General features: G+C 34.4%; 4 protein-coding genes across 5 annotated transcripts; 2 read left to right on the top strand and 2 right to left on the bottom strand.

The window, feature by feature from the left end:
- Positions 1–27,852: 27,852 nt before the first annotated feature.
- Positions 27,853–31,743, bottom strand: LOC133334863 (ubiquitin carboxyl-terminal hydrolase 35). The gene is made up of 4 exons (XM_061543177.1): positions 30,799–31,743; positions 30,393–30,739; positions 29,385–30,330; positions 27,853–28,419 (listed from the first exon to the last, which is right to left on the bottom strand). The coding sequence occupies exons 1-4, from the start codon at positions 31,741–31,743 to the stop codon at positions 27,853–27,855; spliced, it is 2,805 nt and encodes a 934-aa protein (XP_061399161.1).
- Positions 31,744–34,843: 3,100 nt separating this feature from the next.
- LOC133334866 (transmembrane protein 18) lies at positions 34,844–37,372 on the top strand. Its single transcript, XM_061543181.1, has 4 exons — positions 34,844–34,915; positions 34,987–35,104; positions 36,999–37,147; positions 37,244–37,372. Exons 1-4 carry the CDS (start codon positions 34,850–34,852, stop codon positions 37,370–37,372), a joined length of 462 nt encoding a protein of 153 aa, XP_061399165.1. The 5' UTR covers positions 34,844–34,849.
- A 5,748-nt stretch (positions 37,373–43,120) lies between these two features.
- LOC133334864 (pyruvate dehydrogenase (acetyl-transferring) kinase, mitochondrial) lies at positions 43,121–87,687 on the top strand. 2 transcript variants are annotated; one of them, XM_061543178.1, is made up of 7 exons: positions 43,121–43,255; positions 71,042–71,249; positions 71,310–71,500; positions 73,633–73,982; positions 74,052–74,276; positions 76,391–76,489; positions 87,573–87,687. In XM_061543178.1, the coding sequence occupies exons 1-7, from the start codon at positions 43,153–43,155 to the stop codon at positions 87,636–87,638; spliced, it is 1,242 nt and encodes a 413-aa protein (XP_061399162.1). In that variant the 5' UTR covers positions 43,121–43,152; the 3' UTR covers positions 87,639–87,687. The 2 variants fall into 2 exon arrangements, with proteins under 2 accessions (XP_061399162.1, XP_061399163.1); XM_061543179.1 differs by lacking the exon at positions 87,573–87,687 and adding an exon at positions 81,533–81,602 and having other exon boundaries at positions 43,139–43,255.
- Positions 87,688–91,525: 3,838 nt separating this feature from the next.
- On the bottom strand, positions 91,526–94,248 carry LOC133334865 (PTB domain-containing adapter protein ced-6). Its single transcript, XM_061543180.1, has 4 exons — positions 94,020–94,248; positions 93,507–93,952; positions 91,855–92,501; positions 91,526–91,789 (listed from the first exon to the last, which is right to left on the bottom strand). Exons 1-4 carry the CDS (start codon positions 94,218–94,220, stop codon positions 91,536–91,538), a joined length of 1,548 nt encoding a protein of 515 aa, XP_061399164.1. The 5' UTR covers positions 94,221–94,248; the 3' UTR covers positions 91,526–91,535.
- Between the last annotated feature and the right edge of the window lie 20,809 nt (positions 94,249–115,057).

The following is a 115,057-nucleotide window of genomic DNA, read 5'->3' as shown; positions in this document are numbered from 1 at the left end:
TCTGACACAGAAATTTTGAGAAAAAAAAATTTGAAAAAAATATATAATTTTAAGGGGCATTATATTCAGAGAACCACTGTGCGGGAACTATAAAGATACGCCTTATCCGAAGGTACCTTATGAAAGCTGGTCTCCTCTACTTTTAGAAAATATTTTTTTCAGAATTTTCTGACACAGAAATTTTGAGAAAAAAAATTTTGAAAAAAAATATAATTTTAAGGGGCATTATATTCAGAGAACCACTGTGCGGGATCTATAAAAGATACGCCTGATCTGAAGGTACCTTATGAAAGCTGGTCTCCTCTACTTTTAGAAAATATTTTTTTCAGAATTTTCTGACACAGAAATTTTGAGAAAAAAATTTTTGAAAAAAATATATAATTTTAAGGGACATTATATTCAGAGAACCACTGTGCGGGAACTATGAAAGATACGCCTTATCCGAAGGTACCTTATGAAAGCTGGTCTCCTCTACTTTTAGAAAATATTTTTTTCAGAATTTTCTGACACAGAAATTTTGAGAAAAAAAATTTTGAAAAAAATATATAATTTTAAGGGGCATTTAAGAGGACATTATATTTTTAGAAAGATACGCCTGATCTGAAGGTACCGTATGAAAGCTGGTCTCCTCTACTTTTAGAAAATATTTTTTTCAGAATTTTCTGACACAGAAATTTTGAGAAAAAAAATTTTGAAAAAAAATATATAATTTTAAGGGACATTATATTCAGAGAACCACTGTGCGGGATCTATAAAAGATACGCCTGATCTGAAGGTACCGTATGAAAGCTGGTCTCCTCTACTTTTAGAAAATATTTTTTTCAGAATTTTCTGACACAGAAATTTTGAGAAAAAAAATTTTGAAAAAAATATATAATTTTAAGGGGCATTATATTCAGAGAACCACTGTGCGGGAACTATGAAAGATACGCCTTATCCGAAGGTACCTTATGAAAGCTGGTCTCCTCTACTTTTAGAAAATATTTTTTTCAGAATTTTCTGACACAGAAATTTTGAGAAAAATTTTTTTGAAAAAAAAATATAATTTTAAGGGACATTATATTCAGAGAACCACTGTGCGGGAACTATAAAAGATACGCCTTATCCGAAGGTACCTTATGAAAGCTGGTCTCCTCTACTTTTAGAAAATATTTTTTTCAGAATTTTCTGACACAGAAATTTTGAGAAAAAAAATTTTGAAAAAAATATATAATTTTAAGGGACATTATATTCAGAGAACCACTGTGCGGGAACTATGAAAGATACGCCTTATCCGAAGGTACCTTATGAAAGCTGGTCTCCTCTACTTTTAGAAAATATTTTTTTCAGAATTTTCTGACACAGAAATTTTGAGAAAAAAAATTTTGAAAAAAATATATAATTTTAAGGGGCATTATATTCAGAGAACCACTGTGCGGGAACTATGAAAGATACGCCTTATCCGAAGGTACCTTATGAAAGCTGGTCTCCTCTACTTTTAGAAAATATTTTTTTCAGAATTTTCTGACACAGAAATTTTGAGAAAAAAAATTTTGAAAAAAATATATAATTTTAAGGGGCATTATATTCAGAGAACCACTGTGCGGGAACTATGAAAGATACGCCTTATCCGAAGGTACCTTATGAAAGCTGGTCTCCTCTACTTTTAGAAAATATTTTTTTCAGAATTTTCTGACACAGAAATTTTGAGAAAAAAATTTTGAAAAAAAAATATAATTTTAAGGGGCATTATATTCAGAGAACCACTGTGCGGGATCTATAAAAGATACGCCTTATCCGAAGGTACCTTATGAAAGCTGGTCTCCTCTACTTTTAGAAAATATTTTTTTCAGAATTTTCTGACACAGAAATTTTGAGAAAAAATTTTTTGAAAAAAATATATAATTTTAAGGGACATTATATTTAGAGAACCACTGTGCGGGATCTATAAAAGATACGCCTGATTTGAAGGTACCTTATGAAAGCTGGTCTCCTCTACTTTTAGAAAATATTTTTTTCAGAATTTTCTGACACAGAAATTTTGAATTTTTTTAAACGTATCGTTAAGGGCTACAAAACGAATTTAACTAGCAAAGACACACAGCAGTATGTGGCTTGTGCTAAGTATGTACAGTATGTACTGTATGCAGTATAACAAAGTCAGAGGAGAAAATGAATTCGGTATTTTTTTTTTTTTTTTTTTTGAAATAATATATTTATTTTATATTCATAATATATTTTCATTTTGCTATTAGAAAATATTTTATTTATAAATTTCTGAAACAGAAAATTTTAGAAAAAAAGTTAATATATATATATAATTTTGAAGGACATTATATTCACAGAACCACTGTTCGGGAAGTATAAAAGATACGCCTGATCTGAAGCTTGTCTCCTCTACTTTTAGAAAATATTTTTTTCAGAATTTTCTGACACAGAAATTTTGAGAAAAAATTTTTTTGAAAAAAAAATATAATTTTAAGGGGCATTATATTCAGAGAACCACTGTGCGGGATCTATAAAAGATACGCCTGATTTGAAGGTACCTTATGAAAGCTGGTCTCCTCTACTTTTAGAAAATATTTTTTTCAGAATTTTCTGACACAGAAATTTTGAGAAAAAAAATTTTGAAAAAAATATATAATTTTAAGGGGCATTATATTCAGAGAACCACTGTGCGGGAACTATGAAAGATACGCCTGATCCGAAGGTACCTTATGAAAGCTGGTCTTCTCTACTTTTAGAAAATATTTTACTTAGAATTTTCTGAAACAGAAATTTTGAGAAAAAAAATTTTGAAAAAATATATAATTTTAATGTACCACATCTTCAGAAAACCACTGTGGGGGAACTATAAAAGATACGCCTGATCTGAAGAAAATATTTTTTTCAGAATTTTCTGAAACAGAAATTTTGATTTTTTTACGTATCGTTAAGGGCTACAAAACGAATTTAACTAGCAAAGACACACAGCAGTATGTGCGCTTGTGCTCAGTATGTACAGTATGTACTGTATACAGTATAACAAAGTCAGAGGAGAATATGAATATTATATATTAAAATTATATTGATAATATATTTTTATTTTACGAATACGAGTTGAAATGGAAATTATGATATAATATAAAAGTATATATGTACAGAATTTTAATGAAAAATGTTTCAAATAATTATTAATTTTAAAATATGTTTTAAGAACTAAAAAACTCCGATAATATTTAATTTAAATTGAAAAAAATATTTTTATAATTTATATTATAAAAAATGAAACTCCAGACACTTCGGCCGGATTTGAACTCAGAGCCGAAGTCCTAAAACAATGCGTGTGTACCCCTGTGCTATACCCAACTCTGTAACCATTGTTATATTTGGTGGTTTTCGTTATTCTATCAGTGTCTCCATTTCTATGTTTTAGGCACTTTTGCTGGAAAAGTCCTTTGGAAAATTGTAAAGAACATTCCAAATTACAAAACACGTAAGACATATAAGCATATGAACCCGTTGTAAATTACACAGAAAGCATTTGAACTTGTTTTATTATGTCATTATTATTTATGACTATTGCAAGGTTTTTATGTACATCTAATACACAATTTTATTTAATATCTATTGAAGACATATACTATTGAAACATAAATGATCCGCTGTTTTTCCCTAGAAGTACAAGTTTCCCATATTGCATTATTAGATGTCGCATATTTTCCAATAATCTATTTATAGCTCTTTACACTAGTGCGTGTGCGTGTGTGGATTCAACACACAAAATATGCGCTGATTGAGAGTCCACTTTAAGGGTTGTTTATTACCAAGAACAAAAATGTAACGTTTGCTATTTTTTGTTGGTGTTGCATAACAACGAAAAGCTTAATGATCTCATCGGAACGAAAACAAAACAAATATGGTATTTCTGCAAACAAAGAACGTGGCGTAGCTCAGTGGGTAAGCAGGTAGGTGCAGTGCAAAGTGTGCATTTAGTTGTACGGACGTGGGTTCAATTCCCGTCGGAGGAAAATTTTATCTATAATTTTTTTAATTTTAAATGAATTAAATAACATTAATTTATATATATTTAATCCATAATTAAAAAAAAATATATACATATTTTCAAAAACTACTTTCTTTTATAAATACAGGTATTGTTGTCATTCGAATTTTTTAGAAATACACGTTTTTTGTGTATTCCAAAAAATATTTGTTCTGCGATTACATCGATTACAAACATCCATGTTTTGTGGTTATTCAGAAAATTTCTAAAATAATGAAATATTTGGTAGTTTAATTTTTTTTAAATACACGCGCTTATTTTTATTTGATAGCGCTTTTTTGTACAAATACACGTTTGTGGTTTATTCAATAAAAAAGTTTTAAAAACTGCAAAACCTTGTAATATAACATTGTCGTTATTCGAAAAATATTTTTCAAATACACGATAATGTTTTGCACAAAATTTAGCAAAAAAACTATAATGTTATGTAACAGTAACTTCAAGTTAGTTGAGCTAAATTTTGTGCCGATTGGACCTACCTTGGTGAAGCATTTATATCCAACATCTAGGTTATACTAACCTCAGTATGTTGTGCGAAATTTGTGTCATTTTTGTGTAAAATCGGACGAAAATATACATGTAGAAACTATATCGAAATCTGAACCGATTTCAATGAGACTTGCCAAAGATTAACCTATATTAACTACTGTTCATTGTACAAAATTGTGTGACAATGGGACAAATTTTGAGTATTTATTGCACAATTTACATTAAATCGGAGGAAAATATATATGGGAGCTATATCTAAATCTGAACTGATTTTCAGGAAACTTAGCAAACATCATTCAAGACCAAATTCAGTACATTGTACCAAATTTCTTTCAAATCGAAAGATATATAGGGACTTTGGTACACCATTTATATTAAATCGGACGAAAATATATATGGGAGCTATATTTTCCAAATATTAATGGGGTTCGTCCTTGGGCCAAATACGTGACCTATGCCAAATTTCATCCAATTCGGATCATAAATGCGAGCTGTACTTTGTTTACAATTTAACATGGACCGACGGACGGATATGCATAAATCGTCTTAAAAAGTGATTCTATGCATATTCTCAAAAGGAACCATATGTATATCTCATTTCCTTTTGCTTGTTACAAACATATGCACAAAGACATATTACCCTGTACCACGGTGTGGTGAAGGGTATTCATTAAAAAAGTTATTCAATAAAAAAGTTTTAAAGACTGCAAAACATTGTGATATAACATTGTCGTTAATCAAAACATAATCACAAGGCTTGGATTTGTTTAAAAAAAATATTTTTTCGAAAAGCCACAAGCCATAGGTTTTTAAAAATGTCCACATGGCGTGAATTTGTTAAAAAATATATCGTGTATTTGAAAAATATTTTTCGAATAACGACAATGTTATATTACAAGGTTTTGCAGTTTTTAAAACATTTTTATTGAATAAACCACAAACGTGTATTTGTACAAAAAAGCGCTTTCAAATAAAAACAACGCGTGTATTTAAAAAAATTAAACTACCAAATATTTCATTATTTTAGAAATTTTCTGAATAACCACAAAACATGGATGTTTGTAATCGATGTAAACGCAGAACAAATATTTTTTGGAATACACAAAAAGCGTGTATTTCTAAAAAATTCGAATGACAACAATACGTGTATTTTAAAAAAAAAAAAGTAGTTTTTGAAAATATGTATATTTTCTTTAATTATGGAAATTAAATATATATATAAATTAATGTTATTTAATTCATTTAAAATTAAAAAAAAACTATAGATGAAATTTTCCTCCGACGGGAATTGAACCCACGTCCGTACGACTAAATGCACACTTTGCACTGCATCTACCTGCTTACCCACTGAGCTACTCCACGTTCTTCGTTTGCAGAAATACCATATTTGTTTTGTTTTCGTTCCGATGAGATCATTAAGCTTTTCGTTGTTATGCAACAACAACAAAAAATAGCAAACGTTACATTTTTGTTCTTGGTAATAAACAACCCTTAAAGTGGACTCTCAATCAGCGCATATTTTGTGTGTTGAATCCACACACGCACACGCACTAGTATAAAGAGCTATAAATAGATTATTGGAAAATATGTGACATCTAAGAATGCAATATGGGAAACTTGTACTTCTAGGGAAAAACAGCGGATCATTTATGTTTCAATAGTATATGTCTTCAATAGATATTAAATAAAATTGTGTATTAGATGTACATAAAAACCTTGCAATAGTCATAAATAATAATGACATAATAAAACAAGTTCAAATGCTTTCTGTGTAATTTACAACGGGTTCATATGCTTATATGTCTTACGTGTTTTGTAATTTGGAATGTTCTTTACAATTTTCCAAAGGACTTTTCCAGCAAAAGTGCCTAAAATATAGAAATTGAGACACTGATAGAATAATGAAAACCACCAAATATAACAATGCTTACAGTATTGGGTATAGCACAGGGGTACACACGCATTGTTTTAGGACTTCGGCTCTGAGTTCAAATCCGGCCGAATATATAATATAAATTATAAAAATATTTTTATTCAATTTAAATTAAATATTATCGGAGTTTTTTAGTTCTTAAAACATATTTTAAAATTAATTATTATTTGAAACATTTTTCATTAAAATTCTGTACATATATACTTTTTATATTATATCATAATTTCCATTTCATCTCGTATTCGTAAAATAAAAATATATTATCAATATAATTTAAATATATAATTCAAAAAAAAAAAAAAAAAAAAAAAAAAACGAATTCATATTCTCCTCTGAATTTGTTATACTGTATACAGTACTTACTGTACATACTGAGCACAAGCACACATATTGTTGTGTGTCTTTGCTAGTTAAATTCGTTTTGTAGCCCTTAACGATACGTTAAAAAATCAAAATTTCTGTTTCAGAAAATTCTGAAAAAAAATTTTTCTTCAGATCAGGCGTATCTTTTATAGTTCCCGCACAGTGGTTTTCTGAACTCAATGTCCCTTAAAATTATATTTTTTTTCAAAATTTTTTTTCTCAAAATTTCTGTTTCAGAAAATTCTAAATAAAATATTTTCTAACAGTAGAGGAGACAAGCTTTCATACGGTACCTTCGGATCAGGCGTATCTTTTATAGTTCCCGCACAGTGGTTTTCGTAACATAATGTCCCTTAAAATTATATATTTTTTTTCAAAAATTTTTTTCTCAAAATTTCTGTGTCAGAAAATTCTGAAAAAAATATTTTCTAAAAGTAGAGGAGACAAGCTTTCATACGGTACCTTCAGATCAGGCGTATCTTTTATAGATCCCGCACAGTGGTTCTCTGAATATAATGCCCCTTAAAATTATATATTTTTTTTCAAAAATTTTTTTCTCAAAATTTCTGTGTCAGAAAATTCTGAAAAAAATATTTTCTAAAAGTAGAGGAGACCAGCTTTCATAAGGTACCTTCGGATAAGGCGTATCTTTCATAGTTCCCGCACAGTGGTTCTCTGAATATAATGTCCCTTAAAATTATATATTTTTTTCAAAAATTTTTTTCTCAAAATTTCTGTGTCAGAAAATTCTGAAAAATACATTTTCTAAAAGTAGAGGAGACCAGCTTTCATAAGGTACCTTCAAATCAGGCGTATCTTTTATAGATCCCGCACAGTGGTTCTCTGAATATAATGTCCCTTAAAATTATATATTTTTTTCAAAAAATTTTTTCTCAAAATTTCTGTGTCAGAAAATTCTGAAAAAAATATTTTCTAAAAGTAGAGGAGACCAGCTTTCATAAGGTACCTTCGGATAAGGCGTATCTTTTATAGATCCCGCACAGTGGTTCTCTGAATATAATGTCCCTTAAAATTATATATTTTTTTCAAAAATTTTTTTTCTCAAAATTTCTGTGTCAGAAAATTCTGAAAAAAATATTTTCTAAAAGTAGAGGAGACCAGCTTTCATAAGGTACCTTCGGATAAGGCGTATCTTTCATAGTTCCCGCACAGTGGTTCTCTGAATATAATGTCCCTTAAAATTATATATTTTTTTCAAAAAAATTTTTCTCAAAATTTCTGTGTCAGAAAATTCTGAAAAAAATATTTTCTAAAAGTAGAGGAGACCAGCTTTCATAAGGTACCGTCGGATAAGGCGTATTTTTCATAGTTCCCGCACAGTGGTTCTCTGAATATAATGTCCCTTAAAATTATATATTTTTTTCAAAATTTTTTTTCTCAAAATTTCTGTGTCAGAAAATTCTGAAAAAAATATTTTCTAAAAGTAGAGGAGACCAGCTTTCATAAGGTACCTTCGGATAAGGCGTATCTTTTATAGATCCCGCACAGTGGTTCTCTGAATATAATGCCCCTTAAAATTATATATTTTTTTCAAAAATTTTTTTCTCAAAATTTCTGTGTCAGAAAATTCTGAAAAAAATATTTTCTAAAAGTAGAGGAGACCAGCTTTCATAAGGTACCTTCGGATAAGGCGTATCTTTGGTTCTGTGAATATAATGTCCTTCAAAATTATATATATATATATATATATATATATTAACTTTTTTTCCTGTTTCAGAAATTTATAAATAAAATATTTTCAATAGCAAAATGAAAATATATTATGTATAAAATAAATATATTATTTCAAAAAAAAAAAAAAAAAAAAGGTACCGAATTCATTTTCTCCTCTGATATAATGTACCCTTAAAATTATATATTTTTTTTGCAAAAAATTTTTTCTCAAAATTTCTGTGTCAGAAAATTCTGAAAAAAATATTTTCTAAAAGTAGAGGAGACCAGCTTTCATAAGGTACCTTCAAATCAGGCGTATCTTTTATAGATCCCGCACAGTGGTTCTCTGAATATAATGTCCCTTAAAATTATATATTTTTTTCAAAAATTTTTTTCTCAAAATTTCTGTGTGAGAAAATTCTGAAAAAAATATTTTCTAAAAGTAGAGGAGACCAGCTTTCATAAGGTACCTTCGGATAAGGCGTATCTTTTATAGATCCCGCACAGTGGTTCTCTGAATATAATGCCCCTTAAAATTATATTTTTTTTTCAAAAAATTTTTTCTCAAAATTTCTGTGTCAGAAAATTCTGAAAAAAAATATTTTCTAAAAGTAGAGGAGACCAGCTTTCATAAGGTACCTTCGGATAAGGCGTATCTTTTATAGATCCCGCACAGTGGTTCTCTGAATATAATGCCCCTTAAAATTATATATTTTTTTTCAAAAAATTTTTTCTCAAAATTTCTGTGTGAGAAAATTCTGAAAAAAATATTTTCTAAAAGTAGAGGAGACCAGCTTTCATAAGGTACCTTCGGATAAGGCGTATCTTTCATAGTTCCCGCACAGTGGTTCTCTGAATATAATGTCCCTTAAAATTATATATTTTTTTCAAAATTTTTTTTCTCAAAATTTCTGTGTCAGAAATTTCTGAAAAAAATATTTTCTAAAAGTAGAGGAGACCAGCTTTCATAAGGTACCTTCGGATAAGGCGTATCTTTTATAGATCCCGCACAGTGGTTCTCTGAATATAATGCCCCTTAAAATTATATTTTTTTTTAAAAAATTTTTTTCTCAAAATTTCTGTGTCAGAAAATTCTGAAAAAAATATTTTCTAAAAGTAGAGGAGACCAGCTTTCATAAGGACCTTCAAATCAGGCGTATCTTTTATAGATCCCGCACAGTGGTTCTCTGAATATAATGTCCCTTAAAATTATATTTTTTTTTCAAAAATTTTTTTCTCAAAATTTCTGTGTGAGAAAATTCTGAAAAAAATATTTTCTAAAAGTAGAGGAGACCAGCTTTCATAAGGTACCTTCGGATAAGGCGTATCTTTCATAGTTCCCGCACAGTGGTTCTCTGAATATAATGTCCCTTAAAATTATATTTTTTTTTCAAATTTTTTTTTCTCAAAATTTCTGTGTCAGAAAATTCTGAAAAAAATATTTTCTAAAAGTAGAGGAGACCAGCTTTCATAAGGTACCTTCAAATCAGGCGTATCTTTCATAGTTCCCGCACAGTGGTTCTCTGAATATAATGTCCCTTAAAATTATATATTTTTTTCAAAATTTTTTTTCTCAAAATTTCTGTGTCAGAAATTTCTGAAAAAAACATTTTCTAAAAGTAGAGGAGACCAGCTTTCATACGGTACCTTCAGATCAGGCGTATCTTTTATAGATCCCGCACAGTGGTTCTCTGAATATAATACCCCTTAAAATTATATTTTTTTTTTTCAAAAAATTTTTTCTCAAAATTTCTGTGTCAGAAAATTTTGAAAAAAATATTTTCTAAAAGTAGAGGAGACCAGCTTTCATAAGGACCTTCAAATCAGGCGTATCTTTTATAGATCCCGCACAGTGGTTCTCTGAATATAATGTCCCTTAAAATTATATTTTTTTTTTCAAAAATTTTTTTCTCAAAATTTCTGTGTCAGAAAATTCTGAAAAAAATATTTTCTAAATAAAAATAGAGGAGACAAGCTTTCATACGGTACCTTCAGATCAGGCGTATCTTTTATAGATCCCGCACAGTGGGTTAAAACATATATTGTTTTTTTCTCTTTATTTTTGACAATATTATTTGTTTTTTACAATTTTTTTTTTATAATACATCATAACTCATATTCACAAAATGAAAATATATTCTGAATATAATTTAAATATATATAATTTCGTAATAAATCAGAATTTATTTTCCGTGAATTCTGTTATACCGTATTACAAAACTGTTATACTGAACACAACCACACATACTGGTTTGTGTCTTTGCTAGTTAAAAACGAATTTATCTTCACGCACATGTGCCCTAAGGCTGCAAGAACAAAATCTATGGCGGAATTGTACCTACGGGCATGGATGTATCCTGAACGAACTAGCTATGACATTGCACCAACGCGTAAAACTATACGACTATATATTAGCAGTCCTAAGATTTGACGATGTAGATGTCGTTATCCCTAGTAGAGGCGACTGGAAACGTAGAAACCCTCGACTGGACGGTCTGGTTTTTTATACAGACGGATCCAAGATGGAAGAAGGTACAGGGGCTGGCGTGTACTGTGAAAGGTTAGGCCTTGAGCTTGCCTACAAGCTGGAAGGCAGCGGAAACGATAAAAAGTCTGGATGCAGAGATCTATCTTTGTGGATAGTCAGGCGGCTCTTAAAGCCTCAAATCCCGTGGTCGTTCTCGAGTGTAGAGCTGTTTTGGAAACACTCACTTACAGCTATCGGCTGTGTTGAGTATCAGGACACTGTGACATCACGGCAGACTCTTTCATCTGGCAGACTCTTTCAACCAAGAGAACAAACTCACTGTTGAACCTGAGCAAATATGAAATCAGAGTAGTGACAGGAGTCATTACTGGTTGCAATATCAGAGCTTTTACCAGCACAGAGTCTGATTACTTCAAACTCTGTGCTGACTGTGAGGAGGAGACGGAGACAATTGAGCATCTTCTGTATCGCTGTCCAGTTATGGCCTACAGGCGTTACAAACTAGAGGGTGCTCACCTTCCATCGTCTCTAAGTTTCTTTTCAATTATGGAACCTGCTTTAATCTACAGCATCATTAGAAAACTTGTGGTTAGGAAAGTGCAACCTTAGCAAGTAATATGTTTTTCTGTCCAATTTCTATAGCCATCGAAACTATTCACACCTTTCTCCTAATATTTCTTTTTAACTACTTATTCTTATTAAATCGACTTCAAAATTTCATTATGTCTAAAAAGTCCATCTACGAAAGCTCTAATTCATTCTTTGGCTACGTCCAAGCAATATTTGCTAAAATACTTTAGTTTCAAAATCAACATTTGCGTAATAAAAACTTGAACTTGAATTTTATCTACATTTTTTATTTATTTGCAATTTTTGTTGTTGTAAAGTCCGTTTGTTTGTTCATGCATTTGTGATTAGCAGCAGCAGCAACGGCTAAAAATTGACTGCAACGCAAAGACGACGATAAGATAAATGTTTGCTATTTTCAAATCGAAAACCGAATGTATGAAAAAGGAATTTATGATGAAGATGATGACAGCAACCACCCCTTCAATTTATATTGTATTAAAAAAACAAACAATTCAAGTACTTTGCGGCAATGTTCCAAGTGCTTATTTGAGTTTATTTTGCAATTTTCAAAAGTGGAAACAAACAAAAAAGTAGAAAAAAGGTTTTAATTTTCAATAAATTGTATTGTGAAGGTTGTTTCATTTAAATGTTGATAACCTTTAATTGTATTTTTGTTCTTTTTTAGTTTATCTCATAATTTAGAAAAAAAAAAAAACAATTTTTTGCGGCGCACTTATTTAGCATTGACCTTTGAAAATATGCTTTGTTAATGAAAGATTGATGTGGCAATGCTTAGAACAAGTATACAATAATACTGATGGACGGACTGTAACAGTTTTAAACAATCCACTCCTGTGTGTAGACCCTAAAAATAATTTTTAAACAATTCATGCCTGTATGTAGACCCTAAAAATAATTTTTAAACAATCCACGCCTGTATATAGAGCCTAAAAATATTTTTTTCAAAATCCACGACTGTACATAAACCCGAAAATTAATATTTAAAAAATTCACGCCTGTACATAGACCCAATGATTGGAACCTCAGCATCCTGTGTCCCGTTTACAAAAAAGGTGACAAGACGAAAAGTGCCAACTATAGAGGAATTAGTCTGCTTCCCATCGCAGTGCTATCCAGTGTGCTGTGTAAACGATTGAAGCCAATGGTCAATGACATTATTGGACCATACAAACGTGGCTTCAAACCTGGCAAATCCACCATTGACCAGATTTTCACTCTGCGCCAAATCCTTGAAAAAAAAAAACACGAAAAACACATCGACACATTCCACCTATTCGTCGACTATAAAGCCGTATTCGACAGCCCTATCCGTTCAGTGGTATATAAAGTCATGTCTGCGTTTGGCATTCCTGCAAAATTAATTCGGCTATGCAGGATAACTTTAACAGGCACAAGATTAGCAGTTAATGTCGGAAAGGACCTCTCGGAGCCCTTTAATGCCGAACGAGGATTCAGACAAGGTGATAGTTTGTCGTGTGACCTTTTTAACATCCTGCTGGAAAAGGTCATACGAGGGGCAAAAGTGAACAGAAATGGCACTCTATACACCAAACAACACATGCTACTCGCCTACGCCGATGACATCGATATAATGGGTGGAACATTGAGAGCGTTTACAGCCACCTTTGAACAAATTGAGAAGGAGTCTGCCAAAGTGGGTCTGGCAATAAACGGGGAGAATACCAAGCTGATGGTATCAACGCGCAAGACGTCCAGTAGACTCGGACCAACTGTGGAACTTGAAAACTACAGCATCGAGGTAGTCAAAGATTTTATATACCTTGGTACCGCCATAAATAAAACGAATGACATCAGTTTTGAAATTCGAAGAAGGATAGTGATGGCCAACCGATGCTACTATGGTCTGAGCAAACAACTCAAAAGCAAGGCCACCTCCCGCCAGACCAAACTCACACTCTACAAGACGTTGATGTACGTTGGGTACTTACGAAAGCAGATGAGGCAGCACTTGGAGTGTTTGAGGGAAAAATTCTCCGAAAGATCTATGGGCCGATCTGCGTTGGCGGTGAATATCGTCGTCGAATGAACCATGAGTTGTATCAGCTATTCTCGGACATCGACATTGTTAGACATATTGAGCTGCAGCGACTACGTTGGCCAGGTCATGTTGTGAGAATGGATGAAGATGTCCCAGCCCAGAAGGCATATAAAAGCGAAACAGCTGTGGTTCACGCAAAAGGGTAAGGTCACGAATACTATGGAAAGACCAAGTCAAAGACAACATTGACGAAAATGGTCTTTCAAATTGGAAAAACTGCGCAAAAGATCGACGCGCCTGGAAATCTTTTCTAAGCTCGGCTTATGGAACGAAAGTTCTGTCACAAGCCAGCTAAGTAAGTAAATACATAGACCCTAAAAATATTTTTTTAAAAAATCCACGCCTGTTTATAGGCTCAAAAAAAATATTAACAAATATTTAACGGTTAGGTCCACTTATGGCCACATATAATCCCTTACACTCAAATCACTTACAAATTGATAACAACAGCATTTCCTGATCTAGTTTAAACTTGATTACCTGCTACTTATCGCAAAATAAAATCATTGACTGACAATTAAAGATAAGTACCTGTACATTCTTTTTTTACGATTTTTAAACATTTAACGATTTCATCGCTTAACTATAGCCCTATCTAGGGAATGTACTCAAAAAGGGGTTCAAACAAAATTGCCAGTAATAATTCTGGCGCCATGAATTATAATTTATATAGGCATTTGTGTGAATGTGTGCAGTCTTGACATGTGTGTATAAATACAAATAACAACCAACAAAAAAAGGCAAGCTATAATTAACACATCACTCTTTGCACCTTGAAAAATAAAGAAAATATTAAAAACAAAACGAAATGCAACGACTAGAAAGAACAGCAGCTAGCATTATTGAGCAATACAAATAAAATACATATAAAACATTGACTATATAATGTAAAAAAAACAAATAGAAACACTGTACAACAAAGGGGTGTTTAAGGCGCCACTGGGACATCCTACACGTTTCGATAAAATACAATAAGTTCCGGATTGACTCAAAATGCGTAGTTCGGACCAAGGGTTGGGTTAGGTTAGGTTTGGGGATGTGCTCTGAGACCGTCAGGTCCATTGTGATTATCCACGAAAAGAAAAAATATATAGGGAGAGATCTATATAGGCTTACAAGGAATTGTGAGAAGGTAAATATGCGATAGTATCGATGGCTATCGAGATCGGACAGAAGATATATTACGAATCAAAGTTCCACTTTCCTAATCACTTTAAGTTTCTAATTATGCTGTAGATTAGAGCAGGTTCCGTTGTTGAGAAGAATCTTAGAGACGGTGGAAAGTGAGTCTGTGCCGTCTGTAGGCCAGAAGTGGACAGCGGCACCGGAGATGCTCAATTGTCTCTGTCTCCTCCTCGTCAACACAATGTCTGCAGCAATCAGTAACATCATCCTCCATTTAATGGTCCCATTTACTGGTAAAGGCCCTGATATTGCAATGACCAGTAATGATTCCTGTCATTACTCTTATTCCAGCTTTGCCCATGTTCAACAGTGAGTGTGTCCTATTGGTAGACAGAGTCGGCCAAATAGATCTTGACACATTGCACCTAGGTTCGTTGTGCCAAAGTTCATTGGCTCGCTCGTCGAGGAACTCTTCAAAGTTCCGATAAAGATGACAGTGTAGACGCCAGCCCCTGTACCTTCTTCCATCTTGAATCCGTCTGTATACAAAGCCAGACCGTCCAGAGGAGGGCTATCAACGCATCAACTATATGTCTGTGTCTGGATTTTCTTGGAGAACAACATTAACCCTAAAGCTTGTTGGCAGATCCTTTTAGTTTGCATCGTATATGATACTAGGCAATGAATGCATTTTTGGTATTATTCCCGCTCCTGAGTCGTATTTCATACATTAAACCGATTTTTGTTAAATTCAAAAACATGTGTCCGAGGCCAATAAATCAGCAACCTCCCAACCTTAATTTAATGGTGTCTAGTGTAGCACAACAAAATTCTAAATAATAGAAAAATAATATTTATAGTAAACAATAACAACAGCAACAACTATTCTTAGAAACGTGCTGGCCGAGGAGTCTATGACAACAGCAATCTTTCAGCACAACAACAACAACACCTATTACCCCTTTCACCTTCTATTGACGAGTTTTCATCACTAAGAATGCGTTAGCTAGGCTTATTTGTTACATGTCAGCCAGTCGGCGTCGTCAGTTTGCCAACCCTCGACTCTCCCTCCCCCCTTTGAAATCATTATTATCATCAGTGGGTTTATTTTTACTGTCGGGTTGTGGTTGTTCTTTTGCTGTTGTTGTTGTTATATTAAACAATTAAATTTCTATTTGCTTATCTTGTTCAGTTAGGAAAAAAGTGTAAATAACAACAAGTACAATAACATAAAAATATAAAAAAAAACAAGAAAAACCAATTCTAAACTTTTGAAATCAATTTAAAACAAAGTTGATTCTACAATGTAACAAAAAAATTGTAGATATTTAGTAGGGAGTTTAGTTATAAAATTAGTAAAAAAAGTTCAATTTACAGCAAAAACTATAGAATGGATGACATATTTAGATAGCGTTTAACCGAACTACCTTCTCTACGAAAGAAATTTTTAAAAGTGATCACAAAAGAATACAACATGTAAAGAAGATTTTCAATAGGACCTCCTTATTTTGCACTGGCATTGCTATTACTCCTAGGATGGTTGGTATTGCAAATGGGATATATCGGAAGATTTGCTGCCAAATGATAATCTAAAGTGTTAAATTATAGGTTCTTAGATTGAAAAACGGGACAAATCTCCATAGGTTGGGGAAAAAGAAACCCAATTTTTTATATATGAACTATAGGACTTTATTTAACATGCTTCGGAATGTCCGAATGCACCGTTTGTTGTATGATTTGTTGCCATTCTCGGGGTCAAAAAATTTTTGGTTTAATTCGAATCTACACTAATTCAACAAATCCCTACAAAATCCTCAAGAAAATCCCAAGAACTCTTGAAGATATAGCCAATTTATTGTGTCAGCATCAACTGACGGCTAAAGGGCTTCTCAAACTTTAAACGCGTTTATCTCTTTTGTGAATGGCGGGCACGATAACTCACAAACTAATGACCTAATCGATTCCAAATTTGTACACGTTTCTCTGTGAGTGCATAGCTATCGTATGAACTAGGATAAATCCAATCGGTGAAGATCTTCCTGTTTTTTAACTTGGTTTTTGGTAAAAAATCGGCGATTTTCAAAAAATATTTTTTCAAAGGTCCGCCATTTTGTTAATTTTAGAGCGCAGTCAAAAATCCTAGTTCATACGAGAGACAGACATGTGCTCTTTCTAACTCCGTTGGAATTTTCGGATTCCGATGTTCCAGTGGTGAGTTATCATGCCCGCCATCAACAATAAGGGGTTCCCTTAAAGGTATCTTCATAATGCCTCTCTCATAGAAGTCCTGGTCTCTATTTGAAGCAAAAACTCTAGTAGTCGATTTTCAAAATCATCACTAGATACCAAATATTGATCAATAAAGAAATTTTGCAATGCAAGAAAAAGATGATAATCATATGGTGCCAAGTCCGGACTGTATGGCGGTTGCATTAAAACTTCCCAACCAAGCTCCCGAAGTAGCGTTGTCCTGGTGGAACACGACACCTTTCCTGTTGGCCAATTCTGGCCGTTTCTGGTCAATTGCTATCTTCAAACGGTCCAGTTGTTGACAGTAGAGATCAGAATTCAGCGTTTGGCCATATGGAAGCAACTCATAATAAATAATCCCCGTTCAGTCCCACCAAATGCATAGCAGAACCGTACTGACCGTTAGTCCTGGTTTGGCCACCGTTTGAGGTGCATCACCGCTCTTTGACCACGATCGTTTTCGAACAGTGTTATCGTACGTGATCCATTTCTCATCTCCAGTTACCAAATGGGTCTATCTCATTCCGTTTGGAATGAGATAGACACCGCAGATGGAAATTCGATCTATCCTATTTTTGTCTGTTAATTGGTGTGGTACCAAAACATCTAGCTTATTTTTGAATCCAGCTTTGTGTAAATAGTTTAAAACAGTTTTATGGTCGATTTTAGCTCTTGGGCGATGTTACGACTGCTAACATTCCGGTCAACTCATTTCTCCCATTTTATCGACATTTTCATAATGGATTTATTTGCTACACAATGAGCTCACAAAACCCCTAAATTATAGCCATTTGAATTGAAAAACATGTCCAAAATCCCCAAAATACCGAATATGCGGGTTACCGTTATTCAGGGGCTACGCTAAAATGTCGACGAATATTGAAAATGTTTGGCTGGAATATTTGCTATCCAAATCAGAACCTAAAATAACAAATTGCAGTCAATTCGGTGGAAAAATGAGTCAAAAACCTACAAAATACAGAATATTGGCATCTGATTTCAAAAGACCCTTATGGTGGGAGGGTATAAAGAAATTGCCATGGCCTTTGATAATCCGAAAGCATTCCCCATTTTAGACTGTCCTATAGCTTCACCTATAATTTCAATAGTTTCACTGATGTAATAGCTAACAATTGAATTACGAATTGATAAGAAAATATCTCCTGATCCAGTTTAAATTAGATTACCTGCTACTTATCAAGTAAAATGCTATTAAATGAAAAAATGTGATAACCCCAGTGGCCCACATAGATAGTAGGCTCTCAAAAAAAATTATCCATTGATAGAAATAAATCTGTAGATAGATTTTTAACTACTTTTCTGTAGGTCCTGTACTACATTTTTATTACTTCCTATTTGTAAAGAAGAAATGCGAATCACTGACGGAATCATTCCAGGTCATTGGAACATTATATAAAATCCGTCGAAAGATGACCAGGAAAAAATAATAAGATACATCAACTGTTCGACAGATATGAGAATAATATTTTATATGTCTTATATGTCAGATCAAATAACAAAACTCTCAATATATCGATTTACATAAAAAAATCAGGATTATCCATTTTGTGGTTTCAAAAGTGTGAGGCTTGATTTCGACATCTGTCAAACTGAGTTGTTAAACCAATTTTTCCCTTTTCAGTTGAAAATCAGATATTGACGACGCATTTAATTCGGGCAGATTTAGAGTCGTTAGCGTTGAATGTGACATATTTATGTAAATCGATTTAAAGCTAACTTATATACGCGATATTCGGTATGCCGCACTGTTCAAAATATAATCTCAATCAGATACCTGTTCGAAATACCTATGGAGCTATGTCTGCATTTGCATCAATTACAACAAAACGTCATTCTAGTCTCAATTTGATACGTTGTGCAAAATTTCGTATCAATCGGACAAACATTAGGAGTTTGGTATACCATTTACCTAAAATCGGAAAATATATATGGAACTTGCCAGAGATTAATTTATATTAACTTGTATGGTATACAAAATTGTGTGCCAATCTGTCAAACTTTGTGTGTTTAGTGCACAATTTACATAAAATCGGAAGAAAATATATATATAGAAGAAAATATATATATAGGGAGTATATCTAAATGTGAACCGATTTTCACGAAACATAGCACGCTTCATTCAAGACTCAATTATATGTGCTTTGCCAAATTTCGTGAAAATCGAAAGATATGCAGGGACTTTGTTGCACCATTTACATTAAATCGAACGAAAATATATATGGGGGCTATATCTAAATCCGAACCGATTATTACGGAACTTAGCACACGTCATTCTAGACACAATTCTATGAGCTATGCCAAATTTCGTGCAAATCGAAAGATATACCGGGACTTTAGTGCACCATTTACTTAAAATCGGACGAAACTATATATGGGGGCTATATCTAAATTCGAACCGATTTTTACGGAACTTCACACACATCATATTAGACTTAATTCAGAAGGCTATGCAAAATTTCGTGCAAATCGAAATAAATATAGGGGCATTGGTATACCATTTACATAGAATATGTCGAAAATATATATGGGGCTTTATCGAAATCATCATTCTACACTTAGTTCAGTATGCTATGCCAAATTTCGTGCAAATCGAAAAAAAATATAGGGACTTTGGGGCTCTATTTACATTAAATCGGACGAAAATATATATTTCAATAGGGTTCATCCTTGGGCCAAACAAATAAACTATGCCAAATTTCATCCAATGCGGATCACAAATGAGACCTGTGCTTTATTTACAATTTAACATGGACAGACAGACGGACATGCTTAAATCGAATCAGCAAGTAATTCTATGCATATTCTCAAAAGGAACATGTGTCTATCTCGTTTCCTTTTGCTCGTTACAAACATATGCACAAAGACATAATACCCTGTACCACAGTGTGGTGAAGGGTATAAAAAACACGAAACGGATAACCCTGTAGATCGTTGTAAACAGACCCCTATAACAATATAACTATCCGCTGCTGAGCCTTATTGTAAACTTAAGACAAACAAGTGAAAAATCGTTAAGTAAGAACTTTGGATACCCTCCATCATACGTATACTGACAGAAATGAAAATATAGGCAACATACCAAAAAGTGAACGAATTCGGTTGAAAACGCGCTAAAGAACCCCAAAATACCGAAAATTAAGGGTGTCATATATGGGGGCTACCCGAAAAAATGGTCCTATATTTATAATTTTTAGTGAAGAAAATTGGTACACAATAAGAACCCATTGTACCAAATTTCAATTTCAATTTTTTCAATTTATTTCATAAACGAGAATCTAGCCCAAAGGGCCAAAAGCGATTCAAAAAACAACAAAATATAAAAATCGCGCTTAAAAATACCCCCAAAATACCCGAAAAAGTGGACCGATATTTATAATTTGTAAAGGAGACATTTGGTACACAAAAAAAAAGAATGCCAAAATATCGAAAATTGGGGTTACCGTTATATTGGGGCTACCAAAAAAGTGGACGGAAATTAATAATTTTTAAATTTTTTTGCATTTGGTATCAAAAAAGAACCCAATGCAATAAATTATAGTGAATTCGGTTGAAAAACGAACTCAAACGAACCCGGGCCCCCCGGGCCGCCCCCCTGCGTACGTCCCTGATGGGAGATATGCCTAAACGTGGACCGTAATAGCCTATTTTCGAACTTGACCTGCCTGCGGACAAAAGACGACTCTATGCAAAATTTTGGCGAGTTATCTCAATTCCTTTAGAATATCGTGATTATAACAGACGGACATGACTAGGTCGTCTTAGAATTTTACCCTGATCAAGAATATATATACTTTATAGGATCGAAAATTAATATTTCGAATGACAAAATAAAAATATACCCTCCATACTATGTTGGAGGGCATAAAAAAGATCAGTGTCCTGGCCCCTAACTTTACTTATCTCAACCACAAGAGCCTTTGGAACCTCACGCTGACGAAGCCTCTGTAAAATCTTAAATTATTCACTTAAACAAAAGCCAAAATAACTGCATCTGAATTTTGCAACTTACCAATGTACCTTCCTCACATGGTCCAGCTTCGAAGGATTTTCTTTCGAAAATTTCTAACAAATCGTGTAAATCCTTTTGTGTCACTTCGTGAATATTGGACATTGTGGTGTTTTTTGTGTTTTTGGTGTTGGAGGTGGTGTTGTTGCTGTCTGTGCTGATGATGATGCATTTAATTTATGCAACAACGTACAAAAACAAAATTTTCGCTTTTCGGCTATGCTGACGTTTTATTTGTGTCACTTCGTTAGGCTGACGTCAGAGTGCGCGCGAGAAGCGATACTATGATATGCCGCTAGACGACGCTATAAACCTCTGCGTGAGTTTTCTTATGGCATAGCGCAAAAGCTGTCAGAGTGGATGCTACGCTACAAGCGAGACAAAGCGAGTGCAAGCGATAAAGCGTGTTGTGCAATGGTTTATAGCAAGAGCTCGCTTTGACTCTGTTTGAGTTTCTTTGTTTGTTATTTGTATTTACCGTTATTGATCGGTTTTTGGCATCGTTATTTTGCATCTTATCGAATTTTAATGGTATGGACCAATCTGTCGGGATTTAATTAAATAAAATTTAATTAAATAAAAATAAAATAATTTGGAAAAAATAAGGGAAATCGATACAGAAATATTTGTCCATTTCATGAATTTTCTTTTAAAAATTACTTTGAACATATTTTGCGATATGAAAAAGTCTTCGTCTGAATCCTTCTTCAGTCAATAAACACCAGTTTACAACAGAAATAGGCGATGTAAACCAACAACACGTTTTGCTCTCTATAGCACTCACTCTGACATACTACAGCATTGAAGTAGCATGAACTATTATAGCATGTAGTATCGCATCGCTTCTCGCTTGCACTCTGACGTCAGCATTAGCTCCGATGTTTGTTGTAGTTATTATTACGTTTTCTTTTTTATTATTATTTTGTGATAATTCTTGCTCCTCCGTTGGGTTATTGCTTATTTATGTTTTGTTGTCAGCAAGATATGTTTTGCTTTTTGATTCTTTAGAAAAGAAAATACATTTAAACCAAAACACACACACGCACACACATGCACCGGATGCACACGTACAACAACACACTCTGCTTGCTGTGCTACGAGAACAACAACAGCAAATACAACACACTTGTCGTGGTTTTCTTTTTGTTTGAATGTTGTTTGTTTTTTTTTGTTTTCTTGTTATCGTTGTTGCTATTTTTGTTTTGTTTAATATACACTAAAAATTTTGATGTTTAATTAAAAATTGCTGATGTTTTTCGTGTGTTCTCTTTTAGCAATGTCAATGGGAAAAATATTTTGGTTGTTGTTGTTATTCTTGTTTCTAGTTTGCCCCCAAAATAAAAATTAGCAGAGACGACGATTACGATAACCAACAACAACAGCAGCACACTATCTACTGGCATACAAATATAAATCAGCCACACAAAAATATTATTCGTATTGTTTATTGCGTATTTTAAATGCTGTTTGTTCACCGATGTTTTGTTTTTGTTGTTGCCGTTTTTTATTTCTTCTATTATTTTTATTATTATAGTTATTGTTGTAGGATTTTTATAGCTCTATTCATTAGCTTGTTGTTGCTGGAAGGAAAAAACGCCTTGCCTTCTTTTTTTCTATTTTGTTTTTTTTTTTCTTCCTCTTTTTTTTGGGTTACACGCGTTCGACTTCCGAAAACGAAAACCTTATCGAGTGGTGAGTGGGGTTTGGTCTTTTATTGCGCAAATTAATCTTTTGCCCATTCACGTGAGCTACACGATTTTTAAATCATTTGCGTTTCTTTGTGTTATTAGAAAGCCAACCTGTACACAACAAATATTGCACAATAACAACAATTCTTCTTCTTCGTTTCGGGGGAGAGAAAACACATCCGCACAACGACACAAAAAAAGAAAAACAAAAACAATAAATTTATGTTTGTTGATGGCAATTGATGGGAGATTTTGGTTTTATGTGTTTAATAAACAGGCGAATTTGACAACGCGTCTACTGTCTAGTGTTGCAAAATGACAAGGTATTTGAGTATTTGTTACTCGAAACCGGCAGGTTTGGAATAATTGGTAGCAATGAAATAGCAAATACTTTTATGTTGATGACGTTTCTAATAACAGGGTGACTCAAAAACATAAAATAGAGAATTTCGTTAAAATTAAATTCAGTGCAAGGTATATTTAATAAGGTAGCCGCATCAGCCCAGCTGTTGGACAAATAAATGTCAAAAATGTTGTTGTAATGTTGAACCAAAAAATTAAAAAAACAAAATTATAAATGAAAATCTCCGAATTTCGAAGAGCTTTTTTGACAATACTTTTATTAACATTTTCTACGAGAATTTGTGTAAAAAAATCTTGTCAATCTGTTTGTTTTGGCAAAATATTTTTGACATATCAAAATACAACAACCGATGTTTGTTGTAGAAATTCGCCGATGCGGCTACCTTGTATATCTACCTTGATTCAGTGCGATGCGTACTAAAATTCCCACCTTCTCACCTTTATAGTGTTTGCTGAACGTCCGTATTATCCAAATACACAAGGGCCTCATTTACTTGTGTGTCAATTGAAAACCGCGAAAGTGGGTGAAACAGCTTTTTAATTGCTCGAAAAACGTTTACTTTTATACAAACACAAATTTACAAAAAAATCAAAATACGCATTGTCAATGTTGAAAATTTTCAACATTATGTTTTTATACGCAATGCGTATTTGGGTAACATTCATTAAAATACATGTATTTACCTTTTGAGGTGAAAAAATCGTACGCATAAATTTAGGTACGACCCTTAGGTTTGCAAATAGCAAAAAGGTAAATTTGATTAAAAAAACTGTGCATTAGGGTAAATGTTGAACTTTTTACCACAGCTAGGTGCAAAGTTTCGTGTGGTCGTAGTACTATAGCCATGTCATAATTACACAAGGTAGTCTCATGCAGACATATGATTCCAATTTGTTTCATAATTTTACTTTTGACAACATTCAGCTTTCAAAATTTAAATGAAAATTATCCTACTTCGAAATGTACGCACAACACGTGTTCAGTGGCAATAATTAAAAAATGTTTACGTTCCGTTTCCACGACAATCGGATCTATGCTTCGGAACGACCCGAGTTCGACTCGGCCAGGGATTGTCAACTCAGCGACAGCTGTACCAAAAGAAAGTTTTTTCCATTCTTTTAAACCGTGCCGACGTTGAACAAACCCCAGGTCCTGATGTGTGCTTTTGTTCAGAGTGTCATTTACGCATCGCTGCAAATTCCACCTCAGTGCGATGCAATGTTTGCAACAATTGGTGTCATCTGAGGAGGTGCTCAGGTCTCACCTCACGCCACGACTGGTCGCACAGCTTCATTGCCAGCTGTTGTCTGCAGCCTACAACACCCAGCGCATTGTCTCCAACAACTCCGAGAAATTCCTTTCCTTCTCAGCAACCTGCCCAGAACTCCAAGTGGAACTGTTCGGATTGCGGGGAAATCATGCGGAGAAACGTGACATCTGTAAGGTGCAATGGTTGCAGTAACTGGTGCCAAATGAAAAGATGTACCACCCTTCGCTCCCACAGGTAATGGAATTCCGGCTTTGTAGCCGATTGCTGCATAAATAATCCAGCAATATCCGCTAGAATCCAGTTGAGCCTTTCCGGTGGCCGGCTAGCCGTTTAGTTTTCCATCCGGTAGTACTGCTACTAGTGTGAGTACTAGTGACAGAGCTAGTTATTCCATTAGCTCTTCCTCCAGTTCTGCTGCTAGCTCCCCGGCTAGTTTTGCAATGCTGGTAGTCCAACTAGTTATTCTACTAGTGACTCAAGTACTACGGCTAGCACTCCGTCTAGTTCTCCATCCAGTAGTACGACCACTAGTGCTCATGCTGGTAGTCAAGTCAGTTATTCTACTAGCTTCTCTTCCTATTCTACGGCTAGCACTCCGTCTAGCCATTCATCAAGTAGAATTCATTCTAGTGTTACGACTAACACTTCTAGTCATTCAATGCCAACATCGAATGCTCAAAACTTCCCATCTAGACAACAGCGTTACAGGCAGGTTTTCCGTTCGCCGAATATTTCCACCCGCCTGCCTCCACAAGGGCACCTACAGCAGCTGTCCATGCAGGGGAGTGATCCAAATACCTCAATCCTAATCATGCAATGTAATTGTAATGGTCTTAGGAATAAGTTAATTGAGATCACAAACTTAATGCATGAAAACAACATCCTCATTGCTGTCTTGGCGAGACAGATATAGAGACCATTGTGAGAGTCTCGCATTCATATACCCTAACATATCTGACATTTCGCTGGATGATGAATGCGAGACTCTCACAATGGTCTCTATCTCTGTCTCGCCAAGACAGCAATGAGGATGTTGTTTTCATTCCCCTCCGTCTCCTTCACAATCTGATCCTTTTCTGGAAGTCTTGAGCATTTCAGTTCATTCCGACGATTCTGAAATTGATATTGTCCAATGTATATATTCCGCCCGTCGACAAGATTGGGGACAGTTATCATCCAAGCATTGTCCATCTGCTGCAGGGAGATAATAAAATTGTTCTTGGCGATTTCGACGCTCATCATGAGATATGATATTCTCAACTTCCTAACGATCCTCGAGGTATTCTTATTGCAAACCAAATAGACGAGCCCGATTTCGCTTCCATCAATTAGGAATCCTCTACCAGAGTGACTGCCAGGTGTTCGAGCTCTCCGGAAATTTCCATCGCTCCGTCCGTATACTTCCTGGCAAACCAAGGTCGCTTTAAATTCAGACCATATTCACGGTAGAGAAACCCAGCAAACCCAAAATATGTTTTTCTAAAGCTGAACATTGCTCTCAAGATTTAACCATGGTTGTTACATCACATATATTTATAAGTTTTTGAGGCAGGGAACTTCAAAAAAATTATTTTGAAATTTTTGCCTCTGAACAAATGATATGCGTGCGTACATTTCGAAGGAAGATATTTTGATTTAAATTTTAAAAACTGAATACTTTCAAAGGCAAATTTATGAAAAAAATTGGAAACATATGACTGCATGAGACCTTGTCCATGGTATAAACAGATCCTCATATACTGTAGTTGTTTTTTTTATTGAACTCAAGTTGTCCTACCATGCCTCTATCATAAAACTTCGAGTAATCTAAATGACTTTAAAAATAAAAATAATAAAAAATTATTTGTTTGTTTGGTTTTTTTAATTCGAAGGAATTTGTTTTCTTTATTCTTATTATTTTTTAACGTGCTTTTTTTTATTTTATTTTTTTTTTATTATTTAGACGTTATAAATGTTGTGTTTCTTTTCATCAATCTTAGGCTTAAAATCAATACACAATCATCAAATCGCTTAAATCCAATTATGTTGTGGTTTATGTTTTTTTGTGTTTTTTGTATACCAGTCTTTAATTTTATTTTTTTAATTTCTTTAATTCTCACATTCAATTCATGATTTACCATATATATCGCTTCCATAAGAAAACAAAAAATAGGGGAAATTAGAAAACTTAACAAATTAAAAAAAAATTAAATAAAAAATATAAAACCTGTGTAAGAAAAACAAACAATAAAAATGTTTTTTTTTTTTTTTTTTTTTTTTTTTGTTTATTAAATTTGCAATTTTAATAAATTATTGTTTTTGTTTTTCATAATGTTTGTTTAATATTATTTTTTTTTTATTTTGCTTAAACTTAAATTACATTTATATAATTTTTTTGTTTTGCATATTTATAAATTTGTAATTTTTCTGCTTTCTTTCAATATTTATAAATGTTTAAATGGAGAGTTTTGAATAATTGTTTTTCTTTGATTAATTTATGTTTTATGTTTTAAGAATAATAATATTTGTTAGTTATATAGTTATAAATAAAAGTATTACAATTTAATTGCAACACTTTGATTTTTTTGGGGGTGGGGAGATGGGGTGAAGTTTAAAATGGGTATTATTAACTGTATGATTCCTTGCCATTTTGTTTTCGTATTTAATAAATTTTTGTATAAATTCTAGGGGTTATATTTTTTGTTAATAAATTATGGTTAGTTATGCGTGTGTGTGTTTGGAAAAGGGGGATTTTAACAATTCCCAAACAACAAATTAAAAGAAAAAGAATATATATTTTTAAAATTTATTTTCCCAGCTATCTAACTAATCTCAAAACAGGAAATAATTTAGTATGAATGTATGTAATAATGAAATTGGTGGGTATAAATAGTAATTATTCTTTAAATTAAAAAAGGACTTTGGTTTTAATAATGAACTGTTTTTTTGTTTTCTTTTCATAACATTGAATGTGACTGAAGGGAGGATTCGGGGATGGTTGGTTGATTATAACTATGTGAAAGTAACTTTCTTCCTAAGAATATTATATATGTATATGTATATAGAAAATAAACAATATCGTACAAAAAATTTCAATTGTTTTTTTTTTTCGTTTTAATAATTAATTTTTTTTCATAATTTATAAAATTAAACTTATAAAGAAAAACAGTTGCAATTCTCAATATTTAGTTTTCGTTTGCTTTGCTTTTTTGTTTTGTTGTTTCATATATATTTAAAGTACAACTCACTCAAGTACTTTTCCTATAAAAAGAATAACATACTTAAAAAAAAAAATAAAGAAAAAAAATAATAAAACAATAACATAAGTAATATGAAAAAAGAAATTAATAGCAAAATATATAAATTTTCAAAGAGGCGTATTTTTTTCTTTTCTTTTAATTTTTTTGTTGTTGTTCATATACATACATATATAAACATTACAAAAAGGCAACAGAGAATAGAGCTAAAAGGACATTTAATAAGGAATCTTCATTTTTTCATTTCATTTTGCTGTCTTCTTTTTGCGCTTCAATACACAAACCTATTCATATTATTTAGCATACTGTTGCCACCACAACCACTGGCCGGCGGTGGTTGTTCATCATCATCATCGTCGAAACTGTCACGCCGCGAATTCTTCGAATTTTTATTTATTCCCTGTGCCGCCGCCGTCGCCATTGTGGCATTCGCTTTGAAGCGACGCATTTTCATCTCCTCGGCGAATGCATAATTATCATGGTTAACCATTTCCCTCAGATCTCTCGGCAATTCTTCTAGGGTCAGCGGTGAGGGTACATCCACTTTAATGACTTTTGTCGATGCTGAGGTTTCGGGTGTTTCATTCGATCGCGCTCCCATCTGATAGAACAATATATAGGGGGTATTGGGTGGTGTTAAATTGTGCAATTCTTCGGTTCGAGAGGGCGTTACAATGCTATCGTTGAATTTATACCATTTATTTGTAGCATCCGCTGCATAGGTGTAATAGTGTCCCGAGTCCATGCTGAAACCGGAATGCACAACCCCAGCATAGATGTCATAGTGTACGGTGGCGATTTCTTCAAGGGTTTGGGGGGAGCACACTTTAAGGGAGACCTGGAAGGAGAAGAGAAATCCAAAGATTATTGAAATGAAAATAATTAGAGATATGAAAAAATACGTCAATACTGGAAGTACCATTATATGGGTACCATAGTTTAATATTGAATTGAGAATTGCAAGTAATTTGGTTGATAAAAAATACTAACGTCCTAAAAAAATCTAGAAACTTTGGGGAAGGGGGAGTTGGGGGTAACTGTAATATCACAGAAAACATTCGGACCGAATCTCTGAACAAATGGCTGATTCTGATGCCGAATTCGTTCCGATTTCGTTACAAAAGTTGTATGGACATGGTCACCGAAATCGAAAAGAAATTCGAAAGGAATTCCAAAAAAATGTTAGTTTCCAACAGAGTTCGGTCCGAATTTCCGACAGAAACCAGTCGGAAGATTTCAGCTTGGAAAACACTACAGTAAACGCCAGCCCCTGGACCTTCTTCCATCTTCGATCCGTCTGTACAAAAATCCAGACCGTCCAGAGGATCCGAAAGGATAGGATGGGCCTTACCACGGTGTTATACATCCAGTGTATAGTCGATGGTTTTAGCCCCCTCAAATCATTTCCAATAGAATTGCACACTATGCATGCAAGAATTTTTTTAAGAGAGTGGTTTGTGGACTCGAGTTCTACATTGTTGAAGGCGCCTTCTTTATCTGGGAAGACGGCCAACGTATAGTTAGATTTTTGAATCAACTTTCTCCTATTTTCATTAATTTCTCTATCGAGTTGAGCTACATGATCGAAGTTGCAATGAAATGAATGAAAAGGAAAGCCAGAGAGATACAACATTCCCACCATTATGCGACGCGTTTCGCCGTTGGTTAATGTTTTTCTTTTTTTTTTAATTCATAGCGTGATGGTTATTGCCCTATCAGGACGATCGTACACGCTATAATCTAACCTGACCTATTCTAATTATATGACAAATTGATAGATTGCTCTTCGGCACTCTCACTCACCTTTTCATCGTGAAATACTTTATGCATCAATTTGGCACGCATATGATATTTTTGATCATATTTAAAATGTTTCAGTGTCAATATTAGATTCTTTGGCGCACTTATAACATTTATATAACGTTCAGCATCCGACAGCTTCTTACAGCGTTCACAAAAATACTGATTATCGCCATAGAGTTTTTCCGACGAACAATAGTATTCGATGAGGTCCTGTACCGAGTAATTGGAAGCACAATCATTTTTAACATCGGGAAATGACAACTGCAAATCACGAAAACTATCAATGTTACAACTCTTCCAGCCGCATGTTAAACATTTATAGGTGGTGGCCAGTTTGCCTGTGAATGTCTTTTCGATTGTCGAATATGTAGTAGTAGAGGAGGAGGAGGTTGCAGTTGTTACGGTTTTGGCTGCGGCGGCGACTGCTTGCGATAGATGTTTTGAAGATGAATGATTTAAAGTATTGTCTTTAGGTGTGGATGTTGATGATGTCGTTGTTGTTTTTTGTGTGCATTGGGAATTCATGTTGACGGTGGTTGAGTTTTGGATATTTATTGACTTTTGTTGTTCGCCAGCCTCTTTAAGTTCTTCGTCATCATCATCTAAATCCTCATCATCACCAATGCCACCATCAGCATCGCCATTGTCATTGGATTTACACAAAGCTGATGCTCCCCGTGCATCATCTGGTGAGATGTACCCCGTGTTTTTATTGGCCATCTTGAAAAAAGCCATTTCCTGTTCATGCAAGGTTTCCAAAAGGTAACCCAAAAACTCGGAACTGTCCTGTTGAAGTCCAGGTGAGAAACCAGGTGGCCTTGTGGCATTCAACACTTTGGAGGGTGTCAATTCTTGGCGGGTGGAATAGAGCATTAATGCTATTTGTTGTTGCATTTTAATTAGTAACGGCGATTTGGATTCGGATAAAAGGATTTCACGTGTAAATCTAAAAGAAAAAAAAACAAAATTTAGAAATCTATATAGTATAGAATTACTGGTTCAACTTACTCCTTGGTCATGGCCAATGCCTGTAGAACACTATTCATATAGCAGGTATTACCCAAATTAACCAAACCCACTTTGGCATTGCCTTGATTTGTGTAGTTGTCCACTCCCGTCGAATCAAAGGTTTTGTTGCCATAGGCATAGCTTAAATAGTTACTGGATGGTTGGAAATCTTTCAGGGCCATTTCAATGGATTCGTACTTATCATCGTAACGGTAAAATCGTACCATTAAAGCACTTGTTCTATCCACCAATTGTTTTAATATTGCTTTGGTGCTTTCGGCATATTCTTCGGAACTATTGGATTGCTGTTTCAGCATTGTAATGACACGGGCAAAGCGAGGTATTATCTGCAAAGAGAATAAATGTCATGAGGGGCTTTGAAATATATCCAAAAAGATAAACTCACCTTATGGAACACCTCAGGTGTTTGATCCGTAGACAACATATGGAATACAATGGGTGCCACCTTGGGCCGTAGCACGGGTACCATCAACGACGAAAACAAATGATCAATATTCTCCAAAGCTATCTGATCGACTAATGTGGTTTTGTGTTGCTTTTGCAGACCATTCAATATGGCCATTATCCAAATATTTAAATTTTGACAAAAATTACAAATACGCAACCATTCACAGAGCAATCCCACCGTTTTGCGTATACTCTGATCGGGTACATCGTCATCGAGCAACGTTTGTACAGCCTCAAATATCATGTCGGTGCTGAAGAGTTGAAATATCACGGCCAAAGCACATGATGGCTGTTCGCCGCCATCACTCATGGTTATCAGCTTGCTGACGAGTGGCAAGAAGGTGTGATAGTAGATCACCTTTTCATTGTTTTTGGCAAAAAATGCTCCCACCTTGGCAATGTCCTCCTTGAAACGTTTCAAATCCTCGGCCGATTGTCGTGGTATCTGCACCCGGGCCAATTTCAATATCAAATGACGGTAAATTTCCATCATTGTCTTGCTCAAATCGATTTCCTGCTGCTTCTTTTCGACCAATTCGATCAGCTGTAAAATTTGGACAATATCCGTGGTGGGTTGATGGGACACCATGGGTGCCGCATTACCGGCAGCACCACCTACATTGGCCGATGCCGAGGCATTGAGTTTTTTGGTTTTGGCAAAGGCGCCTGTGTTGCCGCTACAGCCGGGCAATTCGGCATTACTCGTTACACCCAAACCGGATGGGTTAAGGCCACCTCCCCCGCCGCCATCGCTGTTCGTGCCATTCGTATTCATCTTTTTCGATTTTGTTATTGTCCCGGTGGACTTGACACCGGTTCCATTCACTTGATTAGCATCCGCTGATGAGCCATTCGCTTCGGTGTTGTTTTGCTTAACAGCCATAACGGAAGAAGCAACGAAATGTGATGTCGTGTCCTGCCTGGTATTGTTGTCACAAAGCAGCCTTCTCTCTTCACAGCCTCACAATAGTTGATACGATGAGAATGCAAAACAAAACACGAAATCTTCCTCCTACTGCTGCAAAAACAACAACCACAACCGCGACGAGGTCGTCGTCAGTTCAGTCAGGTGTCCTTGATCTGGTGTTGGTGTTGCTTTGTTGCTGCTGCAATATTGTGTGGCAAGGTAGTCTGTCTAGCGTCAGCGACAGCAACGACGTCTGCTAAGCTCTGCTACGACGACGTTAGCGACGATGATGCGAGCGAGCGACCGACTGAACAATGAACTTTTTTGGTTGTCGCCAAAACAGAAACTGCTTTATTTTGATCGTTCACTTATTGTTGTTGTTATTGTTGCTGCTGCAAACAACACAATTTGATTTGCACAATTTCAATTTCTTTTCCTGTTTGTTGTGTTTTTTTTGTTTTCTTCGTTTTTTTTCTGCCTCAATTTTGTCACTGGAATTCGTCGTTTCGTTCTGTCTCTTCTTGTCTTGTTGTGTGTGAAATTTATGTATCGTATTTTTTACGCCTTTCTTTTTTCTTCTCACTATTTTTCTTGCGTTTTGATGTCTGCCAAACTTTTCACTTCGATGCTGCTGATTACGTTGCACTTTTTGTTTGAAAGGGATTGAGGATAATATCGTAACTATTTCCGATTCCTTATTTGTTTTTCAATCTGTTTTTGTTGTTGTTTGCTCCCGAAAATTAATTAACAATTACAATTCGTGTCGTTATTATTGGTTTGGTTGATTTGGTAACAGTGTGCTTGCTCTGAGAGTGAGTGAAGCAACTTTTCTGAAAGAAAAATGAAAAACGTTCCATCTGCCAAAAAAATGGGAGAAAGAAAAATCACAGATGACAAAAGGAACTCAAAGTGGAAAAGGGAAAAATTTACGAATGAGGTGTGATGGACACCGTTAAATGTGTATTCACGGCACAATAAATAGGTATTCTATTAAACGTGCGTTCAGATTTACGAAATAGTCGTTAAATAAATGTCAATTCCATTGCGTATACGTCAAATATAATCCACTAGATTTCTGAACGGGATTAACGTGATGTAGTGGATTATAAGTGGATTTATAAATCCTTTATTACTATAGACGACTGTGAACCCCTTCGAGCAAGCTCGTCGGGTATCTCGTTCCCTTCTATGTTGTTATGTCCTGTAAACCAATATAAATTAACTATCCGTCGTATATCATGCAGAGCGGAGTTGCAGTCTATCGGCATATATAGTCACCGGTCCCGTATTTTCGACATTTTTGACTATCTCGGCCGCTTTCGTGATTTCGGCCGGATTTCTGCTTGAAAACCGCTACAATGATTGTTAAGTTTATATGAGTTATATATTTTTAATTCCCTACAGTAAACGCCTGCACCAGTGACAGACCTCGCAGAGGTAAGGAGCTACTAGTCCAGGATTACCTACTAGGAAAATCTACTCTGATGTCATTAAAGTCTTTTTGAGAGGAAACATATGGTTTGTTCCAGTATTTTTTTAATAGTAAAGCTAGTAAAAGGGAAACTTTTCAAAATCGCTTTCAGAGTACAAGTAATTTAAAAAGTTTCTCAAGTAAAAAGTTTACAAAGAGAACGCCATTTTGTTTTGTGTTCTTTTGAATTTGGTTCAATGCTTTACTAGTTTTGTGGGTTGAAGAACGGTTTTCGAGTAAAAAGTTGCAAAAATTAGTAGATTCTTTTAGGTTCTGGAACGGTGCTATAGTCACTAATGGTGTGTATTTCTCCTCAAGAAATCACAACCTGACGTTATGTTGAGAATACTAGCGTGACCATAGTTCAGCGATTTCCAGACATCCGTTTCTCAGGCCACATCTAGCAACCTGGAATTTAATCAGAAAGTGTTCAGTGGTTGGAGATTCGAGATCGCATTTAAGACTGCCTTCTTAGCGCTCCGGTAGTCAGGATCGCTGTAATAAATTTAATTTTGTCAGATGTATCTTCTTGTTTATCACCTGCCACCATATAAGGCAACCATATGTAAGAATGGGGAGAACGACGGTCACATACAGCCAGTTTATGATCTCTGGTCTTAGTCCCCAGCTCTTTCCTATGGAGTTCTTGCAAGTGTAGAGTGCATCAGTCTTTTCTTCAGTCCTTAATCAGTCTTTAATTTGCGGTCAAGGACTGTACCAAGGTATTTTGCTTCTTCAGAAAGGGAAAGGGTCAGTCTTCCCAAAGGTGGCAAGCGGAAACTAGATCGCAATTCTGTCTTAGTGGGATTTACACCAAGACCCTTGACGTGTGCCCAGTTGGACAGAGTTGAAGAGCGCCCTCCATAATATATGAAAGGGTCATTAGAAATTTCCCACCAACTAGCAAGACTAGATCATCGATATAGGTTACAACCTTTATTTTAAGATTATCGAATTTCAGCAGTATCTTATTTATCACCAGAAACCACAGATGGGGAGATAGTACTCCTCCCTGTGGTGTGCCTCTGTTGACAGATTTCCTCATGGAACTCTCTCTCCTGAGGATGAGTTAATAATTCTGCTTTCCAGCATTCTATAAAACCAGCCCGTTAGAAGTGAGAGTATACCTGAGCTTACGAGAGCAGAATGAATGGCCTCTAGCTTCACATTGTTGAAAGCTCCAATACAATTTTGAATTAAAATCTTAGTTTTTATTTTAAAATTCGTGGTAACATTTTTTTCTTTTTGTAAACAAGTGTGAATGTGTGTATGTAAACAGAAACCAGCTGACAGCCATTTGAAATGATATCAAAGCCTGTGTAAATAACCTTAATTTATTTTCAGAATCTCGTAAATCCACAGCATATAAAGTGCGTATGTAAATGCGCTATTAATGCCCCTTTATATAAACATATCCATAACTCGTGAGAAATATCGACCAGTAATCGATAACTAAATGCCGATATTGCTATCAATTTGTTGTATCATCTCTAACCTCATATTCTTATCAGTTTTGTTTGTGTGGCTCCCGAGAACGGCATAAAACAATTCTTTGCTTTATATGGAAAAATTCAATAACAATTAATATTTTGATATTAAAACAACAACAACATGGCAATTGATCCAAATTTTATTGAAGTAAATGAAATCACCGACTATTGGACATTTTTACGGAGTGTAAGTAGAAATGAAACATTCAGAAGCCGTAACCCCCCAACCACACATTGTTTTTGTTTATCTCTTCACAGATAGATTGGATGGATCCATGGCTAATTGGTCTAATAGTCTTGCATATATTGACAACAACCACAACTCTACTGACTAGGAACAATACAAATTTCCAAATATTTTTATTTTTAATCTTGCGTAAGTTGGCTATAAAACATATTTTGTTTATTTTTTTGTTTGAAATTGCATTGAAAAGCGATTCTGAAATCACTAAAGATATTTGCATACTACACACATGTGCATGTGTAGTTGTTGGTTTGTTTGTTTATATGATACACCAATGTGGTGTGTGGTGAATGCAAACCAGCGACACTCAATCGGATCATCAGTCGCCCATAAAGGTTAGGGACCTTTTTGAAAGTCTATGCTAATGGTGGTTACCTTGAAATGTTTTCTGTTTTTAGATTCATTAACATATCTACAAATATATTTCGAAATTGCATTTTAGAATTAATTATGATTCTTAGAGGGAATTTGAGGAATAGAAAGAAACCCATGAAAACTGATGATGCTACAACCCCAAGATTTTACAGGATGATAACCAGTTATCTTCAATAATTTGAGACCGCAGACTATCCCTCGCTCCTATCCGATTGGAATAGAATAGAATGCTGGAAATTAGAATTATAAATTGGAGAGAGTTCCGTGAGGAAATATGTCAACAGAGGCACAACGAGGAGTATTATCTCCTCTACTATGGCTTCTGGTGATAAATGAAATATTGCTAAAATTCGACCACCTTAAAATAAAGGTTGTAGCCTATGCTGATGATGTAGTCTTGCTAGTCAGTGGGAAGTTTCTGCCGACTATTTCTGATGTCATGCAGGGTGCTCTTTTATCTCTGTCCAACTGGACACACGCCAATGGTCTCGACTAAAACCCCTTTAAGACAGAAATGGTACTCTTCACTGGAAAACGTAAGATTCCAAATTTCCACTTACCATTTTTGGCTGGAGATACCTTAGGCCTTTCCTTAGTAGCAAAATACCTTGGCACAATCCTTGACCATAAACTATAGTGGAAAAGAAATGTTGATGAAGACACTAAGAATGGACTAATAGCACTATAATCCTGCACGAACTCTATAGATAAGAGTTGGGGACTAAGACCAGAGATCATACAATGGTTGTATGTGACGATTGTACTCCCCATTCTTACATATGGATGCCTTCTATGGTGGTAGGGGTTAAACAAAAAGACACAAAATTAAATTCAGTACAGCGATCGGTTTCGATCCTGATTACCGCAGCGCTAAGAAGTACACCACAGGCAGTCTTGAATGCGATCTAGAAAAATTCTTCATTAGAGATGTTATAAGTCATCATAGTCCCGGGATCAAAGATTACAAATCCGTCCCCTCATCATCAAAACAAATTTTGGATGTACTCTGTTGCGATGTAAACAGTGAAAATTGGATATACAGCATAAGTAGAAACCTAAAGTGGTTGGGAAAGTGCAACCTTGGCACGTAATATATCCTCTGTCTGATCTCTATAGCCATCGATATTATTCCAAACTTACCTTCTTATATCTTTCTGTATTTCTTTCTTTCTGTAAGCTTTTCATCTCTCTTTATTTCCCCAATCGGACCTAACGGTCTCAGAGTGCTGCAGCCACATAAGTGACTGCACATCCCCTAACCTAACCTGTTACATTGATATTTGAGCCATATATTTTTTTAATTAAAATATTAATATATTTCCTTTTATGTCCATTTTATAACAACTAAATATATCTACTTAGATCACTCATTGTGAATTGATATAATAAATTAAATATCCCAAAATAATGAAGATAGTCAGTAACAATGTCACACCCGTTCCGTTGACATCATCCTTCTTCGTTACTGGGCAATTTTCTATAAAAAATCAAGTACTCCGTTGCAGATTAATTCAAAAAATAGTCTTCAGTGTCTGAGGAATTTTTTTCTATATACATTGTCTCAAGATATAAATATATTTTAACATTTTTTATTTAATTCACCAGATTTATATTTATCTAACCATTTATATATTTTCCCTCTTTTTTTTAGTATCTGCAGTTTATTTTTCGGAATCAATTAATGAATATGCAGCCATGAATTGGCATTCATTTTCAAAACAACAGTATTTTGATAGCAATGGACTGTTTATATCTACAGTATTCTCTATACCAATACTGTTAAATTGTATGCTATTGATTGTAAGTATATAAACGATACTGATAGTTCGTACAAAGTACATTTATTGGATAATAGATACAATAAATATATAATAATGATATTATTTTCCTTTATAGGGCGCCTGGCTATACAATTCAACACAAATGATGGCCAAATTAAAGGTGGCCCAGCTAAAGGACAAGGCGCGCAAAGAACGTCTGCAACAGCAAACATCACGTGAGGAAGATCACTTAAAACAACAATAATAAACCAAAAACAAAAAAGAGACAATAACCATTTACTTCATAACACTATTTTTTTTAAATACATACATATATACATCATGCATATATGTACTAAACGGTGCAACGACTACAAACAAAAAAACTTTATTTACTATGTTGGTCAATTTATCACAATCTCAATTTGTATAAAAACAGGTTTCGGAAAATTGAAACATATTATCTCGGAAAAAACATATAGTTTTGAATGCATTATTTAACTATAAGTTAGTAAGAATCAAGGACTATGGAAGTAAAAAAAAAACAAAAATCAAAATTACATATTAAAGTGTCTGACTAAATATTTTTAACAAATACAATACCAAACATAAGTGTTCTACTTAATTACAAATTTATTCTCTGTAAAAGACTCGAGATATTGTGATGTTTTTTTAATTCAGATTTTCATATTTTTTTGTGGGTGCAGAACTTTTTCTTGCTGTAAAAGTAAAACTAATTGTATGATCGATCCTGTGTTTATTTTTTGTACATTTATTTCTTTTTTATTTTCAAATTAAATATATAAATACAATAATTATTATATATAAATATTAATGTATGCCATAGCCATAGTAAAAGCTTTATATGTATAGATTTGTAGTGTATAAAAAAAGAATAACAATAAATAAAATAACACTTGTTGAAAACACTATCTATAAGGGGAGTCGTTTAATTTTAAGTTCATGAATTTCTGAAAAGAATCGGAAAGTCAGATTGCCTTTCGCAAATGCTCATATCTATTGGAATCCGACTCAGACATGATTCCCTAGTAAGGAATCCCAGGCAAGTGGCTCCTTACCTATGGCCGGTCTGTCGATATTTTCAAACGGGTCGAAGATGGAGGAAGCTGCTGATGCTGGTGTTTTCCTGCAAGGAACTAGCAATCTACAACTCATATAAAGTTAACGATCTTAGCGTTTTTCAGGCAGAAATCCTAGCAATCAGGAAAGCGGATGAGATAGACTTATTGTCGATACCATATACAGTGGTGGTCACAGAATTAAAACATTTACTGTGGTAAAAATTTTTTGTTCAGCCCTCGATTCGTTTGAAGTATTTTTGAAATTTTTTTAATTCAGAACACTTCGATATACTGCACTTAAGAGATTTAGTGTGAAAATGGAAATTATTGCATGCAATTTTTCCATAAATAACGGTTTTTATGAAAATACATCGACTTTGAAGTGGCCATATAATTAAATCATTGTGTGATTTTTTACTTTACTTCATTTTTTGAAAATATTTTTAAAAAAGCTCTTTAATTTAGTTAAATTATGTAAACTAAGCACCGATAAAATCATTTACTGATAAAAATTTTTGAAAAAATTTGTAAAATCTATCTAAATTGCCAAAAATTTGTACAGTACACCTTACATTCAGAAAATAACCCTTATTATAGAAAATAAAGGTCCGAATGCACCAGAAATTGCTAGAATTAGTAGAAAACAATAAATAATTCTCAAAATAAATAAATATTTCAAATAAAAACTGAAAAAATGGGAATTAACCTAAAAGAACGACTCAATTTCGATAGCCTTTATTGAAGAAAGCCGGAACATTTTTGCAGTATGTGAGGAAATATCAATTGATATTGGCATTTATTATATCAAATCGATTGTTCGAGTAGTACAGAATATATTTTATCAAAAAATATATCAGTCACAACAGAAAGAACAGAGATCAACGCCTATTTTGACGTGTAAAAGTTTATGCCACACATCAGCATATTTGATGCTCTACACAAGACTTGAAATATTTGTCAAATTGTAAATTTTTTCTTTCTTTTAGGCTAAAATAAATTAAATGGACATTATTCAATTCAAAAAATATTATTTTAGAAAAATATTGTCATGTTCAATAGATTTTAAGGGTCAAGAGATAACCATCAAATATGCTGCTGTGTACCAGAAACGTTTTCACGTCAACATAGGTGTTGATCTCTGTTCTTTCTGTTGTGACTGATATATTTTTTGATAAAATATATTCTGTACTACTCGAACAATCGATTTGATATAATAAATGCCAATATCAATCTATATTTCCTCACATACTGCAAAAATTTTCCGGGCTTCTTCAATAAAGGCTATCGAATTTGAGTCGTTCTTTTAGGTTAATTCCCATTTTTTCAGTTTTTATTTGAAATATTTATTTATTCTGAGAATTATTTATAGTTTTCTACTAATTCTAGACATTTTCTGGTGCATTCGGAACTTTATTTTCTATAATAAGGGTTATTTTCTGAACGTAAGGTGTACTGTACAATTTTTTTTGGCGATTTTGATAGATTTTACAGATTTTTTCAAAAAAATTTATCAGTAAATGATTTTATCGGTGCTTAGTTTACATAATTTAACTAAATTAAAGAGCTTTTTTAAAAATATTTTCAAAAAATGAAGTAAAGTAAAAAATCACACAATGTTTTAATTATATGGCCACTTCAAAGTCGATGTATGTTCATAAAAACCGTTATTTATGGAAAAATTGCATGCAATTATTTTCCATTTTCACACTAAATCTCTTAAGAGCAGTATATCGAAGTGTTCTGAATTAAAAAAATTTCAAAAATACTTCCAAAGGGCTATAAAAAATGTTTACCACAGTAAATGTTTTAATTCTGTGACCACCACTGTATATGTCGATAGCCAGGCGGCCATTAAGACACTTAAGTCGTGTACTATTAACTCAAAAGCGTTCACAGTCGTTCAATCTTCCGATTGAGGGATCTGTACAACCTACTATTGGCTACTTTATTGACAAAATCCGATGTATGTATGATTTCAAAGACTTATTGTTGATTCCATAGGACCAGCGACTATATATGTTGATAGTCAGGCGGCCCTTAAGGCACTTAATTACACGAATTATGAACTCAAAAGCAGTTTGTGACCTGATAGTTAAATTATGTTGGGTTCCAGGACACAGAAGGGAATGAGATAGCCGATAAGCTTGGTCGAGGGGGTTTGACAGTCGTCCAATCTACCGATTGAGGAATCTGTCCAACCTCCTATTGGCTATTTTTTTTTTAAATCCGTATGAGCTACGGGAGATGATCAACGGAACCTGGATGTAGGATTTAAAAACCATCTTATTTAGTATTCACAGTTACCCAATGAATAGTATTGGGCTTCCCATTAACCGCAACCTGTGGACGCGTCCGTTAGCATTCAGTTTCAGTTGAAATTAATATTATGGTAAATAAAATAACCCAGTTGTTCAATAAATAGCAATTGTCTACTTATGTATAGTTATATAACTAGTTACTATGTTATCTAGTTACTTTATAACCAAAAATGGAACACAAAATATACTATTGACTTCATTTGTTGATTGAAAACGTTTTCTAATTCTGTAGTTACTGGTAATGCGAAAAGTAATGAATCGAAAAAAAGCAAAACAGAAAAAATAATTGTCATTTTCTTCAGACTTTATAATTTTTTGAATTGTGAAAGCAAATGTTTAATAAAAATGTGTTTTATACAAAAATATAAGCAATCAATATTCACGATGTTGAAGATGAAGTGCCATATAAATAAAAATTTCAAGAATCTCAAATTCATATGTTGAATCTAAGGTAAGTTCTGGTTTTGCGACACAATAAATACATACGCAATTTTTTTCAACAAAATTATTCTACAGATTTTCAATAGATGTCAATTCAGAAGCATCCAACAGATTGGGGGAACAAATAAAAGTTTGAAATACATAGGTAAATATTCTCCAAAAGCTTCTTCTTAAGAGACCAATACCTTTAGTTTTATTTTGTAATTTTCTATTTCAGATGCTTCAATATTTCGTAGAGGACAGATTCGAAAAACAGTCGAGAGACAAAAGAAATCGCAAAATGGCGGTGTGAAAAATCAGATATGATTATGCTCAAAACATAACAACATAATAATGATGAAATAAATAAAAAATATGTATTCAAAATAACTTTTATATTTTCAATTTTCCAAACTGTTATAATAGCTACTTTGCTATATATTTGTAACTAGGAATAATACTTAAGAATAGTATCTACCCAAATGACTGGTTACTGGTAAGGCAGGCAGGGGACAATTGACTTCCCCAATGACATACCTATGTTAAATTCACCAGTCTAGGGTATGAAGTGGTAACTAGTGGTAGTTACAGGTAATTAGTAAAATAACCAGCTCATAACCAGTTACTCGAACTACTGGGAAATAATATAAATGAAATTAATATTATGGTAAATAAAAATGTTAAAATATAAAAGTTATTATTAATTTATTTCATTGTTTAATTAAAAAATAGTTTTGAAAATACTTTCGAACTGTTTGGCGTATATAACCAAACGGTGACCGTTACCATTGCGTCGTTGTTCCCCACTGAAACAAATCGATAAATTACAATAATCGAAATTCAACGATTACAAGCTCATGTGTGTGTGCGCGTTATCGACTTGATTATAATTCTCCTAATACAGGGTGAACATCATTATCATCATCATTGAACCAAGCAGCAGCAGCAAAGGCAAAATCAGACGGTGGTCGGTCGTCAGTCATGGAACAAAGTTAACAAAGCCCATTAAACATTTAAACGAGGAACGTTGAAGTTGGAAGAACAACAAAGTAATTAATAACAACAAATATTTACAATTTACAAGTGTTTAATAAAAAAAAAGTACAAAAACAAACCTTACGATTAACGATAAAGAAATCTACTTTGGTAAATAACAAGTGCAAAAAAGAGAAGAAAAAACAAGATAGAGCAAGTGTAGTGCACAAAAAATTTACAACAATAAAGCAGAAAACTGTTGCCCTCAAGTGGATTATTTGGCAAATTGAATTGAATTTTATGAAAAATATTAATTTTTTCATATTGAGCTCTTGGATTAGGTGCTGCTGGTGGTGAACTGAATGTACTATAAAAGCAACGAAAAAAAGAAGGAACAAGCAGAAAGAATCATGCATTTATTATATATTTAACAGCTGTTTTTTGTGGCCGCAACTCTCATTCTCTACACCACCTAACACGGCATTTGGCAAATCCTTTTCACTTTTAATTTTTTTGGTTGGCACATTAATTTTGTCCCAACCAAATTGTCCTCAACACTTCAGCGTGAGGAATAGTGGGGGTGAATTTTTGGAAAATCAACTTAAAAAGGCCATAAATAAAAATTAAGTCAAGATAACGAGCACCACTCATGGAAGGAGGCAAACGAAAAGAATAATAATTATTATTACAACAAAAAACAAAAATCCAAACAGAGGTCATCTAAAACAAAAATTCTCTCTCTCCATATATAGAATCAATCTAACGCCGGACACCTTACCCTGCGCGATTTCTCACCATCACACACCAATCGTCGCTGCTACCGCCTTTTGAAATACGTGACATACGATTATAAATTGTGTTGTTGTTGTGGCTCTGCTTCATAATCATCGCTAACAATTCGCATATTCAAGATCTGCTGAAGCTTTCGACAACAACATCAACCAACGTTGCGGTCCGGCCTCCTCCCAAACATTTTTTGCTGTGCTACATAACAAACAAAATTTCGTTGTCATCTCAAGCCCCACTTTGTGCGATTTGTTAGCTCGCTGCTCCGAGCAACATTGTTGTACAGTGAGCGTAAAAGGTCTTTGTTGTTTTGTTTATTATTAATTTATTCTACAACTAGAATATCAAAACAAAACTAAGCAAAGGAACAACAACAACACCAACAACCACATAAAAAAATTAAACAAAAACAAACTACGACGACGATCACAAAACAACAATAACAGCACAGATAATACAACAAAATGCGGTTATTTCCAGTTCGCTTGTCGAGCATACCAAAAATGCTCGACTTTTATTCACAATTCAATCCATCACCGCTCTCTATAAAGCAATTCATTGACTTTGGTAAGTATAGATTCTATACAATTAAAAACAAAATACCCTATATAATAGATAAGCAAATAAGTCTAGAAGCAATTAGGAAATGGTGGAACAAATAGAATCATACTACCTATATAACAAATGTCGCCTAATCCCAAAGAAAAACGATTCTGAATTAGCAAATATCATCCACGTACACAGATGTCATTTTTTTTTAAACTGCAAATATATAAACTTATCTCAACATTTCTGGAACAAATATATATGTATTTCGTAGATGACATCAATTCAATGATGGCACTGTCGCATGTTTATTGCAATTGGAAGGCTCTCAACAAATTTATATAGACAAGAAAAAATCGAATAATTTTTGGTTATGTTAAAAAAATCCTTAATTTGGATCAATATTAACAAGTAAAAAAGCATTAAGTTCGCCGAAATTTGGATACCATCCACCATAGGTATACTAACAGATACTTGAAATGAAAATATAGGCAACATACCAAAAAGTGAACCTATATCTATAATTCTACAAACCGGTTTATGTAAACCATTATGTACACCAAAACAAATTTCAGCAATTTTTAATGAAAAACCCCAAAGCGTGGACACAATCCTGAAACTACTGCAATTTAGATTACATAGTATAGAGGAATTAGCGAATATTTGGGGTTATAATTATATTTGAGGGCTATGCCTAATTAATGGCCGACATCAAGCCAATTTCAAATCCAATATTTTTTGGTTTTGTATCTCTATTCTTTCCTTCAGGAGGTTTAATTATATGAGGAAGATGCCTAAATGCTGGCCGATATATTTCATTATCGTTCGTGTTTTTTTATCACGTGTTTTTTTATTCGTGTTTTTTTATCACGATTTCTTTAGAAAGCGGAATGATTGCAACCGATGGAATTTCATAATTTGTAGGGTAAAAACTGACTATTTCGAGTAACGACTATCCCATATACTATGGTAGAATACGCCTATATAGGGACAACCTGTACCCACGGAACTAATCAGATAACAATTTTAATATAAGAAGGAGGTTATATGGGAACTACCACTAAAAGGGGCGAATATTAATAATTTTTGGTAAGAAGATTTGTTACCATATGCGTCTACAAAATACCAAATTACAGCAAATTCGGTTGAAAAGCGCGCCCAAGAACCCCGAAATACCGAAAATTGAGGGTACCCTTATATGGGGGCTACCAGAAAAAAATTGAACGATATTTACAATTTTTAGTGAAAACATTTAGTACCCAATAAGAACCCAATGTACCAAATTTCAGCTAATTCCGTTAAAAAGCGCGCTTAAGAACCCCAAAATTTGGTACCCAAAAAGAACCCAATGTACCAAATTTTAGCGAATTCGGTTTTAAAACGCGCTTATAAACCCCAAAATACTGTAAATTGGGGGTACCCTTATGTGGGGGCTACCCGAAAAAATGGACTGATATTTACAATTTTTAGCGGAGACATTTGGTAACCCAAAGAACTCAAAGTACCAAATTTCAGCTAATTCGATTGATAGGCAGCCTAAATTTGACTCTTTGGTGCTCCATTTACATAAAATCGTACAAACCAAATATATGGGATCTCTATCTAAAACTGAACCGATTTCAACAAAACTTCGCATACATTAATCAGGACATAATTAAGTACTGTGTGCTACATTTACATAAAATCGGACAAAACAATAATTGGTAGCTATATCTAAATTTAACCCGATTTCAACAAAACTTCGCATACATCAGTCAGGATATATAATTCAGTACTCTGTGCAAAATTTTGGGAGTTTGGTACACCATTTACATAAAATCGGACGAAACCTTATATGGAAGCTATATCAAAATCTGGACCCATTTTCTCCAATTTCAATAGGGTTCGTCTTTGGGCCAAATAAGTAACCTGGGTCAAATTTCATCTAAATTGGATCATACTATACGACAAAAAATACATGGACGGACATGCATAAATCGACTTATAAAGCGATTCTATGCATAATAATAAACCTACATATTTTCACCAAAATGTTCTGGAACAATTCATTATCTAAATTATTAACCAAATACCGAGATAGGATTTTTTCTTGTTGTTATTCACAAAAACATGTTTATAGTCTCATAAAAAGTATGTGTGTGTGTATATTTGTCAACCAAAATATACAGCCAAAGTTTTGTTGTTGTTGTAAATGAGGATTTAAGGATTATTTTTGTGATGTTAAACAATGAACGAAACGAAATGTCAAAAAAGCCTATAACTGAGGATATCCTATACAAATAAATATATTTTTAATTTCATCTTATCTTTGCCTATATGATAACCCTGGAGAAATACCCTTGATAACAATGGAAAAATATTTAGATATTAGATAAATCAACATGATATTAGATAAATCGAAAAGTCTATAGACTTAAATTTTACATTTTGCCGCTGAAAATGTTTATTTGTTTTTCCAATTCGAAATATATGGGACAAAGTAATGGAACAATCGATATAGGTCCGTTTTTCCCATAGCCCCATTTAAACATGACTTACTGCCAAAAAATATAAAAATGGTTAGAAACAAATACAGTACTCCGATATATCAGCTAATTTCCAGTGATTGTGAAAATAATTTATCACAAAATATGATTTCGTAAAAATATTTCATGAATAAATCAGTGATTTATCGAATTATATGTTGATGTTATGCAACTATATCGGTAATTACAGTTCAGCACGGAAGAAGGCTGCAAAAGCAACTTCAGTTCACACTGATCAACAAATTGTCATAATAGTAAAAAATACCCATTTAAGAGTTCAACAGAATTTGTGAGACGGTTATCGTTGGATATAACCTCAAGAACAGAGGGTGGACGAGCTATGGCAGTTGGTCTACATGCCCGGAAACTATCAATTAAGTCCTTTTATTTTTGAAATGAATCGGAAAGACAGATTGTCTTTCGCCAACGATCATATTAATTGGAATCCGACTCAGCACTCGGATGAAAGTTAAATATTAAAGACTCAGGCATGAAAAACAATTATCGTGAGGAAGTCCAAAAATGAAAGGTGGTGGGTCAATAATGGTATTGGTCTGTTTTTCTTTTTATGGAGTTCGATCCATTAACGAGATTTATGAAGTAATGGGTTGGATGTGCTGGAAAAGTCTATGGTTCCCTTCTCTGAAATAAATATATGTTTGAGTGTTTCAGATTTATAATAACCTCCAAACATACATCAAAACATGTCAAAGATTGGTTGCGGGAGTCAAAAATCAGGGTTTTATAGTGGCCAACACAATCATCAGACATAATTTTTACATTTTTTAAATTTTATTGAATGAAGGCAAAAAGGGTCGGATATAGCATCAAATTGTAGAATATGTTTAGATTTGTTCGAATTGGTCACCTTTAGCACGAATTATGGCCTTCAAACGGCCAATGAAACCGTCACACGCTGTCCGAATGTTGCTCTGCGGTATTTTGGCCCATTATCGGCGAAGCGCTTGCTTGAGGTGCGTGCTCGACACTTTGGATTTTTTAGAGTCAACCATACTTTCCAAAATACTCCAGACCTGGGGGCCATTGTGCGCTGGAGGAACCTCATTTTTTAACCCTTCTTGAGTGCGATGGTGCTGAATCCTTTTGGAATGTCTAAATGTTTGCGTGCCCAAGGCTTTAATACACCCTCCAGAATATTTTCGCGATAATATTCGGCATTTATTCTGATGCCAAGGTTGATTAATACGAGCGAAGGTGCACATTTTCAGCTGACCTCTTTGGCAAGTAAACACAATCATTTTGTTTGTTTACAAACTGCTGGACAACGAATATTTTCTCATTGGCGAAACCCAAATTCGGCAGGTCACCACTTTCGGCCAAGCATAGCAGCTCTTCTGAGTCTATTTTCTTTCGGTTGCGGTGTAAGTTCTTGCACTTTTTGGCTTTACCCCGAGCTAATTTTTCAATATTTGCCGAATGGAATATTGCGATATGTTCAGCTCACGAGCCATATTTCGGCCACAGCGACGCTGATCTTGAACCATTTATGCTGATGTTGCTGTTTTCTTCCGTCCATTTCCTTGACGTCGGGCTACTCTACCAGTATCACGGTAACGAGCGATGGTACGAGACAACAGATTTATTCACATTAAAATGCTGGAGTGCTCTAACGATAGCCACTTGTGGTTTTCCAGCCAAATATAAAGAAATCCACTATCACGTTTGAATTCCATCACGAATATCGTTTTTTCTGGAAAATTCTCACCAAAATGCTTTTTTACGCTTATAAACAAAATAATGAGCTGTCACTGGAATAATTTTAACAGCTGTCGCAGTTTGCAGTTTTTTCATCTCACCTTCCCACAGGTTCAGGATGCAAGGATACTATTCCCAAGGATTCCCAAATTAATCATTGTATTGATTCAAGACTTCTTATGTGTTGATTATTAGCAAAAATTTGCTTATTTATAAGAAAAAATCTAAAAGTTGCTTTAGTTTTGACCATGCCAAAATTGGGCCACTTTAGTTTTCCATAGAATTTTTTTTATTTAAAAAAAATATTTTTTTAATGAATATGTTACCTTTTTATATAACTTTCACTATAACTTTATTTCCAAATGAGTTACAGGTCATTTATTCAGCTTGCAATTTCAGTTGCTTTAGTTTTGGGCACCAGTGTATGTGTCACTAGAGCTTAGTGTCTACTTTATTTTAGTCATTAACTTACCGAATATTTCCATATTTTATCGTCAGGACAATCACCCTCCCTACTTTGTTAACCGCTTCTTTTTGCCTCTGCCTAACCACTTTTCATTATTAATTTATTATTGATTAAAATCCTGTTTTTCTATAGCATCACCCAAAAGGAAATTAAATCCTTTTTTTGTTATGACTAATACCATTTGTTGAGTAGTCAGCCTACTTCTCTTAATTTTTTCCTTTATTTTTTTGCTTTTCTCCTATCGGGCCAACGACATTTGTGTGAGACAATCAACCAACCACAAATACACACGTGTCGGCTGTTGTTTCTCGTGGATTCCTTTCGTTGCCTGTCTTTCTTGCGGCAGTTCTCTCAAAAGGATAGATGGAAATTTCCTTATGGCAGCTGTGTGTGCGCTGCTCTAACATCAACCGCCTAAAAAAACAAAACATGTGTTACTTTATCATTGAAACGTCCTTGACACTATATTAGTTGCTCCATGTGTCGTGAGAAGGCCTACATTCACCCTGTAAATGTTGATGACGTTCAACGGCCGGTTGTTGGTTCTTTGGCTTTTTCTAGTGTTCTCTGCACCTTTCGCCGTTTCTCTCTCTCTATCTGACTTTGGTGGTGATACAAAGTTTATCAGAAAAGAAAAACGACTAACTTGTTTTGTTTGCTTTGGAGGATTTGTTGGGGAAACTTGATTTTGTTTGACAACGGCGGGGTAAGGAAGTAAATACAATGTAGATATTCTTTGGAAAACAAATAACACAATAGGCCTACATGATGAGATTTTTATATATTTATTTGTATATACATATGTATATACTACATATCGACAGTTTTCTACGTAAATGGAAATGGAATTTATTAGGGAAACAAGTTTTCCTTATTACAACTTTTGTTTTGTTTTCTATTTTGTTGTTGTGCTAAAGTATATGTGTATACATGTACATACATTTGTTGTATATAGAAACCTTTGTTAATTTATTTACATTTATTCTTATTAGATTCCATTTCGTATAGGAATATATGAATAATGTAAATATGTCTATATGTAACATTTCCGTTTGTTGACAATTTGTCTGTTTAAACCCCTTTTGTTTTGGAACACATATTGGCGGATACAATTGGGCCAAACCGAGGGGCTTAAACGTAAATCCGGACAAAGCGGAGATATGCCTTTTCACCAGAAAGACAAAAATAGGTCCATCTTCAAGAAAACAAAACGATAGCCATATCAAATAAAGTTAAGTATCTGGGAGTAATTATATACAGGAAACTTAAATGGAAAGGCCCATAGATGCTGGTCTTTCTGTCGAAGAGCCTTAGGCTCTAAATTGGGTTTCAATCCTAAGATGATACACTGGATCTAATAAGAGCGTGATTAGACCAATACTAATATACGAGTCTGTTGTCTGGTGGACAGCAATGGATAAAAAATGTAACGTAAATGCGTTGCAGAAAGTTCAGAGAACGTGTTGCTTAGGCATATGTGGGCCAATGCGGACAACACCAACTTGGGCTTTCGAGACAATACATACAATAGACATTTAAACAAAATATGAAGCGGCAGTTGCAGTTTTAAGACTCAAAGCAATTGATGCAAGATGCTTAATTGAAGTTTTTCCTAACTTTAAATTTCTTTTCATTCTAGAGCTCACAATAGGTCTAAACTGGCCAAAGTGTATGCCCTTCTTCTGTTGGACATGTTGTGGTACCATCTTTTCAACCTAACCTAAATATTTTTTAAAGAAGATTGACGATATATTTTCATTTAACAGACAACACATATACTGACATATGTAAATTTTGAATTCAGTTCAAATAATATTTGAATATGAAAGTGAGCACGCAATGACATGAAGTATAACTAATTTCATCTTCTTCTAATCGGATTATATTACACAGTTTATATTCATTTATTTGGCGTCAACACCCTTTTACCAGAAATGGAAAGGGTTTTATTTTGTTTGTTGTATATTGTTTTTTTTTTAATATATATCACAGATATAAGGATAAACTCAGTCCCATCGGAAGGTAAAATTAAACAGGGACCCTGAAATGAATTGCGACTTTTTTACAAATTTAATTTAATTTTCTTAATAGCTTTAGATTTTGTATTTAATTTCAAAATTCTGAGGAAGTATCATACAGTCGTTGACCTCCAATGTCAATTGTTTGTATTTTGTGATTTATTGTTTTCATCATCAGAAACAATTACTCTGGATTTGTGTTTTTTTTTTTGAAAAACAGCTGTGCAAGTGTAAATAAAATTGAACACTGCTTAGTATTTTTTATTTAATTTTTGTTCAATTCATTTTCGGTTAATGAACGTGGATGTCTGGTCCGGTTTGATTTCTTTGGTGAAGTAATGCAACAAATATTTAATTATTAATAAGACATTTTTAACACATTATTTTCATTTTACACAAAAATATTAAAAAAAAAAACTTACTGAGATGTTCAACACTACTACCGGGTTTTTTGAGTTATGAATTATTTCGTAAAGAAATAAAAGCGGCATAATGTTTGGAAGTGTCATTTTTTTTGGTTATGCAGGCAAACAAATAGGATCAGATTTTTATTTATAAAGCTTCCATATATTTTTTCGTCCGATTTCATGCAGAATTGGAATGCAGTTTGGCACATATGGTTTATTTAAATCGGTTCAATTAAATATTGACCGATAAAAAAATAAAATTTTGCTTTGATGACCGAATGGCATGTGAAGCTGGTTTATATATGAATTACATAAAAAAATCGTCCGAAAATAGCCAGACCCAAAACTTCCCATTTAATACTAAGAATTGGACATCATAGTATATATATATTTCTTATAAAGTTCTATATTAGAATAAAGTTCTTTGCGGTCGGTCAGATTGCTGAAAAAAATTTTTTAGATAAAGCATAAAATCGGTTCAAATTTATGCACCAAATATCCAAAGTTTTGTACGAATTCGGTGAAATTTTGCAAATCTTACCGAATTGTGTCTAGAATAAGGTGGTGTATAAAGATCGGTTCAGATTTAGATAGAGCTGCCACATAATTGTAACAGAACTGTTGTTTCATAAGCTGAGTTTAAAATGATTTCCAAGGTAGTCGATCTTGTACCCATCTCATCCAATTTGAAATACCATATTCCGATATGTTGTCTTCTATTTGATCTTTCCATCGGATTCGTGTCTGTCTGATAATCGAATAAACAATTATAGCCAGCAAATACACCTAATATGTCCTAAAATGAGGTCGCAATATCGCCTTGGTATATTCAATGATAATTTTTTGTTGTTGTTTAAATGAAATCATTGATAATACATTCACTGTGGTTGAGTATCAACATTAAAATTCATGTTAACTAAATGTTGGTTTAGATTTTTGAAACGCACTGTTAACTAAATACTCAAAAAAGGTTCTTTTTTCAACCTAAATACAAATTCAATATTTAGATAATGTCACATTTTCTAGGTGATAGGCAATGCCTATTATAATTTGTACAAAACACTTGACCATGCAAGCCGGTCACACTGCTAAAAAAATCTTGAATAGAAAAAAATTTAAATATTTTCATTTACAAGTAAATTTTCCTCTCAATAGCCTGCCATTATTTTACTTTATTTTTTGACATTTCATTCCTCTTCATTGCAATTGATGTGCTGATGTAAGGCATTATTTGAACAAATAGATGAATATATTTTCATACCAAAGACGTATTTCTGATCAAGAAGAATACAGTGAAACCAGGTAATGGCTAAATCATATTTTTGCGTGTGAGAGTAACTGACGACTGATGATTTCGTCCAATTTAATGTCAATGGTACACCAAAGTCTCTATATATATTTTTTGATTTACATGAAATTAGACAAAGCGTACTAAATTAAGTCTAGAATGATGTGTTTTAAGTTTCTTAGATTTTGTTTCAGATTTAGATATAGCTCCCATATATATTTTCGTCCGGTGCACCAAAGTCCCAAAGTTTGGCCAAGTGCCGCAAATTTTTAAGTTACTATAACATAACGTGTGTTGATTGCCGCAATTTTTTTAAGTTACTATAACATAACGTGTGTCAAGTTTTTTTTTGAAATCGGTTCAGATTTAGATATAGCCTCCATACAGAGTTTTGTTCGATTTTAAGTAAATGCTTTGTTGTTGTTTTTTGTGATCAAAGAAAATTCTTTATTTTTGATGGCGGGCATGATAACTCCTCACTGGAACATCGGAATCAGTTCAGATTTGGATACAGCTTCCATATATCTTTTTTGATTTAAAGTAAATGGCCCACCAAACTCGTCATGTTTGTCAGGTTGACACGCCATTTTCCACAACGTACTAAATTGAGCATGCAGGCATATCCCATATATATTTTCTCCCGACTTCATGTTAATTGGGCTCTAAATAATCAACGGATGTCCGATTGAGATTTGCTTAAAGTCGACTTACATCTTTACATTTTGTCTAGTGGTAAAGATCAAATATTTTAGTTCATCCTTAAAAAATGCGACGTCTGTAGGATGCATTTGTTGAATATAACCAAAGTGGTGACAGGGTAACATATAGTCGGCCTCGTCCGACTTTACTACTTTCCTTACAATAATAGGTCTGTTTCCGTTCTCCAAAAATCTACTAATTGTTACTAAACCATTCGATAACATAAAGAAAAATTTTTATTGCAGTAAAAAAATTCACATTCTTGCAGGATCTTGAACATGGTTGAATTAAAGCATGTTTAATAAATGTTACGCTCAAATAATTTTGGTTGTATGTGAACAATAGTCTGTCAATCTTTCTTGGACACTTTGCAACTGTCTAAATAAATTCGCTATTACTCAAATGAATTTGTTTATCGGGCCTTCCTCAATCCATAATCTGTGGAAGCGATTCGATAACATTCCGCTAGGCTTGCATGTTAAATCTCATTCCCCGTGATTCCACTATATCCAAATTTGACTGTATATACATACATATGTATATGTACATAAATCAAAATATTTACATTGTCATCTAGCCTGCCGCTATATTCAATTCTAATCAGAATCACAATTTTCCGTTTAACAAACGTCATTGAACAAATTTTCACCGAAACACGTCAAATAACCAACAAAAACTATCAAACAAAACAAAAAGAAAACTAAATACAAAAAAAATAAGAAAAAAATAAATCTACCAGAAGAAACGAGAAGAAAACATTAGCAAGCGAAATTATCAATGACAAAGAAATAAAAAAATAATGAAAAGCATGAGAGTCAGAGGGAGAGAAGGAAAAAGAAGGCCCGGCAAATAGTGGGTGACCAAATGGCTGACTGGCTGGCTAACTAGCTGACTGACCATATGATCAATTACTTTGTCTATGTTACTTTGTTGTATACATATGTCTAAAATGGGACTGACTGACTGTCAAATTTGTCAGATTCGAAGGTGTGTTTCTTGTTTGGTTGGCGGTGTAACAATTAAGAGAGGAAAACTAGAAAATCAACGCAAACATTTTCACCAACATCATCATGGTCATTAACGTTGTTGGTTGTCAACATCATCATCAAGTTTGCAGATTTCTTTTTGAACTTTTTGACGCACACAGATTATCATCGTGCAAAAGGAACCAGAAAACAAAACTGTCAAACCAAAACAAATGGGAAGAATACACGGAATAAAGTACATGGCAGATATTTAGGTGTATAGTATGGACAGTTTGGTAAATATTCGAGATACATACATACATATGTGCATGAATGTTTGAAAATGTCTATGAAAATTCATACAACAAAGGCGTGAAGAAAAATTCGTCATGGAATTTGAACTTTGATTTGAATACATTGTTAATCTCGGGCGTTAATAACTTTTGATTCGAATTTTCCAATTTTGAACATTTATAGATCTGTTCCAGGACCTAAAAAAATCTACTAATTTTAAAAGTTTTGCAGCTTTTGACTCCTTAACCTACAAAACTAGTAAAACTTTGAACCCAATTTGAGTGAATTGAAAACAAAATGGCGTTCTATTTGTAAAGTTTTTACTCGAGAAATTTGAACGAGTAAAAATGCCATTTAATTTTGGCATACTTACTAGATTACTCTGAGAGCGATTTTGGCATGTTTCCTTTTGCTAGCTTTACTATTAACCAGTAAGGAAAGTAGTAAAGTCGGACTGGGCCGACTATATGATACCCTTCACCACTTTGGCTATATTGTACATATGTATCCTAACAATTGTATGTCTATGTTCCATCTTTCTCCAACCTATCCTAACTTTAATTTCATTCGAGCAGATTTAGAGCCGTCTGCGTAACATGGGGAAAATTTATGGAAAACGATTTATAGCAAAATTGATACACGCTATTCGGTACGCCGCGTTGTTAAAAATATAATATATATGTGGGAGCTATATCTAAATCTGAACCGATTTTCACGAAACTTGGCACACGTAATTCTGGGCCTAATTCAGGAGCCTGTGCAAAATTTCATGCAAGTCGAAAGATGTATAGGGACTTTGGTGTACCATTTACATAAAATCGGACGAAACTAATTCATTACGCTGTACCAAATTTCGAGCAAATCGAAAGATATTAAGGGTCTTTGGTACAATATCTACGTTATATCGGACGAAAATATATATGGGAGCTATATCTAAATCTAAACCGATTTTCACGAAACTTAGCACACATCATTTTTTTAATTTCGTGAAAATTAAAAGATATTTAGGGGATTTGGTACACCAACTACTTTAATTCGGACGAAAATATATATGGGAGCTATATCTAAATCTGAACCGATTTTTCTCAATTTCAATAGGGTTCGTCCTTAGGCTAAATAAGTGACTTGTGCCAAATTTCATCCAATTCGGATAATAAATGCGACCTGCACTTTGTTTACAATTTAAAATGGACAGACCGACGGACGGACAGACGGACATGCATAAATGGACTCAGAAAGTGATTCTATGCATATTCAAAAGTAACCATGGGTCTATCTCGATTATTTTTGCCTGTTACAAACATATGCACAAAGACATAATACCCTGTACTGGATCAGACCATATGTTTTTTAATATATAACATGGCATGGGTTGGGATGTGGTGTTGATGTATGGAAATGGTTTTATTGGAAGTTCGTACTAATGTGTATGAAAAGTACTAAAAGATACCAAATTTTGTACTATTCGCATTCAGTTGAGATTTACTATTGTAGTACAAGATTGGGGTAGTCTTAAAACATCGTACGAAAAGTACTAAATGTTACTAATTCCTGTACAAGTTGAATTTATGTGCAAAGATAGGGCTGGAGTCTTGAAATTGGGAATTAAAATTACTGTTGGAGTGTCGAATTGAGGTAGTTTAGAAAATTGGTATTATGGCTAAGAAAAGTACTAAATGGTACTAAATTTAGTACAATTTGGATTTTTGGTGAACGGATAGAGCTAAAAACCTGAAATTTGGAATAAGGTTTACTGTTGAGGATTGAGCTCTAGAGAGACAGCTTTGGAAATTTGTTTTTATGTGTACGAAAAATACTTAACGGCACTAGATTTGGTACAATTTGGATTTTGGGTGAACGGAGAGAGCTGGAAACTTAAAATTTGGAATAATGTTTACTGTTGGAGTATAGAATTGAGATATGAAAGTATAGTACTTATGTGTACTAGATGGTAATATATTTGGTATAACTTGATTATGTGTAAACGGATAGAGCTGGACTCCAGAATTTTGAAATTAAAATTACATTCGAAGTGTAAGATTGAGGTACTGTTGAAAATTCGTACTTATGGGAACAAAAAGTACTAAAGGTACCGAATAATTTACAAGTTGTTTTTGTGTGAACGGATAGAGCTGGAACCCTGAAATTTGGAATTATTGTACTTATTTTTTTAAAATGTGGATGCTGGTGAACGGATAGAGCTGGAATCCTTAAATGTGAACTTAAGATTATTATTGGAGTGTATGATGAGGTAGTTTTGGAAATTCGTACTTATGTGTACGAAATGTACGAAAATTGCTACAATTTGGACTTTGGTGTGCGCAGAACTTTAATCCTGGATTTTTTAAGCAGATAGAGCTGGAACTATTGGACATAGGATTACTATTTGAAAGCACGATTGAGCTAGATTAAGATAATCGTACTTATGAGTACGAAAAGTAAAAAAAATTGGTACAATTTTGACTTTGGTGGAATTAAGATTACTGTTAGAGTGCAGGAGAAATTCTTACTTGTGAATATGAAAATTTTGTATAATTTGGATTTGTGAGAATGGATAGAGCTGGAATTATGAGATTTTTAATTTAGATTACTATTGAAGTATAAGACTGAGTTATAGAGACAGCTTTGGAAATTCGAATTTGTGTGTACGAAAAATTCATACAATTTGGGTAACGGAATTTTGGAATGTGGGTGACTGACGGAGAGTTAAAAATATATACCAAAAGGTTTTTGGTAACTGGTACTAAATTTAGTGAATTTATACATACTATTGATATATGAAGGTAGTCTTGTGTAGGTATTTAGTGCAATTCTGTAACAATATTTTGTATTATCGACAAATATCGGTAAAATGAAAACTCATATTTTTCATATAAGAAATAGAATTTATGTCGACTTATTTATATCTATCGTTAGGACTAACGAATATTTTTTTTTGCCGTTTACTTTCCGAACATTTTCGTTAATAAACGAAATTAAAAGTAAATTATTATTTTTTTAATTATCGACAGTTATCGGTAACTCTGACGTTAAACAGTTACAGAATAGCACCACTGATCACTTTTGAATGTGTAGAATGGAAATAAGAAAAAAATTTCGGAAATTAGTGCTTATGTGCATGAAGAGTACTAAATGGTAATAAACTTGATATTAGATGTAGTGGGAACAGAGGTGGAATTCGGAATTATAGTACAGTAATTTAAGTAACAAATTTGATCAATGTAAATGTTAATAGTTTATTTTCCTAACGATAATGATCTCAATTGAAATGTGGGCATTACACAAAACGTTATTGAAGTGTTTGGAAAACAAAAGCAAATATTCCCAAGTTTTAGAATAACAACCAAAGCCATTAGGAAACATTAAAAGTGAGACAAAATACTTCACACTTGACTGAAATTGGCTTTCAAATCATTCACTTTTTTTTTTGTTTTCTATTTGCTATTTCCATACAAATTAACACCTATTTATAATAGAAAAAAAAACGTTTATGGGTATCATCTGGGATGTCGGTGTAATTTATTTATTAAGGCTTGTCAAAAAGTTTCGCTACTCTAACGTATGGTTTACATGATCAATTGCAAATAAAAAAAAACTTATGAATGTTTATTAAACAAAATGAACGTGATGTTTGTTATTAGTGTTGTATAATACTTTTATAATACACATATGTAATATTGAATATTTTTGTGTGTAGTAATAATGTATAGTAGAAAATTAAATATTTAGTAATTACAATAAAGAAATAACTAAACGTGATATTGAATTACTAGGAAATAACTTGTTAAGATTAATTTAAAAATGAATGTTTGAACTCGGTAATATTCGACATTTTTATTTATTTACAACAACAAAAAATGGGAATAGCTTTACTTGTGAAAATGGCGATTCGAAACAATTTGTGTTAGTAACCCACTTAGACTGTTGTGTATTAAAAAAAACGTATTTTTTTGTAATTAATAAGGGGCCAACTCATTACAAAAAAAAAAAAAAAAAATCCACAAAAATAATCTCTATCAAAATCAATACCAACATTATCATAATTCATTATTAGTAAACACTTCATTTGAAGCAATTTACTTACGATAATAGGCATATGATTCAAACATTTTTTTAAGAAAAAAAAATATTTTTTAAGAAAAAAAATATTTAAAGAAAAAACCCTGGACTTTGTGATGAATGTGTTTGGTTGATTGGCATCACATGCCTGGCCGTGCCTCCTTTATATTTTTTATTTATTACTTTTTTTGAAATGGAAATTTTTTGGTCACATACATATGTATATTATTTTCTTCACGAGTTTTTTTCCCCAACGTCAATGGACAAAGTCCAAATATGAATGAATTATATTTGTTCAGAGGGGAGAGAGAGAGAGAGAGATCAATGTCAAACAGGAAGATATGCCCCCTAATAGAAAGACGAATATATATATTCGGGAATGTTTGGCACATATTTTAATTATATACATATATGTATGTATGTACATAAGACAGATGAATCTGTTTCTTTCTTAGGCTATAGGAAAATTCCGTGGCTATATTTATTTTTACATTTCAGTAAAGACGTCACTATTTTTTCCCTGGGGTTAAAAATAAACAAGTTATTTGTCACATATGTATGAATGTAAATAAATACATTCTGATAGTTTTATACAATATGAATATATAACATATATCGGGATATATATTTTTATACCCTTCACCACACTGTGGTATATGTTTTGTAACGAGGAAAAGGAAACGAGATAGATACAGGGTTCCTTTTGAGAATATGCATAGAGTAACTTTCTAAGTCGATTTATGTTCGCTCGTTCGTCTGTCTGTCTAAGGGAACTGATGAGGATCAGTGGCGAGATCCGAAACTATAGTTTTCCCTGCCTTACCCCTAGGCGGAAAATGCCATACATTCCCCACTAATAAATAGTTGTTTTTTATAAAAACAACGAACTGGGGTTAAGCCTGACTATTTTGCAAAAACAAAATACAAATGGTATCCCAAATAACCCGCCAAACACTACTATAGTTCCCATATATATTTTCGCCCGATTTAAGGTAAAAGTCCCTATATATCTTTCGATTTGCACGAAATTTGGCACAGCGTACTAAAATAAGTCTAGAATGATGAGTGTAAAGTTTCTTGATAATCGTTTCAGATTTAGATATAGCTTCCATATATATTTTCGTCCGATTTAATGTAGATGGACCACCAAAGTCCCTATGTACATTTCGATTTGCCCCAAATTTGGCATAGCGTACTGAATTGAGTCTGGAATGATGTGTGCTAAGTTTCGTTTCAGATTTAGATATAGCCCCCATATATATTTTCGTCCGATTTAATGTCACGAGTGTACTAATATATATATATCTTTTGATTTGCATGAAATTTTGCATTGTGCATTGAATTGAGTCTAGAATGATGTGTGTTAAGTTTCTTGAAAATCGGTTCAGATTTAAATATAGGTCCCATATATATTTTCGTCCGATTTAATGTCAAGGGCGTGCTAAAGTCCCTATATATCTTTCGATTTGAGCGAAATTTTTCATAGCGTAATGAATTACGTCTATAATAATGTGTGCTAAGTTTCCTGAAAATCGGTTCAGATTTAAATATAGGTCCCATATATATTTTCGTCCGATTTAATGTGAAGGGCGTACTAAAGTCCCTATATGTCTTTCGATTTGAGCGAAATATGTCATAGTGTACTGAATTAAGTCTATAATAATGTGTGCTAAGTTTCATGAAAGTCGGTTGAGATTTAGATATAGGTCCCATATATATTTTCGTCCGATTTAATGTCAAGGGCGTGCTAAAGTCCCTATATATCTTTCGATTTGCATCAAATTTGGCATAGCGTACTGAATTGAGTCTAGAATGATGTGTGCTAAGTTTCGTGGAAATCGGTTCGGATTTTAATAAAGCTCCCATATATATATATTTTCGTCAGATTTTATGTAGATTTTGCACTAAAGACCCACAGTTTGTCCGATTGGCACACAATTTTGTACAATGTACTCAAGTTAATATAATTTAATCTCTGGCAGGTTTCGTTGAATTCCGTTCAGATATAGACATGGCTCTCATATATATTTTCGTTGGATTTTAGGTAAATGGTGGCGAATTGAGACTAGAATGACGTTATTGTGCTTTATTGAAAATTGTGCAGTTGCAGATACAGCTTCCATATATATTTCAAACGGGTATCTAATTAAGATTAAATTTTGAAGAATGCGGCCTACCGAATAGCGTGCATCAAGTTTGCTTTAAATCGATCAACATAAATTTGTCCCATTGTATGCAAACGACTCCAAACTTGCACAAATGAAATGACATTTAGCATAGGTTCCAGACGTTCAATTTCATGCCAATGTTCTTTTAAAATAGGCGACGTCTGCTAGAAGACATATGTAGAATATACCCAAAGTGGTGAAGGGTATCATATAGTCGGCTCAGTTCGACTTTACAACTTTCCTTACTGGTTTATATTAAAATAGTTATCTGATTTGTTCTGATAAAACAACTAGAACGAGAATGAACTATATCGGCCCGTATTTAGGTCTAGCCCCCATACCGATTTTCTATATTTTTAATATTTAGCGTAAAGGAAGGTATGGTGATGCAAAAATGAGCTATATCAGCCCTCAAATAGGCATACCACCTCATATAAAGATATCTACAAATGTTCGGTAATTCCTACACGGTGAAATCAATATTGGCCCCTCGTTTGTAATCAATATAATGAAATTTGTAATTTCGATGAAATTTTAAACGACAAATTCTGTATAGAAAAATTTTTGTCGACATTTAAATTTTTTTTTTTTATAAAAATTTATTTGAAATGTAAATTTTCTATAGAATAATTATTAAAATTATTTAACTATATTTTCTATTTTGTAAATTGTTTCAATTTCAAATAGAAAATTTACGACTCCATCACTTGGAAACAATTGTTGAAGCCGGCAAATCACAAACAACCAAAGTTGTTTTGTAATAAAAACAATGTAAACAAAATCACGTGGCGTTCATGTCAATTTTTTTTGTTTTGTTTCAAATAGAGAAAACAACAACAAGTTTTATAAAAACATTTTATAAACAAATACTGACACTTTAGATAACTTGTTGTGGTAATAAACGTGAATCGTTCAATGGCGATGATGATGACGACGATGATTATAAAGAACCTCAGTTATTGGTAATAGACAATATTTCCAAATGCGTAACTGTCATAAATAAAGAAAAAAAATATCGCCATGGGAGGAGGAATCATTACGAAAATAGAACATTACATTTCTTCATAATAAAGTCAAGTAGGGGAGTGGGAAGGTGGAGTGAGTATGGTGGGGGGCTAGGCTACTAAGTATTTACAATATCGATATAAATAATTTTTCTATATTTTGTCAACAAACGGCAATATAAAGATAAGCAGCATTTTTTTGCTACACTAGGGGTGAAATAAAAGTAAAAGTAAAAAAATGTTTTGTTAAAAATTTAGTCAATAAAAAAAACTTGTTTCCAAACAAAAAAAAGTGTAAAGAATACATCTGATGGGACCGAAAATAAAAACTCAATGACCTCATCGAAGGGCATTTTTAGTAATTCGAAAGTGCTTAACCTCCAACCACTACCTCCCATCTCTCACCCCTTTCCGTGACTTCCCTTTTCCATGACTAAAAATAGAGAGAACAAAAAAAGTGTAGTTGTAAACACGAAAGGGCATTCACATTTGGACATTTTTCTATGTAATAAAAAAATATTATATAGAAAAACGTGGACGTGCTACGAAAATAGCAAATATATTTACAACTTTACAAAGAATATTCGAATAACATTCCAATAATTACAATCTTTTTTGAATATTTTTTATATAATTCAATTAATTTTTTACAATATTTACTCGACAAAACAAAACTTTATAATTTTTGAAAAAAAAATTTTGGATCTAAAATTTTGGAATTTGATATTAGGGTCACTCTTGGTCCAAAGATGTCAGTAAAGGTTGGGTTTTTGGTAATTCATACCAGAACGACTCGAAAAAGCATTAAAAAGTACTAAAAGCGGTATCATATAAATTAAATTTGAAATGAGGGTCCCAGATGTAGCAACTGTTTTTTTTGGCATTCGAACTATAAGTATTCGAAAAGTCAAAAATGTACTAAATTTGGTACAATTTCGTAGGAAATTGTACCAAATGGATAGATCTAAAAACATAAAATTTGGAATACGAATTAAGGTTGAGAAGTAGGGTCGATATAAGGAGGTGGTTTTTAAAGTGTGTACTCACTCATGTATACGACAAGTACTATATGGTACTATTCGTATACATGAGTATAGGATTAAGATAGTTCTGGTAGGTAGTTCTGCAATTTTCTTTTTTTACCTATGTGTACGAAAAGTACTAAATCGTACATTTTGGATTTAAGTAAATCGAAACAGCTGGAACATTGAAATTTGGAAATAAGATTACTGTTGGAGTATAATAGTGGGTAGGGATGTAGTTTTGGAAATTCATACTTGTGGGTACTAAATGGTACAATTTTTGGTCACTTTTAGTTGTAAGCTTAGGATATGTAGAAAGTTTTAGAAATACGTACTAAGTGGTACCAAATTTGTTACAAATTGGATTTTGGTAAATTAATAGGGCTGGAATCCTGAAATCTAAATAAAAGATTTCCATTGGTTGTATAATATTGGTATTTTTGAAAATTGTGTTTTTTTTTTTAATTTATAAAAATAATAATTTATAATTTTTTTTCAAAAGAAAACAAGATGTCCGATATACCTCTCAATATTTCCGTCCAATCTTTAGATTTGCACGAAGTTTGGCACAGCGCACTTAGAATGATGAGATGAGTCTAGAATGATGTGTGCTAAATTTCGTTAAAATCGGTTCAGATTTGGATATAGCTCTCATATATATTTCCGTCCGATTTTAAGTAAATGGTGCCTCAAAGTCATTATATATCTTTCGATTTGCACGAAATTTGGCACAACGTACCAAGTAAAGGCTAGAATGATATGTGTTAAGTATTGTGAAAATCGGTTCCGATTTAGATACAACTCCCAAACATATATTCGTCCGATTTAAGGTAAATGGTGCGCTAAAGTCCCTAAATACCTTTCGATATGCACGAAATTTGGCAAAGCGTACTGAATTGAGTCTATAATGATATGTGCTAAGTTTCGTGAAAATCGGTTCAGATTTATATATAGCTCCCATATATATTTTCTTCCGATTTTATGTTAATGGATCACCAAAGTTCCTTCATCTCTTTCGATTTTCACGAAGTTTGGCACAGCGTACCGAATAAAGACTAGAATGATATGTGTTAAGTTTCGTGAAAATCGGTTCAGATTTAAATATAGCTCCCATATATATTTTCTTCCGATTTTATGTTAATGGATTACCAAAGTACCTCCATCTCTTTCCATTTCCACGAAGTTTAGCACAGTATATTGAATTAAGTCTAGAATGATGTTTGCTAAGTTTCGTGAAAATCGGTTTAGATTTAGTATAGCTCACATATATATTTTCGGCCGAACGTTCCTTTCTGGGCTTGTTTTTGCAATTTTCTATATAGACAATTTATAACATTTTGTTAAAATATTTTATACTATTATAAAATGTCAACGAATTTTCTAAAAAAAATATATATATATATATATATATATATCGTCTCAATTAATCAAAAAATTTAATTTCTTTAATATTTTCTATAAAGGGAACTTAAACATTTTTTTTAAATAATAAAGTTTTTTTCAGGTAACAAACAATATCATGAATTTATAAAATATTTAGAACAGCAACAACAATAATAATAAGTTTAAAGGTCTTTAAGGTTATCCCATTGTGAAATGACTATGCCAATCAATTTTAGATTGGGAGGAAGGAAAATCGAACCACCAAAATTATCAATGACGACAGCAAAGATGAATATGCGTTTCTATTTACAATTAAAATAAATGACAGAATGAATTGATAGATCTCAATCAAACAATGTTTGCAAAATTATTTATGGCAATTATCCAATAAAAATTGATGCCTTCGGGCAAACATTTCATTTGCAATTATTTTGTTCACGTTGAAATTTTTTTTGACCATTGACCACCGACCACCACCGAATTGAAATGGGTGGGAACAGCATGTGGTGCAAATGGTTTGACTTTGTCCATTGACATTAAGAAAATGTTAAGTGCATATTTTCTTTTTTTTAATACAAGAAAAAACAGAATTGGACTGATGCAACATTTTGAAAATGGCAGTAGGCCTCTTATAATTAAGAATTTATATGGTAATTTTTGTACACTTTTCTTCAAATTATTTCGTATTATCCTTAAACTTATCTACTGGCCATTATTTAATTAATTAGTCATTACAATATTTATGACTGCCATCCGACTCGTCGAATATTGAATTGCATATTTTTGCGTTTCAATAACTAATTTATACAAGTTTTTTTTTTATTTTCAACAAATTTGACCTTCTTGAATGAAGGCTATTTGTTGAAATCAAAGAAAAACCTTTGAAACATTTAAGTGGGAAAACAATGAAATAACAAAATAAATTAATTAATTATTAATTTAAAACAAACAAAGTCAATTGTAAAACATAAAAAAAACAGCCAATAACTTTAAAATTCAAAACAAAGAAAAATGCGATAAGAATTTATTTACTGTAAATGTTGGATATAAAGATACGAAATCGATATTGCTTTATATTCATGAGTAGTATATGGGAGGGGTGGATGATTTTATTCGCATTATAATTTAATAAAAAGTGTGTCCAACCCTATTTAAAAATTTTATAACAAAATTAAAAAAAAACAATATTGAGAATTTCGACGAAATTATATAAAGAATATTCAAAAATATTTTTATGAAATTTCATGCATTTTTGATGAATTTTTAAAATTTAAAAATAATGTCTGTGAGAGATCAGAAATTTTGATAAAAAAATATATTAACATTTTTAAATTATTTTCTTTTTTGTAAAAAAATTTTTAATTGTTTTCTAAAAAAATTAGAAGGTTTTATAAAAACAAATTGAACATTTTTATAAAAAAATGTAGAAATTATTATAAAAAAAATCTAAAAAAATTTTATAAAAAAATCTAAAAATTTTTATAAAAAAAATTTAGAATTTTAGGAATTAAAAAAAAATAGAATTTTAGAAATTTTTATTCTATAAATTTTATATATTCTATATATTTTCTATACAGAAAAGTTCAACAAATATTTATGGTATATCAAAATGTTATAAATTTGTCTATATTAAAACTTTAGAAATTTTTATAAAAAAATTAAAAATTTTATAAAAACAAGTGAAATGAAAATGTAGGGAACATAGCAAAAAGTGGACCTATACCGATAATTATACCCTCACCCTTATGACAAATGAGGGTGTATATACTTTGACACGGTGAACATGTGCCTCATCGATATATTGGTTCTAGACCCCATGTTTCTTTGGACCAAATGCGTTTCAGAATTCATCCAAACTTTGCCCATTTTATTATTTCTTTAAAACTTAGTTCATGTTCGAAGATGGTACCACCCACACAGGGGCTAGGGCTAGGCCTAAATGCGAGCTATAGTCCATTACCAAACCTTACGTTCTAATTTTTTATCTCGATATCCTCCGCAGTTGCAATGACTACAACAGAGTCTTAGAACCAAACCTAAAATGCGGAACAAATCAGATAACTATTTTAATGTAAAAAAGGGGGTTATAATATTTGTTGGGTAGATTTGTTACCATATACGAATACAAAATACCCAATTGCAGAGGCTTCGGTTGAAAAACGCGCTCAAGAACCCCAAAATACCGAAAATTGGGGGTACCCTTATATGGGGGTTATCCGAAAAAATGGACCTATGTTCATAATTTTTTGTGGAGAGATTTGGGACCTATTAAGAACTCAAAATACTAAATTACAGCCAATTCGGTGGAAGAACCCCCAAAATACTGAAATGAAGAGTCCCAACAGAAAATGTGGACCTATATTTGTGGAGAAATTTAGTACCCAATAAGAACGCAATGTACCAAATTTCAGCGAATTCGGTTGAAAAACGCGCTCAAGAACCCCAAAATACCGAAAATTGGGGGGTACCCTTATATGGTGGCTATCCGAAAAAATGGGCCTGTTTTCATAATTTTTTGTGGAGAGATTTTGTAGCTATTAAGAAATCAAAATACTAAATTACAGCCAATTCGGTGGAAAAATTCGTTCAAAACACCCAAAATACTGACAATTAAGAGGTACCGTTATATATGGGCCAGCAGAAAATGTGGAAGGTATGCCAAAACGTGAACCGATATATCCCATGTTCGAGCTTGACCTGCCTGCAGACAAAAGACAAACCTAAGCAAATTTCCTTCAGAAGATAGCGTGATTACAACAGACGCACGGACGGACATGGCTAGATCGTCTTAAAAGTTTACCCCGATCAAGAATATATATACTTTATAGGATCGGAAATTAATATTTCGATGAGTTACAAACGGACTGGAATATACCCTCAAAACTATGATGGATTTGTATAAAAAGAATTAGAAATTTTTCCAAAAAAAAAGTGAAATGTTTATAAAAAAATTGACGAATTTCTAAAATATTTTTTAAAGTTGAAATTTCGAAAAATGTTTGAAAACTTTCTTTTTAAAAAATCTACGATTTTTTAAATATTTTAAAGTGGAAATTTCGAAAAATGTTTCAAAATTTTCAATGCAAATCTTTAAAATATAGACAATTTCGATAAATTCTTATTATTTTTTTATAAAGAATTTTTTTTTGAGAATTTTTATAAAAAAATATTAAAAATGTTTATAAAAAAATCGATAATTTTATATAAAATAGAAATTTTGATAACAAAAATTATAAGAAAAATTTAGAATTAACAAAAAATATTTGAAGAATATTTTACATTATCCATTTCCTTAAAACACTAGCTTTGTTCCATATCGAATGTTTATTTTTATATATTTTCTATACAGAAAATTTCTACAGAAATTTTTAAAAAAAATATTAAAATGTTATAGATTTGTCTATATTCAAATTTTAACAAAATGTTGCAAATTCCCTATATTGAAATTTTCGAAAAAATTGTATATAGAAAATAATATAAACATAACAAAAACAAAACCCAAACACACCCCTACAAAATAAAAATAAATTAAAAGCAGCTACTGTCAACATTTGTCTAAAAAACAACAACACAAGTCCAAAGATCGCCAGTAAACGTGTTTTGACACCCCGCTGTCTTAAGGGAAATAGCGCAAATTATCTAAATATAAAAAAACAGACAAAAACAACAAAAGCGTTAACTAAGAGACAAACAAACAAACTCAAAAACGTAAATTGTCTAGCAAAATATTTAGGAAAAAAACTTGCCAAAAAATCATATGCTTACTCATAAAAGCGTATAAATTAGTGTGTGTGTGAATATCAACTTTTAATTTCCTACACATGTTTGGCATTGTTGTTGTTCTTCTTCTTTTGCCAAAAACATCATAGGAAAAAAACTAGAAATAGTTTTTTTTTATGCTCGCGCTCATATGATATGACGAAAATGAGGGCTGGACACCAGAAGAAGAACAAGCATAATGCTCGTGTGGAATATATAGACATACATATAAAGTACGCAAATACACATACATATGTACGTATGTAGTCTATATATCAACTGACTGTTGATATGATTTTTATGAACGAAACTTATCGCTGCCGCTGTTCCACTAAGGCATTCTTTTTTTATTATTGTTTTTCTTTGGTTCGGCATGACAATCACAAAATAAAAAAAAATAACTTGAACACATACACGCCCCTCTTCTTATCAGCTATATGTGGTCTGCCCTCGAAAATCTGGTTTGGGTCTGTTTCTTTTTTTTTGCGACAATTTTGTTTTAGAGGGTCAATATGTTGTTTTGTTTTTGTTTTTTTTTCCTCTTTTTGATATTCATAGACAGATATATTTTCGTCGCTTCATATTTGTTTTGATTTCCAAAATTTTGTGTAAACATTAAACGGATGACGCTTTGTTTTTATTTTTATGCGATTTTTTTGAGAGGAAATGATAATATTATTTCGAGATTAATTATCTGGAAATTGTATACATATTTATATTGGGAAAATATATTTTAATTTGTCGACGTTATAAAGGAAATACATATTTTTCTATATATAATATTTCTACGAATATTTCCGTTTAAATATAAAAAAATCGTCGAAATTTTCAAATAAAATTTATACAAAAATTCGAAAATTCTTACTGTTTTTTTGGAAAATTTAGAATTTCGTCCAAATTTTCTGCATAGAACATTTTTAGAATTTCGTAAAATTTTCCTATGCACAAAAATTATGCAAGAATTCGTCGAAATTTGAATAATGAATATTCTATTTATTCAATTAAAATTATATAAAAGCTTGACGACATTTTCTAATAGAAATTATATTAAAATTTGACAACATTTTTATATAGAAAATTTATCAAATTTCGACGAAAATTATTATTTAGACATATCGATATGGAAAATATATCAAATTTCATCAACATTTTCTGTATAGAAAATTTAAAGAAATTCGTCGAGTGTTTCTATATAAAAATTATCCACATTTTCTCTATAGAACATTTTTATGTAGAAAAGTTTTTAAAGTTTAAAGTTTTTAAAGTTTAAAGTTTTTAAAGTTTTTAAATTTCAGCCTGACTATTTTGCAAAAACAAAATACAAATGGTATCCCAAATAAACCGCCAACACTACTGAAGTTTTTAAATTTCTTCAAATTTTCTATTTAAAATTTCGTCTAAATTTTGTAAACATTTTAGAATTTCCCCGAATTTTCCTATATAGAAAACTAGCGAAGTACCCACTACTTCGAATGCAGAAATGGAATATGAAACAAATAAATAATATTTTATATGAATATTGTGAATAGTGAACAATACAGATTCATTCAGAAATTTTCGAAAACATAAGTACACATTTTCAAGAAAAACAGCAATCAATATTTCAAATTTTAGGTTTCCAGCTCTATCCGTTCACCCAAAATCCAAATTGTACTAAATTTAGTATCACTAAGTACGAATTTCCTAAACTACCTTAATCCTTCAATCCAACAGCCATTTTAATTCTCAATTTCAAGATTCCAGTTCTATCTGTTCACCCATATCCAACTTGTACCAAATTTAGTACTTTTCGTACCCATAAGTAAGTACGAATTTTCAAAAATAACTCTATCCTACACTTCAAAAGTAATCTACATTCCAAATCTCTGGGTTTCAGTTCTATCCATTTATCCAAATCTAAATTGTACAACATTTAGTACTTTTCATACTCATAAATAAGAATTTATAAAACTAAATCAATCCTACACTTAACATTAATCGTTATTCCACCAAAGTCCAGATTGTACCAAATTTAGTACTTTTCATACTCATACGTATTAATTTCCACAACTACTTAAATCCGGCTTTCCAATAGTAATTGTAAGTTCAAATTTAAGATTTAATACCATTCTGTACTGTTCATAACCATATTCCAAAACTATATCAATCCTACACTCCGACAGTAATCTTAGTTGCAACTTTCAGGATTCTAGTTCTACTTTTTGTACCCATAAGTACGAGTTTCCAAAACTACCTCAGTCATGCACCCCAATAATAATCCTAAATCCACATTTAAGGATTCCAGCTCTATCCCTCGTTCACCAACAGCCAAATTGTTCCAAATTTAGTACCATTTATTACTTTTCGTACGATTTTCCAAAACTTCCTCAATCATACACTTCAAGAGTAGTTTTTAGTCATGATTGTACTAAATATAGTACACATTAGTACTATACTTCCATATCTGAATTCTACACTCCAACAGCAACCATTATTCCAAATTTTAATTTTCCAGCACTCTCCGTTCACCTAAATCCCAATTTTACCAAATATAGTGCCGTTTAGTATTTTTCGTACACATAAATACGGATTCCAGCTCTATCCCTCGTTCACCAACAGCCAAATTGTTCCATATTTAGTACCATTTATTACTTTTCGTACGATTTTCCAAAACTTCCTCAATCATACACTTCAAGAGTAGTTTTAAGTCATGATTGTACTAAATATAGTACAATTTAGTACACATTAGTACTATACTTCCATATCTGAATTCTACACTCCAATAGCAACCATTATTCCAAATTTTAATTTTCCAGCACTCTCCGTCCACCTAATTCCCAATTTTACCAAATATAGTGCCGTTTAGTATTTTTCGTACTCATAAATACGAATTCCTAAGCTATCACAATCCTACGCTCCAACAGTCATTTTAATTCACAATTTTCAGGGAGCGGTAGCACCTCAAGTGTCTTTTGATACTGAATTGAAATCGGGCTGTACGACTCATTTTTGACTGGCTAGATCACACTTACCCACCGTCGCCCAAAATTAACTTTTCCCGGTCACAGTGTTTCATTGCGATTTACAACACGCTAATTTTTGCTTTACTTCCGAATTTCTGAATTCTTGTATACCGAAGATTTAAAGACAACAATTTTTAGAAATCTCGTTCGCATTACTAGAGAGTTTAGTAGTCATGTGATTTAATTTTCAATCCAAATTAATATTCCAACACTTTATCCTATCTATATTTTCTAATAGGCTGGAATTACAAAATTTTCAATATATTTTTTCTATATTTCGCATTACTTTATTTTACTGCATTAGACGAATTTTCAGCACACAAAATCTTGTCGAAGCTCTTTTACATTTATTCTCTACATATAAAATTGTGTCCACATGTTTTCTCCATATAGAAAATTAAATTTCCAATATGGAAAATGTATCATGGGATTTTATTCCTCTTCATTATTTTCTCCTACGCCATTATCTATAAAATTATTTGGGCTATGCCGCATTAAATAATTAACACACATTTGCCAAAACTGATTAATGTTATAAAAACAAACACTTTTATCTAAAATTGCAAAAAAAAAAACACCCAAATTTTGTCTAGACAATAATATCATCGTCATCATTGTTCCAGGCCGGAGTTTTTATAAATATTTATTTATTTTTTCATGCTGATAAACATTGCCATAATGACCTAAAGAATTTATTTTGATAAATTGCAGTTAGAAAGAAAAAATGCAGTTTTATATCGATTATTCGATTAGAAACCCAAGGTAATTAATAATCATAACAATGACATTTATTTTAAGTCAAAATTATGAAGAATTATAGGCAAGAATGGAGAGTTGAGGTTGAGATCAGTCTATTTGAAACTCTACTACGTCTTTATTTTGCTTTTTATGTTATATTCCAAACAATTTATATGGGTTTTCTTTGATAAAGTTATTGTTTTGATATTTGCAAATATTAGAAATAAATAAACAAAGTCTTATCATTAATAAACAATACAATATTTAATTTATTTATTATTTTTTTATTTTCAGGTCAAAATGCCTGCGAAAAGAAATCATTTATATTTTTGCGTAAAGAACTTCCGGTACGTTTGGCCAATATTATGAAAGAAATCGCTTTATTACCTGATAATCTACTCAACACCTGTTCCGTAAGTCAAGTCAGTTCATGGTATATGAAAAGTTTCGAAGAGGTATTGGAATTTGAAAAGGCCGAACCAACCTATGACAATTTACAATCGTAAGTAACACAAAAACAAATTTGTCTCCCTTTTCATTAATATCGTTTCCTTTTTTATAGATTCTGCAGCGCCTTGGAACACATACGCAATCGTCACAGTGATGTTGTCCAAACAATGGCCCAGGGTGTCATTGAAATGAAGGAAACCGAAAATGGCAATGTCGACTCATCCATGGAAACCTCAATACAATATTTTTTGGATCGCCTGTATATGTCACGTATTAGCATACGCATGTTAATCAATCAACATAGTAAGTGCAAAAAATGCCAATCATCACACACACACACACTCGTACATCGATCGTGTTGCTTCATGTATGTTCTTTTTTTGTTTTGACAAATGTCTGCGAATTTCCACAAGTCCCCGCCAGACAGTAAATTGCAATGTTTTTTTTTCGTTTTCTGTTCAAAGTCTTTTAATCATGAGTTCCTCCAGACAGTAATTTGCAATGTGTATTCTCTTCCAAGTCTTTATAATCAATTCTTTGTTGATTAGCTACGAACTGGAGGACTTTAATCTGAAGTGTTATTTATGATGTTTGTTACATTGAAAACTTCTGAGATATTTATACATGGCAATCTTATTTGTTGTCCTAGTTATTTTATAACAGATATGCATACTTGGCAACAGCATTTGTTTGCCCCGATACAATTTAGAATAAGGAATGCATTTGAATATAAATTAATATGGTTGCTGTCCCTCTCCTTCCGAGATATAGTTAAATTGTGTCCAAGGTGTCATTTTGGAGACAGATAAATTGGTTTTGTTAGATAGTTAAATATGTAGAGCTTGTGTCAGGTATCCACATATGCTCTACATATTCAACTTTTTTAACTTCCTTATGTATATACACCTCTTCGACAGAGTACCACACAGTCAGAATTTATTTTTGTCTCAAAGCCTATGCATCATCTTAAAAAGTATAGGTATAGGTAGTATCAGCGTCTTGTAGAGTGTGAGTTTGGTCTGGCGAGAGGTGGCCTTGTTTCTGAATTGCTTACTTAGACCATAGTAATAGCTGTTAGTCAACGCTATTCTCCTCCGGATTTTATTAGTTTTACTTTTGTTTATGGCAGTACCGATGTATATAAACCGTTCACCACCTCCAAGCTGTAGTTTTCAAGTGCCACAGTTGGTCCGAGTCTACTGGACGTCTTGCCCTTTGATACCACCAGCTTCTCGCCATTTACAGCCAGTATCATTGTGGCAGACTCCTTCTCAATTTGTTCAGATGGCTGTAACCGCTCGCAATGTTCGACGCATTATATCGATGTCATCGGTGTCGGCGGGTAACATGTGCTGTTTGGTACACAGAGTGTCATTTCTGTTCACATTTGTATCTCGTTTGACCTTTTCCAGCGGTCGAATACGGATTTATAGTCGAAAAAATGTGTCGATGTGTTTCTCGTGGGTATTTTCCAATATTGTGCGCAGTGTGAAAATCTGGTCTATGGTGGATTTGCCAGGCCTGAGGCCGCATTGGTATGATCCAATAATGTCATTGACCATTGGCTTTATATGCGATGGGATGGAGACTTAATTCCTATATAGTTGGCACATATAGTCCGGTCTCCTTTTTTGTGCACGTGACACAGAATGTCGAGGTTCCAATCATGGGCATGCATTCCTCCACCCAATTTGTACTAATCAGTTGGTAGATGCTCCTGATCAGCGTCTGACCACCGGCCTTAAATAGTTCGGCTGGTAATCCATCAGCACCAGCTTTATTATTCTTCAGCCTATTGATTGCTATTCTGACCTCATATTGCCTAGGTTTTATACAATCTATATCATCATCTCTTATGGGCTCTGGGGTATCTTCTTCACCGTTACTACTTAATACTAGAAGCTTTGCAAAATGCTCCTTCCAGATCATCAATACGCTGTCTGTATCTGTCGCCAGGTTTTCATCTTCATCTCTACAGGAAGACGTGCCTGCACCAAAGTCTTTCTTGTAATTTATTCTTTCTTTTGAAAATACGTTTCTCATTTATCCTTTTATCCCGATAATTCTCTCTTGAATTGTGTGTTACTACTGTTTGCAGGATTGCCCTTTATTCTCAGTAGCATTACGACACTCCTGATCATACCACAGGATTCTTGATGGAGGTCTTTGCTACCAATTGTTGCTTTTGCTGCAGTTTGTAGGGAGTGGGCAATTCTTTGCCATTATTTTTCTATATTATATATATTTTGCATATATTTTCCCTTCCTTTTTTTCATTATAATGATGTTTAATGTCATGGACAGGGCAGCGGTCATATGGCGTTTCTAGGCGCTCATTATATATTCATTAAAAAAATTATTACATTATTATATTTTTCGCCTATTTTCCCCCCTCTAATGTTTGTTCAATTTCCAAATTTTATTTTCTCCCCACAGCCCTCCTTTTCGGCGAATCAATGGAGCGACAAGGCCGGCATGTTGGTTGCTTAGATCCTGCCTGTAATATATCGGATGTCGTTAAAGATGCCTACGAAAATGCACGTTTCCTTTGTGATCAATATTATTTGGTTAGTCCCGAACTACAAATAGAACAACACAATTCAATGGATGGTGAAACGCTGCCGATACGAACAGTTTATGTACCATCTCATCTATATCATATGCTATTTGAATTGTTTAAGAATTCAATGCGTGCTGTCGTTGAACATCACGATCAGGATAAATGTGATACACTGCCACCGTTGAAGGTGTTAATTGTGCGTGGCAAAGAAGATATTTGTGTTAAGGTAAGGGGAACATCAATTTTTGTGTATTTTTCCTCAATTAAAATATTATAATTTTTGTCTTGCTTTCAGATCTCAGACCAAGGTGGCGGCATTCCACGTTCCCAAACCGATCAATTGTTTAAGTATATGTACAGTACGGCTCCCCAACCTTCAAAATCGGATTTACATACGGTTCCCTTGGCCGGTTATGGCTATGGTTTACCCATATCACGTTTATATGCCCGTTACTTCCATGGCGATATTGTTTTGTTGTCATGTGAAGGATATGGCACTGATGCCATTATATACTTGAAGGTGAGTTGTAATATAAAAAGGGGTTGTAAAGCTCGATATGAGGCACCAGCGAAATTATTATGCAGTTTATATCGTTGGTTTGCTATAAAGGGATTTTTTAAAGCTACAAATAGCATCTGGGGAGAATATTCCCCAACAAAAAACTAAGGGATCTAATGAGGATCAGTGGCGATATCCGAAACTAACCCCCGGTCGACAATGCCATACTTTCCCCACTAATAAATAGGAAACGAGATAGACCCATAGTTCCTATAAAATCACTTTCGATTTATGTATGTTCGTCCGTCCGTCCGTCTTTTCATTTTAAATTGTAAACAAAGTCTAGATCGCATTTATAATCCGATTTGGATGAAATTTGGCACATATCATTTGTTTGGACCAAGGACGAACCCTATTGAAATTGGTGATTTGATATAAACGGTGCACCAAAGTCCTTATATATCTTTCGATTTACACGAAATTTAGCATAGCGTACTGAAGTGAGTCTAGAATGATATGTGCTGAGTTTCGTGGAAATCGGCTCAGATTTAGATGTAGCTCCCATATACATTTTCGTATATATAGCTCGCCACGCCTCTTTTGAGATCCTTAGAGAATATTCTTTAAAAAATCCACGCCTCTTTTGAGGTCCTTAGAAAATATTCTTTAAAAAATCTATGCCTCTTTTGAGATTTAGATATAGCTCGCCACGCCTCTTTTGAGATTTAGATATAGCTCGCCACGCCTCTTTTGAGATTTTGATAAAGCTCGCCACGCCTCTTTTGAGATTTAGATATAGCTCGCCACGCCTCTTTTGAGATTTTGATATAGCTCGCCACGCCTCTTTTGAGATCCTTAGAGAATATACTTTAAAAAAACACGCCTCTTTTGAGATCCTTAGAGAATATTCTTTAAAAAATCCACGCCTCTTTTGAGATCCTTAGAGAATATTCTTTAAAAAATCCACGCCTCTTTTGAGATCCTTAGAGAATATACTCTTTTGTGATCCTTAGAGAATATACTTTAAAAAACACGCCTCTTTTGAGATTTAGATATAGCTCGCCACGCCTCTTTTGAGATTTAGATATAGCTCGCCACGCCTCTTTTGAGATTTAGATATAGCTCGCCACGCCTCTTTTGAGATCCTTAGAGAATATACTTTAAAAAATCCACGCCTCTTTTGAGATCCTTAGAGAATATAATTTAAAAAAAACACGCCTCTTTTGAGATCCTTAGAGAATATACTTTAAAAAAAACACGCCTCTTTTGAGATCCTTAGAGAATATACTTTAAAAAATCCACGCCTCTTTTGAGATCCTTAGAGAATATACTTTAAAAAAAAACACGCCTCTTTTGAGATCCTTAGAGAATATTCTATAAAAATCCACGCCTCTTTTGAGATCCTTAGAGAATATTCTTTAAAAAATCCACGCCTCTTTTGAGATCCTTAGAGAATATACTTTAAAAAATCCACGCCTCTTTTGAGATCCTTAGAGAATATACTTTAAAAAATCCACGCCTTTTTTTTAGATCCTTAGAGAATATACTTTAAAAAATCCACGCCTCTTTTGAGATCCTTAGAGAATATACTTTAAAAAATCTACGCCTCTTTTGAGATCCTTAGAGAATATACTTTAAAAAATCTACGCCTCTTTTGAGATCCTTAGAGAATATACTTTAAAAAATCCACACCTCTTTTGAGGAGGTCCTTAGAAAATACTCTTTAAAAAATCCACGGCTCTTTTGAGGAGGTCCTTAGAAAATATTCTTTAAAAAATCCACGCCTCTTTTGAGGAGGTCCTTAGAAAATATTCTTTAAAAAATCCACGCCTCTTTTGAGGAGGTCCTTAGAAAATATTCTTTAAAAAATCCACGTCTCTTTTGAGGAGGTCCTTAGAAAATATTCTTTAAAAAATACACGCCTCTTTTGAGGAGGTCCTTAGAAAATATTCTTTAAAAAATCCACGCCTCTTTTGAGGAGGTCCTTAGAAAATATTCTTTAAAAAATCCACGCCTCTTTTGAGTAGGTCATTAGAAAATATTCTTTTAAAAATGCATGCCCCCTTTTAAGGTCCTTAGAAAATATTCTTTAAATATTTATTTCCACTTTTTTCACCTTCACTTCTTCTTTACAGGCTCTATCTGACGAGGCTAATGAATTGCTGCCAATTTTCAATAAGACAAGTTCGAAATTCTACAGAGCCACAGTGCCCACCGGTGATTGGTCCAATCAGGTAAAACATACAAAAAGGAAACGAGATGTCATACACGCCTCCAATTGATCCAATCAAATGAATTATAAATATTCACACAGCTAACACACAATCCCAAGCAAACACGAACCAACCAACCAACCCACCTACCAAAAATTATCTACATAACCTAAAAAAACTACTGCAACACCCCAATCACATCTCATTTTCTACTACTAATTTAATTGGTTTTAGAATGTAGTGTCCTCTGTTTGTATAAAAAAATACTAATCCAAAAAAAGAGATTTTAAGGGCTGTGTTAATTTGGGTTCTTTCTTTCATAAAAATCTTTGAAAAAAAGGGTTCTGGATAATCTTTAATATCTTTTGGCTATTTTTTTCTTAGTTGTAAAAAACAAAATTCTTGTAGTTATTTATTGTAATTATTACTATTATTCGTTTGGCATTTAATTTTAAAGCATGTTTATAAAACAACAACAAAATCTGTATTTAGTTTATTAATTATACTAATTTTGGTGGACATTCCAAAATTGTCAAAAACAAAAGAAAAATGTTATTTCGGTTTTCGAGACAAAAAAAAATGATAATTATTATGTGATGAGCTGTGTATGTCATAAACAAAACTCTTGGACAAATTATTAGTTTATCCATCAGTTTTGTCTATATGTTGTAATTGTTAAATCTTGTTTTGCTGTAGTTTCTTTGCAAGGAATGTAGTTATTCTTTGTCTTGTTTATAAGAAGCAACAAAAAATACTGGCTTTTATTTATTTGCTAGAGTTATAGTTTTTATTTTTAATTAATAATATCCAACATATATATACAGACCACAAACCAAATGGTTGATTGCTTTCTTTTTGTTTCTTATTTATCTATTTTATTCTGAAATCTATTCTATAACTATCTGCCTACCTACCTTTGTATATCACATTCTCAATGTAAAAAATCTTAAAAAACAAAGAAAATTTATATCGAAACAAAAAACCTATTTAATTTGTAATTATTAATTTAAAATTAAGTTTAGTTTTTTTTTTTAATTTTAGTAAAACAAAATACATTGTATTATTGTTTTTTATTTGTTTGTTATTTTGGATATCTATTATTGTTAAGTGAAATCTAACTCAACATCAACGTCGAGCACAAACCTATTTTAAACAATAAATGAAAAGTAAAACAGAAACTGTATTTTGTTTGTTTTGTTACAACAAACTTTCGAATTTGTATTTTGTCTTCTAATTGTTTTACGAGAGTACTATTATTTATGTGAACAATCCCAAAACCCCAACAGAGTAAATATGTTTTAATTTTTTGTATTTCAAAATTTTATCATTATTAAAGAAAGTCATTTTCATCCTATTTCCCTACATCTTTCCAGTAATTAAAAATTATAAAAATATTCAATTCAATTTTTTCAATTGTATTTTAAATCTTTTTTTTTTTTTTGAGTAGACGTTCGCGAGAACATTTTGTTATAATAACACTCACTAGCATCGGATGGTATTAATCAATTGTAACACGAAATCAAGGAAATTACTGAGCATGATAATAAAGTACGATCCAAAAATCAACACAAAATTATCTTCAAAGATCAATATTGAGACCAACGGTTACACATTGGCTGCGTTCCTTGACAACGAAACAGCCTTCAACAATGTGAAGCTGAAGGGTATACATTCTGCTCTCGATAGTTCAGGTATCCCCTCCCTTCTAACGGATTTTCTTGATAGAATGATGAAAAGCAGAATTATCATTGGTGAGAGATCCGTGTGGAAATCTGTCAATAGAGGCACACCACAAAGGGGAGTATTATCTCCTCTACTATGGCTTCTGGTTATAAATGGTATACTGCTGAAATCCGATCACCTTAAGATAAAGGTCGCTGGGAACTTTCTGCCCACTATTTCCGATATAATGCCCTTTTAACTCTGACCAACTGGGCACACACCAATGGTTTTGGTGTAAACCCCATGAAGACATAACCAAAACTTCGATTGCCATCCTTGGGTAGAGTTACCTTAGCCCTTTCCTTAGAAGCAAAATACCTTGGTACAGTAGTCCTCGACCACAAACTAACATGGAAAAGGAATGTTGAGGAACGTACAAAAAAGAACTAACAGCACTCTACTCCTGTAAAAACTCTATATGTAAGAGTTGGGGTCTAAAACCAGAGATTATACACTGGCTGTATGTAAAGGTCGTAACGATAATTGCAGCGTTTTTCATGCAGAAATCCTTGCAATCACGAAAGCGGCTGAGAAAGTCAAAACACTTATTTGCCGACAACATAGGACCGATGACTATATATGTCAATAGTCAGGCGGCCCTTAAGGCTTTAAAGTCGTGCACTATAAACTCAAAAGCGGTTCGTAATTGCAAGGATGCACTTCATGATATACGACGGATGGTTAATATATTATGTTGGGTTCCACGACATAGAAACATAGAAGGGATTGAGATAGGCGATGAGCTTGTTCGAGGGGATTCTCTGTTGTCCAATCTAGCGACATAGGGATCTCCACAATCTCCTATTGGTTACTTTATTGGCAAAATCAGTATCATCTCAACCTGGATGCAGGATTTCAAAACCATCTGGCCAGAATTTTCTTGCCGTAGAACTTCTTCGCTGTTGTCTCATAATAGAGTGTGATTAAAATCGTTGTGTGGATCATAACAGGTCACTGCAGGATTAGATATCTCACTACCAAATGGTACATTAACGGAGTGGATTTTTGTCGTATAGGTGAGGATGAGGAAGAGCTGGAAACAATTGATTAGAATCATTGTAGGGATAATAAAAGGTTACTGCAGGACTAAATCTCTCACTTCCAAATAGGATATTAATGGAGTGGATTATTGCCGTATATTTGATCAAGCAGATCCAAAGCTTTCTTAAGACTTTGACATGGTTAAAATAACCAAAGATGGCAAGCGGAAACTATGAATATTACTTTTCCTAGTGAAGAGCACCAATTCTGTCTTAGTGGGGTTTACACCAAGACAGTTAGACAGAGTTGAAAAGGCACACTGGATAATATCTGAAATTGTCATTAGAAATTTCCCACCAACCAGCAAGACTACATCATCGACATAGGCTACAACCTTCATTTTAAGATGATCGAATTTCAAGGGGGGATAATACTCCCTTCCGGTGTGCATCTGTTGACAGATTTCTTCAGGGAACTCTCTCCTAAGATTGAGTTAATAATTCTGCTTTCCAGCATTCTATCAATCCATTGCTTTAGGAGTGAGGGTATACCTGAGCTTACGAGAACAGAATGGATGACATCTAGCTTCACATTGTTGAAAACTCCCCCAATGTCGAGGAATGCTGTCAAAGTGTAGCCAGAGGACTCCATATTATTCTCAATGCGTCCAACCACCTCATGTAAGACTGTATCCACTGATTTGTCTTTGATGTATGCATGCTGGGATTTGCTAAGTTTGCTTTGATTAATAGTATTTCTAATTTCTAAGTCTTGTAACCTTTTTAAAGTTTTGATTAGAGAGGAAGAGAGCTAATCGGTCTATAATCCTTTACTCGGCTTCCCGGCTTTCGGGATGAATGTCATTGTTACCTCTCATTCCATAGACTAGGTATGTACGATAGAAGTAAACAAGCCCTAAAAATTTCTTGCAGAGAGGCTAATACTCGTTCATCTGCGTGTTGCAGCATGGCCTGTATTATGTCATCTGAATTAGGCAATTTATAGGGTTGAAAACTATTTATCGCCCATACCATTTTTGGGTGGCTTATAGTGTTTTTGTTATCAGCTTCTCCTCCTCCCTCGTTCGAACCATATGCTGATGCGTACACTGCACACCCTCATTAAGGTCCATACAACCAGGAAAGTGAGTTGACGATAGAAGATCAAGAGTCTCACTGCTATAGTTTGTCCACGTTCCGTCACTTCGCTTAATACCACCTATAGCTTTTGGATCTTTAGATAGTACTCTGTGAAATCTGGCCGCTTCGTTGATTCCTTCGATTAACTATAGCTTTTGGATCTTTAGATTGTACTCTGCGAAATCTGGTCGCTTCGTTGACTCACTATAGCCGACCCAAGACTCACGTTTAGCCTTCTTGATTTCACTCTTATACCTATTGAACTGTTCTCTATAAACGTCCCAATCTGTACTGAGTTTTATCCTACTAGTTCTATTGTATACTTTCCTTGCAGTCTTCCTCAAGGATGCAAGGTTTTATAACCACCATACCGGCTGAGATCTTTTCCCAGCGTATGTTAAAGGATGTGAAGCCTTGTAGCTCTTCAGAAGAGCGACCGTGACATTGTTCACACCTTCCTCAACATCCTCAACCGTTATGAGATTTTTATGAATTTGTCTTCCGAGGCTTCCTATAAGGCTTCTGTTTACCTCTGGAGGTAGGAACCTGGAAAAATATCAGTCTATGATCTGAAAATCAGTATTTCTCAGATACTTCCCAGTTCATAACCCGAGTGTCGTCCATATTAGTGAGGGTTATGTCAATGACATCACCTCTCAATCTATTAACGAACGTTGGTATATTGCCCTTATTACAAATTCTAAGATTATATAGCATAAGTTATTATATTTTTCATAGAAAACATTGAAGAATGCTTCTGTATAGGGCATATGATATTTTCATAGCCGTGCTAGGCAAAGAAGACAAAAATTACACTTCAAGTGTGATAGGGTAATTTTTGGTTATATTATCCTAGCTACTTCTTTTGGTCTATGTAGTCAAAATCTAAAAAATGTATCCTACTATATAAATTCTTGAAAATACACTGATGTAATCTGGCTACAACTCTTGTGATATTTTGCAACATGAACCAATATTACCAATCAATGTGTCCCTAATGATATGTGTCTCCTATATTGTTGTTATCAAAACACATTTTCCCTCAAACACTTCTCATTTTTTCCTCCAATTGGCTTTCCGATTTCCCTCCTCCTCTAACAAAAACGTATTTCTTTTATAAATTTCTGTTTATTCTTTGTTTTCTCTCTCTCTTTCTTTTTTTCTTTCTTCTTCTTTTATTTATTTTCTATTCAATGCAAAAAAAAATCAATATTTTTTCCAGGACTTTTCAAATCGATGGCGTTATCTATACAGTCTTATTCGTTCCAAAGGGCATTAGGCTACATATTGAACTTGTGTTGGTTTATATTATTTAATAGAATTTAAAAAAAACCTAATTGTAATTGTACAAATTGTATTTAACCAAAAATTGGCTTTAAAAATGTAGACTGACCAAACATGATAGTGTTAAATAGTTTAGCGCAAAAAATTATCTATTTGTTTTTAATTTTTTTTATGATTATTAATTATTTTATTAAGTGAAATAAAATGAATGCATTTTTTATAAATTTTATAGACCACTAAACACTTTTTTATATTTATTTTATTTGTAGTTAAAATTTAATATTTGAATTATTAACTATTAGCATTTACATACACTTGTTATAACTATCACTTTAAATCGGGCGGGTGGTGGAAACTTTCGCACTTTTGTTGGTATATTTAATTTTTACACACACTTTCCCAGGTCGTCAAATATGACTTGACTTTTGTTGTTGTTACAACTACTAAATATATATTTGTTGTGTTTTTTTTCAAAATTAATCTGATTCGGACTCCTCCATTGTCAGGTGTAAAAAGTTTACAACCTGGATTGTTTGCATTCAAAAAGCATCTGGAGTTGGTTTAACACATGCAGCGTGATTCGGGCATAATACGTATTGGGGAGGCTGCACCATTGTGATCTTAGTTGGTTTAAAACCACTAGCGTTTGCGTAGGCAGCTGTCCTTCTTTTGCTGTCCAAGTACTGGTATTGGTCCATAGTCAGGATTACTGTTTTCACGTGAATGTCATTCATTTTTGGAGGATAGGCCTGTGAATCTATGGGTTGTCTATTATACCTTTGGACCTCTCTCTCGCTCCTTCTTGATCATGACGTTCTCCCATAACGTGCTGGGTAATGGCATAGATGGTTCCGGATACAGCGACAACATTCTGTTGTGTCGGGATGCGGGAAAGGTCTCCACTTCCTTATATAAATGATCCACTCTTGTCATAAGGTGTCACCCTTCTCAGTGCTGACATTCTCATACCGCACCAGTGCCGTATAGCGTACCACAAACGGACCTTTTGCTTTGAAAAATGTCAACAAGGTTTCTTTGTCCGCACCCCAAGACCTGTCGATAAGGGACTTGAGAACGTTGTTACTTACTTACTTAGCTGGCTTGTTACAGAACGGTTGTTCCATAAGCCGAGCTTAAAAAAGATTTCCAAGCGCGTCGGTCTTGTCCACAAGTCCACCAATTTGGAAGACCACGTTCCAAGATGTTGTTTTCTACTTGGTCTTTCCATCTAATTCGTGGCCTTCCCCTTCTACGGGAACCATCAGTTGGCTCATTTGTATATGCCTTTTGAGCTGGGGCATTTTCATTCATCCGCATAACATGGCCTAGCCACCGTAGTCGCTGCAGCTCAATACGACTGACTATGTCGATGTCCGCGTATAAATTGTAAAGCTCGTGGTTCATTCGACGCCGATATTCACCGTCGACGCAGATCGGCCCGTAGATCTTTCGGAGAATTTTTCTCTCAAAAACCCCAAGAGCTGCCTCACCTCACCCCAAGAGCTGCCGCGGTGCCACCTGGGGAGCTATTCTCATCACCCGATGAAATAGTCAGCTAATATGTGCCGCGAGTTCACCCATAAGAACTATAAAAAATGGGTTGAGGCGTCGGGTTAGTTGCACACTCTCGGAAAACCCAACCTACTATGAAAAAGCTAAGAACGTTGTTACTGTTTCAACTTTGTTGAACTTTACAGCCAACATTTTGCGGTAATTTGTGGTCCAAATTTGTGCCCCTTTGACTATTATGTTCAGCAGGAGTTCATTCATGTGATAAATAGTGTGGCTGTGAATTTGGCGTCGGATATTTTCATATTCTTCAGATGAAAGAACTGTACTTTGGTACAGTTCACCTATATAGAAATTTAACATTTCACATATGCCATCGATAATGGGACCCGACTCCATCATCATTCGCATACACTACGAATTCTCGCAGTTATGGAATTTCAGAAAGGTAGAACATCTCCCTGGGGAACTTCCTGTTTCACTCACGGTTATTTGGCTACTGTTTTTGAATTCCATATGTAACAGGCCTCCACACATATATTTGATTATCCAATGTTTCAAACAAGGACCTAGGACCTATTCTGGTTCAGTTTTCTGCGAATATGCTGTTGATTTTGGTCGAATGAAAATATAATTATTTTCTGGGGACGGAAGTGAAATCGACGTACCATGCACCTCTTTGCTTGGCTACAGTAGTAGTACCAACCTCCCCATTTTCCAGGCCTTTAATAGAAGCCCAAAGTTCAAATACCTCATAGAAGACCAAAAATGTTGTTTTTTTTTAATACAAGACTACCATCAGGTTAGAAAATCAAAAAATTGGTCTTCATAATAGAAGATCTAAAGATTATCTCCCTTACTTAGCTAGCTTGTGACAGAACATTTGTTCCATAAGCCGAACCTAAAAAAGTAATTTAAAAGACCATATTTCGAAATGTTGTCTTCCACTTGATCTTTTTCCATTGAATTTGTGACCTTCCCCTTCTGTGTGAACTGGGGCATCTTCATCCATTCTCACAACATGACCGAGACCGAGGTAGCACGGGTAGTATCAGCGTCTTGTAGAGTGCGAGTTTGATATGGCGAGAGGTCACCTTGCTATTGAATTGCTTACTTAGACCATAGTAGCATCTATTGGCCAAGACTATCCTTCTCCGGATTTCAAAGCTGATGTTATTAGTTTTGCTTATGGCGATACCAAGGTATATAAAATCGTTCACTACCTCGAAGCTGCAGATCTCAAGTTCCACAATTGGTCCGAGTCTACTGGACGTCTTGCGCGTTGATACCATCATCTTGATCTTCTCGCCATTTACTGTCATACCCACTTTGGCAGACTCTTCTCAATTAGTTCAAAGATCGCTGTTACCGCTAGCAATGTTCGACCCATTGTGTCGATGTCATCGGCGTAGGCGAGTAACATGTGTTGTTTGGTGTACAGAGTGCCATTTCTGTTCACCTTTGCCTCTCATATGACCTGTTCCAGCAAGATGTGTAAAAATCCTCGTTTGGTTCTGAGGGGCTCCGACCTTGTGCCAGTTAAAGTTATCCTGCATAGGGCTGTTGAATGCGGCTTTATAGTCAAATTTTCCAGGATTTGTCGCAGTGTGAAAATCTGATCTATATAGGTCTGAAGCCGGATTAGTATGGTCCAATAATGTCAATGATCATTGACTTCAGTCGTTCACACTGTACGCTGGATAGCACTTTATACGCGGTGCGAAGGAGACTAATTCCTCTATAGTTGCCTCATATTGTCTTTTCTCCTTTTTGTGCACGAGCCACATGATGCTGAGGTTCCAATCATTGGGCATGCATTCCTCTAGAAAAAATTTACTAATCAGTTGGTGCATGCGTCTGACCACCGGTCTTGAATAGACCACCATCGGCACCTGCTGCTTTATTAGTCTTTAGCCAATTAATTGCTAGTCTTTAGCCAATTAATTGCTTGGCTAGGTGATGTACAATCTATACCGTTATCTCTTATTGGTTCTCGGGGTATCTTCTTCATCGTTACTACTTGATACCAGAAGCTTTGCAAATTGCACATTCCAGATCCTCACACGCTGTCTGCATCTGTCACCAAGTTTCCTTCTTCTTCGCTACAAGAGGATGTGCCTGCTCATTTGCTCGATTTGCTCAAGCTGTCGTTTTTTTCTTTCTTCTTTTTCAAAAAACATGTTACTCATTTCTCCTTTTGCCCCGACAATTCCCTTTCGCGTTGCGTGTTGCTACTGTTTACATGGTTGCCATATACACTGCATTTTTCATCACAGTAGCATTACGACACTCCTGATTGTTCTGCTATCTGTTGTGTTTGCAGGTTTTCGACGTCGAGTTTCCGTGTTGTGTTAGATCGTACCTTTGCTGCTTGCGCATTAAGACGAGTGCGAACCTTGGCTGCTACAAAATAGTGGTCTGAATCGATATTGGCTCCTCGCTCCTGAATGCCTTCAGTCTATCACAATATGATAAATTTGATTTCTCCTTGCTTGAGCGGGAGAAATCCAAGAGGCCTTCTGTATATCAAGATTCTTGGTACTTTTAACTACCCTGTTTTTTACTGCCGCGAAGTCAATCAAACTCATGTCGTTGTCGTATGTTTCTTCAACGAGGTTGAATTTTTACGACGGTGGGGCCAAGAATAGTTTCCCTTCCGATTTTTGTATTAAAATCTCCTAGCAGAATTTTAATGTCATGGCCAGGGCAGCGGTCATATTGTATTTTTAGGCGCTCGTAAAATATGTCTTTGGTCTGCTCATCTTTGTCTTCCGTCGGAGCATAGGCGCAAATAAGACTGATGTAGAATAACTTTAATACGGATTATAGCAATCGCTCATCTACTGGACGAGGTCTTTTATTCTCTTTTTAACCATAAATCCGCATCCGAATTCATGTCGCGTTTCATGGCAGCTATAATACAGTACATAATCGTCGCATTTCCTGTAAGGCAATAATATCGGTTTTGTACTTCGTTAGTACATCCGCCAACGCGAGAACTTCGCCGATTTTGTGCAACGTGCGCACATTCCAAGTGCAGAAAGCATCACGATAAGTTTTCGGGTGTCGTCAATATTAGGCGGTTTGGTTTTCTTTTTCGTTGCTTTCTCCTTGTAGTAGGGATTTCCGAGTGTGGGGAACTAACCCGACGCCTCAATCCATTTTTTTAGTTCTAATGGGTGAACTCGTGGCACATATCAGTTCACTAATTCGATGGATGATGAAAGTAGCTACCTCAGGTGACACCGCTGTCACAATTGAGATGAAAAAGGTACCAAGGTAAGCCTGGGCTTCGCCATGTTAAAAATAGAGCCGTTGCTTGGTATCTATCATCCCCTACGTCCAACGTTTCAAATAAGAACGACGGTCCTGTTGTTCTACTGTAAGCCACGTTCTATTTCAGTCCACTGCGAATATGGCGTTGATTTTGGGCAACATAAGCGATATGGCTACTGTGAACCGAAAAGAAATCGGCTGACACGATTTTCACTCTGTTGTTTTGGGTCATAGGCTGTGAGCTGAATGTCTTCTTCTCCATAGTTGAGCTGAAGGTGTTCTTCCTCTTAGCAGATGCGAAGGTCTTCAGAAAAGGTATAATTCCTCACAGCAAAACTAAAGGTCTTCTTTTTAATACAGGAACTGAAGGTTTTCTTCTTCAAAATGTTGATTTTGTTAAAAGAAACTCAAAGAGTGGATTATTCTTTTTGGAATACCGAATACCTAATAGAATACCAGAAGAGTTTTTTTTTAATAGAAACCCACCATCAGATCTACATAAAAATCAGAAGGTGGTCTTCTTAATAGAAGATCTAAAGATGTTCTTCCTGGAATACCAAATGGTGGGAATTGAAGACCAGAGGATAGACTTATTCTTCTTCCTGGAATACCATAGAAGACCAGAAGATGGCCTTCATGATAGACCTGAATGATTTTGTTTGTAGAAGACCTTTGATTTGAAAATTCAAGTTTGAAATTAAAAGTTTTCCCCACACCAGAACACCCGAAATTTGTCATATCAGAACGATGTTTTCTTCATTGAAGACCTTCTTCCCAGAAGACCAAAACATACGGAGATCTTTGTTTTTTTTAATAGAGGAATGGAGAATGATCTTTCTCATAGAAAATCAAAGGCTGGCCCGATCTCGGAAGTTCATAAGGTAGTTGTGCCTGAGAAACCTCAAAAAGTCTGGCCTGGTACAAAACTTATATTTCTTTTATCTCGGGTTTTCGAGTAGCTTTTTTATGGATTTTTTAATGGACGTATAGGGGGTTGGTATGGTCGAGTTTAAAATTCTATTATTTTTTTTGGTTCTTTTTATTTTTATTTACACTTATATTCTTTAGAAATACACACGATTTGTATTCAAACTGTGCACTAGTTCACCCCAAAAGCGTATTGTATGGCTTTAATAATAACATTTTTACAACATCCACAAATTTATGTAAAAAAATAACAAAATTATTTTTAGAATTCCGATATGAATACCCGGCAAATGAATGCCACGGGACCGAAACGTATCAATGGAGCCATTTAAGATCTGGAGAAATGAAGTCCATGGCCAACAGGACACCGCCACAACAACAGTGCAGGGTATATGCAATAACCAAAACAGCAACAACAACATCATGAACTGCAAACAGCAATGTGACACCAAACGCTCAACAGCACTCGCGGTCAACAACAAGCGGATTATCAGATTTTGACAAGATTCTTCTTTATTTCGAATCCCAAATATTATAGTCGAATCCCAAATAACCTACACGAATTCCAAGCGACAACAGTATGACGACGATATGTTTTTTGTAACATTTCTAGCACAAAAATTAAAACCTTCAAAAAAACTTAGCTTATAGTCTTAAAAAAAAAACAAAAATCGATATCAGGAAACCAACCGAGTATTTTGTATGGAAACAAAAACTGTTTATGTTCTACACAAATGAGACTCAACAAAAGCATATTTACTATTTATTACAAGAACAAATTCCACAATTTATTAAAAAAAAAAAAAACAAAACAAAATATTAATTAAGAAGAGTAAAAACGAAACAAAAAACTTACTAACTTGCTTTAAACACAATATTGTGTTGTAGTTTTATAATTGTTTATCTTTGTGTGTCCGTTTTATTGTGTTTGTTTCCTAATTTTTTAAGAAAAAAAATAAATATATACATAACAAATAAAAGAGAAACTAGCGTTGTGTAGAAAATAAAAACAAAAAACATAAAAAAAACAAATATATAAAACATTTTTATTAAGAACGTATTTAATAAAATATTGTCATTTCGCACGAATTTCTGACAGTTTTTCCTAATAATAATAATAACAAAAGAAGTTAAGGTATGTAGCAAAATTATTAATCAAGTATTTCTAGCAACGAAATAGCAAATTGAAAATTTTGTTTTTCAATTTAATCACTTTTTTTGGTAATTCGTAAACACACTTGAGCTATTCGTTTAATTCTACCTTTAGAAAAATCTTTAATTTAAGAGTCAAATGCTTTGGTATAGTCTTAACTTCTTATATTTATAATATAATTGCAGAATAATAAAGATTAGCGCCGTTATCCATTCTACATTATGAAGTTCAATTCTTGCTGAGCGGCTCATATAGCCTTCATAGCCCAAGCCATAAATTTACTAAAAATTATCAATATTGAACCATGTTTATTGGTTAGCTCCATATTTCCTGATTGATTTAAGGAAGACCAAGTACCCGACCATTTTAAGAACATTTTTATATACTCGACATGGTGCAGTTATCCATCGGCACCCGCTGCTTTATTATTCTTCAGCCGATTAATTGCTATCCTGACCTCATCTTGGCTACAGTCATCTCTAATTGGTTCAGAGGTATCTTCTTCGCCGTCACTATTTAATACCGGAAGCTTTGCAAAATACTCCTTCCAGATCCCCAACACGCTGTCTGTATTTGTCACCAGGTTTTCATCTTCATCTCTACAGGAGGATGTGCCTGTACCAAAGCCTTCGGTTTGGTATTTTACTCATTGGTAACATTTCCGGACTTATTTTTGACTCCTGTACACCAGTGTTGTGCAATGGGTTTCTTGATGGTGGTCTTTGGTACCCAATAGCTTTTCGGCGTTGAGTTTCCGTGTTGTGTTAGATCCCAACTTTATCTATTTGATTTCTCGTTGCTTGATCGGGAAAAATCCAAATGGCTTTGGGTATATCGAGATGCTTGAATGTGGTGCTGCTAACTACCATGCTTTTTTCTGCTGCGAAGTCAGTCAACCTCATGTCGTTGTCGTATGTTTCTTCATGGAGGCTGAATTTTCCATCTGTGAGACCAAAAATATTTTCCCTTCCGACTTTTGCATTAAAATATCCTAGCAACATTTTAATGTCATGGCCAGGGCAGCGGTCGTATGCTGTTTCTATGCGCTCGTAAAATATGTCATTGGTCTGTTCATCTTTGTCTTCCGTTGGATCATGGGCGCAAATAAGATTGATGTGGAAGAACATCGTTTTATGCGGATTATCGCAATTTGCTAAACTACTGTAGTGAATCTGGAGACGAGGTCTTTTATTCTCCTGTTAACCATAAATCCGCAGCCAAATTAATGTCTCGTTTCATGGCATCATCTGAGTTACTTACGCCAGTCCCTTTCCATCGCATTTCCTATAAGGCAAAATAATATCGACTTTGTACTTCTTGAGTACATCCGCCAAAGCGAAAACTGCAGATTCGCAGAACGTTTGCGAAGGTTGTAAAAATTAGGAGGGATTGGTTCTCTTTGGTTCTCTCTTTCTCCCGATTATGGGCAACTAACCCGACGCCTCAACCCAATTTTTGATAGTTGTTATGGATGAACTCTCGGCACATATGAGCTCACTATTTAAACGGGTGATAAAAATAGCTACCAAAATACCAAACCAGGTGACACAGCAGGGACGTCAGTGTCTACAACTGCGATGGAAGAGGGACCAAAATAAGCCTGGGCTTTGCCATGTTAAAGCCAATCAGAATAATTCTAAGACGATCTAGCCATGGTCGTCCGTCCGTCTGTTGTAATCATGCTTTTGAAGGAATTGAGATAGATGGCCAAAATTTTGCATAGAGTTGTCTTTTGTCTGCAGGCAGATTAAGTTCGAAGATGGGCTATATCGGTTCATGTTTAGGCATAGCCCTCATATATAAAGGCACCGCCCAATTTTCGATATATTTGGGATATATTTATTGGAAGAGCTGCGAACAAGACATACGTGCCTAAGCCAGTTAAGGTTAAAGGTTCCAAAATAAGTTGGGCCGTCTGTGCTATCTTAAAGAAGCATTTGTTTTTGATTAATATATTTCGAATATTCAAGATTCCTAGGCCACAAAATCGAAAGACTGCTCAGTTTCAGAAACTTAGAAGATGATGAATAAATTGAACTTACCCCCTCTATTCGTCCTGCAAAACCTCGTCGAAACATAAGTAAGTATTTGATCCTACTACTCTATCCATAAATGAACCAAATATATACCATATCCTTTCCGATTCATTAAAAAATAATGATTATTTATTTCTGTTTTATTATAAATTTATTCTTATTCTTCTTCATAAAAGAGCTGAAGGTCTTCTTCATAGAAGAGCTGAAGGTCATCTTCTTCTTCATAGAAGAACTGAAGGTCTTCTTCTTCTTCATAGAATTGCTGAAGGTGTTCTTCTTCTTCATAGAAGAGCTGAAGGTCTTCTTCTCCTTCATAGAAAATCTGAAGGTCTTCTTCTTCATAGAAGATCCTACTACTATATCCATAAATTAAATCAAATATATACCATATCCTTTCCGATTCATTAAAAAAAATAATGATTATTTATTTTTGTTTTATTATAAATTTATTCTTATTTATCAAATAAACGATTAATAATAATAATATTATTTATTTTATACAAAATACAAATACATTTATTCAAATTGGGCTAAATTTGATGTTGATGATAACACTGTTTCTTTTCCACAAATATTTTGTTCTTCTAAAAATACTGGGGTAATAATAGAAGGCTGTTTATAATTTATTTTAACGATTTCATTTTTGGAGAGTAGGGGGTTTTTCATAATCACTTGTATCCAATCACACATACATTCAACATAAATACATAACTAAGATTATACGGATAATATTCTTAAATTAATAACATTATTTAAAGAGAGAGAGAGAGAGAGAGAGAGAGAGAGGGGAGATTGGGGATGGGATGTGGGTAGGAAGTTGTGAAAGTAAACTAATCATTATACAGTTTATATAGTTTAGAATATATTTTTTTTTCTCGTTTTTTGACAATATTACACATCTCTTGGGTTGTGGATCGAACAAAACCAATGATCCGCCCCATTGGAAAGATTTAATTTTACAAACAAACAATAAAACAACTGGCTACCATGCGCTCTCTTTTTTGTTTTGTTCCCTTCGAAGGTGTCGGGGAGGAAGGAAATCATTTCCTCAAGGGGTCCAAACTTTCCAATGTGAAATCATCTACGGAAATTTTACTCAGCTTCTGGGGGAAAATACTTTGATGGTGGTGATTGACCGTGTTGGATGTATCAAAGGGATCCGAACCAAAGAGATCGGCAAGATTGTTGTTGTTGTTGTTGCCATTGGTCATTAAATTGTTAATGGCATTTGGTGAAGTGCTGTTGGTGACCGAGGTACTGCGACGTGATGCCGAGACTTTGGGTGGTGGAGCCACTAAAAATTAGAACAGTTTAAATTGTAATATTGAAAATAGATTTTCAAAATTTCAAACTACTTACACAATGGTGGTGTTACGGTCAATTCACTGAATGTGTTATTGCTAATAATGCTGGTATTGTTGTTGTTATTATTATGGAATTTATTATCATTGTTGTTGTAGAACAGCTGTTGACCAAACGAATTCGATGGCTCGAAACCAAACAAATCATTGCTAATATTTTTACCACTTCCAGTGCTATTGCCATCCGTCGATTCCTCAGCCCGCGGATCAAAATCACTATCCGAATCGGAATTCAATAATAGCTCCTCCATCTTTTGGGCATTATTATTCATGGATTTATTGGTTGTGGTGTTGTTGTTATTGTTACGTGGCGGTACAGCGGGTAAGAACAGTGAAGATTTCAGCGAATTTGTCGAATTGGTATCAATCAAAAGGGTCTTATCATCGTGATTTGACAGACCATTTGATCCATTTGTCAAATTCTGTGATGCATCACCATTTGTGGTCACGGTCTGTTGTTGTGCTGGTACTTCCAAAATGTCTTTGATATTTTGTTTAAACAAATATCCATCTAAATCGGATTTCGACAACTTTTGGGATAAATCTCTCAGTCGATTCTTATAGATGTTGACCGTTTTCTCTAAATCGGCAATCTGTTGTTGGGCCTTGCCAAGTTCCGTTTTCTCTGTGGTGCTAACATATTTTCTGGAAGAGAGAGCACATGAGATTAGAAGAGAGTTTAAAATAGAACAGAAGATTTCCAATACTGAAGAACTGAACGTCTACTACAGATTCTAGTCATCTCTACAACTGAAGAACTTTTTCTGCTTCATAGAAGAGCTGAAGGTCTTATTTTTCTTAGTAGAAGAGCTGAAGATCTTCTTTTTCATAGAATAGCTGAAGGTCTTCTTCATAGAAGAGCTGAAGGTTTTCTTGTTCTGCATAGAAGAGCTGAAGGTCTTCTTCATAGAAGAGCTGAAGGTCTTCTTCATAGAAGAGCTGAAGGTCTTTTTCTTCTTCATAGAAGAGCTGAAGGTTTTCTTCTTCTGCATAGAAGAGCTGAAGGTCTTCTTCTTCATAGAAGAGCTGAAGGTTTTCTTCTTCATCATAGACGAGCTGAAGTTCTTCTTCTTCATAGAAGAGCTGAAGGTCTTCTTCTTCATAGACGAGCTGAAGGTCTTCTTCTTCATAGAAGAGCTGAAGGTCTTCTTCTTCATAGAAGAAAAAACCATTTGGTTTTCTATGATAAGAACTTTGGGTCTTCTAAGAGAAGACCTTCAGTCCTACTATGAGAAGATTTTCGGAATTTCTTTGAGAAGAACTTCGTGTGTTCTTGGAGAAGATCTACTGGTCTTCTATAAAAAAAACAACTTTTGCTCATCTTTGAGAATAACTTTTATTAGAGAACTTCGGAACTTCTATGAGAATAATTAAGGCTCTTCTAATAGAAAAACCTTCTTATCTTTTAAAGGAAGAACTTCGAGCTGTTCTTTGAACGAAAAAAAAAACGTTCAATGAAAAAAACTCTTGGGCCCCTTTGAGAATACTTTGATGTTTCTATGTGATCTAATTGAAAACATTCTTCTCTACAATCGATTCGAGTTCTTTATAAGAAGAACTTCAGGTCTTCTATGAAAATGCGATTTGGTTTTCTATCTTATCTACTATGAGAAGTCTTTCCGAAAATGTTGTCTATGTGCAAATCCTTACCTAAATGCCAATTCAAATGCCTGACCGATGGTCAATGTTATATCCGATGCCAACTTATTCGAAATGAAAACAAAACATTCATGTGTATCTTCGGTGGTTGATGACGACTGGGTCGAACCGTCGGGACTACTGCCGCGACCATTGGAGCTGCTCGTATCTCCCGCTGCGGGCTTTACAGTTTTCGCAATAAAACTAAAGAATTTCTTGACACCTTTCTCGTCGGCACAATACGAGATATTGTGCAGCGGGAACTGATGGAGAATCTTTTGGGTGCGTGGCTCCTGCACGGCTACACCATCGACACTAATGGTGATTTCGACTTTTTTGAATTTCTCCTGTGTACCCGTTTCGGCCTTCTTCATTTGTTGGGCAAATTGCAGTTTACGTATGGTATCCTTGACGACTTCAATACCCTTGGGTTGGTCCACGGGGACATTGCCAAAGAACTGAAAAGAAGAGATCGGAAGATTAGTTTGGCGTTTTTTGTTGATTTAAAAAAAAGTTCAGACTTACTTTGACTAGATAGACTACATGACCATTGATAAGGGCTTCGGGTGTATGCAACCAGTTGCGCTTTCCTGCCTTCGAATCCTCTTTGTTAGCACCGTTCTTAGTTTCCGTTACTGCATCAGCATCCTTGTCTTTGTCCTTGCTTGTGTTGTTGTTCTGTTTATTCCAAAACTTTAATTGTGATATTTTCGCCGTTTTCTCCATGCTGTACTAGACTCTAAACGATCAACGTTTCAATATTGAGGGGGCTGGTAATCTGCAAGGCAAGAAGAGGAAGAACAATTTAGAGACATTTTGTATTTAAATTTAAATTGAATTTAAAGAAAATTTGGAAAGTGGAAAAGAGGAAAGATTGTGGACGGCAATAATTCACTCCGTTAATGTCCCATTTGGAAGTGAGAGATCTAATCCTGTAGTAACCTGTTATGATCCCCACAGTGATTTTAATCTCCCTTGGAGGGTGAAATAACTATTTGTCGAAAATTTTCGATATAAGTCCATATTATAGCCCTTGCATTAATATCCGGCCCATTCATGGAATTTTGAAGTTTTCAGCCACAAAATTTACCACCGTAGTGGTTGCAATTTAGCATACCGGATTTTCGATTATGCCCAAATTTGGTCATAGCTGCCAAACAAATGCCCCCTCTTAGCTGGCTTGTGACGGAACGGTTGTTCCATAAGCCGAGCTTAAAAAAGATTTCTAAGCGCATCAATCTTGTGCGCATCCCATCCAATTTGATAGACCGTTCTGCGTGAACCATCCCTTGGCTCGCTTTTATCATCTAGCCCAAGTAGCCGCTGCAGCTCCATCCTTCTGACTATGTCGATGCTCGAGAATAGATGATATAGCCTGTGGCTGTTACCGCTCGCCATGTGCAACCCAACCCGATGTCTTAGGCGTAGGCGAGTAACATATGATGTTTACACAGTGATGTGTTCAGAGTGCAATTTCAGTTCACATTTGCATCTCGTGTGGCCTTTTCCAGGAGGCTGTTAAACAAGTCAGACGACAAACTGTCACCTTGTCCAATCAGTGATTCACACAGCACGCTGGATAACACTTTATATGCGGTGGGAATGAGACTTATTCCTCTATATTTGGCACATATCGTCTTGTCTCCTTTTTTGTGCACGAGACACAGGATGCTGAGGTTTCAATCATTGGACATGCATTTCTCTAGCCAAATTGTACTAATCAGCTGCTATTGACCAGCATCTGCCCACCGATCTTGAATAGTTTGGCTGGTAATCCACCGGCACCTGTTGCTTCATTGTTCTTCAGCGGATTAATTTCTACTCTGACCTCATCTTGGCTAGGTGTTATACAATCTACCGTCATCTCTTATAGGTTCTGGGATATTTTTCAGATTTTTGGTACCCAATTTTTGCTTTTGCTGAAATTTGTAGGGATTTGGCAATTCTTTGCCATTATGATTCTATATTATTATCGGGGCAAGGAGTGCTTTCGTCAAGCAAGTGGGTAAGTTGAGCGGAGTAGGCTTCTGCTTTCTTTTGTGTTTGCAGCTATTCGACGTCGAGTTTCTGTGTTGTGTTAGATCACACCGTTGCTACATTTATACGAGTGCGAAACCTTAACTGCTGCAGGGTAGTGGTCCGAATCGATATTCGCTCCTCGTATCTATGGGACGTCTAAAATATTGGATGAATGCCTTCCGTCTATCACAACAATATCAATTTGATTTCTCGCCATGTGGCCTTGTCTATATAGAGATACTTGGATCTGGTGCTGCTAACTACCGTGTTTTTTTGCTGCCGCGAAGTCTATGGAGACTGAATTTTCCGACGGTGGGATCAAAAATATTTTCGGTTCCGATTTTTGCATTAAAATCTCCTAACAGAATTTGAATGTCATGGCTACGGCAGCGGTCATATGCTGTTTTTTGGCGCTCGTAAAAATTTCTTTGGTCTGTTTATTTTTGTCTTCCGTCTGTTCAGAACTGTTCAGAATTTTGGAGGTGTTCGCCGGATTTTCCCACCGAAGAAGTGATTGTAATTTGTCATTTTAAATTTTGGGAATAACAAATTTCTCCAAATTTCGCTAAATTTTCGGTATGTTAAAGTTCCTGGCCCAAATTTTCATATTCAGTATTTAATATGGTACGCTATCTAAAATATTGCCTCCAACGAAAAATAAACTATTGGTATTTTATGGTGTGGCTTGAAGTTTTGCGAATGCTAATGGATCTTTGATGTTTTCTTCTTATCAGTAGTTATTCTCTATTTGCAAATTACAAGTCAACAAATTTGCGGTAAAATTTCCTAGTCAATATTTTTAAATATATTTAAGGGCTTGAAAATTATGAAATGGCCCGCATACCTTCATAAATTGCATTCTGTATTTAAATGGCGGGAGATAGGTGTAAATACCATTAAATGGAATTGAAATAAAACTTGAAACCAGACGCTATAAATATGGGCAGATGGAAATATTTGTGGAATTTGAAATATTTGTTTTTCACTTCGTGATGGTATGTCTGTCAAGTGATCACTGCCCCTCAATGAATCTATTGTTTACGCCATTGTTACAATGAATATTTAAGGTGCCTCCTCTTTCCTCCCTTGCATTCAGCCCTAGCCTGTTGTCCAGTTTCATGTGCATGTGCATATGAATTTTATTAATTTTTTATTGTTATTAACTATTAAAATATGTGTATTTTGTTCACGACAAAAATAAAATCGGAATTTTTCAACACGAAATCATCAACGATGTGGCCAGACGATCAGTTTACCATTCACTCACTCGTAGTCCCCACAGCAGCATCTGCTGCTAGTTTAGATATTAGATATTTAATTTAATTATAGAAAAAAATAATTAAAAAAAACTATTCAAAAGATTAATGACAAAAATACAAAAACAACAAAAGGACAGTGGATTTTTTCTCTTTGTTTTTTTTTATTTAAATATATTTACAGTCACTTATAATTATTGTTATGTTCAGCAGTTTTTTTTTTTGTTTTGTTTAAATTAATCTCACAACAATATGGGAGTGTTGTTGGTTTTTTTAGAATCCCGCCAGTCAGCCTGCCTGCCAGTCACTTGATGCGATTAGACTAATGAATATAAATTTTAAAAGAAGAAGAAACGTTGTCGACAATTAATTAAAGATTCTAAAGAAGCCTCAGGTAGTTAGTTATACAACAAAAATAACAAAAGTAGAGAGTACTTGTCAACAATTAATGGATGGATTTTTTTGGATTTGTATGCATTTTTAATTGCCCTTCGTTGTATTATTGTAAAGTATTATGTATTTAGAGGAAAGTTTCCAAAGATTTGTCATTAGAAATCATAGGTTGACAGGCGAGGATAAACATTTAAGAATGATATTAAAAAATAAATAAACCAGTGAGCGGAGCAGTATAGTCGGTCGGGGCCGACCATATGATACCACGGAACTCTAACTTTCTGCGGATTTTTATTTCCTGCCTGGGCAATATTTCGCGATATTTGCACTGTCTTGACCGACAAGAGGTCAACAAACATTACTAATATTCAGTACATCCCTAATATGTGCCACGAGTTTACCCATAAGAAACTGGGAAAACCACCTCACATTCGGAAAACCTCTCCTACTATGAAAAAGCAACGAAAAAGAAAACCAAACTCCTTAAATGTTGACGACCCCCGCAAACGTATAAAAGATCACGATCTGCGAATCTGCACTTGGAATGTGTGCACATTGAGCAGAACAGGCGCAGTTTTCGCTTTGGCGGATATACACAAGAAATACAAATCCGATATTATTGCCTTACAGGAAATACGATGGAAAGGGGCAGGCGTAAGCAAATCAGACGATTACGTCTCCAGATTCACTCAAGTACATGAACGAATGGCTATAATCCGTATAAAAGGCATTCTTATATGTGCCCATTCTCCGACGGAAGACAGAGATGAACAGACCAAAAACTTTACGAGCCTCTAGAGACAGCACATGACCGCTGCCCTGGCCATGGTAGGAAATTTTAATGCAAAAATCGGAAAAAAATTGGCAAAAATCGGAAAAAAAAAATTGGCAGCACTAGATTCAGGCATCTCGATATACCCAAGGCCACTTGGATTTCTCCCGATCAAACAACGAGAAATAAAATTGATTATGTTGTAATAGACGGAATGCATTCATCTAGTGTTTTAGACGTTCGATCGATCCGAGGAGCGAATATCGATTCGGACCATTACCTTGTGGCAGCCAAGTTTCACACTCGTCTAAATGTAGCAGCAAAGGTGCGATCTAACACAACCCTGAAACTCGACGTCGAAAAGCTACAAACACAACAGATAGTAGAAGGCTATTTCGCTCAAATTACCCACTCGCTAGATGATAGCATTCCTTGTCCCAATAATAATACAGAAGCACATTACGTGTTGCAGACAGTAGCAACACGTAATGAGAGAGAGAATTATTGGGAGAAAATAAGAGAGTATAGTATTTTCAGAAAAAAGAAGTAAGCGTGAGCAAATCGAGATATACAGGCGTCGGAATGAAGTCCGGAAATTTTAGCAACGAGTAAAACAGCAAACCGAAGGCTTTGGTGCAGCCACATCCTCCTGTAGAGATGAAGATGAAAACCAGTGTGTTGAGAATCTGGAAGGGCCCTTTTGCCAAGCTTCTGGCATCAAATAATAACGGTGAAGAGGATACCCCTCAACCAAAAAAAGATGACGATTGTATACCACCTAGTCAAAATGAGGTTAGAATAGCAATTAATCGGCTGAAGGATAATAAAGCAGCAAGTGCCGATGGATTACCAGCCGGTGGTCAATTCAAGACCGGCGGTCAGACGCTGATCTGGTGCATGCCCCAACTGATTAGTACAATTTGGCTAGAGGAATGCACGCCCAATGATTGGAACCTCAGCATCCTGTGTGCCGTGCATTATAAGGGAAACAAGACAATATGTGTCAACTATAGAGGAATTAGTTTCCTTCCCATCGCATATAAAGTGCTATTCAGCGTGCTGTTTGAAAGACTGAAGCCATGGGTCAATGACATTATTGGACCACACCAATGTGGCTTCAGACCTGGCAAATCCACTATAGACCAGATTTTCTCATTTCGCCAAATCCTGGAAAAGACCAACGAAAAATATATCGACACATTTCAGCTATTCGCATTCGACAGCTCTATCCGTTCAGAGGTGTTTAAAGCAATGTCTGCGTTTGGCATTCCTGCAAAGTTAATTCGGCTATGCAGGATAAGTTTAACTGGCACAATGTCAGCATTAACGTCGGAAAGGACCTCTCGGATACCTTCAGTACTGAACGAGGATTCAGACAAGGTGACCGTTTGTTGTGTGACCTGTTTAACATTCTGCTGAAAAAGATCATGCGAGATGCAAAGGTGAACAGAAATGATACTCTCTACACCAAACTCACATGTTACTCGCCAACGACATCGACATAATGGGTCGAACATTGAGAACGAATTGAGAAAGAGTCTGCCAAAGTGGGACTGGCAGTAAATGGCGAGAAGACCAAGCCAATGGTATCAACGTGCAAGACGTCCAGTAGACTCGGACCAACTGTGGAACTTAAAAACTACAGCTTCGAAATTGTGAACGATTTTATATACCTCGGTACCGCCATAAATAAAACAAATGACATCAGTTTTGAAATCCGGAAAAGAATAGTGTTGGCCAACAGATGCTACTATGGTCTGAGTAAGCAATTCAAGAGCAAGGCCACCTCTCGCAAGACCAAACTCACACTCTACAAGACGCTGATACTACCCGTGCTGTTGTATACATCTGAAGCATGGGTACTTGCGCAAGCAGAGGAGTCAGTTCTTGGAGTGTTTGGGAGAAAAATTCTCCGGAAGATCTAGGGTCGATCTGCGTCGACGGTAAATATCGCCGTCGAATGAACCATGGGCTGTACCATCGATTCTCGGCCATCGATATAGTTGGGTAGGTTATGTTGTGAGAATGGATGAGGACGCCATCAAAAATGCTCAAAAGGCATATAAAAGCGAGCCAACTGAGGATTCACCCCAAAGGGAAGGCCACTAATCCGATGGAAATATCAAGTGAAAGACAACATCTCGGAACATGGGTTTTCAAATTGAATGAGCTGGGAATTTTTTTATGGCTTATGGAACACACGTTCTGTCAGATTGCCTCAACTCAGATGTGGTTTTTATCAATTCTAAATGGCAATCCAATAGTGCTTTAGTCAAGATAATTATTTTTTTTTTTTACTTTATGTACTAAGCGAACTTCCAAGCTATTTTATTGTATGTATATAAGTTCTAAATTACATTGAAATTAAAAAAATTCTTTGGAATTTCAAACATAACACAAAATCAGTTTCTTGATTTTTTTTAAATTATTCTAAAAATATAATTGAATACAAATTACAAAATCACCCCAAAAGTAATTTCTAATGTGTTAATTATAATGATTGACATATTAAGTGAATATCTGGTTGTGAAATAAAATAATTAAAAAATAACCAAGGTATTAACCTAATAAAAAAGACGGCGGCGAGGTCTGAGTACTCACTCCAAAGGTTTTTTGCCCATATATAAATTTGTGTAAATTCAAACAAAATCTGATGTAAGTGGGGTATTTAAAAATATTAGACAAAAACGGGATGTGGGTCAATATCTCCCATTAATTACATTAATCAAAATAACACGTTTTTTAAAAGGGGTTTATTGTAATATTTAAGTTAATCACCCTATTATAACAGGGTGATTCAAATATAATAAATGTACTATGAAAATATTCAAAAATGTCAATTGCATCAGTCATTTGTATAGAAAACGTATAAACAAGTCATTTTTATAAAATATGATTTCTTTGGAAGACTTTTGGAAGGTATATTCGGCTGCCAACCACAAGGAAACGATAACACTAATGATTATCGTTTCTATGTGGTCGTTGTATCTTCGATAATATATAACCCGACGGATGGCTCAACAAGAGCCTTCTTAATTTAAAATGAAACTCCTCTTCCATGTCGATATGTGGCAATGGATCTGACGCCTTTTTAATTTCAGATTCAAATCGATAGTCATCCGACTAGGGATAAGTAAATCGACTTTCGATTAATCGAATTCGACTTTTGCGTTTCATTACGTATCCTTACGGTCACTTGGGTGGAAAAAGTGACTTTTATCTTCAAAATTTGGAATAAGGGGTTGTGTGTCTTCTGTCTTCCAGAAATGACTATAAGGCTTTCTAACTAACGGCGTTAGAAATATGAAAGGAAATCATTCCGTAATTTGAGGACAAGCCTTTCAGATACTTTGAAAATTTCTTATGGTCTGTAATATATATTCGTTACCTAAGATTACATTTCTTTCACTGCTTCCAGACATTCCTAATCTATGTGATTTCAAAATAACTTAACTCCGACGTTAGAAAAATAAACGAAGAAACTGTTTTGTCTTTTCTGTCAATAGAAATTTGAACGAAAATCATTTATGAATGCGAGAAGAACCTCTTTCGGATAATATAATACTTGACTCCCTTTAATTCCGGGGGGTCGGTATTACGTCTAGTACAAATTCCATGATTAGGTTAGGTAGAAAAGAGGGGTGGATAATACCACCACATGTTTAACATGGGAAGGACATACACATAAGCCAATTGAAGCCTGTTGTGTGCTCTAGAAATGCGCAGAAAGGTAGAATTAGGGAAAGTTGAGATTAAAACATTTTGGGTTTGATTCCCCTATGGATTCAGGAATTTTTTGAGAACTCCTTCAGTTTTCTCCATTCGGTTAGTCCGTGAAAAGTGCCATTTCCCAAGAATTGTTTCCGAAGGCATGTAAATGCTGGAAAATGACACAGGAAATGTTCCAGCGTTTCACTATCTTCCCCACACGCTTTGCACATGCTGCTACCTTCACATCCAATCTTGAGTAGATGTGCCTTTAGGCTGAGGTGTCCCGTAAGAATACCCGTCATTCGGCGGGCCTCATTAGCTCATTACTCTGTATGATCGTGCTGTGATCTGTAAGGCGAAGAAAAATTTCGGTACCCGGTTCTCCGATAAAAGAGCCAGTCCAGTTTTTCCTTCTAGTCGAGAGCCATCTGTGTAGCAACCGTTTCCAGCCGGCATCTGAACTAGTGTTCCACTATTCCATTGTTCTCTACCATGTATTATAGTTCGCACCGTGTTACTACTCTCGTTTCAGGTATGCGGTCTGAATCAACTCAGTAGTTGCCTATAATATGTTTTTGTGCGGTATGTTGTGTCCGGCATTTATCCACTCGTCCATAGCTTTAAGTCTTAAAACTGCAACCGCCGCTTCATATTTAATATGGATGTCTATTGGATGTATATATAGTATTGTCTCCAAAGCCCCAATTGGTGTTATACGCATTGCCCCACATATACCTAGGCAACACGTTTTCTGAACTTTTTGCAACGCTTTTCCGTTAAATTTTTTACCCATTGCTGTCCACCAGAAAACAGACGCATAAGTTCTAATCTAGTAATGCTCTTATAGATCCAGTGTATTATCTTAGGATTGAAACTCCATTTAGAGCCTTCGGCTCTTCTACAGAAAGACCATGGGCCTTGTCAGTCTTTTGCTGTATGTGGTCTTTCCATTTAAGTTTCCTGTCTAGAATTACTACCAGATACTTAATTTTGTTTGATATGTTTTGGCTCTTCATACTGACCTATTTTTGTCTTTCTAGTGGAGAGACATATCTCCGTTTCGTCAGGATTTACGTTTAAGCCCTTCGGTTTAGCCCAATCGTAGGCGATATTTAGCACCTTTCCTGCATAGTAAGTTAGGATTTTTTCCCATAAGAAGTATTATAACGTCATCTGCATAACAGACTGGTTCAAATCCTTTATCGGTTAAGTTCCTTAAGGGTCAATTTATGGTAGTTACCCACAGGACCGGTGACAATATTCCTCCTTGTTGTGTTCCCTGGCCTACTTTATCTCTGATTGTTATGTCCTGTATGCTACAGCTAATCCCTCTATTCCTTAGCATATAGTTAACCCAGTCTATGATTGCCCGGTCAACTTGGAAAGTATCCAAGGATTGGATAAGCGTATTAATGCTGACATTGCTGAAGGATCCTTCAATGTCAATGCATACCGCTAAGGTATGGTTCTTAGCGAAGGTGTCGTCAATACTGCTTCATGATCTCCCCTTTACATACGCATGTTGTTTATTCATGATTATATTTTAATATGAAATCGACAGACTCATCTCTGACTATTTTCTTGGGATTTCTATAATGCTTCGACTCATTTCCAATATTTGAAATTAAAAACATCTTCCGATTGTTTTTGAAAGGTTATTGTATTACCCTTAATATATATTCTAAGATTATATTTTAGTATAAAATCGAATTGTGGGTTATTTATGGGAATTCTCAAAGTATAGTCCTGATTAAATTAGGCGAGTTTACTTGCGGCAATTTTTATCGTTCTCTTTTGAAATTGCTTCATGCGTCTATACAAGGCAATTCGGTTTTAAAACCTTTTTTTTTTTTTTGGTATATTGTGCATGTTTTTTTATGTTCGAAAATGTTCTGGATATCAAATTAATGACACAACAAAAAAAAAAAAAAAAAATTACAAAACGAATTGCCACAAAATTGTCGGTACGAGCAATTTTTTTCCATTTCTATTCCCCTTGGCCCTCTCTACAGCAAACAAAAACTTGCCGCAAGTAAACTCGCCTAATCTAAATTGGGACATATTTTCCTAAGATTTCTATAGGACTCCTGTTCAACATTGGAAATTTTCAAATTTTGATCATTTTTCCCATTACACTAGAAATGCTACGGTAAATATTCTGAGATTATGGTTTAAACGTTTGAGGTTTGATTTTGGAGGGTAGGAATCATGATGTCTTTGATTTTGTTTAGTTTTTGTGGATCATATGATAAACAGGATGGGTGGGCTTATCATACAATTACCAACCATGCATGACTATTACATACTGTGATGAGAATTAATCCTCTTTCTTTTATGTCCGGACTTTAGTAGATTTTCCTCTAGGTTTTCTCTCTTTCTAGTATCTTTCTGTTTCTCTTTTGAATTTGCACGCATTAAATTATGAAACTGGTAGTAATTACGAACAAGAAACAAATTGAATTTTGGCAACGATCCCTCCATACGACGAGCAATAAGGCTGGATAAATATGCGTGCCAGGCCATAGAATTCAATCCGATAAATTTGCATAGCAATTTCAACCTAGCTATCCGATACATACTACAGTTTCTATCAATGCTGTATTTAATAAAATGTTCGTAAAATTTTAGAAAAAATCGCATTTTTGTTGATTATATATCACATATAAAGATAATGATATATATTTTATTTGCTAAAAAAATGTTTTGCAATAAACAAATGTCTCTTCGAAATCAAAAAAAAAAAAAAAACTGATTCCTATCCAAATGATTACACATAACCACAGACTGTTGACTGGAAATGTGACCATTTGATGCGGTTGGTTTTTTTCTACTGTTATTGACGTAATAATGTTAATAGGTGACCATGTATGTAATTATTTTAATGAAATCGAAAAAACGCCACTGTTTTTTATTAGATGGTGGGGCTTAATACGCAAAGAGTGAAAAAAAAACACACCGAGCTAACAATCAAAACTTAATACGGGCCAAATATGAATAAGAGAGATTACAGGTAACGAAGAAACAGAAGGGGGAAAACACCACAACCAACGAAAAGCAACAACAACGGCAAGGTAAATAAACAAATGCAAACAACAATATAAGTTTAAACAAAAGCCAAAGGCAGCAACAACAACGGCAAAAGTAAATATTAGCATTTAATATTTTTTATTGCAAAATAAAGCGAAAGTAAGACAAAATAAGCCAAATAAAGACAGGCGAAAACATAATCAAGGCAACGTATGAAGCCACCACGCAAAGGGTACTAAAGCCGCCATACACAACGCCACTAATCAGACACGAAAACCAAAACAATGGCCCAGCGTTGTTGTAAGCACGTTAGGTTTTTTATAACATCGAAAAACAACAACTACAACCAAAACAAACAAATAATAAAAATCTAAATTGTTTGAAAATAACGAAACGAATAGCTGAAGAAATGAAAAGAGTCGAAAAACAAAAAAAAAAAAAAAAAATACTCTCACACACAGTAGTAGTGTGGCGGTGGTTGGCAGTTAAACTCCCGCCGCCGGACGCCCGACGCTTTTCGCCATCAATGTGCAATAATGAGTGCAAATATGGTACACAAGTATGTTGTGATCATTTACACGCACACAGCGACACACAAATACACGAAAATTACACATGCCGTGGCATAATATGACGAAACACCCTGTATATGGAGATGTGAAACAGAAAACCCCCCAAAAAAACAACAACGACGTCTTACGAGGCTCAAAGTAAATCTAAAGCGAAAACACACACACAATATCCCAAACGGACGTACAAAAAACCAATTCCAAGACACATATCATTTTGCCGTATCTAGTTTTTTGTTTCATTATTTTTAATTTTACATCTACGGAAGTTATTGTCGGTTGGTCAGTTTGTCATAGCCGGTTGTGTCCGTCCATCTATTTGCAGTCCAGTCTGCATATCCACTTTATTTTGAATATCAGCGCGACAGCAAAAAATAAATAAATGCACAGTTATTGTAAAATTATTTTGTTTTTATTCAAATTAGTCTGACATACGAGGTTGGTATGGTGGGAACGAGATGTTTTGGAAATCATTTCTTAACAAAATTTTTCTATAAAAGCAGAAAAACGTGAGCGTGAGCAAAGTGAGATTGTACACGAGTCAGAATGAAGTCCAAAAATTTTACCAACGAGTAAAACACCAAACCGAAGGCTTTGGTGCCGGCACATCGTCCTGTAGATATCAAGATGGAAACCTGGTGATAGATACATATAGCATTTTGAGGATCTGGAAGGAACATTTTGTGAAGCTTCTGGTATCAAATAGTGGCGGTGAAGATGATACACCTGAAACAATAAGAGATAATGGTATATATTTTATACCCCCTAACCAAGATGAGGTCAGAGTAACAATTAATCGGCTGAAGAACAATAAAGCAGCAGGTGTCGATGGATTACCAGCCGAACTGTTCAAGACCGGTGGTCAGTTGCTGGGCAGGAGCATGCACCAGCTGATTAGTACAATTTTGCTATAGGAATGCATTCGCAATGATTGGAACCTCAGCATTATGTGCCCCTTGCAAAAAAAAGGATACAAGATATGTGCCAACTATAGAGGAATAAATCTCCTTCCCATCGCATATAAAGTGCTATCCAGCGTGCTGTGTGAACGACTGAAGTCAATGGTCAATGACATTGGTGCTCTATAACAATGCGGCTTCAGGCCTGACAAATCCACCATTGACCAAATTTCTTACTCTGTGCCAAATCTTGGAAAAGACTCACGAAAAACACATGGAAATTATTTCACCTTTTTGTCGACTATAAATCCGCATTCGAAAGTCCTATACGTTCAAAGGTGTTTAAAGCCATGCCTGCGTTTGACATTCCTGCAAAATTAAGAAGACTCCAGTATAACAAGGTTAGCAGTTCAAGTCGGATACGAGATGCAAATGTGAACAGAAATGTCACTCTGTACACCATACCGCACATGGTTCTCGCCTACGCCGATGACACCGACATAATGGGTGGAACATTGCAAGGGGTAACAGGCACTATTGAACAAATTTAGAAGGATTCCGCCAAAGTGGGTCTGGTAGTTGATGATGATGATGCAAAAAAAAGGATACAAGATATGTGCCAACTATAGAGGAATAAATCTCCTTCCCATCGCATATAAAGTGCTATCCAGCGTGCTGTGTGAACGACTGAAGTCAATGGTCAATGACATTGGTGCTCTATAACAATGCGGCTTCAGGCCTGACAAATCCACCATTGACCAAATTTCTTACTCTGTGCCAAATCTTGGAAAAGACTCACGAAAAACACATGGAAATTATTTCACCTTTTTGTCGACTATAAATCCGCATTCGAAAGTCCTATACGTTCAAAGGTGTTTAAAGCCATGCCTGCGTTTGACATTCCTGCAAAATTAAGAAGACTCCAGTATAACAAGGTTAGCAGTTCAAGTCGGATACGAGATGCAAATGTGAACAGAAATGTCACTCTGTACACCATACCGCACATGGTTCTCGCCTACGCCGATGACACCGACATAATGGGTGGAACATTGCAAGGGGTAACAGGCACTATTGAACAAATTTAGAAGGATTCCGCCAAAGTGGGTCTGGTAGTTGATGATGAGAAGGCCAAGCTGATGGTATCAACGCGTAAGACGTCCAGTAGACTCGGACCAACTGTGGAACTTAAGAGCTACAGCTTCGACGGTGAATATCGGCGTCGAATGAACCACGAGCTTTACAATTTATACGCGGACATCGACAAAGTCAGTCGTATTGAGCTGCCGCGACCACGGCAGCACTCTTATTCATTCGCATGTTGTGCAAATAAATGAGAATGACCCAACTCAAAAGGCATATAAAAGCGAGACTACAGATGGTTCACGCAGAAGGGGAAGGCCACGAATTAAATGGAAATGCCAAGTAGAAGACACCATCTTGGAATGTGGTTTTTCAAATTGGAGGAGATGCACACAAGACCGACCCGCTTGGAAATCTTTTTAAGCTCGGCTTATGGAACAACTGTAAAACTAAATCTTTCACTCTCGTTAACCTGAATAGAAAATCTATGTGAATACTTCCACGATCAACTGGAAGAAACTCGACGTTGAAATAACCTCAGCAAAAAAGCTAAGACTCGACGTACTTTCAAAGCTCGTTATCATTTAATTGGCGGTACAGATTCGGATAATCATTCCTGATACACTGTTTGATGTCTATTGCACTAATCTGGCTCTGGCAGAGGTCTCATATACATATATCTCATCAACCTTTGCATTGAGATTGCCATAGAGACACATAGGAGCTTGTTGAATGGAGCTTTGAGTTGGGATTTGGAAATGCAAATATGATTGATGAAATCAATGGCTAATAGCTCCTATTAGGATTTCGGAGATCATCAGGTAAAAAATAGTCTAATAATCTATAGAAGACATATGGAAATGGACGAGCGCCAATAGGACCTACTTGACTTCAGTTAAGGTTTGGGTGATGAGCATTGTAATAGCAATGATAATGAAGAAGTCGACGAATGCCTCCTGTCCCACAGTCGACTAATATACCAATCCATGGAATTCAGAGGGGACACAATGAATTAATGATCTGACTGCCGACTAGGTTTCGCATCCTTTAAACCCCACCTTACATACTGAAACCGATTAAATCTGGACACTTATGTAATTATGACTGTTTTTTGTGGACCTGAACAACCTGGAGGAACCTATCGTGGGTACTGATAATAAAGGATTTGATAGAAACGAAGTCTTCTATCAAACAAACCAACCTTCAGTCCACTGTGAGAATTGATAGCTATTGTGTGTCTAAGATTTAGCTAAGTTAGATTATTTTATGTAGTTCTTAAGATGAAATGTTTTCGAATAAAATTAGAATTGAAATAACAATCGAACTATCAGTTTGTTTTTTAATATCTCGAACACAGAGCTATAAACTCGAATTATTATCCCAACGTTGTTTATATTCTCCACAACCTCCTCCTATCTTTCCCCTCCTCTCCCCAACAAAGCGAATGCAAATAACTATTATTGTTCAGTATTATACATATTTTCCCTATAATTTAATTTAATAATTTTTAAAGTAGTTAATATTCACAAAGCATAGCCAACAACCATCCACACATACAGTCACGACGATAATTCAATTGGAGAGCTTAGCAACAACAAAAAAGAGGAGGCGTTCATTCATTGTGGACATTGTAACTGACGAGCTGGTTAACTGTTGGTCATTTCACGCAATAGAAAATTCACGTTTTTTCTCTGTAAAATATTTAGCGGAAATTTTCAACATTTTCATTAAGAGAGATTTTTTTTGTTATGAAGACATATCAATTAATTGGATGTTTGATGAAGGGAGTGAAACTTATTTCAAAAATAATCAATCACGATTAATGACAATAACAAAAAAATGGTTTAAAAAATCATATTTTGCATTTAAAATGCCAGCAACAACTTGAGGTCGTGATAAGCGATATAAAGATTTTGATGGCTACCATTTGCACATCGATCATAATAAAAATTCGAAGGTAGCTAATCTTCGAATTGTTATTAAAAAGTTGCCAATAACTCTTCTCCAGAAATGTCTACATAAAATGTAATTATGAAAACCATCTGAACGAACTTGACTAAGGAGCCTCAACAGGATTAAAATTTGAAATTGATGAAATCTGAAATCTAGCAAAAATTGTTTACAAGCTACGAAAAGCTATAACGTAAAATAATCTAACCAAAAACTTAGCAATATAGACCTACAAGACCCCGAAACGCTAAATAAAAACGTGGTTCTGTTCGGACGAAGTTTTATATCCTCCACCATGTGGTGCACATTTAAAATTTCTTAAAAAGTTGGGAACTCTGTATATATGTATAGAGACAATGTAAATTGTCCGCTAGTAGATTGTTTTTACTCTTAAAAAAATTAATATGAAATTACAGACACTAATGGGACCGAGGATTCAGGCCTGATCCGTTAAGCTTTGTATGAAATGTCAAATGTTCTCCTTTATCACTTAAAAATAAAAACGACAACATAACATGCCAAGCCTAAAGACTTCTTATGAGTTTTCCCCTTATGGTTGGAAATCTCTGTATTCAACCGGTACCAGAACATACCCTTTCGGTTAAAAAATGTAGCTAAAACATTCAAAATACAGGTATCGTAATATAAGAGCCATACCAAAACGTTGAGGGATGGGGTATTTGTAATGCCAAAAAACCTATAAAAGCTCTATCTAAAATTTTGTGATCTATATCGTGATGCAGACGAACCTTCGCCGGGGTCCCCGGAGGAGGCATTGCAAACAAAATGATTTAATTTAACCTCAACCTTATGATGAAAAAAATGTTTCTATCATTAAAAACTGCGAAGGGGCTGGGGGATTTGGCTATGTCAAAAATACATCTACAGTTTCAACTATTTTTGTTTTTCATTATTTAAAATTCGGTTTAAAAATGAGTCTTAGACACATCTTTTGTGTGATGTGGGGAGGTAGATCATATACATCATTACACATGTGACAAGTTACAAACCAAACATCACAAAACAAAGAACTCAAACAACATAAAACGGAACAACGGTATAAAAAAAATAATAAATAATAATAAAAGAGTACTCGACAAGAGTGGAATCTGCTCGATTTCGAGCGAATTTCACTCCCACTCGAATACGAGCGAAGCACTTGCGCTCTTATTTGAGTGGAAGCACTTGCGCTCTTATTTGAGTGGAAGAGAAAAAAAGAGAATACTCGTTTTACTTTTTCTACTCGCAGGAGTACTCCCGCTCGAATTCGAGCAAGTTTCACTCTTTACTCGAATTCGAGCGAGCATTTCGGAGCTCTGCTTATGATTAGACAACCGAATCTTAAGACATTTCAGATATACCAAAAACAGTCCCAAAACTTTAGGAAAATTGTAATAAAATACTGGAATTACTTTTCGGCTTTAGTTGGAATTTTACGTTTTTGGCGCCCAACGTGGGGACTTATGGCATGACCACTCTATACTGCAAATTGAGAGCTTTAAAATGTTTTGCCTTAATAACAGCATTATTAGGGGATGAAATGTAGATTGTTCTCACCACCCGATTTTAAGGCATATGATTTGACAAGTGAATAGTAGGTATTAGAGGCATATCAAAAACAGGAAAATTATCAAAAAAAAAAAAAACTAAGATTACTTGACATTGATAATACCCGTGCTGGCAGATTAGATTAGGCAGCTCTTGGAGTGCTCGAGAGAAAAATTCTACGAATCGAGCTGCAGCGATTACGGTGGCTAGGTCATGTTGTGGCAATGGATGAGTTTGCCCCAGATTAAAGGGCATATAAAAGAGAGAGGGGTACACGCAGAAGGGGAAGGACACGAATTCGATGGAAAGATCAAGTGGAAATTGACATATCAAAAACATGGTCATTCAAATTTGAAAAGCTGTGCACAAGACCGACGCGCCCGGACATCTTTTTTCGGCGTATGGAACTAATGTACCGTCTCGTGCCAGCTAAGTAAGTACTAAACTTACTTTTCAGCTTTAGTTGGCATTTCACGTTTTTGGCGCCCAACGTGGGGACGTACAATAATATCATTCTAAACTGCAAATTGAGAGCTCTAAAACGTCTCACGTTAATAACACCATACTTAGGGAATCAAATGTAGAAGTTTATTCGTACAATTTGTTATTACTGGTGATGTCTGATACGTTGGGCGCCTTTTTACAGTTAACATCTTTCAAATGTTAAAGTCTATTTTAATACTAATTATTACAACTATGAAAATTAAATTCTCATTTAGTGTAAAGAATTTAGAAAAAATACACAAATTAATGCAGATTTAAGAAAAAAAAAAATATATATATATATATATCATCATAATATGCTCTGACAAACACTCTGAGCTTTTCCGAGTGAACAAATAGGTTTTACTGTTCTTTTTGAAGAAAGAAAAGACATTTGCTCCTCGAAGAAGAAGAAAACTTTAGTTCGTTGATGGTTAGAGTTTAAACACAACCAGAGGGGCAGGAGTCAGCGGCATACTTTTTCGCCAAACGAAAGAGTTAGGGGCTAGCGGCACAAAATGTCAATTATTTGTTTTCATTTTCTGACAGAATATTATACGTTGTACAAACCAAATTAAATTTATTAATTACCATTTTTTTTTTATTTCCTCGATCAATTTTTCTTCCATTTTATTATTAATTCGTTAAAAACGTCCACAATCTTTGAAAATATTTGTATTTTTAACAGCATTGCCATATGTTTTGTTATAAATTTCCATTGAAATTTTGGTAGCACTGCTGATTTTTACCTAAAATATGGCAACTCAATTGAGAGAAAGAGAGAAAATTTGAGTATGACGCTGAGCACAAATGAGAGTCTAAGCGCAACCATAGAGTCAGGAGTCAGCGGCATATTTTTTCGTCGGCGTGAAAGCCAAACGAAAGAGTTAGCGGCACAAAATGTCAATTATTTGTTTTAATTTTCTGACAGAATATTATACGTTGTGCAAACCAAATTCAGTTTATTATTTAATAAACAATAATGTCAATGAACTTGTCGAAAATTATTTTTTTCCATTTTATTTTTAATTTTCCTTCCATTTTATTATTAATTCGTTAAAAAACGTCCACATATTTGAAAATTGCACTTAAACATCTGTCAACCGGGAGGTCGTAAGTCGGTTTAAGTCGATATATTTAAATTCCATGATTGCTCTGTTTCAATCATTTCTATTATTAACTTACTGTGTACTATCGTTCTTGTTTGTATTTTCATCAGCTGTTTGTTGCAGCTTTCGTTGTGATTCTACAGTTGGACTGTGGACTACTATTAAACTGGTCTTTTCTACCTGGTGTACGATCGTTTTTGGATAATACATTTTTGGAAGAAAACCTGGCCACGTGTATTCACGGATCGCCAATTCCTGCGGCCTTAAGGAACTGAGGACCGCCTTTAAACACACACACATACATGTTTAAAAACATTTGTTTTTTTTTTAACAACACTGCCATATGTTTTGATATAAATTTCCACAGAAATGTTGGTAGCACTGCTGATTTTTTCCTAAAATATGGCAACTCAATTGAGAGCAAGAGAGAAAATTTGAGTATAACGCTGAGCAAAAATGAATAAAATCTATTCTAGAGTCAGGCTGCTAGTCGCGAACGTCAGCCGTCGCGATTTCCCGTTACCAATAAGAAACACTCGGTAAACGACCGTCGTTGATAATCACTACTTTAGTTCTTCAATGAAGCAAAAATAGGAACTTCTGGTATCCTATGAAAAAGGCTTTCAGAACATCCATAAGGAAATCTTAGTTCATCCATTTATGTATTACAATTTCCTCAACCACCTAATAGCGACAGTAGGAAGCATATTGAGTAATACAAATTGCCTACATAAGTGTTATTTTTAAGCATTTTTGTGTTTGTGTTTTTTTTTTTTTTTTTGAAGACAAATTGAATCATTAACAATATTAATAGCTGGCTGCCATGGTTGTTTGGCAAAATCAATATCATTAACCTCTTTGAAATGACTCCTAAAGAAATAAGAAAAAAAAATAATAACACTTGAGCTGCTGCTGCTGCCCGCATACAGTTCAAGTGATTGTTGATCTCACTTCCTTCCATCGTCGTTTGTTTTTTGTTTTAAATTTGCTGTTCACTTAAGAAAAAAAAACAAAAACAAAAACGGAAGTATTTCAAAGATACGATAAGGAAAATATGGACTTCTTAACAGCAAATATTACTACCGCCGCCAACACCACCAGCAAAATTGTGCTCTAGTTGATTGAACTTATTTACCATATGCTGCGGGAGCCAAAGTTTTTTTTTTTTTGAAATTTTCACATTTTCTCTAATAAAAAATAATCATTGGTTTTTCAATATGTCTGTTCCAGAACCTGCAAGATTGTAAAATATTTACAATATTTACTTAATATTTCTCTATGATATCGGAAAAAATGTCAAAAATTAGTAGATTCTTGCAGCACGGGAACAGACCAAATATTATACACATGTTAAAATAAAAACAAATTTAAAAAAATGTGTCTGACTTTTGAAATGTTTAAGTCCAAAATTTTTTAAATAAACTTATATTGCGTCGTATGTTGGGGATGTACCGGCTATTAAATACAAATTGTGTATTTGAAATTAGAATATATTTTGTTATCATACGAAATAATTCCTACGAAAGCCGTGAGATGAAAACAAAGAACCAAAATCAAAAATAAAATGTTTAAAAACAAAAAAATAATAATAAACTGGTCTCTTAGGCAACTCCTCATCGATCAATCAATAAGTAAAAAAGAATATTTACACAAAACCAGTTAAGTTATACTCTACACCAAGTGTATGCATATACATATAAAGGCATTTAGTTTGTAGAGCGGACTTCAGAAACTGATTTCGCCATGTGATATTAACATATGTTATATGAAAGTGCACAATACTTGGCGCCCAACGTGGACAAGTAACACCAGTCACGTAATTATCGATACTGTAAACTAAGGGTACCATATCACAATTATTGAATGATAAAATTCAGAGCTTTATCCAGGTAATTTGTAAAAACTTTTATTATAAGTTCAATGTAGAGCCCTGCAGTTTTGGAAACCCATAGCACTTATATTATTCCATGATGTTCTAACTTGTTTCAATTTCTTTTTCTGCATTTCCGAGGAGATTCATGAGATTTTAGTGTAAAAAATACTGAAATTAATTTTCAGCTTCAGTCATCATTTAACTATTTTGGTACCCAACGTTGGGGACATGTTACGCAAGATTAGATGATTAAATCCAGATGATAACTTGTACTGTAGGCTTCATGGCAAAAATACGCTATTTTAGAAATTTTTGGCCGCTACAATTTGCCAAAAATGTTCTAATTTATTCTGTAAAACCTTCGACAGCTTTAACTTTAAGTGGCACAAGGACAGCAGTTAAAGTCGGAAAGGACCTCTCGGAGCCCTTTAATACCGAACGAGGGTTCATACAAGGTGACAGATTGTCGTGTGATCTTTGTAACCTCTTAATGGAAAAGGTAATACGAGATGCAAATGTGAATAGATATGGCTACACCAAACCACACATGTTAGAGTCTAAACGCAACCAGCAAGTCACGAGTCAGCGTCATACTTTTTCACCGGCGTGAAAACCAAACGAAAGAGTTAGCGTTAGCGGCACAAAATGTCAATTATTTGTTTTCATTTTTTGACAGAAAATTTTACGTTGTGCAAACCAAAATCAATTTATTATTTAATAAACAATAATGTCAAGGAATTTGGATAAAATTATTGAAAAAATTATTTTTCTTCCATTTTATTAATAATTCATTAAAAAACATCCACAATCTTTGAAAATATTTGTTTTTTTAACAGTACTGCCATATGTTTTGATATAAATTCTCATTGAAATT

Source organism: Musca vetustissima, unplaced genomic scaffold, assembly GCF_032173495.1.
Source record: "Musca vetustissima isolate MV318-11 ecotype Yass unplaced genomic scaffold, APGP_CSIRO_Mvet_v1 utg23012, whole genome shotgun sequence".
NCBI classification, from domain to species: domain Eukaryota; kingdom Metazoa; phylum Arthropoda; class Insecta; order Diptera; family Muscidae; genus Musca; species Musca vetustissima.
This window is presented reverse-complemented; position numbering and strand designations above follow the sequence as displayed.

Excerpts from the sequence above, each read along its gene's own strand:
- LOC133334863 (XM_061543177.1), bottom strand. The coding sequence starts at position 31,743 with ATGGCTGTTAAGCAAAACAACACCGAAGCGAATGGCTCATCAGCGGAT. Across the intron at positions 30,740-30,798 it reads CACCTGAGGTGTTCCATAAG|ATAATACCTCGCTTTGCCCG; the intron begins GTGAGTTTATCT and ends TTCTCTTTGCAG. Across the intron at positions 28,420-29,384 it reads AAGTATTTCACGATGAAAAG|GTCTCCCTTAAAGTGTGCTC; the intron begins GTGAGTGAGAGT and ends TTCTCCTTCCAG.
- LOC133334866 (XM_061543181.1), top strand. The coding sequence starts at position 34,850 with ATGGCAATTGATCCAAATTTTATTGAAGTAAATGAAATCACCGACTAT. Across the intron at positions 34,916-34,986 it reads ATTGGACATTTTTACGGAGT|ATAGATTGGATGGATCCATG; the intron begins GTAAGTAGAAAT and ends ATCTCTTCACAG. Across the intron at positions 35,105-36,998 it reads ATTTTTATTTTTAATCTTGC|TATCTGCAGTTTATTTTTCG; the intron begins GTAAGTTGGCTA and ends TCTTTTTTTTAG.
- LOC133334864 (XM_061543178.1), top strand. The coding sequence starts at position 43,153 with ATGCGGTTATTTCCAGTTCGCTTGTCGAGCATACCAAAAATGCTCGAC. Across the intron at positions 43,256-71,041 it reads AAAGCAATTCATTGACTTTG|GTCAAAATGCCTGCGAAAAG; the intron begins GTAAGTATAGAT and ends TTTTATTTTCAG. Across the intron at positions 74,277-76,390 it reads ATGCCATTATATACTTGAAG|GCTCTATCTGACGAGGCTAA; the intron begins GTGAGTTGTAAT and ends TCTTCTTTACAG.
- LOC133334865 (XM_061543180.1), bottom strand. The coding sequence starts at position 94,220 with ATGGAGAAAACGGCGAAAATATCACAATTAAAGTTTTGGAATAAACAG. Across the intron at positions 93,953-94,019 it reads ATGTAGTCTATCTAGTCAAA|TTCTTTGGCAATGTCCCCGT; the intron begins GTAAGTCTGAAC and ends TCTTCTTTTCAG. Across the intron at positions 92,502-93,506 it reads GCATTTGAATTGGCATTTAG|AAAATATGTTAGCACCACAG; the intron begins GTAAGGATTTGC and ends TCTCTCTTCCAG.